The sequence below is a fragment of the Xenopus tropicalis genome, chromosome 1 (assembly GCF_000004195.4).
Source record: "Xenopus tropicalis strain Nigerian chromosome 1, UCB_Xtro_10.0, whole genome shotgun sequence".
Lineage (NCBI taxonomy): Eukaryota > Metazoa > Chordata > Amphibia > Anura > Pipidae > Xenopus > Xenopus tropicalis.
Genome location: NC_030677.2, coordinates 180803901 through 180948079, shown reverse-complemented (window position 1 = coordinate 180948079; position 144179 = coordinate 180803901). Strand labels below are relative to the sequence as shown.

General features: G+C 39.9%; 1 protein-coding gene and 1 long non-coding RNA gene across 2 annotated transcripts; one reads left to right on the top strand and one right to left on the bottom strand.

The window, feature by feature from the left end:
- Positions 1–57803: 57803 nt before the first annotated feature.
- hapln1 (hyaluronan and proteoglycan link protein 1) lies at positions 57804–135880 on the bottom strand. The gene is made up of 5 exons (XM_002933930.5): positions 135426–135880; positions 105648–105771; positions 87847–88215; positions 72358–72660; positions 57804–63833 (listed from the first exon to the last, which is right to left on the bottom strand). Exons 2-5 carry the CDS (start codon positions 105742–105744, stop codon positions 63550–63552), a joined length of 1053 nt encoding a protein of 350 aa, XP_002933976.2. The 5' UTR covers positions 105745–105771; positions 135426–135880; the 3' UTR covers positions 57804–63549.
- Positions 105757–123204, top strand: LOC116407681. The gene is made up of 3 exons (XR_004220497.1): positions 105757–105919; positions 106346–106429; positions 122625–123204. It is a non-coding gene; the product is annotated as an uncharacterized LOC116407681 (long non-coding RNA).
- Positions 135881–144179: the final 8299 nt, after the last annotated feature.

The window sequence follows — 144179 nt, the reverse complement described above, 5'->3', positions numbered from 1 at the left end:
AGCCTCCCAGTTGTCAATGAAAGGTAGAAGAAACTGGGGATAATATTTATTGACGTATCTTCTTAAATGGTCTTTGAGGCCCCAAACATTGGAACATAATAGATGGTGGCCGTCAACCAACATCCAGGGTGTGATTAGAGTGAACAGCAGAGGAGAAGAGAGGTATTGGGAGCCACACAGAAGAAAAACGCTGAACTGAACCATAGTTTGTTTAACTGTGCTGGTTGTGTAGTTAGCAAGGCAAGTCTCTATCTTACACACAAGGCAAGTCTCTATCTTACACACAAGGCAAGTCTCTATCTTACACACAAGGCAAGTCTCTATCTTACACACAAGGCAAGTCTCTATCTTACACACTAGGCAAGTCTCTATCTTACACACAAGGCAAGTCTCTATCTTACACACAAGGCAAGTCTCTATCTTACACACAAGGCAAGTCTCTATCTTACACACAAGGCAAGTCTCTATCTTACACACTAGGCAAGTCTCTATCTTACACACAAGGCAAGTCTCTATCTTACACACAAGGCAAGTCTCTATCTTACACACAAGGCAAGTCTCTATCTTACACACAAGGCAAGTCTCTATCTTACACACAAGGCAAGTCTCTATCTTACACACAAGGCAAGTCTCTATCTTACACACTAGGCAAGTCTCTATCTTACACACAAGGCAAGTCTCTATCTTACACACTAGGCAAGTCTCTATCTTACACACAAGGCAAGTCTCTATCTTACACGCAAGGCAAGTCTCTATCTTACACGCAAGGCAAGTCTCTATCTTACACACTAGGCAAGTCTCTATCTTACACACAAGGCAAGTCTCTATCTTACACACTAGGCAAGTCTCTATCTTACACACAAGGCAAGTCTCTATCTTACACGCAAGGCAAGTCTCTATCTTACACGCAAGGCAAGTCTCTATCTTACACGCAAGGCAAGTCTCTATCTTACACGCAAGGAAAGTCTCTATCTTACACGCAAGGCAAGTCTCTTTCTTACACGCAAGGCAAGTCTCTATCTTACACGCAAGGTAAGTCTCTATCTTACACACAAGGCAAGTCTCTATCTTACACGCAAGGCAAGTCTTTATCTTACACACTAGGCAAGTCTCTATCTTACACGCAAGGCAAGTCTCTATCTTACACACTAGGCAAGTCTCTATCTTACACACAAGGCAAGTCTCTATCTTACACACAAGGCAAGTCTCTATCTTACACACTAGGCAAGTCTCTATCTTACACACAAGGCAAGTCTCTATCTTACACACTAGGCAAGTCTCTATCTTACACACAAGGCAAGTCTCTATCTTACACACTAGGCAAGTCTCTATCTTACACACAAGGCAAGTCTCTATCTTACACACAAGGCAAGTCTCTATCTTACATTCAAGGCAAATCTCTATCTTACACACAAGGCAAGTCTCTATCTTACACACAAGGCAAGTCTATATCTTACACGCAAGGCAAGTCTCTATCTTACACACAAGGCAAGTCTCTATCTTACACGCAAGGCAAGTCTCTATCTTACACACAAGGCAAGTCTCTATCTTACATTCAAGGCAAGTCTCTATCTTACACACAAGGCAAGTCTCTATCTTACACACAAGGCAAGTCTCTATCTTACACACAAGGCAAGTCTCTATCTTACACACAAGGCAAGTCTCTATCTTACACGCAAGGCAAGTCTCTATCTTACACACAAGGCAAGTCTGACACAATAGAAATACAATTAACATTGACTCAGCCGCAAATATTGTCTTCTTTCAGCCTTAAATGGTTTGAAAAATAATCAAAATGTGTTATATTTGTTGTCACTTTTCCTGCCCATGATGCCTTAGTTACAAGTTGCTGAATAATGGAGACAGCTCTCAGAGCCTTTGAGAGGGAGACTACTTTGCTGTGTGTACCCTCAGAGGGGTGGCAGAGTAGTTATAAAAACTGGCTGATTTCTACTGAATTTGCTCAGTTTCCTATGTACAGTATGCATTAACGCCAGCTATGGCTTTGGACTCCCTGGTTTCCCAAATGAAACATTCAGCTTTCCAAGAGCAAATGAATGATACCTTGGTTTTTGTGTTACCTTGGAAACATAACTTAGAATTCGGATAATTACAAATGTTAAATTCCACTACTAGAAATTGATGGTTTTGGTTTTAGTTTACAGCAAGTATAAACCCGCAAAGCAAATGCATGTAAAACTGCCTCAAGTGTTCTTCCGAGCGCTTCTGCATTTCTGGCTTTTTCTGGTCTTTTCTCAGCAGCATTAGAAGAGTTTCCTCTTTGCTTCTGAAGTTTTCTCCCCACTGGCAGACGGGTCAGCAGAACTGACTAGTAGGTTGTTTTCATTTCATTATAGTAGAAGTGTAAACATTGTTAATATCTTATTATAAATGTAAATAGCAGAGGTGCTTAGAAGTTTACTCTGCAATTTTAGGTTGTGACGCCTAACATCCCATTGACAGAAGTTGCAAAAAGACTGTTCTGTGTAAAATAAGTACACTGTATACCTAGTATAGGTAAATCTAAAGCAACTGGACTTGCTAAGTAATCATTGAAGATGTTGAACTGAAGAAGCTGCTCAGATGAGCAGTGAAACGTCTTCAATGATGTTGCTTTAGATTTACCTATACTAGATATACCATGACCTGGATGAATGAAAATTATATTATTATATATTTTATTATTATATTTATATATTTTATTGTTATAGTCATACACTGTGTATAAAGATACAAAATCAGAGAAAAGCTTCTCAGTGACAGATACAAAAAGGACAATTTACAGCTGCCGAGCTTCCCATGATCCAACCAAGAGATACAGAGAGAGAGGGAAACCAGGGGGGCGGGGGAAGGTAAAGATGTTGGGCACAGTTTAAAGCAGCAACTTAGCAGACTGCTGGGAATTCTCCTGTCGTGGTCCTGGTCTGCTGGTGACACAGGGTCACATACCTGTCCATTGAAAGGAGATCACATGCTTAAATATGACTTAAATGGTGATATAATTCCAGTTGTAAATAGAAGTACCAAACCACCATACACAGACTGGTACCTTTAATGGATTAGTGAGGCAGACCAACAATGCTCCAAACTTACATCCCAACTACCATAAAGATACCAGGAGTTGTTTACACTTGTAGGCACTCGTCAAAGTGCCCATTTGCACTAGCTTATGTTGCAAAAGAGATTTTTTTCAGAGTTAAATGAGACTTTCATGTTGGGTGTACTCTTGTTCCCTTCATGGCTTATTCCTATGTTCTCCCATTCTAGTGCTTTCTTTTATAGGGAATTCCTTGCCTGTCACAAAGTCCAATAACCACTTAAACACAACCAGCTTCCTTTTTAAAACGATTTACAGCTTCCAAGCTTTTAATGAACTTCCCAGAAGAAAATGATAGCTGATGGGACAGGAAGAAGGCAAAGCTGACAGGTGCAAATGAAAGTAGCAACCACATAACAGAACAGTGCTGACTCTCCTTTCAGTAGACAAGTGGGTGATTTTGTGTCATGTGGAACCTGCAGGTCAGGGTCATAGTAGGAGAATATGTGGCACTTACCTTCCTCCTATACCCTTGGCTAGGGCTAGATGGTGGAAAGCTCATCAGCTGTAATTGTCCATTCTGTATGTACTTCAGACACTGATGCCCTGTAAAATTTGCCCTTGAGTCAGCCCTGCCTGTGAGAGATGACAGCCAGACAGCATCTGTTGTAGAATCTGTGAAAACAGGAGGCCCAGTCACCTGTTGCCCCCTGCACTTAGTGAAAAAATAATAAATGTTGACCTCCCAGGCAGTACAATACTATCAGTATAGGGCAGGGATCCCCAACCTTTCTTACTCCTGAGCAACAGTCAAGTGTAAAAAGACTTGGGGAGCAACACAAACACCATAAAAGTTCATGGAGGTGCCAAATAAGGGCTGAGATTGGCTATTAGGCAGCCTCTATGCACACTATCAGCTTACAGGGGGCTTTATTTGGTAGTAAAGCTTGTTTTTGTTCAACCAAAACTTGCCCCCAAGTCAGGAATTCAATAACAAGCACCTGCTTTGAGGCCACTGGGAGCAACATCCAAGGGGTTGGTGAGCAACATGTTGCCCCTGCGCCACTGGTTGGGGATCACTGGAATAGGGAATGGGGCAGAATTTGCATTTCGCTGTATTCTACATAAGCAGTAGGAGCTTCCCCAGTCCGGACTAACCCAGTGACCACCTGAATACTACCCATACCTATTATAAATAAGCCTGCTAGCCACAGTGCCCTTCACTCATCAATGTGCAGAGCTTGGCTTCTCCTTGCTTTTCTCCCCTTTGCATCTCTCTTTATTTTATACTTTTTCTTTCTCACTGTTCCCTAGTAAGCCCCGCTGAGAATGGAAGTGCAGCACAGCTCCACCTACTGGATCCAGACCTAACATTTATACTGCTCAATCAGCTTGGGCTGGGGTGAGAAAATATGCTGTCCCAGACTCGTGGACTATTAAGAATTGACAGCAGAAGGGGACATTTTTCAGAGCCACTTTTATTTGGGGACCTAAATACTGAAATGGGATCTGAGGGTAAATAAGAACCTTAGGTTAACTTGTTTTCTAATTAATAGAAATTAAATATTTTTCTTATGCATTTGTGATTTCATATCTCAGTCAGGCAGTTTTAATACTTTGGAAATGGATTAAATTATGAGGTGAATTTATTAATTTGGCATCGGAGGAAGAAACAGCTTTTTGCCCATGTTAAACGATTATTTTGTATTTATTTATATTGCACAAAAGAACAATCTCAAAGAAGCTTTTATGAAGAATTCTATGAGAAGCCATAAAACCAGAATGGATTTTTTGAAAGAGACAAATTCCCACTTTTATGGCTTGAGCTTGTGAAGCCATTTTTGTTGGAAACTGCTCCTGAGATCTAAAGGCGACAATTTCCTCTTGGTGACAGCCAGCCAAGGGAATTATGCTGATATAAAAATCTACCTTGTAAATGAATAACGGTGCTGTGATTTTAGCATTCAGATGAGGCTTTTCCCTCTCTTGCTGCAGTTCTTCTGAAACACCACTAGATGTCAAAGTAAGGACGTCTAGTCTGCAAACCCCAAGTCTGCTGGTTTAATGGCTTCATCTGTATCACACTGAAGAACACTGATTCCTCATTTAGCTGCTGTGAAAAGGCTTCAAGATTATGTATTTATTGGTTTGCTTTTTAAATATTAAGACATTTTTTTGTAGTTCATAAATCCAGCCATTAGCAAAAACAGTGCAAAGATTTCTGCAGTATTTCTCTGCATATTAATGCATGTGTTAATGGTGTGCTGGGTGGGAAGGGAATACCAGTGAAATACAGTGCTAAAAGCATTGGCCGTATAAGGCTTTTGCCCAGATTTATACATTTGGAAATGGAACAAACGCTATAATTTTTGCAAGGTCTACAGTTCACAGTTTTCCAGGCTCCAACCCCAGGAAAGTGTTGGGCAGAAAGACATTTTATGAAAAGATCACATTATTTCAAGACAGTATAGGCACAGTTATCTTGTGAACAAGTCTACAGCAACTGGACTTACTGAGTCCACTACTAGATACACCATGGCCTGGGTGCATGAAAGCCTTTATATTCTTTTTGTGGGAAAGTATACAGAACTACTACTGGAAGTCAGATGGTCCCAAGTTATTCATAAATCGCACCAACATGCCATAGCTAAGGATACGTCATTCACTTCCACACACAGGAACCACCCACTGCCCTCTATAGGTATGGCCAGCTTGTTGACCATGGCCCAGATTGCAAGGTATTGTCAGCACTGGAGTTTTGACTGGAGGGGATCTCTCTACTGCCATACATTGTTACAGTATTCAGAACAAGCAGTGTAGGCAGAGAACCATAAGGGACAGACACACATTGCTTTCAGCAGCAACTACATTTACAAATAACTTTTAAGATTACAAATTTGTAATGAATGTATACTAGAAAGGTGGTTGGAATTATAATTTTTTTTACGTAGGCAAAAATTTATTCTTGCGCATAGACCCCTTTATATGGATTTTGTCAGCTGCATATTCAATGTACACACAGTTCTGGCAGAAACTCTTATTACTATTATTAGTTCTTTATAAAGCCATACTTGTTCTCAGTAACTGTGCTTCCTCAAACCATTATTGCTCTCAGTCATCAGTTTTATATACAACGTGTTTTGAATGCTGTTACCTGATACATATACAGTAACACCAAAAAAAGCTTGTTCTCCCAGCTAATGTTGGAGCTGAAAGGCCTTACTGAGTGTCAGCTGTGTGCAGGAAACTAATGGAGTTATATGCACCCTGTTGCTGTCAGTGCTTCCTAATTTTCACTTCTGAATAACACATAAGTTAGAGGGGGTGAGGCCTCTGTGCCCACCCCTGCCAGCCCCTCATCAATATACTTTGCACCTCCCTGCCTCCAGTAAATGAACCCTGTGGGATGAAGTCTGGCTTTCTGCCTTTGCCGTCTGTGTCCATCTTGCTGTTCCCCCAGATCTCTTGTCTGCTTGATAGTGTTACTCTGTAATGGCTTTATAGAAGCACAGGGACCTCTCCAACAGGAAGTTATTTTTCTATTAAGCTCATAGGAACATAAATGTCTGACCCTATAGGAATCTTATTTATGTTTATTTGTCACTTTCCTTTAGCAGGGTAAGACGCTGTAGTGCAGCTACTTATATGTCACACAGGGCATTAGGGAGCATTTTAATCAAATGAATAAATAATTCACACTCTGTGTGTTATGTTACATGACATTAGGAATTAGACACTTTCTAAGGCCAATTAAAGCTGTCACAGCTAAAAGGACTATTTCAGTGTTCAGGATAGCATTTCACTTGAACTTCTTGTTGCTTTTTCCCTCTGACATGGTTTAAAACATGGAACATTTCATGACTCAAATGATAAATAATATGTTATATATGGGAAGCCCATTCCGTCTGTAGAATACTTCTAGCTTGGCCCTACAGGTATATAAAGCTAACTGTGGCACCGGTGTAACAGGCTGATAATGTTACTTGCATGGCTTGACTTTCAGTCTCACTTATCTGCAACTAATATGCCACTGCTCCCATTCACCGAGCCTTATTTTAGAGCCAGGGTTAAGCCTCTAATATATATCTACTGAATCTGATTTATTATATTTAGATTATGGCGGAAGCAGTGGCACAGACTGAGATCAGAATCATAATAAAGTGTCAGGAAAGGCTTTATTTATATACATACCAGATACAAGCAACAGAGCAATCAATGACGGATCAGGACTACGTGCCCGTTCTTCTGGTATTTTCCATATCACTTAATAGGAAACTCAATTGTTGATTAAAGATTGTGCCTATAAACCTCTTTAGCCTGCTGTATTTACTTGCCACTGGGCTAATTCATTTACTTAAAGGGATAGCATTCACAAAATGCATTTCTTTTCTGTTGCTCTATTTAAATTCTTGCACAGGCTTAAGTTTTCATAAATTTGCATCCTGTTGAGCCTAAATAAACAGTTTATATGTGCATCCATTTTTTTTCAGGTGTGCCACAGCTGCAGGACCCCAAGTAAACGATGGTGACATTACAAACCCAACATTTCCCCAAGGTTCTGGTGCACAATCCCCTACACCTTCCTTCTTGGCATTTCACTATTTCCCTACACATTCCCTACCCTGCACTTCCCTGGAACACTGAAAGTAGCTCTTTCTCAAATGCATAAATAGAACTGTAGTCTGAATAAGCCAAATTACAATGCCACAAGCAGGAGTAGAATCATATTGGTGAGTAGAAGGTGTGAGTTTAAGATAGCAGCATTAAACACTGGCTGGGCCACATGCACTGGGTGCTTTAAATAGAACTCTAGAACTGAAACTGACTCCTCCTCTGTTAACATGTTTCCCCTCCAGCCCTGTTTATCATACTGTACATGTCACAGGTAGATAAGGTAGGAGTACCCTAGAATCACTGTTACCCCAAATAGATTATCTCAGTTACCTGGTCAGGTGAGGCACAAACCCAACAAATCCTATTAGGCACATGTTACACTGGACTCTTTATGCTTAGGGGGGGCCCTTGCTGTAATGGTGGGATGGTTAACCACACTGATTCCACACTTAAAGCTCGATCTCTTAAATAACATGGTCACAGGTGGTTCTTTAAAAGCAGGCAAACTCTTTATTTATAGATGAGACTTACAGACATAGTTATTCAGAGGCAAATGGCCAATCCACTTAGTGTGCCATTGCTCTGAGACAGTGGAAGGCCCAGGGCAAAGGTACCATCGGTGGGCCCATGCAGTGTCCCTCACCTTCAGTAATGCATGCAATTATACATAAATTATCTGCTACAAGTTGGGGGCTACATTCTAAGTGCATTAAATCATCACAATCTGTCAAGAAGGCAGCCTTTTCTCACCATATTTATGCCCACTGTAGATTGCGACAAATTTGTATTTCCTGCTAGGTGCAAGCTATGCTAGAACAAGGGTATTTATCAACAAAGTTGTATTTGTGCCATTATGGACACAGATGGTGCATGCACATTCACTTACACACCCTCCTATTTGAGTTGCTAAACTAAAGCCAGTTACGCTAAAATAAAATGTATTTAATTTGGTAAATCCATGCAGCACATTTGACTGAGGGGCCACAGTTCAGCCATGTTCCCTGCAAAGATGGGCTGCACTACAACGATATATGTAAGTTATTAGCCCCTTTTTATTCAAATAACAATAATGTGGTGGGGTATGCTGATTTATAAACACAGCCCTGCTCATGTTAATATAAATAAATATGTATGAAAACATTTCTCTCTGGACACAGTACCTGATTATCATACCAAACTGGGAAACCTTTAACTGCTGAGGGTTTACCAAGCCAATGAAAACAAGTGAAGGGGATAAATATAGTGAGGGGAAACCATAATGCTAAACACGGTGGGCAACAGACTGCGTATAAGCATGACTTGTATGTGTTACACTGTGCCAGCATCGTGTTTACATTAACACATTTCATTATCTGAAATGCCACTGAAATCTGTCTTATCTCTCGAGCTGTTTATGTGTATAATGATTTACAATACAAACTCCTGGTCATATTATTCATTTAGCAAAAATACAAACAGTTAACCAAGACAAAAAAAAAATATAGAAGCTCCGGGGTTTAAGGTATAAAATGGAACCAGCTGACTATTTTAGCCTAATAAATATTTGTTTTGGAATGAACAGCTCATCATCTCCTTCATCCAGCGCGTAGGAGGCGATGTCTAATATGCAATTAGCGCGCTGTAGAGATCTGTTATGCCGTTGGCCGTAACAACACAGCCCTGGAAGCACAGCATTTATAGAAGCGTTACTGTTAAGCCACAGAAATCCAGTGTTAAAATAGGCTCCATTAAAAAGATGTAAAAGTTATGGAATTAGTGGATAAATGTATCCTACAATGGTAACGTTCATTATGGAAAGCTAAGGAAAACAAAGTCCTGACTGGACTAAAGGACCAGGCTGTAGATGAGTTACTTTGGTGGGCTGGATGCTCCCCAGATTTGCTTGCAGGTCTGTGAAAGGGCTTTTAGGGTCAGGTATATGTATAGTATAAAGAACTTCATTTTTAAAGGAGCTTCACGTACCCACAGCTCCTGTTTTCTCGTTTGAAAGAACAGAACAAGGAGCCTTGTTTTAGCCAGGACACCAGGGATGACAGTTGAGTCAGATGTTTACACTATTCCATTAAAGGGGACCTGTCACCCTAAGAAATAATTTCAAATTATTTTCTATTGTGTTTGTTAAGCAAAATAAACTTCACTTACACTATTAAAGTAATATAAATCTGGTTTCCTTCAGTCCTGGAATTACACAATCACAGCAAATAGGCAGGTGCCATTTTGTGGGCACTGTTACTAAGGCAAGCTTTGTATCACCCCAAAATCGTGTGCATGTGCCAGAATGGGGGGACCAGATGCACATGCCCATGCACTGGCTACACAATTAGATGGTTAGGAGGGAGGGGGAAAGTGTGAGCTGAATTGAAAGTTAAAGTACTTGTCTGCCCCGCCTCCATGCCTCTGTGCAGGCAATATATGATTGACAGCTGGGACTTTTAAATGCCTTTTATAATGGGTATGGATGTGTTAATATAAAAATGAATTTGGGCTTTTTGTTTAATTTGAAAAGGACTTTTATTATACAGCTTTTTATGTCTGGGTGACAGGTCCTCTTTAAGCAGAATCAGTCTACTTGGAGAAACAGCTGGCCCACTGATGCTTCCTATTGGTGCATGTGGGAGATCAATGTATACTGGGAAGAGCCAATGTTTCTCCATATGCTTCAAGGAAATGGGCATTCCACGCTTTCTTTAGTGTGCTATTTCATGCTGCAATTACCTGAGACACAGCTTCCCTATTAAACAATGTGGGAGGTGTGAGTTAGGGTTAGAGGTGTTTTAGCACTTTTTTGGAAAGGCCAATACAAGGGCAATATACTCCGATAAACCAGTTCTGCCATCACAATTACTATGCACGGCACAACTGACAATGCCATAGTGTTCTCCCCTGATATCTTAGTAAAGGGAGGTCCGACTGCCCTGCTGGAGTTGGGCCTGGTATTGTGGCACATCCTAAGGCAGAGGGGGAGAGTTGAAAGTACTATTCACAGTACTGGTGGCCTGAGGCTGTAAAGGAAAAGACTAAGGGGGAGATTTATTAAGACACAAACGCTCCAAGCTTATTTTCACTGTTTTTTCCGCGCTTGCTCAACTTTTTTGTACACTTGTGCAAAAAATTCGGAAAGGTTCTGCCGCTGTTTACAATCATTCGGTATAAAACATTTGTGACTTTCGGATCACCAATACGATATTATCGTGACTAATACGATTTTTTCGTAAGCATTTTCGTGATATTTGCGATCTTCAGAAATTATCGTATCCAGTCCGAATTTGTCCCATTCGGGATTCAAACTCGTGTTTTAATGAATCGCCCCCAAAAGAAAGTGCAACATTAGGGGAAATTTTCAGAGGAAAAGAGGAGAGACTGTCATGCAGAGAATAAGACAGAAGGGGTGGGAATGATTGGCACACGGGGGAAGCAGGGAGAAGAAGGAGAGCAGGGCACATAGGGAAAATGAGAGGAGAGAATTGCAAATAAGGAGAGGGGAATAGAAGCTGAGCCAGTTACATGTAATAAGGGGAAATAAAATGGCACATAGAGAATGGTATATGGAAAAATGAGGAAAAATGGTACAACAGAAAGGAAACAAAAAGGAAAGATGGCATTATTGTGGACACAAACAGGCAATTTTGACACAATGGTGCTGCTCCTACTGCAAATCAGGCGCAGGTGTGCCAAATAGTTTTGGCTAGCGTCGTTTCCAGTGTTAGACGTGTGAGTGCCGTGAGCACCCTATTCTATTGCCGCAAATGTGCTGTGCCTATTGTTGCAGGCAGCTAAGGGAACCATTCAAGAGATGGCGGCAGCTCCATGGTTCCCCTGCGTCAGTAGTTGCAGCGGAAGGCAGGAAGGACTGGGTGGCGCTGATCCCAACTAGATGGAAATGCAAAGAGTGCATTTTGGTGCAAGTACTTTTAATGAAAGTGGTGTTACATGCAACTTATTGCGGGGTTAAGGGCTGGTTGCTCACTGTGCTTGTGGATATAAATGAGACCTAAAGACTATAGCAGCAGGGGGAATGGCAGAGACTGTAGGGGCTGTAGGAAAGTATATAGTTTTATCTGTTGATGATTTCCTTAAAATGTCTACTTCACCTTATCAGGCTAAACTTTCTAAAACACTGTAGAGGCAGCCTTCCAGCAACAATTAGCTTATCATAATCTTTGTGAGCAGGGCCCTCTAAACCCGCTGTTTTATTCTGTAACCCCTATTTTCTATTTATTGCAAGACACCTATTTGCTATAATATTATTGTAAGTGCTGCATTTTCTTGCTGTCACTCTATAAATAAACTATGATGACTATAGGCCTATCTTGGCAATAAAACAGTCATTTAGGGAGATTTACTTGTAAAACAACAGTTAAACAGGCGCTTCAAAAGTTTCAGCTAGAAAATGACACTTAAAACACTAGTTCTACATCATTCAGCTGAAGTTTTGACTAAACATCAAAATTCCCATCAAACTGACATGTTTGATAAAAACGCTCATCTCTAGCTATCGGCTTGCGCATAAATTTGGCTGAAGCATGAGTTTTTAAAGGGACAGTATATATTTGACTTCAACATGAGCAAAATAAACAGGGCTGGCATTGACGCTGCCTATTGTTTAAAATTATATTGTCATTTTACTGCCTTAAGCAGTTCAGAAAAGTGACCTTGAAACCAATTGCTATAGAGCAGTTTTGGAAACTTGAGATAAAGGCAGCATTCTGGACAATAGGAAGTACAAGTATGGGACCCATTATCCAGAATGATAGGGGCCTGGGGTTTTCTGGATAAGGGATCTTTCCAAAATTTGGACCTCCATACCTTAAGTCTACTAAAAGATTATTTAAACATTAAATGAACCCAATAGGCTTGTTTTGCTTCCAGTAAGGATTAATTATATCTTAGTTGGGATCAAGTACAGGTACTGTTTTATTATTACAGAGAAAAGGGAATCATTTAACCATTAAATAAACCCAATAGGGCTGTTCTGCCCCCAATAAGGGGTAATTATATCTTAGTTGGGATCAAGTACAGGTACTGTTTTATTATTACAGAAAAAAGGGAATCATTTAACCATTAAATAAACCCAGTAGGGCTGTTCTGCCCCCAATAAGGGGTAATTATATCTTTGTTGGGATCAAGTACAAAGTACTGTTTTATTATTACAGAGAAAAGGGAATCATTTAACCATTAAATAAACCCAATAGGATTGTTCTGCCCTCAATAAGGGGTAATTATATCTTAGTTGGGATCAAGTACAGGTACTGTTTTATTATTACAGAGAAAAGGGAATCATTTAAACATTAAATAAACCCAATAGGGCTGTTCTGCCCCCAATAAGGGGTAATTATATCTTAGTTGGGATCAAGTACAGGTACTGTTTTATTATTACAGAGAAAAGAGAATCATTTAACCATTAAATAAACCCAATAGGATTGTTCTGCCCCCAATAAGGGGTAATTATATCTTAGTTGGGATCAAGTACAGGTACTGTTTTATTATTACAGAGAAAAAGGAATCATTTTTAAAAATTTGAATAATTTGCTTATAATGGAGTCAATGTGAGATGGCCATTCCGTAATTCAGAACTTTCTGGATAACAGGGTTCTGGATAATGGATTCCATAGCTGTGGTATTGGGTAAAAACAAAATAATGATTCTTTATTACATTACAATAGGAAAAGTATCATTTTTTAAAAGTGAAAACAGGCAGAATGCATTTTTAGGATAATCCCTATTTATTTGGCTCATACTGAACATATGTGCATATTGCCCATTTAATTTGGTTATATCACAGCAATACAAAGGAAGGTGGGTGACAGCCCAGATGAGCAGCCCATTTATCAGCACTGGATGTCTGTGTGAGCTTGATGCAGGTGCATGAGTATAATATTCATGAACTGTTCCTTACCAGGCAACGGCAATCAGGACAGTTTAATGCCTCCGATTTATTATTATGGACATGAACCAGGAGAGGGCATATAAAATATTTTATGTGGTTAAATGAACAAATAAAAAGGGAATTTCATTTAAAATTGAGAATAAAACAAAAGCAAAAGCCAAGCTCTCTGGGTAATTTCCACCTTGCACTGGCAGACTGAAGTCCCGCACATTAAAAAGGTGTTTAAAATAGGAAATATTGATGTAATAAAAAAAAAGCAAAAATGTGTATACATGAAACATACAAATTGTATAAAAACATTATTAATACAAAAGCTCCCTCTTTAACAGAGCTTACATAGAATAATTAAATACATGTGATTTGACATGGCATACCAAGTGGCAATGCCACACACCTTTACATATAGTCCCCTCGGTGCCAGTTAGACAGCCATACTGACAAATAAGAGCAATTGCTAAAGAACGCAGCACTGTGATCCCAGATTTCAGTTTCAGAAAGCAGGGAACTCTGGCTCCATTGCAATCTACATGTAAATCAAATCATAAATGTTGTCATGGAGATGCTAGTTTGAATATTTTGAATTAAAAACAGAGATGTTGGTTTAACCCCTTCAAGAATACAGAAGAGAGGCTACTTATCACTGAAATCGCTGTTTCTATGGGTAAACTACACTCCCTATTTAATACTGTGGGTTTCCCACAAAAGACCACAAGGCAGTCAGAATGAAACACGGCATGTATTAGGCAGCGCTTCATCTAAATATGGTGGGCTTGTACAATTATCTCTGCCATTTCCGCCAGTTAAGTTATCTCTGCCATTTACGCCCATTGAGTTATCTCTGCCATTTCCGACAGTTAGTTATCTCTACCATTTCCGCCAGTTAAGTTATCTCTGCCATTTCCACCAGTTGAGTTATCTTGGCCATTTCCGCCAGCTGAGTTATCTCTGCCATTTTCCTTAGTTAAGTTATCTCTGCCATTTCCACCAGTTGAGTTATCTCTGCCATTTCCGCCAGTTAAGTTATCTCTGCCATTTACGCCCGTTGAGTTATCTCTGCCATTTACGCCAATAAGTTATCTCTGCCATTTACGCCAATAAGTTATCTCTGCCATTTAAACCAGTTAAGTTATCTTTGTCATTTCCACATACATCTTGCTTTGCCATTTATCTCAGACATCTGAAATTGTTCCCTATTTAAACTGAATACAGAACACTTTACATCCAGTAATAACATACATTTGAATAGGCATTGAATAGTAAAATAAAGCATTTATGCATTTATATGATTACCTCACACACACAAGTAATGGAAGTGCTTGTTGGCGGCTTCCCTACCCCCCGGCTGCTGGATACTATTTCTCTTCCTTGTACATGATGGCAGAAGGCATAGGTGGAGCCAGCAGGTCACTAATGTTTTAGTTCAATGTTTGCTAAAAAGTCTACCCACTCTGGGTCCTGTATAAAGGCCAAAGATTTAAGCTTTAAGCCCAAAGTGATTTTACATATTTTTCAGACAATCAGAGACTCGGCAGCCTGCCAAATGCTAGACTGCAACTGTTATTTTGTGTAATATGCAGGCAACAGGCCAGTTCTTTTTACCTGAAAAAACCTCACCACTCTGATTATGTACTGGTAGGCAAAAATACACTTTTACTAAAACCTCAGAGTCCGCTGTTGTTTTTAGTACTTGCTTTAGTTTGATTGTGAATTCTGGGGTTGTGCGTCAATACAAGATCAGAGGATTCAGTCCTGTCCACCACACAAATTCAGTAGCACTGATGAATACTTCCCAATTAGACTGTGTGTGCCTTGGCGCACTAGAGCACTACAGGTGCACTCCACTTACACCCTACCCTTTGTCTACCCTGTTTGGGTTTCTCACTCATTAACTGTCAGGTTTTTTTCCCTAGAGCATCTTCTTTTAGGAATTACAACCTGCTTCCTGCATGGTGCCTAGTACTGACATTGACTCTTTGCTTCCTTTATAACTCTCTCTATCATTTTCCCTGTGGTGGGTTCATGCAACTCAAATACAAACTTCTCTTTTCTTCATACTAAGGGAGTTCAATTGATTCTGCTTGTACTATATGGACCTATGCACTTGCTTTAGCATTACCCCAACACACGATGGGACTACCTTAATATCCCCCAATGTATCCTAACCAGGGAAATACCATCCATACAGGTAGGGTCCTGTTCCCTCTTTCCACCAAGAACACTGATATCATAGGGATGTGACTGTTACCATATCCCTACATTTAATTCATGCAGGTTGCATGAATTTTCATCCTTAGCACTATCTCTTTAGGTTTTTCCAATTCTGAATGTGAGCTCTTTCTATAAAATAAAGGCTTACAGATGTAAGAAACAACATGGGTAATTTATAAAGAAATAATTGCAGTCATTTCTGTGATATTACATACTTTGATGTGGGGTGTAGTAAATGTATATCTCTGATGTGAATAAGAGTCTCTAAGAGGAATGTTAGTTTCAGTCTGGTTATGTAATAATACAAGAAGGCATCCCCTCTTTTGCTTCTGGATGCCTGAGGTTTTTCATTCATTAGAGCGAGGCAGGAATGAATGCTCTACATTTGGAAGGTAAACACAATTCCCCTGTTGATTGGATTTAGGGTGAAAATATAGTTTGCTGAGTTGATTTAAGGAAGGAAAGGCTAATTATTATAATCTCCCTAGCTTGAAAGTAATGGCCAAGATAATAATTATGTTCTGCTTTAGGGTCTTTATGTACAGCACTACACTGTCACCCTTGCCTTTTCATGTAACAAATTTAAAGAACCTCTGTTGGCTGGGAGACCATGCCTTGAGCCTGTGGGGACATCTGTTCAGGATATTGGGGAGTGAATACAAAAGTAGCAAAGGTTGTTTAATTTATATGGAATTTGTAATATATCTAAGTGCAGCATCCTGTCCGCTATTTAGGACAAGACAATGTCAGCAGGCGAATAAAGTATCATCTACTTCAGTCTTGTTTCTGTCAGTAAAAAAAGCGAACATTTGTTCATTGTTTCTTAACATTCTTTTTTCTATAGTCTTAATTTTTTTCTTTCTAATATATATTTAGTTTTTTTTTATTTATTTGGCTCTTTTGTGGCATGGTCCTCTTGTCATGATTCTCCCCATTATCACCTAGGGGCCCATTTACTTACTCACGAACGGGCCGAATGCGTCCGATTGCGTTTTTTTCGTAATGATCGGTATTTTGCGATTTTTTCGGAAAATTATCGCGGCTTTTTCGTTACCAATACGATTTTTGCGGAAAAACGCGAGTTTTTCGTAGCCATTCCGAAAGTTGCGATTTTTTCGTAGCGTTAAAACTTGCGCAAAAAGTTGCGATTTTTTCCGTAGTGTTAAAACTTGCGCAAAACGTCGCGCCTTTTAAGTTTTAACGCCAAGAAAAAAGCGCAACTTTTTGCGCAAGTTTTAACGCTACGAAAAAATCGCAACTTTCGGAATGGCTACGAAAAACTTGTATTGGTAACGAAAAAGTCGCGATAATTTCCGAAAAGTCGTAAAGGCGCCGAAAAAATCGCAAAAAATACGAAAAAGTCGCAAAATGTTCGTTTTCCAATCGGAATTTTTCCAATTCGGTCGGAATTCGTGTCTTAGTAAATCAGCCCCCTACTGTATCTGATCTATTTTCTTTTTATCCTGTTGTGCCATTCTCAGTTCATTACAACCTTCATTATATGCCTATGTGTCCTTCTTCCACCCTTGTGTCATTTTGTCCACTTTCACCACAAGAGCCAAGAAGGAGCTATAGGATAGACAAGGCAGATTAGTGAGTGAGCAGGGAGCAGTGCCCAGAGGAAGCTGTGAGAGGGCAGGGAGGTTAATAAAGTAGGGAGATATAGGGGCATATTTATTACAACATGTATTTTAATTCTTACTTGTAGGTGACCATTCAAATCTCACTGCTGATTGGTTGCTACGGGCAACATTATCAGTGATGTTTCACTGATAATGTTGCCCGTAGCAACCAATCAGCAGTGAGATTTGAATGGTCACCTACAAGTTAGAATTAAAATCAAATATGTATTTGGTTGTTATGGGCAACATCACTGGTGATGTTGGCTTACACAATTTAATAAATATGCCCCATAGTGAAGACCTAGTGATTATATATAAGAAGTGTGAACATAGATCATAGAAGGGGGTTTGAGAAATCAGTGAGATTGGTAAAGGAGCAGAGTGGAGAAGGAGCAGAGAGGAGAATTACATGAACATTGGGGAAATTGCTTTGAGAGGGTTTTTAAGAAGGTATTGGTACCTCCCAGGTCCAGTCACACACCAAGAGGATTGGAAAAATTCTGTTGGTGTTGGGCACAGCATGGGTTTAGAAAAACCTAGGTTCTGACTCCATAATATAAATGCTACTTTGCTTGCTGTATATTAGATGGATATCGAATAAGATAGTCTTTCACTAAAAAGGTTAACGCAGGACACTAGGGGGCACATTTACTATGGGTCGAATCCGAGTCCGAATGGAAAAAATTCGGATTGGACACGAACGTTTACGACTTTTTCGTAATTATCGGTAATTTTGCGTAATTATCGTATAGACGTTCCGAAAGTCACAAAATATTCGGACGCTCGTACCGGCGGAAACAGCCTCCGAAAGTCACGATAAATTCGTATTGACGTTCCGAAAGTCACGAAATATTCGTATCGGACGATCGTACACGGCGGAAACAGCCTTCCGAAAGTAACGATAAATTCGTATTGATGTTCCGAAAGTCACGAAATATTCGTATCGGATGATCGTACACGGCGGAAACAGCCTTCCGAAAGTCACGATAAATTCGTATTGACGGTCCGAAAGTCACGAAATATTCGTACAGGAAGTTCTCCAGCGACCATTTTACAAGCATTTGGCGCCAATTTCTCTTGTGAGTTAACAGGAAGTGCTCCAGTGGCCATTTTCTTTCTTCACTGCGTTATTGGAAAGCAAAGGGAGAGGAGGCATATTGCAGAGCTGCTGCAGATTTCAAAAAAAAAATTTTTTTTTGGCTGCCATGGCCCACAGCAGGGGTAGGGAGGAGGAGGAGGAGTGGGAGGGAGTGCTTGGGCTGAGTGAGGAGATAGTTGGGGAGGAGGAGGGTTTGGGTGGGGGGGCCCAGGACTTGCCTGAGTTAGGCCAAGAGGAGGTGGAGGAGGTGGCTGAAACTCAGGCAAGTCCTGAGCCCCATGGGGAGGGAAGTAGATGGGGGGTAAGGGTAAGGGTAAGGGCACAAGACCCTTGGGTGGGGGAGGGAGAGGAGGCCCAAGAGGCCTGGGCTAGTGCAGGGGGGGGGCAGTCAGAGGAAGGGGGGGTGCAGAGAGGGAGAGGGGGGGCAGTTAGTGTGGGGGGGGCAGGGAGAGGGGGGGCAGGTAGAGGGAGGGGGGAGGTAGGTAGGGAGGGGGGGGCAGGTAGAGGGAGAGGGGGGGCAGTTAGTGTGGGGGGTGCAGGGAGAGGGGGGGCAGTTAGTGTGGGGGGGGGCAGGGAGAGGGGGGGCAGTTAGTGTGGGGGGGGCAGGTAGAGGGAGGGGGGAGGTAGGTAGGGAGAAGGGGGCAGCTAGAGGGCAGGGGGGGGGGGAGTTTAGTTAGGGCTGGCCAGGGCAGGGGGGTGGGTATGGAGGAGGGCCAGCAACCCCCTGTGAGAAGGAGGAGCCGCCAGCCGGTGGTGGTGGTGGAGGAGGAGGAGGAGGGGGGGCAGCAACCCCCTGTGGGAAGGAGGAGCCGCCAGCCGGTGGTGGTGGTGGAGGAGGAGGAGGAAGAAGAAGAAGAGGAGGAGGCAGGGCCCAGCTCCAAAGGCCCCCGCTTTTCCAGTGAGGAAAATTCGGCGATGGTGGAGGAAGTTTTGAGACAATGGGACTATATTTTTGGTGCGCAATCCTGTCAGCTCACTGCTGCCAGAAGAAGGGACCTGTGGCAGCAGGTAGCGGATCGCGTGAGCGCTGTAAGCGGAGTGCACCGTGACCACAACACGGTGTACAAACGCTTCAGCGACCTGAAGAGATGCATGAAGAAGAGGTTCATGGCCCAGAGAGCACGGGCCCAGAAGGCGGGTGTAGGGCCTGTTCTTTCCAGCCAATTCAAGCCCTCTGGATCGAGCTGGTGTAGAGGTATTCGGAGGGCTGCCTGGCGAATACGTGGACACAGATAGGAGACGTAAGTGTTTTTTTTTTTTATTTTAAAGCACTTATTTCACGCTGAAGGCACCTATTTAAAGGGGTGGTTCACCTTGAAGCTAACTTTGATTATGTTATAGAATGGCTAATTCTAAGCAACTTTTCAATTGGTCGTCATTATTTATTTTTTTTTTTTTTAAATGATTTGCACTATTCTTCTAACTCCTTGTAGCTTTCAGGGGGGTCACTGAACCCAGCAAGCAGAAAACTATTGCTTTGTGAAGCTACAAGTCCTCTCCTGTTCATATTGCTGTCTCTCATTCAAACCACTCCCTGGTTGCTAAGGTAATTTGAACCCTAGCAACCAGTTGGCTGCTGAAACTCCAAACTGGAGAACTGTAGAGCAAAAACTGACATTGTTATACAATGGCTAATTCTAAGCAACTTTGCAATTGGTCGTCATTATTCAAAAACTACATTAAATAAATAATGAAGACCAATTGAAAAGTTGCTTAGAATTAGCCATTGTATAACATAATAAAAATTAACTTCAAGGTAAACCACAGCTGCACAGTTAGAAGAAACCAAATAATTCACAAACTACAAAATATAATTTGCTGCCCTCTAACTATGCAGCTTTTAAATGGGGGTCACTGACCCTTTAACATTGCTAGAGTCTGAGCGCAACAGTAATACAGAGCTGTAATATAATTATGTTCAGGGTTGGCAGTTTGTCCTCCAAACTGGGCTACTAATTTAAAAGCCCTTGGGGTTTTCCAAAGTACAAAGCCGCTAAGGTACAGTTTTGCTGTATTTTTTGGAGCTTTGCCGGGTTTGTAGTTTGGAAAATAGTCACATTTTTTTCCCCTAGTGTGCCTGGCACGCTGCATGCTGGGTAATGTAGTTTTTAGCTTTCAGCCTGAACCTGTCTGTTCTACCCCCTGCTCTATAGGGTATGTGATTGTACTGTTACTTTCTACTGGGATGTGGGGCAGTTCTACCCCCTGCTCCCTGCTCTATAGGGTATGTGATTGTACCGTTACTTTCTACTGGGATGTGGGGCAGTTCTACCCCCTGCTCTATAGGGTATGTGATTGTACTGTTACTTTCTACTGGGATGTGGGGCAGTTCTACCCCCTGCTCCCTGCTCTATAGGGTATGTGATTGTACTGTTACTTTCTACTGGGATGTGGGGCAGTTCTACCCCCTGCTCTATAGGGTATGTGATTGTACTGTTACTTTCTACTGGGATGTGGGGCAGTTCTACCCCCTGCTCCCTGCTCTATAGGGTATGTGATTGTACTGTTACTTTCTACTGGGATGTGGGGCAGTTCTGCAGTTGATCCTTAGGCTATAACTCTGGATATATTGGGGCTGCTGAGAGTTGTAGTTCAACACACCCATATGTATATCATGTCTGGGGTCAATGCAACATTGTGAATCTATTTCTGTAGTGAGTTCCCAGCTGGACTGGGCACAGAGGGCAGGGAATTATCAGCCATCCCAGTAACTGGAAAGGGGGGGGGGGGGGGGCGCAGGACATTGCTAGTGATTGTACGCTTTAAAAAGACATGTTTCCCGTATATCGACAGATATATCTATAGATCTATAGATAGATATATATATGTGTGTGTGTGTATATAATGTTTTTTTTTTTTCATTGTTTATATTGGCCTATTTTTGTGCTACTTTCAAAGTGGCTTTAGCCTAGTCTTTGGCGTGTTTTAGAACTGACTGGTTTTGCCAACAAAAAAAACTGCCAAACCGGACCCCAGTATAATCTGAGTGAGGCTTATTTTCAAGAAACCCTTTATTTCATGTTTACCAAATATTTGTTCATTTGCAGCTTGGGTTCCACATGACAGTCTTAATAGTACCCCAGTTTCCCCACATGCCCCTCAAATACATTCCATGAACTGCAGCTGTTAGGCCTCATTTTAATGATGACAAGTGATTTATCTGTAGTATTTGAATGGTTTTTGTCTTGTTTTTGAATCTCTGCTAAATCCAGAATGTTTGTGTGGCTTTGTAGTTTGGGGTCAAAACTTGTTCAGCATTTTTTTTTTTTTGCTTTCTGTGAACTTGTAGCTCAAGCGCAGCGCCAAAGGCCCACAGTCCAGGAGAGGCAACAGACCCGGCAGCAGACGCCGCCAGAGGCAGAGGACCAGCCCCAGGATGTCAGTGGAGCAGATGAACGGGACCCTGGGACGCCAGGTAAATATTATTTGGCTAGTTGGTTCACCAAACTGGCAATTTTGCATTTTCTGCAATGTATTCTTATGTCTATGCACTATTTATATTTTTCAGAACACCAAGCTGGACCTTCCCGCCAGTCCTTGTCCCCGCCACCTGTGTCACCCCCCAGGCGTAAGTAACCTCTCTTGCACTTGCACCCTCTGGTATTGGCAAAATATTACAAAAAGCTGAGTGCTTAGTGCCAGGGCTAGCAGTGGCAGCTTTGAGGGCTTCATAGACATAGCTGATTAAGTGAAGAATTGCATTAACAGAGGTGGTAATGGGGTGTTATGGTTCTAACAAGGCCAGGGCCTTGGCTTGTGTTGCCCCCAGTTTGTGATTCTTAAAGGCGTCTATAACCCCTATATTGTTTCCCCCACTGAAGGTGTGGGTCAATAGAGCTAATAGAGCCCACACTGTGGTTGTGTCCCAAAAAAAATTTAAACCCAAAAATCCCCCCGCCAACACTGGCCTACCCTCCTGGTGCGGGTGGCCTTGCAGCTGGAGAAATAACTTCTTATATTTCTGTTTATAGTATGTCTAGAAAATCGGCACTGTTTAAATGATTCCCTTTTAAATGTAATTATTAATAAAAGGTAATAATTTCATTATTAATAAAAGGTAATTTTTACTGGTGGGGTCAGTGACCCCCATTTAAAAACTGCAAAAGTATGTTAAAGGTGAGTCGCCCCTTTTACAGACATGCCAGTCTGACTTCTCTAACTCAGCATGGGGGGGGCAGCTGTGGGTATTCACATGACATAGTAGATAGTAAGGCACGCCCACTCTTCTCAATCCTGAATGCAGTTTGAAAAGAATATTTGATAACCATGCTTTTTTGGAGTACATGTAGGATAATGCTTTCTAATTATTGCGGCTATTGCAGTAGCCGTTGGTTTGGATTCACATATATTTCAACAATATAGGTGACTTTTTAATCATGAATTGACAATTGGACCCCTTTAAGGGGCAGATGTTTAAAAATGTGAGGCTACAACTTCATACATAAAAACTCAGTGATGTTCTATTCATTCCTATGGTCATTTTCTAAGCATAAGGGTGAGTTATTGCTAACTAAACTTTTTTTTTTTTTTTTTTTTCTTTTTTTTTTCAATCTGTTTAGAATGAACAGAATGTGGGTGTTTTTTTCTGTAAAAAAAAATGTCAAATTTTTATCAATCTGCACCATGTTATTGAAAATGCTCTTCTCTGAATAAACGTTTTTTTAAATTCAAATACATGATTTACTTATTTGTTTATACTCTTATCCTATATGCTGCTGCGAATGTTGCTGCTGCCGGGGGGAGTGGCCAGGACCGAGGACAAGGACTGGAACATCCATCTGCGGAAGGTTCAGTGAGGAATCCACGGGCGTCCCAGGTCGTGGTAGCCGCTCTCAGGCCTGCTCTTGGCAACCAGCGCAGCCACTTTCTCTCTCAAAGGCGGCTGTTGGCTCGTATGATTGGCGAGCAGGCCGCCTTGAGGGTAGAAGTGGCTGGGGTGAGGGCCGAGCTACAGGCCCTCCGCCAAGAGCAGGCAGCTCAGCGCCAGGAGCTGGCAGCTCAGCACCGGGAGCGGCTATCCAGCGAAGAAAGGTTCCGGAATGCTCTGCTGGCAGTTCTGGGGCAGGTACTGCATGCGCCTGCCTCTGCCTCTGCCGGGTCTGCTGAAGGGTCACTGCCTGGGCCCTCTTTTGCACCTCAACCACCGCCTCCAAGTCCTCAGCCTAGGGCAAGGGGGCGTGGGAGAGGCCGCAGAAGAGGGTCTGACCCTGACTGTGGGCCTAGCAAAAGGCGCAAGTAGGTCTCCTATCTGAGTCCCTACTTTCGCCTTGCAGCCTTTTTGAGCCAGACCTCTACACCAACTTGCTCTCTGGCCATGAACTTTTTTATGCATCTCTTCAGGACTCACACGATCCGCTACATGAGCTGACAGGACTAAGCACCAAACATATAGTCCCATTGTTCTCAATATTCCTTCACCAAAGCCGAATTTTCCTCACTGAGGGGCACCATAAAAATATCTGGTGGTGCCCTCCCCAATACCATCTGGGAAGCACTTATAACATCAAAGTGCATTTTCTCTAACATCTATGTTTGCCCATTGAGAGTTTGTGCCACGATAACATCTTGTGGCACCCTCCTTAATACCATCTGGGAAGCACTTGGAACATCAAAGTGCATTTGCTCTAACATGAATATTGGGCATTTCCCCAAATACAATGTGGCCATGCCTGTGAATTGGCCTACTTAAACACACACTAATGCAATTCTAACATCCTTAAAAAAAAAAGACATTTGTGTTGTACCGACATACCAAAGAAACGTGCCTCCTTCTCCTATGTTGTATGACTGACTAAAAAGGGGTATCTCTTTAAAGTCTTCATTCTCTGCTGTGCAGTCTAATGTGCAAAAGAAACAACTATATGCTTTTCAGGTTGTGTATGTCGTTACTATGCAGTTTATTGAAAGTATGGTTTATATGCAGTCTCCTGCCGGTATATTGTTTACGGAAGGCAGCTTTCCAAGTCCTCCTTTCCCTTTGCTTTCCAAAATGCAAGTCACTAATGCCTACAAGGGTAATTGAATGTTGTACTACTATGCACTAATGCTGCGTGGCTGTCAAAAGCCAATGTCAAGAGAGCAGCCTGGTAAATGTTCTCCTCCTCCTCCTCCTCCGTAATATATTGTTTATAGAGGGCAGCTTTCCAAGTCCTCCTCTCCCTTTGCTTTCCAAAATGCAAGTCACTAATGCCTACAAGGGTAATTGAATGTTGTACTACTATGCACTAATGCTGCGTGGCTGTCAAAAGCCAATGTCAAGAGAGCAGCCTGGTAAATGTTCTCCTCCTCCTCCGTAATATATTGTTTATAGAGGGCAGCTTTCCAAGTCCTCCTCTCCCTTTGCTTTCCAAAATGCAAGTCACTAATGCCTACAAGGGTAATTGAATGTTGTACTACTATGCACTAATGCTGCGTGGCTGTCAAAAGCCAATGTCAAGAGAGCAGCCTGGTAAATGTTCTCCTCCTCCTCCTCCTCCGTAATATATTGTTTATAGAGGGCAGCTTTCCAAGTCCTCCTCTCCCTTTGCTTTCCAAAATGCAAGTCACTAATGCCTACAAGGGTAATTGAATGTTGTACTACTATGCACTAATGCTGCGTGGCTGTCAAAAGCCAAAGTCAAGAGAGCAGCCTGGTAAATGTTCTCCTCCTCCTCCTTTTTTGTAATATATTGTTTATAGAGGGCAGCTTTCCAAGTCCTCCTCTCCCTTTGCTTTCCAAAATGCAAGTCACTAATGCCTACAAGGGTAATTGAATGTTGTACTACTATGCAAGGGCCTAAGACAAGAGGCCAGCACTTACCTCATGTATCTGACTGCTTTTCCAAAGAAACAGATATGTTTACAAGTGATAAATGTTAAATATTGTTTATCATGTCTTTTATTTTTGTTAATGTTTCTTATTGCCTGGCTGTAGGGGCGTAACAAGTGTAATGCAATAAGTGCTTTGCACTTTTTCTTAGCCTTTGTCCTTTACGGTTCAAGCATTGCTGGGTTTCTAATGCCCCCTAGGCCTACAGTAACTTTATATTTCTTGTGGAAATGTTCACATGTTTTGTTTTTTTAAAAAAAAAAAACATCTATACACTTTGTTGGATGTTTGTAAAGTATTGATTTCATATTTATTATGACTGTCATTAAAGAGACATTCAAAATGGCTTTTCTTTACTTTATTTTGCATCATCATTTTCTAGATCAATTTAGTTGTAAAAGGCAGGAAGGTGTAAAGGTGAAGTTATTGCTCCAGTCAGTAAGGGGCCATTGATTGGAGGGAACACAGGCAATGGGATTTCACACAGCTAGCCAAGAGTCGCATCCTTCTGAGTCTCAGCAGCAAACAGCAGTCTCAGCAGCGTGCAGTCTTCTCCCACTGTGAGCAAGTGAGGGAAATTTCCTAAAATAACAATGATTCAATTAAGCCAAAAAAATTGCTTTTTTGAACCTTGAACACCATTTAATTTCTGTTTAAACAGTCCCTTACTCAGTATTTGTGGGTCCCTTTACAAGACCGCTTAATCCAAGCATAAGAGGTGGTCAACTTGATAGGGATTAGGGCAGCATCTGGGGCAGTCCCATGGATCCTGGCAGGATGTCTAGTTGGTCTTATCATTCAGAATGCATTTTGTGTTTTGTTTTTTTTTGGCCTGAAAGTGAACATATTATTCTGTAACAAGCAGTAATATTGTTTCTTAAAGCAGAGTAAGTGGTAGTCACCTGAAAGTGGCACTTAGCAGCAAAGGGCACAATGCCTGGTACTTCTCCATAGCAGGTCCGTCTCCCAGATGGTTGGTAACAGCAGTGACAGGTCCAAGCAACAGAAATGAGGTTTTAGCATTTCACCAGCAACATTCAAAAGCACCAAAGGATTTCAGTGGGGGTAGCCACACAACAAAGTAGATCCCACAAACCTGAAAGTAGAATTACTTAGTAATGCTAATAATTTAAGGACAAGTGAACCCCAAACTTCATTTAGCCCTAATGGAAAACACAATTAAATTGACTGGGGTTGACTTGTCCTTTAAATGGTTGACTATTTTAACATGACTGATTTTTGTTTGTAAGCGTGTTTACTTACACCAGGTGGTGTCCCGGGAAGGCCTATACTGCTAGGGGCACACCAGCACATCACAATCAGCGGGCTCTTTATAATTAAGAAAGGAAAAGATATGATTACATTTAAAGAGACATTGCACTGAAAATGTGAACAAACTCATCATAAGCATGATAATGGCCATTCATTGTGTGTGCTCTACCTCAACACTGTAATAAGATCCCTCTATATCAGTGATCCCCAACCAGTGGTTCGTGAACAACATGTTGCTCCCCAACCCCTTGAATGTTGCTCCCAGGGGCCTCAAAGTAGGTGCCCATTTTTGAATTTCTGGCTTGGAGGCAAGCTTTGGTTGAATAAAACCCAGTGTAAAGCCAAACAGAGCCTTCTGTAGGCTGCCAGTCCACATAGAGGCTACCAAATAGCCAATTATAGCTTCCTTGCTTGTGTTGCTCCCCAATACTTTTTCCATTTGAATGTGGCTCACAGGTATAAAAGGTTGGGGACCCCTGCTCTATATCAAGGCCTAACACCAATCAATCACAGTTGTTTCTGCACTGGCCAAAGTCACTTATGTTCATACAGTGCCAGAATTTACTACAAAAACAAACCAGTAACTAAACATACACATTTTTGTTGTCATCATTCATTTTCTTCTGGTTAACACAGTTGCAAGGGCAAGTTAAACACATTTAATGAGGTATATTATCAAGTGAATGATATGCTCAGCTTACAACTAAAGTGTGAGGCAATCAGCTGATCACGCACTCTTCTCCCCTGTGGTTGGTTATCCATGCGCCTGCCAACATACCCCTCAATCTCAGGTTCCAGAGCATAATTGATGTGTGCGCGTAGGCCATGATCCATTGCAACATTGTGCAACATGGCGCAGACAACAATGATCCCTGAAACCTTAATGGGGGAATAAAGAAGAGCTCCACCAGTGACTGAGAGGCATCGGAAGCGCGACATGAGCACCCCAAACAGGTGCTCAATCACATTGCGCGTCTTCCGATGGGCACAGTTGTACCTACGTTGGGCAGGTGTGCGGGGAAAACGAACAGGGGTCATCAGCCAAGACAGAACCCCATATCCTGGGTCTCCTAGAACAAAGGAAAAAATATGAGTGGAAGCACATCCACCCCTTGATTGAAAAGTTACATACACATGCATGTGATAGATTCCAAGACTGCCTCCCATTTAGCAAATCCCAGCTATTACACATGCTCAGGTGTGAGGAGTTAATTAGTCCATCAGAAACACACAAGTTCAAAGAAATGCTTTCTAAAACTACCATTCCCAAGATGCTTAGTAAAACAAGGGCAAGTAAAATGGTGTTAATTTGGAGATACATTTTGGTACTATCAAGAACTGACATGATTACATAGTGAAATTCTACTGCACATTATATTAGGCCAATTGTATGCACAGAGGACTAATGGGTGTGTGTCGGCATGACCAATTAATTAATAGTTGTGAAAGTTGAGGTAAAAAAATGGTAAAAAAGTACTTACCCACCAGCCAGCCCTGCGGCTGTGCAATCAATGGCTCCCAGGCAATTTGGAAAATGGCCAATGAGGTAAAAGTCTTGCTTTACCCTTGTCCACTCTGCCTCAGTTGAGGGAAAGGAAATGAGCCTTTGCGAGTGCGGTAGAAGTGCCCTCAGCACTTGCCTCAGTATCCTGCTGAAGGTGGGCTGGCTCATACCGACAAGGCGTGCGGAGACCTGCTGGAAACTGCCACTGCCCAGGAAATGCAAAACTGCAAGCAGTTTGCTTATCCCAGGCAGGGCCTGAGACCATGCCGTCACAGGATCTAGCTCCTGCCTAACCAAATCAAATACCTGCAAAATGGTGGCACGGCTCAGGCGGTACATCCGCCTGAAGGGAAGGGACACCTCTCCAAAATCGACAAGGCTGTCTGATCCTAGCAAGTGGCAAATGAACTGGGGGCTCCTGCTGATCAGCCCCTGCCCCCTCTAAAACCTCTAAAGCTGCCAGCAGTGCTGGAGCAATAACATCATGTTCCATGTTTAGGCAAACTGAAGTGAGTTCTAGGGGTTTTATACCTTTGGCAGCCTTTAACGAGCAAGCTGTGCAGTCTTTAACTCTTTCCTGTTTGTTTATCTGAAAAGGTTAGGGCAGCCTGTAAATGACTATATTTTGCTCTAAACACAAATCACACACAAACTACTCAACTTCCATTTGAAAGCCATGTATGATTGAAAATCCCTATTTGTATGTATGTATAACTTTATTTATAAAGCACCACAAGGGTACGCAGCGCTGTACAATCTTACAGAAAACAAAATTACACACAGGGAGGACAAGTGATATAATAAATAAATACAATAAATATATATATATAAATAAGTGCCATGTGGTATGAGACACAGTTGGTTTAATTTCCCCTTGAAAGCCATGTATGATTGAAAATCCCTATTTGGTTTAATTTCCCCTTGAAAGTAGTAAAAGGCTGACAATGGTTATTCACTTTTTGGATTATTTTCGCCTTCAACACGAAAATTTCGGCTATTGAAGGCTTTGGTTACGATTTTTTCGGGTTACAGTCGGATGTAAAATCCGACTGTAGCCCGAAAAAATCGTAACAAATACGAAAAAGTCGTAACAAATACGAAAAAGTCGTAACAAATACGAAAAAGTCGTAACAAATACGAAAAAGTCGTAAAATACGAAAAAGTCGTAACGGCTCCGCAAAACGATACGAAAGCGCCGAAAAAATCGCAAAATTACCGATGATTACGAAAAATACGGATTCGGACGCAATCCGACCATTCGAGCCATAGTAAATGTGCCCCTAGGAGTTTTACTAAAACAGAAACCGGTTTGTTAAAGTGGGAATGTCATCTTCTCTCTGATGATAAAACCTTATGAGCTCCTGTTCAAATATGTCTCTGGGAACTGGAGGCATTAAAACATGTCCTTCTGTAGCAAAGAAGTCCAAAATAGCAATATGTCTAGCCTTCTAATATCTTATTTGAAATCTGAAGATATCTAATATGGCATTAGATGGGTGATGTATCACTAGTTGGCTGGATTCTCACTAGTTTATCCTCTTTCATCTGTTATTAAATGTGGGCCACATACTTGGAAAGCATGGGAGTGCAACTGCAGAAGTTTATAGAAAAGCTTATCTGTCCTGGATTCCTGTTTCTTGGAATTTCGCTAAAAGAGTTATACAAGTGGGGTTAATCCAATCCATGCATCTACACTAGGAATGTGGGATTTGTGTTGCCTAATTTTCTGTTTTTTCTGGTGAGGTTTCCTGCACCCACTTCAGAACTAAAGGTCCCCATACACGGGCCAAGCAAGCGGATCTTCTCCCGATATCCCCCACCTGGGCGATAACGCAAAACGCATTTGTTGCGTGATTTTTTTTCACCTGCGTCTTTTTTGTCGCCTGTGTCTTTTTTGGTCGCCTGCGTTGTTTTTTTTTTTGTCTTCCGTTCTGTTTTGACGCGACTGGGCCCAATTTGACGTGTGACAAAAAAATTTTATGCGCGGCTAATTTTTCCGTAGCGAATTTTCACAGAAGTTTTGCAAAACAATTCGACAATGGCGAAAAAATTTGCTCATCACTAGCTACAATTGCTTTATAAACCAAAACCCACTTGTAATAAAGTGAGCCTAGAGATCTAGCCTTTTTAATCCAGTTTGAGATAGTATTTATTTTTTTGGCCCATACTGAATTAATCACTGTGTTTGGAGCTTATCCACATAAAAACACCGATGCCACGTTTGAAACAAATTGAACCGTCTCAGATGACTGGGAACTTTTTATAGGTGATATTCATACCACATGGCATTATCTTGGCGATCCCAGAAATTCTCTTATTTTTTGTTATGTAGAAATAAGGAATTATATTGTATGTATTTTACTAGGAAAAGTAGAATCATGTTAGTTACAGCCCATGAACAAATTGGGAAAACACTCTTGAAATCTGTGTGCAGTAATAAAATCAGTTTTGTTGGCTTTTCTCTTTATCTGGCAGATGAGGAACTGGCATTTTTCCTTGCAATATTCAAGAAGAAAAATATGATGCCAAATGAATCATTAAACAGTAACATTTTGAGTTGGTCCCTTTGGATATCCAGTTGTGTGATGCATGGACTAACTCTGAACTGTGCAGAATTTAGGATCCAGTGGACTGTTCTTTTCTGTGTCTCCCTTCCTATAAACATGACCATAAACATTCATAAATATTTATTGTGCAGCAACTAATTCATCTGGATGTATATCCATTTTATCAAATCAGATGTCAGATGTATGTAGAGCAAAGTTACCGAGTAAACAAGACTTGAATTATGGTTTTTTTTAAACATATTTCTTGGCGTTTAGAAATGAATGAATTTATACTGGCGGCACTAGGCAACTGATACAACCAATGTATTTTGGGTTGCAACCAACATTGGAATTGCCTGTTTCTGATTTCCAGCACTTGTTTCTGGCTCTTTGACGACAAGTGATCATACCAGTTCAATGGGATTAGAACTGTAATTAATGCTGCTAATTATAGTTTTTCCCTCAAGTTGGATTGTGTCCGTGAAACACAAACTGTAGACGTTTCTGCAGATTACCTGCGCCGCTTCTTTGCCCACACATTCCTGCCAACTGCAATACAAACATGGCTTTGGAACGAGAGAAGCCACAGCTGTGCTAAATATATTCCAGTTATGCCAGCTGATGTTTTACCTAAACATGATACCTAGGCAGTGCCCACTATAAATAAACATTTAAACCAGTTTAGTGCATGAAATACAAAGTTACATTTTTTTTAAAAGGATTTGAATTAACAAGGAGAACATTTAATTGTATACTTCAATAAGGATCAGAGCAGGTATGTCAACGTTGTCAGCAACTGGCCCTATAAACTGTGCAGGACTTGAGAATGATCCATCTTTTCAAACTAGTGCTGCATAGGGCCACACTGGCAATCTGTGGGTTCTGGCGAATGGCAAAGGGGCTGCTGTATGATGCCATAGACAGTCACTATTTAGTGGGCTGGTGGGGGGGCTATTTGTGTTTCTGCGCACATTAAATGCCAGGGACTATTTTGACTCTCAGTCCAGGCCTGGTGCTACATATTACCATAGCTGCATAGACTGGATAGAACAGGATCTAGGGGTGTTTTTGGATGGGGCAAGATGACCATTATGCCTACATGCCAACATGTCTCTAGTGGCACAAGGCATTACATTCCCCGTGGAAGTAATCTTGGCGTGTTCATGATTTGCCTGGTTTCACCTATAATTGACTGTTGGTTCAACACATAACACTGTCATCTGGTAACTGTCGGTGAGCATGGCACAGAATAAATTAGTACTTGAGGTACGGCATGTTTCGTCAATGCAGAATAAAAGGTTTGTTGGCTATAGAACATTTATAGGTAGTAGTGATGAGTGAATTTTTTCACCAGGCATGGATTCGCAGCGAATTTCCGCATTTCTCCATTGGCAAATTCTTTGCGAAACTTCAGTGAAAATTCATTGTGCGGATTTTTTTTGTTGCGCATCAAAATAAGGGCGCAGTCGCGTCAAAATGTGTGCGCGGTCGTGATGAAAAAAGCACGGGCAACAAAAAAATAGCCCCGGGCGATAAAAAAATTTCGCGAATTTTATGGCAAAGCAAAATGGGACAGATTCGCTCATCACTTGTAGGTAGCAGAGAATACTACAAGTAACTGCTTGATGAAACTTTTCCAACTCACTTGAGTTTACATTTCAGGACAACAGATTCTCATTTCTCCACTCATGCGATACGCATCAGGAAGCAAGGATTCTGGTCATAATGATCAGAGCTGCGGCTGAGTAGTGCTGGAATGCTCTTTAAAGGGAAAATTTACATCCTTTTTTACATGAGCTTATTCGGTTGGGCTTATGCAGAAAAAAACTTTCAAAAACAAATATAAATATATTTTTTTGTTTTACACAAACATTCCTGATTCCTCAGATTGAAAGGAAACCAGGATTGTCTGTGCTTACAGGAATTATCTTCCTACCCCCCTCAGAGTGATTCAACCCCTTCCTCACCTTGTTCTGTTGTGAAGTGATGGATTCTGGGAATTTAAGTCCCAGGTAATGCACAGATTCTCTGGAAAGCAGAGGGACTAGAATCCATCGCCAAACAATGGAACAAAGTGGGGGCAGGGCCGGAACTAGGGGAAGGTAGGAGAGGCACATGCATAGGGCACAATGGTGTGGGGGAGCTAGGTTGCCTAGAGAGCCCGGCCAGCTTGGACTGGCACTGACTGAGGGGTTGGATCACTCTGTGAGCCTAAGGGGTGTGGGGGAACTGGTCCCTGTTACCACAGAAAGGTAATCATGGTTTCTGTGGAATCAGGTATGTCTGTGTAAAACAAAAATACAATTATATTCAGATAGTTCAGATAGTGTTTTCGCACCTTTTTAAAATAAATCCAACTTAATGTACTTGTGTCAAAAAGGGGGGTGTATTTTCCCTTTAAATGGTAGAGATTCCAGCTCCCAAATGGAATCTCTCTCTTACTGATGCTGGTGTTCCTGAGCTGGGCTGTGTTCACTGTTGTTTGTCTCATACTTAGAGCAAGAAAACCAGAGGGCAAAAAACATTTTTGAAGAGGCACAAAATATGGAACCTAATTTTTCTAATAGAGACAAAAGGACTCTTGCCCTTTACCAAGTTTATTAGTGCTGAGACTGCTCTGTTTAATATTTTATAGCTACACAATGTTGCTTGCTGCATGTCTCCCTCATTATCAAACACCCCATTTCACAGTTCTTATAGAAATAAGATATTATGGCAACTGCAATATTTATGAATTACTATATGCAAACTCTCAGCAATACAAAGTCATTCTATAATAATAATTATTGGAAGTTGTGTATTTAATATTTCCTATACCTGTGCTTTTATGCAGCAAAAACCCCAAATCACATATTCTGTAGCACTCTGTGGAATACAATATATTTTAGCTTCAGTGCATTTAAGGAACGTAAACTTTCAATATTTGAGGCATGTCACTGCATAGGGCAGGAGAGAGGGAAAGATCAAGGCAGGTCAGTCTTCTGGCTGTAATATGTAAAGCCAGTCACAACCCAGCCAAAGCACTGGAATGAGAAATAACTGAAAGCATGAGTCTGGAGAATAGAAGGAGGGGAAATAAGTAACCTCACAGGTTCATGGAATAAAACTTTAAGATGCTGATTTTCTTTGTGAGCCATAACGTAAGGGAAAAAGCCAAAAGGAAAAGCACTAAACAGTTTTTGTACTAAAGGCTGAATTTGTTTCCATTCCATGACACTATTTTGCAGATTCTCACTTTGATAGACTCTGCTTTTTTTATTTAAGTCTATTATTAATTACTGCAAGATATTTCTCCATCAGTGATAGGTATATATATATCTTGCATTTCATCACTGCATTTATGCTCAAATCTTATTAGCCTGTATTAGGCTACCAAATTGCTTCTCTGCCTAGCTGCCCTGGAAAGATGACCCCTAAAAGGTTATGTAATTAAAAACACAAAGTTTGTCCAGGAGCAGTAACCCATAGCAACCAATCAGATGGAAACATTTACTGGTCACCTGTTTTAAAGTGAACATCTTATTGGTTGCTATGGGTTACCGCTCCTGGGCAAAAATTGTGCATTTTATTACCTATGGAGGTAATTGTGCAGACATACCAGTGGTAATTTATGACCCTGGGGCAAATGCAAGTCAGGACATACAGCTAGTCCTGTAATTACTGCCTGACAGGGCTCAGATGTAGACTGTAGAAGTAAATTCTGTTGTGCCAATAATATATTGAATAAGCGCTACATGTTTAATAAATCCTTAATAGGTTCTAGAGCCCCTTGTGCTCATAATTTTGTTAAAAACTATGTGTTGAGAGTTACAGTTTAGCTGCATTTGACAGAAGGTCACAAAAGTAACGTTGTGTCAGGACAGGTTACATTTGCAGTTGGCACTTTTTGTGAGCTAATAAAGCACTTGCACTGCTTCACAGCAAACAGTTGTGCCTATGGTATTTTTGCTTTCCATATGATTTTCTGGGCCCCTGGCAGTTTGGACCCTTACACTATTAGGCACTTGACCCTTACAGCCATTTTTAGACTGGTGGAAGCACTCCATCCTACGTCCTACATTTGCATTTTAGACATAGAAACACTCATGCTAAATTCATACAGTAATCTCAGCTTAACTGAACGTGATATTTATTATTGGAATAATATGGAAGTCTCAGTTATGGAGAAAGACTGGCCAAGTTGGGTCTGTTTACACTGGAGAAGAGGCGCTTAAGAGGTGACATGATAACTATGTATAAATATATAAAGGGATCATATAATAACCTTTCTAATGCTTTATTTACCAGTAGGTCCTTCCAACGGACACGAGGGCACCCACTCCGTTTAGAAGAAGGGAGGTTCCATTTAAATATTCGGAAAGGATTTTTTACTGTGAGAGCTGTGAAGTTCTGGAATTCCCTCCCCGAATCAGTCGTGCTGGCTGATACATTATATAACTTTAAGAAGGGGCTGGATGGATTCTTAGCAAGTGAGGGAATACAGGGGTAGGGGAGATAGCTCTCAGTACAAGTGAGGGAATACAGGGTTATGGGAGATAGCTTTCAGTACAAGTGAGGGAATACAGGGGTATGGGAGATAGCTCTCAGTACAAGTGAGGGAATACAGGGGTAGGGGAGATAGCTCTTAGTACAAGTGAGGGAATACAGGGGTAGGGGGGATAGCTCTCAGTACAAGTGAGGGAATACAGGGGTATGGGAGATAGCTCTCAGTACAAGTGAGGGAATACAGGGGTATGGGAGATAGCTCTCAGTACAAGTGAGGGAATACAGGGGTAGGGGAGATAGCTCTCAGTACAAGTGAGGGAATACAGGGGTATGGGAGATAGCTCTCAGTACAAGTGAGGGAATACAGGGGTATGGGAGATAGCTCTCAGTACAAGTGAGGGAATACAGGGGTAGGGGAGATAGCTCTCAGTACAAGTGAGGGAATACAGGGGTAGGGGAGATAGCTCTCAGTACAAGTGAGGGAATACAGGGGTAGGGGAGATAGCTCTCAGTACAAGTGAGGGAATACAGGGGTAGGGGAGATAGCTCTCAGTACAAGTGAGGGAATACAGGGGTATGGGAAATAGCTCTCAGTACAAGTGAGGGAATACAGGGGTAGGGGAGATAGCTCTCAGTACAAGTGAGGGAATACAGGGGTAGGGGAGATAGCTCTCAGTACAAGTGAGGGAATACAGGGGTATGGGAGATAGCTCTCAGTACAAGTGAGGGAATACAGGGTTATGGGAGATAGCTCTCAGTACAAGTGAGGGAATACAGGGTTATGGGAGATAGCTCTTAGTACAAGTTGACCCAGGGACTGGTCCGATTGCCATCTTGGAGTCAGGAAGGAATTTTTCCCCTTTGCGGCAAATTAGAGAGGCTTCAGATGGGGTTTTTTGCCTTCCTCTGGATCAACTAGGAAGGTTATATATAGGCATTATGGTTGAACGTGATGGATGTATGTCTTTTTTTGCAACCTAACTTAGATTTGTTACTATGTTACTATGTAATATAAAAGGCAGAGGAGTGTCCTCAGGGGAGCAGGCCCGGGTCGGTGGTGCCCATGAAGGCCAAGGCCAACTGGGTTTTTTTGGTGTCCCTAATTGTACCATGTCCTACACAATACCCTAACAAACAAAAAAGATGTAATGGTACAGTAAGTAATTCATTACAATGCTGATGGAATTGGAATTATGAATTGTTATTCTTTACCCATATAATTCATAAACTGGCAGAAAAAAAAACGCTGTATTCTTTAGCATGATATCCATACAAATGTTTTATTGTGCCATTCCTTATAAAAGCATGATCAAATCAGAAGCATTAGCCATTAAAATTGTATAGCAGTGGAGTCAAAAGCCACCTAGATATAAAATATATCTTATATGAATGATTTGTTTCATGGTGAATTTCTGCTAAAACTATGGAGCCCATATACTAAAGTTCATATTTTTTTGCCCTGAATTCTTGTGCTTAAAGTTAATTTGTCATGAAATAAGAACAAGAATCGGTAATTATTATTGGTCAAAACCACAAAAAAACTTCTGAAAGTTGTTGATCATGACGAAGCCAATGGGAGCTGTCCCAGGCAAATTGTCATAATCTTCAATTTGTGGTTTTAGAGGTTTTCAGGGATTTTTTTATTTGTAAATTCAAGGTTTTCGTGTTGTTTTTGTTCTACTTTTTGTACATGCGCTTTATATTTTCGGATCTTTTAATAAATGCCTAGACATTTGTGGTTTTAGTGAAAATGAGTTTATTTGTGGTTTCAAAAACCTCTAAAGCAACGACATTTTGTACAGTGTTGTATTTAAAGATGTTTGTCAGTAAATTTTGTAATTGCTTTTTACACACAACCGATTTCTAAATAATTCCTTCATAAACTTAAAGTAAAAAGAAATGTGGGTTGTTTGGTTTCATAATAACATTACAGCATTAAAAATGTATTAAACAAATCCATCAAGAAAAAGGGGTTTTCATGGAATTATGTTGAAATTACAGCAGCACTTCTTACATAGCAATCAGCAAGGAAACTGAATAAGAAGGAAATTATGTATAGTAATAGGTTCTTCTGCTTCAAATGCTTCAATGAATATTCTGTCCATCTGTTTCCAATGCCGAGCTCTCAAAAATGTGCTGAGAATATTTTTATTTGGAATATTTGGAAGAAAAACATTTTGGGGGAGGAGACCATTGCTTCATTTGTATGCAAACAGAAGAGATTCTTGGTAAGAAACCTAGGGGCACATTCATCAAAGTACGAGTTTGAATCCCGAAATGGGAAAAATTCGGATTAGATACGATCATTTCTGATGATCACAAATATCACGAAAATGCTTACGAAAAAATCGGAATAGTCAGAACTCAATGGGACTCTGCAGTTCCAACCTGGCCCGAGGAAAGTCTCCCATAGGGCTCAATGGCACTCTGCAGCTCCAACCCGGCCCAAGGAAAGCCTCCCATAGGGCTCAATGGCACTCTGCAGCTCCAACCTGGCCCAAGGAAAGTCTCCCATAGGGCTCAATGGCACTCTGCAGCTCCAACCTGGCCCAAGGAATGTCTCCCATAGGGCTCAGTGGCACTCTGCAGCTCCAACCTGGCCCAAGGAAAGTCTCCCATAGGGCTCAATGGCACTCTGCAGCTCCAACCTGGCCCAAGGAAAGTCTCCCATAGGGCTCAATGGCACTCTGCAGCTCCAACCTGGCCCAAGGAAAGTCTCCCATAGGGCTCAATGGCACTCTGCAGCTCCAACCCGGCCCAAGGAAAGTCTCCCATAGGGCTCAATGGCACTCTGCAGTTCCAACCCGGCCCAAGGAAAGTCTCCCATAGGGCTCAATGGCACTCTGCAGCTCCAACCCGGCCCAAGGAAAGTCTCCCATAGGGCTCAATGGCACTCTGCAGCTCCAACCCGGCCCAAGGAAAGTCTCCCATAGGGCTCAATGGCACTCTGCAGCTCCAACCCGGCCCAAGGAAAGTCTCCCATAGGGCTCAATGGCACTCTGCAGCTCCAACCCGGCCCAAGGAAAGTCTCCCATAGGGCTCAATGGCACTCTGCAGCTCCAACCTGGCCCAAGGAAAGTCTCCCATAGGGCTCAATGGCACTCTGCAGCTCCAACCTGGCCCAAGGAAAGTCTCCCATAGGGCTCAATGGCACTCTGCAGCTCCAACCTGGCCCAAGGAAAGTCTCCCATAGGGCTCAATGGCACTCTGCATCTCCAACCTGGCCCAAGGAAAGTCTCCCATAGGGCTCAATGGCACTCTGCATCTCCAACCTGGCCCAAGGAAAGTCTCCCATAGGGCTCAATGGCACTCTGCAGCTCCAACCTGGCCCAAGGAAAGTCTCCCATAGGGCTCAATGGCACTCTGCAGCTCCAACCTGGCCCAAGGAAAGTCTCCCATAGGGCTCAATGGCACTCTGCAGCTCCAACCTGGCCCAAGGAAAGTCATGATACTGAAGCTTAAATAAATCTGAAACTTTCGTACTCGGTGCGACAATACGATTTTGTCGCACAAATTTTGTCACATATTAAGAAAAAGTCGCACAAATGTACAAAAAAGTTGCAGAAAATATGCACAGTATGAACCAATACGAATTTTTTTGTATTTGGACTCAATCGTGCCCCCTAGTATCAGTCCTTAGATTTCTATTTTCATGGAATACCCCATTGGCTTAAGGCTTGAGCAGTAGAGGATCTCATCATACAATGCTTTTCTTTTGGATCCAAAACATTGTTTTTTTCGACTTTGCTTATAGAGTGTTCCATGAATATGGACACTGGGTTTCCCTATTTGGAGAGTAGTAGTCAGCACCAAGCCTTGTGATTAGTTAGAAGTAGTGCAGGTTCCCCAATGGCCACTTTCCATCAGCATATCCTGGTACAGAAGAACAGGAACAGCACCTCTTGTCTTTGTAGATTAAAATGCCTTTATTGCAAAGTTTTTTGGGGCAAACAACAACAGCAGCAACGTTTCAGGTCACATAAGACCTTTTATCAAGCTTGATTAAAGGTCTTATGTGACCTGAAACGTTGCTGCTGTTGTTGTTTGCCCCAAAAAACTTTGCAATAAAGGCATTTTAATCTACAAAGACAAGAGGTGCTGTTCCTGTTTTTCTGTACACTGGGTTTCCCTCCCAGAATTCCTTCTGTTTTTTATACACATGAGAATTGAGCCGCCGTACCTAAACAGTTTTTCTTGTGAATACACTTCCTGGATAGTGAAGAGTGATACCCTTTTTGCTTCAGGGAAAAATGTGCAAATCTTGCAAATGATTTGCAAAATGGAGAGAAATTCAAGAATGTTGTGCGTAAAAAAAAATTGTCGCGTGCAGCATTTCAACAAACTGTCGCACGTGCCACAATTTTTTTTATGCACAACATTTTTGCCGTTTCTTGAATTTCTCCCTGTTTTGAAAATCTTTTCACAAGATTTGTCACTTTTTTTTTTCATGTGCATCATTTTTTATGCACATGCAACAATTTTTTTTTTTTACGGGAGACAATTTTTTGGATGCGAATGACAATTTTTTTACATGGCTGACAATTTTTGTTGTTGTGCGGCAAATTTTGTTGCCCCTTTCACAAAACAATTCACCAATGGCAAAACGCAGAAATTTGCCGCAAATTCATGGCTGTCGAATTATTTTGCCCATCATTTTTCCTGGGCTATTTATATTTTGATTAGAGAACCCTGCAGTCAATCGATGAGCCCCAATAAGGGCATAGGTGTAGTTGGAATCAGATCAGATCGATATCCTGCCCTGGTTGTGCTTTAAAAACATGAACATGTTACATATGCACAAACTTAACCCCCTGACAACTGAACTGAAAGAACTGAAACTCATTGTTACATTTATTGTAGAACTCTAGTCCCCTGGCAAAGAAAAAGGTCAAATGAATGACACATCCAAGATTGAAGTGACCTCTAGCCATAGCTATGTAGTATTGCTTCATATCTGCCTCTCTGGATCTGCCATTATGAAATTGTGGTGGGCAAGGTCAAGTTAATCCTTAAATGTAAAATGCTTCTACTCAGATGTTGGATATAAAGGGGAAAAACAAACATGTTAGAATGGCTCTAAAATACAGCTACTGGGCTGCTTCAATGTAATATTTAAGTAATAAACATAATAAAAGTAACCCAGAATATGTGCCACGAAGAATATGGAGAATAACACTATTAAATACCAACACTTTATAAAATTGTCAGTTGCTAGAGTAATCAGTAGTGATGAGCGAATCTGTCCCATTTCGCTTCGCCATAAAATTTGTGAAATGACAAGAAACTATTTTTTTTGCTCGTTGCCCGTGTCTATTTTTTTTCACCCACGTTTATTTTTTGATGGCGCCTTTTTTATGCAACTGTGCCTTTTTTTCCCAGATCCCTGCTTGCTTCTCTGAGATATGGAGCTGGCAGCCTACAGCAGTGTGAAGCCTACAGTGACATTGCTGAAATCTCTCTCCCCTTCCTGTAGGTGCCAGCGGCAGCCTCTCTATTCTCTGAGCATGTGTGTAACTTGATCCTGTCTCCTGTTCTGAGCTACACATGCCCAATAGCCAATCAGAAGCAGATCTGGCAGAGGGGGGGGGGGGAGGGAATGAAACACATGTGCAGTATGAAGCAAGGAGGGAAAGGAAGGGAGAATACCTTTTTAGAGATGGCTGCCTGTTCTAGAAAATGTGAAGTAAGTGTGACTGAGTAAATATTTGATTAGGTGAGCCAAAAGTGTGGCGTTTTTACTAAACAATAGGAGGACTATTGGGCAGTATGCTTTTTACATTCTCCTTTAATGACGTTTATATGCTGAAAAAACCAAGCAAGTAGGGCACTCACTTACCTTGACAATGTGCAAAGTGCAATGTTTTTTTTCCACAAAACACCAGTTTTTCCCTAAATTCCAGCATTATTGTAGACACAAAGGGGAAGTTCTCTTGATGCAATTGTGCTGCGCAGTTGCATCTCATTCGCCAAATGCCTTGACTTTTCGCATGATGTCATATAAAGTGCTCGGGTCCAAGTGACATGTGCACCCTGTTTTTTCCATGCAAGTATGATGTGCCTATTGATGCTGGTGAGAAGGGAACACTGGTCCTACAACCTGGTCACTTTTTTCCCTTCTACTTATTAATCAAGTCTAATGTATGTCCTGGGGGAAGCTGGGAGTTTCTTATTGTCAAGGCATGTAGGAGGGTTCCCTTATGTATAAAAGGTGGGGATCCCAACGTTCAGTTTCTTTTCAAAGGAATGAACTACCTAAGTACTAACATAGGGACTATAGGGACTATTTTGTATGCAGGTAAGGGGGATATCATTATAGATTCCTGCCTTGTGCTAGTTTATTTCCTTGAGGGTGGAGCTTAATCTGGCAGCATATGCAATTTATATATTGTCTTCAAAATATTTGTTGATCATATTTGCCTTTTTTATTTTAAAATGCTTAAGGTTCAATAATAATTCCAAATGTTACTTTTATAATAAAAGCTATTGCTGCCAAAGGGCATTTTTACGCAGAGTCGTTGAAGTAAGGGAGTCATAACCTTTTTGGGAAACTTTTAGGCCTAGGAGTATTTTGGACATTGATGGACTTCATCTGAGTTCTGGAAAAAGTACATTGCACAGGCCTACAGGAACAAATTCAATTTTACTCAGCGATCGCTATCATTCATACCTTGTGCATGGAAGTATTGCCTACAGACATTATTTAATGTTATTAGAAATTATATATCTAAGGTTCAGCATTAAATTCAGACAGAATTTCCCTGAAAAATTGTTGTTAGATGGTAGATTAGGCTATTTTGTTACCAAATGGAATACTAGCTTTACATCTTTACATTTAACCTCTTACTATTATAACAACAAAACAATCTCTCTGTAAGAGAATGGCCCAACATAGGTGGGCAAACTCCTCAGGACAAGACTCAGCGGTCTATCTACACCTCAAAGAAAAAGGTCACTCTTTTGAGGACAGTAACGTGCATATTTTGGACCGAGAGGACAGATGGTTTGAAAGAGGTGTGAAAGAGGCCATTTATGCCAACCTGGAAAAACCATCCCTGAACAGAGGAGGGGGCCTGAGACACCGCTTGTCACCAACATACAATGGCGCGTTGACATCCTTACCCCGGCAGTTTCACAACAGTTCACACTTCCAGTCATGTACTTTGAAGGATTAACACCCTCATCAATGAGAATCTTGGTACCATTGTGATTGGATCATACCTTCTTACACCTGTCAGTTTCAGCTAACACCTAACTGAACAAGTTCAATGGAACCATTGTGATTGGATGTCTGTGACTCTACTACCATCAAGAGTTTAAATACCGGGGAATTCCCTACCAGTCATTTGAACTGAAGCCACTCGGATGAGTGGTGAAACGTTTTCAAGAAAAACTCAGAAAAGTCCAGTTGTTTTAGACTTAATTATACTAGATACTTCTTGCTATTATACTTAGTCTAGGATAGTACATTAATATTATTTAAGAATTCTGCTTTGCAGAGAATGAAGGCAGTGTGCCACTCGCTTTAGTATGGCAGAACAAAGAATAAGGCAACACAGAAACAGGGTCCCAAAAATAGGCAACCATGCAGAAATGGTGGTTTTGGTCTTTTATGTTCACATAAACACAAAACAACTGCAGTATTTGTTATGCATAACTGCTTTCTTGTACAGGTATGGGATCTATTACCCGGAAAGCTCCAAATTACAGAAAGCCTATCTCACCTAAAGCCAATTTTTAGAAAATAATGCAATTTGTTTATTTTTTTTAAAATCTCTGTAATGATAAAACAGTACCTTGTACTTGATCCCAACTAAGATATAATTAATCCTTACTGGTGGCAAAACAATCATATTGGGTTTATTATGTTAATATATTTTTTAGTAGACTTTAAGTGATCCAAATTATGGAAAGACACATTATCCAGAAAACCTCAGGTCCCAAGCATTCTGGATAACAGATCCCATACTGTATCTTTATTTAGTTTACTCAAAAGTATGTGATTTCTATCAATGAAATAAGATGACCATGACCAAGGAACTATTATTCTGATGATGCACACGTGTGAGTTTGGCACACCAAAATTATAGAGCAATGTAAGGGGGCTACCTGCAAGTCCCCATGGCATTATAAGCAAAGAGTAAGAGGAACAGGACACTCCAATATATGAAAAAGTGAAATAAAGTAAGTGACACTTTTTTATATATTGGAGTGCCTTGTTCCTCTTACTTTTTCCTTTTTCTGGTGCCAATTGCAATTTTTTTGAAAAAAGACCTGACCATGGAAAGAAAATCCCATACCAAGAACCAAAAAAAAAACTGAAGCCAGAAAATGGAGTTAAAGAACCCACTCTCGTTTCTTTGTTTTACTCATAGGTACAAAACGCACAGATCTAGACAACCTGAATGTGGAGGAAGAGATTCTGGGTGTCTAGAATTTATGATACTATCACATGACCATCATTAGCACTGTAGGAGCTCTTAAACCAACTTAGACCTTCTCCTCTCAGAACATTCCTGTTATTCTGGTGTCTGACTGGTTTTGGACCTTCACTTGGCTACTGATTACAATACTAGCTGCCTACATACCAACTATGTATCCTGTTCTATACCTTATTACTGTCAATGTACACCTCAGATTTATGGACTGCATTGCACACCTGAAGTAATCCAGATATTTCTAACTGCTGCCACAGAAGGCCCAGGGCCCCAAGAGAATATAGAGATCTCAAAATGAACGAATGAAGCAGAAGCAGAGAATGGAAAGCTGAGTAATAGTTGAGAAAAAGAGATAGGGGTGGTGTGGCAACAAAATACAGAGCAGATGCTTATTTGCCCTGGTTAAACCGTGATGCACATACAGTTGGAGGTTCTTTCTGTCCACAGTTTAATTAAATAAATGCCCAACTGTAATGTCTCAAACTCAATGATTTCTTCATTAATCACAGACTCACTTCAGTAATTATGTTTTGTGCCAACAAGGATATTGTAGAAAAGGGGAGTGGATTTTAGAGTCCTGCAAAAACTACACGAAGGGGCAGATTTACTGAAACTCCATCATTTCTAATTGTTTTTATTTTCAAATTCAACTAAACTCATTTTCCTGAATGTCGAATATTTACTAAAAAAATTTGCACAGAAAAGTTGCTGCGACAATTGAAAAAGTCGGGATTTTTGGACAAACCCCAAATCTGCAAAGTTTCGAGACAAAAGAAAAAACTTCAAGGAAAGGGACTCTGCCATTGACTTCTACATGAACTCGGCAAGTATAATCTGGCAAATTGTTGAATCGGATTTTTAGCCGTTTAGACACATAGCAAATCTTAGAGTCGCAGAAAATTTTTTTAATCGAGTTTAAAATGAAAAATCGATGGTTAGTAAATGAGCCCCAAAATGTAGAAAATAAAAAAAAAACAAATATTCAGCCTTAACGTTGCTTTCCTGCACTAAATTATTTAGTTACTAATAGGGGCGAGTAAATGTAATAGTCTGGAAGCCCAGAGAATGTAAGGAAGGGCAGTAATATTGATGAAGTGCAGTACATATAGTGGTTTCAAACACGGCCATAGAAGCATTACAGCCCAGCGATGATGACGATAAGGCACAGAATATGAAATACAAATCTCACTGAGGGTGAAATATACTGTAAATCAGCAGTCACTGGGGCGGATGTGGGTGACTTAGTATTAATGACTCAATCTCATCTATCTGCCATCTGTAACATTAACTCTGTTAGCGTCTGAAACCTAAACATTAACAAAATAAATGACAGTTTTCATCTAGTGCAAAATCACAGAATAACAGGGTAGGATAATATCAAGGCTTGCCTGAAGCATATGGTAAACCTGCAGCTTTGTATACATTCATTTAAATATTAAATCTGGTGTTCCCTTCGTTGGGTTGTCGCATGAATATTGGCTTAGGCTATTTATTACTGCCTGTAAACATCCAGGAACAATCTCGTTGTGGCCAGTTCCACCATCATCCAATCCCTTCTTGTGCATACAGTCAGATGCACCACTGTGGCCATATGTATATCTGTAATGTAATCATAGTCACACCAAGTGAGGGAAGTGAAAGGCAAACAGGAGTGAACTAAAGATGCACTGGAGATATTCAGTTGGTCTTTGTTCTTTATGTTGTTATTTTTAAATTGTTTAACTTTTTATTCTGCTTTTTGTTTCAGTTTCTATGGATAACATGAAAAACCAGAAAAAATAAAGACTGAACTATTACTAAAAACAGGCCATTTTATAACATGCTAATAGTCAGCTGCCACTTTACCAGAAAACTGAAGCTTAAAATCTATAGCTATGCTAGCCCATGTCACTATTACAATATATACAGCAATTTGGTAGCAAAGAACATTATCCATGTCTAGGGTAACATGGAATGGGTCACCTGTAGTGTCAAATGTTTCGCAAGGCATGGATTTGCGGCAATAATTTGCAGCGCACCCAAAAATTGTTGTGGATGTCAAAAGAATAGTCATGCGTCAAAATAAATAGTCGCAGGCATCAAGAGAATAGTTGTGCGTCAAAAGAATAGTCGCAGCGTCAAAATTAATAGTCACAACGTCAAAATAAATAGTTGTGAATCAAAAAAATAGTCGCAGGCGTTAAAAGAATAGTCGTGGGCATCAAAGAATAGTCGTGGTGTCAAAATAAATAGTCGCGGCATCAAAAGAATAGTCGTGCGGCAAAAAAAAAAATAGTTGCGGGCGTCAAAAGAATAGGCGCTCGTCAAAATAAATAGTCTCGGCGTTAGAATAAATAGTCGCGCGTCAAAAGAATAGTCGTAGGCGACAATTTTTTTTATGCGCAACATTTTTACCTTGTCGCAAATTTGTTCAGTTTCGTGAATCTTTTGAAAGATTCAGTTTTAGGGGTACAACACCCACACTCTCCACACTTCTTCGCCCTATAGCGGAGCAGGTTGCTTGTGCTTTTCTAAGGGATCCCGCCCCCCGTCTTTTTGTTGCGCCGCTCCAAACCCCCCAATTTTCCCATTGACTTTGACAGGGAAGATTTTCAAACTGCTGCCGCACTTACAGCTTTGAAGCTATAGCCCCCAAACTTGAATAACATAATAATGGGGCCAACAAGAGCCAATCAAATTTCACCCATTGACTTTAATCAGGAAATTGAAACTGCTGCCAATCTTACAGCTTTGAGGCTACACTTTTTCAAAACAACATGAAGTTTGTTCTCAAATGTTTCTTTCTAGTTTTAGTATAAAATCTTATTTCTGGAGTTAAATGGGGAAAAACAGGCCATTCAGGCCTGTCCAAAGCTGGTTAAGAGCTGAGAAATAGCTGAAATGTTGCTGTTGCCTGTGAAGGGAAAATAAAGGCTTTTTAACTTCTAATGGAGTGCTGCCCGACATGTGTTTTTTGAAATGTCCAAAATTATAATCAAGGCTCACACAAGTAATGCTGGCCTCAAATTTGGAAAAAACTCTGCTTGTAATTGTACTATATCTCACAAGCATTATATAAACAGAGCTAGGACCCATACACAGTATATCTATTGCACAGTACTGTTGTATATATACAGCACTCTCTTACCCAAGCACTGTATAAATAGCAATGGGTATTGTAACCCATTGTAACTATTTAACTGTATTATATTTGTCTTTTGTACTGTATTTGTTTGAAATAAGATATTAAAATGCTGTAGTAAATATATTTCTGACTTGCATGCTATTTAGTATGTCATTTTAAGACAAACCCTTAAATCCATTTGTTTCCTCTTCCCCTGTGGATATCACAGCACCCCCAGCACATAATAAAACATCCTAGGGACCCCCTTATAATTAATCAATTAATTAACAATTAATTATTGTCAAATACTAACAAACTCCCAGAAAAAAACCCTGCCAGGTTCACATCCCTAAGGCAGAATAAGGCAGGTATTAAGCACAGGCAGCACAGTGCAGGCAAAGTATGGTACACACAGGCAGCACAGGGCAGGCAGAGTATGGCACACACAGGCAGCATAGGGCAGGCAGAGTATGGCACACACAGGCAGCATAGGGCAGGCAGTGTAAGGCACACACAGGCAGCATAGGGCAGGCAGAGTATGGCACACACAGGCAGCATAGGGCAGGCAGAGTATGGCACACACAGGCAGCATAGGGCAGGCAGAGTATGGCACACACAGGCAGCACAGGGCAGGCAGAGTATGGCACACACAGGCAGCATAAGGCTGGCAGAGTATGGCACACACAAACAGGGTAGGGCAGGCAGAGTATGGCACAAACTGGCAGGGCAGAGTACGGCAGGCAAGTATGGCACACACAGGCAGCATAGGGAAGGCATAGTATGGCATGCACAGGCAACATAGGGCAGACAGAGTATGGAACACAGAGGCAGCATAGGGCAGGCAAAGTATGGCACACACAAGCAGCATAGGGCAGGCAGAGTATAACACACACAGGCAGCATAGGGCAGGCAGAGTATGACACACACAGGCAGCATAGGGCAAGCAGAGCATGGGACAAACAGGCAGGGCAGAGTAGGGCAGGCAGAGTATGACACACACAGGCAGCATGGGGCAGGCAGAGTATGGCACAAACAGGCAGGGCAGAGTTGGGCAGGCAGAGTATGACACACACAGGCAGGGTAGGCAGAGTAAGGCACACACAGACAGCATAGGGCAGGCAGAGTATGGCACACACAGGCAGGGCGGGGAGAGTATGGCACACACAGGCAGAGTATAGCACACATAGGCAGAGCAGGCAGATTATGGTACACACAGGCAGTATAGGGCAGGCAGAGTATGACACACACATGGAGTATAGGGCAGGCAGAGTATTGCAAACACCTTTTTGGTGCAGTGCCCACTTGTTTTCATTATAAAGGACTAATGCACACTCAATTGACTTTTTTGAACTTAGATGCTAGACATGGGCATTCACAAAGACTGGATATGTCAACGCTTGCTCATCATGAATTAGGTTCATTACAGCTTTTTTTAATTAACCATGATAATTAGTCTTATTTTGTATTCATAGGAAGCTGTGCTACTTACACTCTCATATGAGAACTGCACTCACCTTCAGAACGAGCAGTTCATAATTAGCACTACCATTATCACAATGATTAGTTAATATGGCAACAAGTAATAAAAGCTTTTTTCTTTCCCAGAAAGCAAAATGTTACTCTTTTTTATACTAGATATACCATGACCTGGATGAATGAAAAGCTTCATAGTCGTTACTCTTTTTTTGTTCAAAGCCTTGAAAACAGACACTTGTTTTTAAAATCTGCCAATTTTGACATCAAACAAAGACAAGTATATTCAGAACTGTTTGCTTAGATATTTCTAAGGACTGATGCTAGCAGTAGCTTAAAGCAGAATTATTTATTGGACTACATGTGACTTTGAAGTAACTCGGACTATAATGTTATTTTACCTTGGCATCCCCAGCTTTTAATCCTGCAAGCAAAGCAGGGGGTTCAAAGGATAAAAGGATCGCTATAAAACACGGTGGCTATCTCTGTAGTACATTGGTTGGATCAATCAGTGGAAGAAAATAAATATTTTTTCTGAACCCCACATAGAGATTCCAATGTATACAGCTGAACAAGCACGTGACATATACACATAACCTAATGTTTTTATGATGGTAGGTTGGATATTTCATTCTTTTACATGGACCTTAGATATTTGTCCATTTTCTTATTTTGCTCCACTTTTCTAATATTGATGTTTCTGAAGTATTCTTTTGAAGCAAAATAAAGTCATTTTGTTGATACCTTTTCCTATTTGACATATTTATATGTATAATTAAAACATTTGAGAGACCTTTCAGCTAAAACTAGATGATATTGGCTATATATATATATATATATTACAGACCTGGAGAACCCTTGTGGGAATTCAAGAATTTCTTTGGGGCAAAATAAATGGAAGAAATCCTCATTACTTTCATGGGATTTCATTTAAATTATTTAAATGTATGTTCATTTCTATTCTGGTGTCAACAACCACTTCACTTTCAAGTGAATGTAACAATTTGAAATAATTTTGTGTTATAAACAGCCAATTCTACTTTGTCAAAATGGCAGTACTTCAAAATATAATTCATTCTTCTTTTTATATCTAATGAGTTATATATTCAACATTCAATGTAGGACCCAGATGGGGTATTTAGTACAAAGAAGAACAATTTTTTCCTTTATCTAATAAGCCATGACAACCAGCTTTTGTTATCCTAGCCTCAGAAGATATGGAAACGTAACTGCTGATTCTCATGATTGGACATGGTTATAACATAATATCATTATGTTATGACCATGTATATATTATTATTAATTGTAGTACATAATATTATGGTGCTCATTGATGCCCGCAGATGCAGTGAACAAAGTGCAATTTTGAGCCCAGTTGCCAGTTTTTCCCAGAATGCAAGTGTTATTGTGGCCTGAAGCAGGCATTGTGCGGCGTGGGATTCGGCAATTAATGCAACTGCTTGCATATTTTATCGCAAATTAAACGCACTTACATGGAAGTCCATCTGGTGTTTTTTAAAGTTTTCTGCATGCAAGTGATATTTACACCTGATTCTTTAGGGTAATGTGCGCTGGGGGAACCCTTGAGCTACCGCCTGCTGAAAAGGTGGCAGTAGCTTCAAGGTTCCCCTGTGCCGGTTTCATAATAGAAGTCAGGAAGAACTGAGCAAGACCAAGTACAACTCCACAAAAGTGCAAGAAGCGTATTTTGATGCAAATTACCTTTAACTTTAATGTTACCCCCTGCGTCTGAAGAAATACATGAGTCCGAATAAGTACCTTAAACATAAACCCCTGCCTCCCTTGTTCTATTTTGTATATACTGTGATATATTATAATTGTGCCTGTGTGTCATAACCATTTTTACTGTTTTCGATACTGGAACTTTCCTTCAACAGTTTAACTATTTATTATTATGATGGCATACCTTTTATTTTTCCTATCCCATCTAACATGTCACTGAGGAGTATGGGGAATATCCTGCTAATCTGGAGCTGTAAACTGTAAGATGAAGCTTTGGCATTAGTCTATCCTAGACTTTTTCGTTACCAATACGATTTGCGCGAAAAAACGCGAGTTTTTCGTAGCCATTCTGAAAGTTGCGCAAAATCGCGATTTTTTCGTAGCGCTAAAACTTGCGCGAAATGTCGCGCCTTTTAAGTTAACGCTACAAAAAAAGGCGCGACTTTTCGCGCAAGTTTTAACGCTACGAAAAAATCGCCAGATTTTGCGCAACTTTCGGAATGGCTACGAAAAACTCGCGTTTTTTTCGCGCAAATCGTATTGGTAACGAAAAAGTCGCGATAATTTCCAAAAAGTCGTAAAGTCGCCGAAAAAATGGCAAAAAATACGAAAAAGTCGCAAAATGTTCGTTTTCCAATCGGAATTTTTCCAATTCGGATTCGAATTCGTGTCTTAGTAAATCAGCCCCTTAGTCTTTCCCTTATTTACTGCCCCTTCCAGTTATGCCCAAGAGTAACCCCAGTCAATATAACTGAACCCCATTGCCTTTGGAATACATTTCATTCTATTTAAATGCACCTTATAAATAGGACACGTGTCGGGACACGAAACACAAAAGGCCGTAGACTGTGGGGTTTATTATGCAGTTTAATGATGTTATAATAAAGTTCCTTTTTAAATAAATTTTGGAGTGCAGAATGAATGTATATTTTTCTATTGTAGTACCCTAATGATACTGAGGCTTATTCACTATAGCACACCTTATCCCTCAGCTTTTTTGAAGAGAAAACCTCTCACCCAAAGTCGGACAGACCTCTACTAAGGTCCATAAAGAGACATTCTCCGCTATTTATATGTGTACAAAGATTTCCCACTGTGTGGAATTCCTATGAAGAAAATTGCAATGACTGATATTCCAAAGTCTCTCTGGCATCTGCATATTGCTTGCTTATTTTCTATCATTTACTGCTCATCTTTTTTTGCAGGCCCTCTTCTATCACTGTTGCATCAGAAATCAGCTTGAAGACTTGTGGGCCAGAAGCTGAGAAAAAAGAGTTAATCTGTGTCAGACAATGTTTATGTTCTATGGAAGGGCAAAAGTGTCACATGAGCAATACCTTTTGGTAAAGGATGGGTCTGTTTTTTCTGTAGTTGAGGAGATAATTGATATGTGTACCTTCTACATCATGACCTGGACCTCTAGCTGTAACCAGATACCTGCATGAACAATCTCTGGACTGGTGGTTCTCAACCTTTTATCACCCAGGACTCTTATATTTATTATAGTAAACTTTCTTAATTACATTTTTTCCACGTACATACGTTTTTTTTCCAGTAAGACTTTTCATTACATTTACTGTGCACTAATGTAAGTATACCATCTTTTTATATCTTCAGCAATCTTTGGCAGTTGATGGAAACATTATAAACAAGTCACTATAGGGGTTTTCAAAGATGCTGGGCAGAAGTGCAAGAGCACTAAGGGGTTGAAAAGCTTGCCCCTTAGTGCTCATTCTGAGAGCATTGTCCAGGGTCTGACTTGCTGGACTGCTGGATACAACATTCAGTGCACAATGCAGAGCACAGTGAATGGCCGCCCTGTCCTTCCCCCTGCCATTAGTACAGGGCCATGATGCGGCCTGCACCCACTGGGGCTCCCTGACTTGCATATCAGAATGAAGCACAAGTTAAAGGGCAGGAGGTGGGATGCATATATACCTCCATCCCTTCATGAACACAGAACTGCTAAACTCAGGCAGGGTACGTGTTTTTCTACATTTTACATTGCCTCCATATAAACTGTACTAAACATTTATTATGTCACCATTCTGGTCCCTTGAGGGAACCTTCTACAATGTTTATTTTTTTAATTTTTTCACCATTTAAGTTCCATGAGTGCACTGTTTGTTTTTGGTTTATCAGGTACTTTTAATGGTAGCACCAGGGCCATCATGTATGGCTGACATGGAGTGACCAAAAACTCAACATATATACATATAAATACTATAAAACACGTTAAGCACACACATTCATCATATATTAATTTATTGCACCATGTGCCAGGGTTCCTCCAGATTCTGGGGTCTTTGACTACCTAGTCTGACAGTAGGAATGACATAAAACAATAAGGTACACACGCACACACTGAAAAACCCTAATATTCATCAAACATGGATCCTCCTTAAATAAAGAATGCCACTAGAAGAGTTAGGTAAAGACTTCTGGACAACAAATCTTTTCTTCTGGAATCCTTGTTGTGAGGGCAGAAGGAAAGAAGTTGCAATGGTTTGTGGGTAACCCATACTTCTTCTTCCTCTTCTGAGCAGGCAACTGATTTACCACATTGACCCTATTGCTCAGTAATGTCTGTACTTTTCATATTTGCTGAATTTGAATCACATTGTGTTGCCTTCGGGTATCAAATAAATGTTTCATCATTAGGAGCTTAGGTCTTACGTTAAAAGCCATTCAAGTGCTGTCTAAACATGTCAAGAATCTTATCAAGTCACTGCATTGCCTGCATTCATTTGTAACAGCCCCAACCCACTGTAAGCAATCTAATACAAACACATGGATCTAATCTGCTGACATAATAGCACCCATAGAATCTGCTCTGTACAACACTATTTTCTCAGTGTTAATATATGAGAACTGTGCCATGCCAGTATATTTTGGCCCGGGATGTAAGGATGGAAGCTTGGCAGCATCACAGAGCTTGCTTTGTCTGAGCGATTGGCAATTAAGGGGGAAAAGGTTGAGTCAGAACCTAATTTGGTCTATGAAATTATTATGTAGATTCTGTTGATTCTCACATCTGGCATTTGTTTTTTTCTTCCTTTCTTAGCATTCGATTTATTGCAGGACTTGTTCTGTTTTGCTCCCTGAAGGCCTGAAAGTTTAATGTGTACATTATGAGAGTGCTCTGTAGGGCATGATGCAAGAGAACTATAAACAAAATGTTATAAGCAAATACTTGGTGATTCTGCATTTGTTTTCATTAGGTACAAGTTTGGAAGAGTGGCCATATTTTCTGTTATATGTTTAGTCACGTAGCATCATTTTTGATATTTATACATTTTATGGAACTCCAAGGCAGCTAAATCCATCCCACTGATTCCAACAAGCAACATTATAAGGGGGAGATACCTAAAGGTGTGCAGTGTTTGAAATGTAATTAATACTGTAATGTAATGGTTATTTGTGATCCACTTACTATAGGAATGTGCCAGTGGTATGCATGGGAACGTAGAAGATGAATAGGAAGGTAAGTAATATAAATCAGACAATAAATACACCTGAATAATACAGTTTGGTTTATATAGGTTCAGCTGATGAAATAAAACACACACAATCCATGTGCGGTAAAGCTAAAGAGGGTATAGCAACGGCAGGGTATAAAACAGTTTCAAAATAGATACTGACAGTATGGAAAACAGGTATTTTAGCCTTTATTTTCATGTAACCTTGCATTGTATCTGCCAGTGGGGCTCCAGATCTGATATGGCTACCAATCAACCAATGCATTTTGAGTGGAATTGGAGAATGTTCATGCATGGCTCCCAGGATTCCATATAGAGATTTACTGAAATATATTCTAGGCCAGGGGCCCCCAACCTTTCTTACTCATAAGCCACAGTCAAATGTAAAAAGACTTGGAGAGCAACACAAGCATCATAAAAGTTCATGGAGGTGCCAAATAAGGGCTAAGATTGGCTATTAGGCAGCCTCTATGCACACTTACACACAGCTTACAGGAGGCTTTGTTTGGTAGTAAATCTTGTTTTTATTCAACCAAAACTTGCCCCCAAGTCAGGAATTCAAAAATAACTACTTGGTTTGGGGGCACTGAGAGCAACATCCAAGGGGTTGGGGAGCAACATGTTGCCCCATAGCCACTGGTTGGGGATCACTGTTCTAGGCTATGCCCTGGCCCCTACCCTGTTATGCACACCATTTTAGGTCCAAGACTTCCCTGAATAGTGACTAATAGCTAGTATGCTGATGCTTGTACTTGTACTGCCAACACAATTGCCTACATAATTGCTGATATCAATTTATTTTCATTATTTTAGATATTCTTATTGTCTTTTCAATTTGCATTGCATATATATATTTAGAATATATCATTTATATTCATTGCCTGATTCACATTAGAGTTTGGGAAGCTTCAGAGAGCTCTATTTATGGAATATGTTTTCTGCTGACTTTACTCTGTTTTATAGATGTTCGTTCATTTTTTCGGCTGTACCAGCTTTACAAGAGTGCCCATTGTTAATTTTCAGCTGTATCAGTACTCCACGTAGATGATGCATTTTATATCAGCTGAAACAACTGCTCTCACAGCAAAATTATTAATTGTGTTAGTGACATTTATTCAGAGAGAGCATGGAACACAATCACACATACAATTCTATCAAAACCAAGGATTCAGCACAAATGTTTCTTAAACCCAAAGTGAATTTTTTTGTGGACCTTTACATTTCATTTTTCATTCCCCACTTCCTTTCTGAAGTTAACAGTTATGACTTCTTTGCCATAGCAAATACATCTTACTAGCTCGAGCTTACACCTCTATGTAGTAGCATAGTACCATCAATGTCATGGAAATTATGAAAGTCCAATACCTGTCTCCAGCTATCATTAGATACATTAAATGTTACACCTGTGCATTCCATAGGCTATGAAATATATGACATTTATGAAAAGCTATTATTAAAAAGCATCCAATAGGTGGCTACTACTTGTCTGAAATAGTATGAACGAAAGCACTGACAATCTGACAGACAAGGGGTCCCTGGATCATAGCTCTGCCCTACTTCCTACAGTCAGATCATTCACTGTATCTACATGACTTTCAGTTTTCATATAAGGGAATAGAAGATGCTCCTGGCTAGCATAGAATAGAAATAACTGAATTGTAGGTTATTTTAGTTTAGATAGAGCCTTAGGGAAGGTAAGGCTTTAAAAAAGAAACATTCTATGAATTATGGAAATATTGGTTTGTCAAATTAAGGGATGACAATCTTTGGTTCCGGTTTGGCCATAGGAGGTCTAAATATTGTGCTGCTCTATTTCCTTCATACAAGAAAAATTAGTTTAAAGGACAAGTTAAGCCTATTGCACTTGGGAGGGGCAGGTAAGAAACATGTCTGCATTGCTATGGAACTCCATATGAGTCTGGCGTTCCTTGACCATTAAACACAAACTAGTCCTCCAGAATAAATACTCAACCAACAGATAGTTTATATCTTAATAATTTGCCTTTTAAAGAATCTTACCAAACTAGAATACATATATCAGTAAATATTGCCCTTTTACATCTTTTGCTATGAGCCACCATTTAGTGCTGGGCTGTGTGCTCCCTCAGGGATCAGCTGACAGGAAATAATGCAGCTCTGACTGTAACAGGAAGTAGTGTGGGAGTAAAAGACAGAACTCTGCCTATTAATTGGCTGATCTAGCCAACCTAGCATGTATGTGTGCCCTTGGGTCTTTAGTACTTTATTTAGGATTCCTCTATTTAGGATTACCCAATAGCACAAATTACTAAAAAAGTATATTTTTATGAAAATGGTTTATTTAGAGTAGATGAAGCAGGGCTTTACATATGAGCTGCTTTATGCATTGTTTGGGGGTATACTTTTCCTTTAAGTGCTATTGTATCTAATCGAGTTGTGAAATTACAGTTCACCATGTTTCAAGCTTGCAGGTCAGAGTTTGTTAAAGGCGATAGCCTAAAGATTACAATGCATCTTCCATTTAATACTCCTCAGTATTAGATGGTGCTTCATGGTATGTTCTTATATTCATTTGCAAGGTGACACCTAACAGATAAAGTTGCTTTCTCTTTACTGCAAGGTTTTTGCAGACATAGCTTAAATTTACAGCAATGGAAGTATGCACTATGAAAGTAGCCTTGTCTTTTTAAACACTTGGGGATGGACTCACAGAATTCTATAAGCTTGGTTAGCTTAGCTGCTAATGCCACTGCCAAATTTTCCCAGCCATGTTCTTGCACGTACCAGTATGCGGTTCCTCTGCTGGTCCACAAACCTGACCAAAATGATGGCAGGAAAAGATCTGGATATGGGAGTCCCTCCTTAGCCTAGCTACGCCAGAGCCCTTAGCTTATATATAACTCAATGGTGACCATTTAGTTACATCCTCTTCATTAACAGCTAAAGGGTTACTCATGCCAAGATCATGCCGTACAGTTTGGTACTGTCATCTGGGTCTGTTTGCTGGTCACTTTCCGTTCTGGCCGTGGGTGCTGTAGGCTTATGTCAGAGGATAAGCTTAGCAGATGCAACATCCACAGTGCTTCTCTACTTCATGTCCAGTTCTGCTAAATAGGTGCAATCTTTGGCAAAAGAAGACCTAAAACAACCCTCTATGCACAAACATACATATTCTTTACCCATTGAACACTCTCAGTTTATCTCCTCTTGTTGTGAAAGTGCCACTAAAATATGCAGATATTTCTCAGGAGCTGAAGGAAGCTACTCTGGCCGTGAGTTGGCAAGGCACTACCTGGAGAAAAACTGCAAGGGAACCAGGACATGGACAGAGTACTGTACAAACTGCATCTGCACACAGACGAAGATCATTCATGGAGCTTAGTGTTGCTTTTTTCTTGGCCGAATCGATTCATGTTTATCTTATTATACTATCTAAACCAGGAATTCAAGACTGGAGTAGGGAGTGCTTCCTCCAATATTTTTTTACAAATGAATAAGATATTCACTGGGAGCCACATAGGCAATAGGAGCCACGTAGGCAATAATGCAACCATGTGAGCAGTCAATATCGTAACCAAGTACAAGCCATTCACTGGTTGAGCCACAGCAGCAGCCTCTGCTGTTGCACATTGTCTTTGTTTACATTCTTTCCACTTCTTTTCCTTTTAGATATTTCTTTTCCTGCCAGTTCTGGGAATAACAATCTTCTTTACAGATTTCTGTAACCATTTCTATCAGTTTTGAATTCTGGCTGGCGTTACATGAGTTTAGCAAAACATGAAGAAAACCGAACACAAAAATCTGTGTAAAATACTAGTTTCTTCAATATATTAGATATTAGCAAAGGTAAATGCTTTAGTTAGGTTATAAAGAGAATATATGAAGAATGTAACTTCACTGCCCTATACAGTAAAGTGCTGAATTCTTATTGCTCATAGGTTTCCCCCAACACATAATATAATTACACCCATTACAAGGTTCTAGTGGTCAGCACATTTTAATGCCATAGTTAGCAACATAATAAATTGTTATAGTAGGCATGTCAGAAACAGATTGAGGACCAAAGTTTTGGTATCTCTAATTTATGTTATTCTCCCATCTAATCAGATGGAGACACTTTTTCTAAATTTTAGCCTCTAAATAATGTAGGGTTACCAGAAGGGTTGGTGTTACAACTTGAAAATTCAAGGACACATCTAGAACATCTAGTTAGTTTGTTTTTAAAAAGCTAACCAATAAAGGCTACTTGCTGCTTGGTTGCTATGGGTTACTAGATCAGTAGCAATCTTTGTTCCCCTTTTTCATTACCCCCTTTACCCCTCAGTAACTTAGTTGCAGCATTAGAACTTTATGGGTAGGGTATTGTGATTGAATTTCCTACTAAAACTGAATGTTCGACCCCTTCCCCAGGATGAATTGAAACAGACTATAAACTTTCATTCTGCCTTGCTGAATGTAGACACTTTCCATTTCCCACCTCTTAGAAAATAAAGACATGCTCCAGAAATAAAATCATTTGTAATTTATTGTCACATTTGATAGTATACATTGCATTATCCCCGCAGAATGATTTTCGCATTGGTAGAGCAAACCATTTTCTCATTTCATATTTGCATCTACATCACAGCACCAGATTCTTAGGTCCTTCATTCTAGTGTCAACCCCCTCCCCTATTTTCTATTTGTATCTATCATTTCATACAGCCAGTGCAGGGACAGATTAAGAAATTGTCACATTCAAGTTTTGGTTTTGGAAATGCTAAACAAGTTGTCAGTTTGGAAGTTAGAAGCCCAGCCAGTATCTAAATATCCCCATGCCTTCTATCAGTTGTACCATGGTTTTGCCAGATTAGTGATCCTCTGAGCAACGTATTATTTACAGCGCAAAGTCAAAGCCTAAGGCAACTTAGGGTCCATTTAAGAAGGTTTTTTTCTCTTCAGTGGCAGTTAATTCAGAGTGAGGTTATTTATCAATTAGCTACAAAAGCAGGGCCCAGACTGTAGCAATATGGGGTCTACTTTGAGCAAACTTAGCACTTCATGGTCTACCATCTCAAGCAGAGTGAAATTTGTGTTTGGGGACGCTGCCATGGTAGAGCTAATAACAGTATACTTATATATGGCAGTTGGTCTGTTAAAGCCTCTATAAACTTCATGATTCAACATTTAACATATCAAGTCATTGTTTTAAAATTGAATTGGGCTTAGATGATCTTCAAGTCATCAGCTTGTGGTCTAATGGTAGCTCATAACCTATTTTTGGCCACTCTGCTGGGGCTTCTAATGTTGTTGATGTCTTTAAAAAGTTTTGCACCTGCGTGATAAATAATAAACCAGAGGGTTTTGTTGCACCATTGGTGGAGTTTGCCAAACTCCAAAAGCAACAAATCAGAAGTCTGTTTTTATTCTTTTGAAGTAGACTATTAAAAGCTGATTCATTGCTATGGGCTTGAACAAATTCCTTAAACCCCTTAACCCATCAGAAGCCTTAGTAAATGGGAATGTAATGATTAGCACCCTTTAACGTATAATGGGACTTATGACTTCACGCTGATCAATAAATATTTGCTATTAAATTTAAAGGAGCAGTAATCTTTTAAAGTCTGCCTTATTGCTATGAAGAGAGGGAAATAAGCAAAATCTGCAGTTCCAAAATGTAAAGAATTAGGCAATTGTTTTCATAGATGTTTTGTTTTGCATTATTTTACCATTATACTATGCCCTTGAATGTTGAAGTGTATTGAGCAAGATTAAGGTTGACAATTCTCGGTGGCTCCCTTCTTACCAGCTAGGGCGGGTCCACAGGGGTGGGTCCATGACATGACATGGGGCGGAGTTGTGTAAATGTGGAAAGGCAATGCATCAGTGGGAAACAGTAAGTAGGGCAAGCTAAAAGGGAGCTGGAAAAAGGAATAAGAGTTTGGCTGGGGACAAATCAGAGATGGGCTGGGGGCGGACACAAATTATTACAAATTTACTGGCAACTATATTGCTGGTAAATTTATATTACCGAACCCGGCCCTGGCCAGTACTTTATCAGTTCAGCCGGTGAAATTCTATCCGGGTGCCAACCCTGGTAGGATATTCAGTAAATAGAATTTATTCTTAATCTGAGTAGACTTCAATAAAATGTAAAGGAAATTAACCAAGAAGTTTATGTAGAGAAAGGGAATCTTTCCCACTTTTTAAAGTATTACTGCTCCTTTAAAATCTAGGCTGATGAATTATCCACCAGCAAGGAATAATGACACTGATATACATTTCCCTGCTTCAGTCTGATGACATAAACTGGCCAGTGAGTATATATACTGTATATATATATGGATTAGGCTGTCCCTATTGTTTATGTGAGCTTGCTCTTATAAATATGTAAATAAATGTGCGCTTTATGCTCCTACGTAAGCATTCCAGTTCTGCGTCTGCATGCCTATAGTATATGCCTTAATAAAATGAAGTCTGTAATACATATACATAACTCCTGCGAATCCTGAATGTTTTATATAAAAGCTCATTAGGAATAACATTTAGTAAGCACCACACCTCTAATAATCAGATTTGTGTATTTCCTATACGTCTAACATAGCCCTGAAAAGCATATTCATCATAAAGCAAGGCCGGCATATTAGCTAAAAACATTTCCATGGCGCAATCATGTAAAACAGCTGCCAGAGTGAGCATCTTATATAAATAATTATTTAGAAGGGGATCAAGTTTATTTTTTTTTAAATAAAGGTTATATATTTTACAGTAAATATTATACTATTGGGAAAAACTATAATAAACCATGTTTCCTGTTACAGTTGTGGAAATGAGAGATTCCTCTTTTTGCAGGTTAGAACCCTCAGCTTTTCATGCATGGATGAAGTATTGTGTGTAGGGCTGCTGTACAAATCTACGGCAACCCCTGTGCCCTGGAATACATAGCCCCTGTCCTTCTTATGGAATGGGGTATAACAGTTGGCATAACAGAGCTCATTGTTGCTGGTGGTTGGCATGGAATCAAAAGGGATCAGCAGAAACCCTGACTAGTTTTAAAGGGCTGCTTGTGTTAGTATAAGTTTAGGGCCTTTACATGTGGGCATCTATTTATGTGTTCCAACAAAAAGGAATGTGTGAGCAGCCCATTCTTATCTATTGTGCATGTACCCAAGGCACACAGGGGAGATGCAACATGCAGGTTCTCATCTGCGTTTAGCATTTCAACATGGTGCCATTAGGGATGAATTGGTTCCAATATGGCTCCTGTGCAATGAAATGCATAAAAAGAGCCAGCACACAGAAACACAATGCAGGTTCTCATCTGTATTCAGCATTTCAATGCAGTTTAACTAAGGGGCAAATTAGTTCCTATATGACTCCTGTGCAGTGGAATGCATAAAACAGTCATGCAAGTAAATGCCCATGCAAAAGAGTCCAAAGCACACAAATCTGTTATTTCATTATGGTTTCAATAATAAAATGCCTTGTGCCTTTAATGAATCAATATAAATCGCTCTATAGACATGCCTTCATACTGGCTGCCGCTAGAAACTGTGGCCCTTAAATTGATGTTGGTGTGAGGTTCTGTAATATATATTTATGGCACAGCAATAAATAGTGTATGATAACTGGGCATGCTGACAAGTGGGCACCCCTTTAGGCACCAGTCATATACTGTCACCAACTAGTGGGAGACTAACAAGGAGCCTGGGACTATTTTCCAGTGCATAAATCTGTTGCGTGTTTACATTTGTACAGCAGCACTATACAGTATACTGTGCCAGTATATGACTTCAAACTTTATTTTTGTATCTGAAATTGAAAAGAAAACCTTCCTTCAAGCTTATGTTATGTGATACCCAGTCTGAATTCTGTATTCCTTAAGGTATGTGCGTATGAATTCACAGAAAAGCAGAAAGAAATCTCTTCGTACATGGGACCATATCTTATATAAGTGAATTACTTTAATAAGGTTTGCAGATTATACAACCTGTTCGTAAATAAAACAAAATATTAAATAGTTCTTTATAAAGTCATAAACATTTTCAAGACTATCACACAAGAATAAATTTTTAATACTTTAACTTTATGTGTTTGTTCTGCCCAGCAGTTCACCTATATAACTGTCCTGAGTAAATGCTAAGTCTAAGAGCCTCCGCAGCTTAAATAACCCAGCACACCTACGCCAATGCACCTGTAACCCTACGCCTTTCAGACAACGTTTATCTGAATGTAAAAAAGAAAGTCGGGTTCATTGGTAAATAATTCAAACGCTCATTAATGTTTGATATCCAGTAAAAAGACAGTTTCAATGTTGACAAGATCCTTGCTGTGCTTGTTCCAACAGGAATGGGTTAACAGTTTTTTTTTCTTTTTTTTTTTCCATAAGAGACAATAAAACAAGCCATATTTCAAAGCATATACAGTTTTAATTCTAATGTTCTAAGCTAGTTGCCCTTCTATATGCAAAACAAGAGATTTAATAGCAGCAGGACATAATTCAAACCTGCTGCCCAACTTGCCTGGTAGTGCATTTTAAAATATCAGTATATAAACTATTTAGGAGAAAAAAATGTGCTTTTTATGCAATTATTGTGAGCAACCGTACAATCCTTGATTAGGAATTTACAAGCTATGGCATGCCCCTTCCTTTGAAGATGTCTAGAGTAATTGAACATACATAATGCTCTCATTAAAGGGACCCAAATGCACAATAAAAGTCATTTTTGCTAGAATTTGTGTAGTGTAAGCTGAACAGATATATACATACATACGCTTTCATAACTTGACAGAACCTAAGCAAGCATTTTTTAGCAGTTTTTGGACTGGTGTATACATATATATTTTCAAGCAGCCAGTCACAAATGAGTTCCTTTGTTCCTGATTGTTTTTCTGATTGGTCCAGCCAAGAGGGCCCAAACAAATGGAAAATGGAAAGTGGAATTTTATATGGACTGCAGACAAAATAACAGCAGGTGACACATGCGGTGAATGGTGATAGCAGGTAATAAGGGGTATGAGAGTTTTGGGGGTGATAGGTCAACATTTCAGAAAAGAGAGACAGTGAATGGATCTGGATTTGAAAATACAAAAAAAATTATGGGGGGAAATAAATATTAGGATAAAAATAAGATAATGTCATAATAATTATGGAACAAGAGCTCAGTGCAATATATTATCAAAAAGGAATGGGGGGTCTGTGAGTAAGGGTTAAAAAGTACCCATCATACTACGATGGGCATTTATACAATGTGCTTTGGCAAGTCATCACTTACTCCCATTTTTTGCCACAGTCATGGAGAAACTCCTATGCTGGTATCCCCTGCTTGCTTAGAACATACATGATGTATTATATTTTATTCATTTATATAGCACCAACCTGTTACACGGCTCTAATAGGGATTGTTCATCATTTACATCAGAATGACCCAGTGAAGCTTACAATCTAACGTCCCTGACCCCATCCCATAGAGACACGAGGGTCAGTTCTGTTAGGAGCCAATTATCCTGCCTGCGTGTTGGAGGAAACCAGAGTAGCCAAAGGAAATGCCAAGTGTATTGATGGATGGCCAACTCCATACTTCCCAGCAGTTTATATTTTGGTGGAACTGTCCTGAATTGCAGGCCCCAAACAGATGCAGGAAACACTAACAGTGGGAGGAGTTTGGGAGGACTGGGTGTGGCTGAGTGTGATTGGGAGTGTTATTTCTCATTAGGGACACAGTCAAAATGTCCTGATTTTTAAAATCTGGAATGTTGGTAGGTATGAAGCTGTGCCTCTACAATTGCTGATGAACTGTAACCCTGAGCCACTGGGAGGGTCCTGGGTAATATGTTCCATCAAGTTATGGAAACCTCTGCAATAATATCTGTGAATATTACAGCATTTGTCTCATTAACAGTAGTGTCCCTTTAAGCATTGGAACCATCCCTAGCAATTATATGATGTTTTGTTTTCTTTTAATCCAAGTGATGAGTTATAAAAGTAAAATAATCATAAAAAACAATGCAAATGGCAGGTAATCATGACAAGGCTTTGTACAGTAAGTAAAAAGGTTTATCACAGTTGTTATAGCTTGAATGAGTTCATACTGAAAATACATCTTTCACATGTTCCTAATGGTTATTAATACTGTTGTGCTGTCTGGGCAGCAATGTCCAACCTGCGAGGCTCTAGCTGCTGTTGAACTACATCTCCCACCATCCCTAGTGAGCTGCAATTCAACAACAGCTGGAAGGATACATATTGGACATCCGTGTCTGACTGATGTGCAGTTTTATGCTTTGTAACAGTAAACACCATACAACTTGTGCTTTTTGTCTGGAAAACCTACAAAGCGTACTGCAGCCTCATTGGGGCTGCAACGTCTTCTTGGCCTTGAGATAGGATAGCGGACGCTGCCATCGGCCAACCAGCCGCCATCACAGCGGTCATAAGCAAGGAGTTTCCATGCTGCATACATCTGGCCTACTTTGGCGATCTGGGCTCCATCGTTGATGCAGGCCTGTACAGCTTCATCATAAGTCAGTTTGGTTGGATGTATTAGGTAGTAAAATCGCCCTAGGGAAGAAAAGGCATTGTTAGATAAAGAAATAAATATGTAACACATAAAAGGAAAAGAGCCGATAGGTTGCTGGCTAGCCATCAAGTCTTGTGATCATTTAACAATGACGAAGGGGACAAGTGAGGGTGGGATTGTGGCAAGGATTGAAAGTCACTGCAGTGATGGCTTATGGGGTCAAGCTTCAACGCTGCTGTAGATCTAGTCACCTATAGCAACCAATTACATTTGCTTATAAGCAGTAGACTAGAAAATGCAGTTGCTGATTGGTTGGTCTAGACCTCTAGACTTGTTATTAGATTCACTCTTGAAGTATATTTATTGTAGTTTGTAAGCCAACATCACCGGTGATTTTGCCCATAGCAACCAATCAGCAATTAGATTTGAACATTCACCAACAAGTTGGAGAGCAAAGACAAGATCAGTTGCTATGGGCAAGATGTCAGCTTACACAATATAATACACATGCACTTAGGCTGATTTTCTGCCTGTGGATGAATGCACGCTGAGAATCTGCCCCTACGCTCCAAACTGCCAACCCTGTTCCTGGACTTGGAGCCACTGCCTACACGGAGCAGGTTTCACTGCTGATATATATACTCGCATTTGGTGCTAAAATCTACTCTGTGAGCCTGTACCTGGGCTGACTTAGTGGCTCTGGTTCAAGCACAGGGAAGGCTGATGGGAGTGTACGGGCCTGTGTTTATCTGCTGGCCGAGAATCAGTCTGGTAGCCCTATGCAACATTTTTTGCTAGGAATGGGTTTGTGGTGAAATTTTGCATTCTGCCATCTGTTAATTTTCTTTGAAACTGCAACAACATTTCTCCAAGAACATTGTTGCTCTAAAAAATCATGCAAGAAAAATTCTACAAAAAAAACAAAACAGTTAAAAACTTTTCACCAACTGATTCGCTCATAACTATTAAGCACTGACCCCCTTATGTAATAAAAGGCACTAAGTTTGTCCAGGAGCAGTAACCCATAGCAACCAATACGATGTTTGTTTTTAAACAGGTGACCAGTAAATGCTTCCAGCTGATTGGTTGCTAAGGGTTACTGCTCCTGGGCAAACTTAGTGCCCTTTATTACATAAATCCCTAATTCTGCAAAAATCAAGTTAAACACAAAAACGAAACAAATTCTGATACTTTGCTATTTTTGTAGGAACAATGCTGTGGGAATATGAAAAAGGCTGAAGGGCAAATATTCCATAAAGCTGCTCTCTAGAGAGAGATTAATGATGATCTGCCCTAATATTATGTTTGTTTGCTGATATATGGCAGTGAGCTTGCAACACAAGTGATACAAATTAGTCATTTTCATTTTGCATCAATCTGCATTAGTCAGGGCCTCTGCTCCTCTGCGGGGGGATTTATGGAGACAAAGCAGGAAACACAGATTATTATGAGACACATAGAATGTTCTGCACCCATGTGCTTTACATTTGTACATTCCCTGGCAGACACAATCAATTTTATGTTGTGTGATGAGCATAACATTTTGATCATATGAATCTCTTAAGACTACATCCGTACATAGAAATGGCAAAACCTGTGCGCCGTGGTTTGATCTGCAAGCTGGTAGCAAAGGATGGATATGAATGATCTGATAAATACTCCCCGGATATTATTCCCACATGTATATAATACACATCAGTAAACACTGAGATACCTTGCAACCTGGCGTTACTTATCAGTCCAACTGAATTAAATCAGCCAGCCCAGACAAGTTTCTGTTACCCAGTTGAAAAGTGCAGTGCAATGTTTTACATGGTCTTTAATTATTTTATTTAAAGGACAATGAAAGGTTAATATAAATTAAAAGTAAGTCTAAAGGCATTCTTTTTAAGTACTTACTGCATATCTAAATTCCCAGATCCCTGCTTGCTTCTCTGAGATATGGAGCTGGCAGCCTACAGCAGTGTGAAGCCTACAGTGACATCACTGAAATCTCTCTCCCCTTCCTGTAGGTGCCAGCGGCAGCCTTCCTATTCTCTGAGCATGTGTGTAACTTGATCCTGTCTCCTGCTCTGAGCTACACATGCCCACCAGCCAATCAGAAGCGGATCTGGCAGAGGGGAGGGGGGAGGGAATGAAACACATGTGCAGTATGAAGCAAGGAGGGAAAGGAAGGGAGAATAGCTTTTTAGAGATGGCTGCCTGTTCTAGAAAATGTGCAGTAAGTGTGACTGAGTAAATATTTGATTAGGTGAGCCAAAAGTGTGGCGTTTTTACTAAACAATAGGAGGACTATTGGGCAGTATGCTTTTTAAATTTTGGCTTGCATTCTCCTTTAATAAATAGCACCAAGTTTGCCCAGGAGCAGTAACCCATAGCAACCAATCAGTAGGCAGCATTTACTGGTCACCTGTATAAAAGCAAACATCTTATTGGTTGCTATGGGTTACTACACCTGGTCATACAGAGTGGGGTCATTTATAAAATAAGCGCAGTGCATTTTTTTAAGAAATGGTTGTTTTGTGCATAATTTCCCTTACGCTTACATTTTGCACTGCATAGCCCCTCTTTCCTTTTTTTGCAAATGGCAGTGAAATGCGAATTGCGCACTAAAATTTGTAAATTATATCTTGGTTTGCGTGAGCATCCGTGTGTGTTTATAGCAGCAATTTTCACTTTGCAAATATAAATTTTCAATTTTCAATATCAGTTTAGGGAATATTTTTTCCACCACCAAAGTTGTGGTGTAACTCAGATGCAATTTGTGAATATGCCATATTTAAAAGCTTTTAATGACATTTGCACTCCGAATAAAATTTTGCAATTATGTTTGTACATTAAATGCACCAGGTTTGCCGAGCTTTATAAATATAAACACAGGCAGGGCAAATATGTTCACTGTGTGAATAATTCTGTGCTGTGCGAATTTTAGAAATTGTCTTACAAATTGTCTTGTATTACATATTGGGGTTAGTCAGGACTGGATATGGGGCAAGGCCACAAAGGCCTGGGCCTAGATGGATAGATTTAGGGGAAGCATGCCGCCGAGCCACACATGTTGGAGCACTGGGGATTGGACGGGCAGAATTTTCAGAACATCCTGTCCCCAGTGCTCCATGTGTTAGCTATACAGATACGCATGCATGTGTAGGGATCTCCAAAATTGGGCCCCTAGGATGGGTTCTCCTTTGACAGGCACTAGAGGGTGGCCTTAGGGAATTGGACACCTAAAGGTGGTCCTAGTTGTTTTTGTGTTAAGAAAGGGAGTATCCCTGCAGTTCAGGGTTATGGCCACAGGGTGGTGCACACAGTATATAAGACTGTGCAGCCATGTGCAGCCAGGTCTTCCTGCCTGGGACCCCTCTGGAGAGAGGATAGTGACAGGCCAGTGAGCAGACAGTGAGTAAATTGTTATAGGCCGCTCTAGGAGTGGCAGACAGGGTATTTAGCTGGGCAGCTTGGCCCCACCAGGAGATACCGAGATTAAGATCTCCCAGCACTAATAGCTGGAGTCAGGGATTAAAAGAAGCAGGAATAGGAGTTTGCCTAATCCGGGGGATAGCCGGGTGATATTTCCGGAGTGAGGTCTCCAGGGGGTGTCCGCTTGGCGGGAGTACCGGGAAGTGCCCTAGAGAGGGGCTTCTGGCGAGAAGTACCGGAGGGAACCCCAAAGGGAGGGTCATTTGGCTGGAGTGTTACCGGTATCCCAGGAGAGAGGGACTCCTGAGGGAAAGAGAAGGTATCCTGACATATCCTGTGTATCCTGTGTGCAAAAGCTGTCTGCCACTCCACAAATAAATACATCACTTGGTTCAGCATACTTCAGAGTGTATGTGTATTACTCCTGGAGGATCTACACCGCCTGGTAAGAATCTACCCCAGGGAGGGGGCAAGGTACCAGGGGTGCTGGGATCCCCTGAATAGGAGCATAATATCAAGGTCTCAGGAGGGGAGTTATAGTTCATTCTATCCCTATCCTGGGTGGAGGCACGCCAAAGTACAAAGTAATAGCTGTTCCCCATAATAAGCGGGGCTCAGGACTCCTGGAAGCGCCAAACCAGAGTAATTCAGCGGGTAGTGCCACATCTATTTATAAAGTGGGCTACATATGCAATCCTGCGGGGGGAGGCAGAGAATGGGGGGACCTATGGGCACCCTAAACAGAAATCCAGTGCTGGGCTTAGTGAGAGAGACAAAGGAGAATACAGAGAGGGGAAATGCCACATGTAACCCAACAGGAATGGATTGTTGCAAATGAATGAACCCAAAAAACAGATGGTGTTTTACAGGAATTGAACAGACAGCACCAAACTTAGTATACAACACAATACAGGGTGAAACCTGTGATTGTTCATAGAACTTATCATCAGATTACAGAAATGCATCATCCTTATGTCTGGATCCATCTTGCATGATACTCAAGATCTCATCAATTCTAAGTGATAGGGCAAGTTCTCACTGTGAACAGTTATCACCCTGTGCACCTTGAATGAAATATGGATTGGAGTGTAATACCCTGCACTCAGTCTGTACTTTCCTATCTCAGAAATGACAATAACACCATTACTTTGTATTCCATATAAATACACTCAGCATATACAAGGCACTGTAATACAGGTTTTGAATAGGTCATAAACAATTCTTTTTAGTTCATAAATAAATAGAAGGAAATTCTATGCAGATGAACTACATAAAAGTCTATAAAATCATAGAAGTTAGTTCTAGATTATGCCTAGTGAATATTAAGCAGTCAAAACCAGCCCAAACACACTACCAATTTATTGCATATAATAAATGTATAACATCTAGGGGCTGATTTACTAAGACACGAATTCGAATCCGAATTGGAAAAATTCCGATTGGAAAACGAACATTTTGCGACTTTTTCGTATTTTTTGCGATTTTTTCGGCGCCTTTACGACTTTTCGGAAATTATCGCGACTTTTTCGTTACCAATGCGATTTGCGCAAAAAAACGTGAGTTTTTCGTAGCCATTACGACTTGTGCGAAAAAACGCGAGTTTTTCGTAGCCATTCCGAAAGTTGCGCAAAATCTGGCGATTTTTTCGTAGCGTTAAAACTTGTGCGAAAAGTCGCAATTTTTTCGTAGAGTTAAAACTTGGCAAAACGTTGCGCCTTTTAAGTTTTAACGCTACGAAAAGGCGCGACTTTTCGCACAAGTTTTAACGCTACGAAAAAATCGGCAGATTTTGCGCAACTTTCGGAATGGCTACGAAAAACTCGCGTTTTTTCGCGCAAATCGTATTGGTAACGAAAAAGTCGCGATAATTTCCGATGGGTTAGTAAATGTGCCCCATAGACTATATAAACTTTCAGTATAGGGTGTTCCAGTAGAATAGAGCATACAGTAGGCATAGTCCTTCACCTAGAAAATCCTTAAACATGCACTATATCAGTGCTATTGGATTCTAAACATTTTTCCAAGAACATCGGACTGAAAAGAACCAGTAACTGACTGCCCAGGTTACCAGGAATACATGTACCTTGGCTAGTGCTGAACTTGTGCTTATGGGTACACAAACCCACTAGTGGTGCAGGACTAGCCAGGTTATGCTACCTAGTGATGAGCGAATCTGTCCCATTTTGCTTCACCATAAAATTCGCAAAACGGCAAAAAATTAGCACGATTTTTTTTGGCACCTGCATTTTTTTGTCAGCCGCATTTTTTTTTCTCGCCCGCACTTTTTCAATGCAACCACGCCCAAATTTTGATGTGACCGCGCCCAATTTGACGTGCAACAAAACATTTTTACGCGCTGCAAATTTTTACGCAGCGAATTTTCACAAAATAATTTGCCAAAGGCGAAAGGTGAAAATTCGCTGCGAATTCATGCCTGGCGAAAAAATTCACTCATCACTAATCCCACCTTAAGTCTACTAATAAAATTATTTAAACAGTAATTAAACCCAACAGAATTGTTTTGCCCCCAATAAGGGGTAATTATATCTTAGTTGGGATCACGTACAGGTACTGTTTTATTATTACAGAGAAGAACGAAAATGAAATTTTTAAAAATGTGAATTATTTGATTACAATGGAGTCTATGGGAGATGGCCTTTCCGTAATTTGGAACTTTCTGGATAATGGGTTTCTGGATAAGGGGCCCGATACCTGTATGAGAAAAAACGCAGCAGAAAAAAGAAAAAAACATTGACTTCAATGCATTTGGTGCAAGAAAAAATGTAGCAATGAAAGCCCATTGACAAAATCTTGGCACAATTTTGCCATTTCGCTAATTTTTCCACTGTTTCCCAAATTTTTCAGCAAAGTGAAACAGGAAGTTTTGTTTCACTAGAGAACATGTATGTACAATGTAATAGTTTATAGTTTTAGTAGACATGCATCTCAATATTATATATGCCTTTGCTTTTACGGAAGGATGGATGAAGAGGTACATTAAAGAATTAATGATTTAGTGACTGATGATTTTGTGTTCATAGGGTAATGAGAGGCCAGAGAAAGCTTGGGTCTGCCCTATAATTATCTGAAATAATTACAGGATATAATCCTCACAAATGTTGGATAGATATTATAACTCATTTAAATGCTTGGCTGAGAAACCAACATATTGGAGAGGCTTCGGAGTTTGTTGATGATGCTATTCAAAAATAATTTAATAAACCAATAAAGAGCTAATGGCTTATATCTAGGGAAAGAGACAATCAAGGTACTATTTCCCAAACAATATAATGATTTTCTGCGTTCAGTGATTTAACTCATTTGAATGTTACTTATTATTTGTAGCCTCTCTAAACAAAAAATAGTTGCAGTTGTGTTGGATGCAGCACAGTTGAGCCACTACGTCAGGGTAAGTGAATGCATCGCCTTAGCATGTGCTTTGTATATTATGGAGATTAGCAGGCCTATTGTTGGTGTACAAACCTGAGTTTTTTTTCAACCAATAGCAATAGGGGTGTGCAGCAAACAGAAAGGGATTATTTCCCTAACAAAAATGTTTTATGCCATCTCTACACATAACACATCACTTAGGCGCAAAATGAACCCTAGAGCTACCGCCTGATCAGAAGATGGTGGTAGCTCCAGGATTCCCCTGGAATAGGCAAAGCAGTGCACTATTTGGTACAGGAAGCAGGAAGAATTAAGCAGCGCAGAGCACAGCTATACAGAAGCGTAAAGAATGCATTTTGTTCCAAGTACCTTTATGGTTGTGGTACATGCAACTGACTGCATGGAAATTTCAGGGACCGGATTTGCACTTATGGACATACAGTAAATGAGTCCAAATATCTCACAAACCAATGTTTTCTTGGAGGTTCTCCCATGAAAAGAATTGGTACTGGGTTCAATATAAAGGTTATAATGACCTCTATAATACTCTCTTTCTCTCTTGCTTTATAAATATATATAAATATTTTCAATATATCAAGATTGTTTTCTCAGTTATGATTAAATAGACTCATTAGGGACAATTCTCTGAAAGTGGGCCAGGGTGCAAAGTGCAAAAAAAAAACCAGACCCAAGCTCCATGTTTTTCTATAGGGGTCATGGTAAATGACCTCTATAGCATTTTACTGAACATCAATTCCAGCTTTGCAACCCTTTGGATGCAGCTTTGGCATAGAGGCATAGAAACCAGCATCCACGATGATAGCAGAGAAGATGGCCATAGTTACTGTTAAAGAAGATCCAAGTCATCCACTGCTCTGATATAGGCTATTATGTGTTGTTCTACTCTCGACCTATACTAAGATCTTAAACACATTGTAGTAGCCTAAGCACACATTTCCAAAACTGGTTCACATCATACATGACATAGGTGAAAAATTAAAAAGGTTTGCTCCATATTGGATATGTTTAAACGTTTATCTCTTTGAGACCCAGACACAAAAACAAGATTGTAAGCGCCTTCCTGGCTATGATTACAGCTACACCAATGATTTCAAACATGTTCCTAATCTTACGTAAACACTGGTTCTTCAAGTCTGAAGCGCGAGAAGCTCAGAGCAAAGAAAACAATCTCCATAGAAACAACACACTTACATTTACATTAACTTTTCAGAAATCTGTGCTCTCAGTGAACGGCTTCCAGAAATAACAACATCTTATCAATTAATTGCAGTAAAGCATGGCTACACTGAGAGAGCCATTACACTGCCGTTAATAGCAGAAAAAAAACACATTATTGCAGGAGAAACTTCATTTCGGGTTTATCTTCCTGAAAATATGCTTGTGCGTTTTTATTCCCATATATTCCAATAAACAGATATCTTTTTATAATTGGCTTTATGTTGTCCAAGAGGAATCGTAACATAATCGTATTTAGTAGTTAATACAATTCCTTTCTATTATTACGCTCCAAGATAAACCATTTTGAAAGTTAATCACTTGGATGAATCAGATGGAGCATGCTGAATTGACAAAGTATATTAATGCAATTACACTTTCTTTGTTGACGATGTTAAAACAAGCGCATAAATATGGAATCAATGGAATGAGATGATAACATGGCTTAGCAAGTGCTGTGTTATTTTTATTCGTTTTTGTTAAAATGTCTAATTTCTGGGAAAAAAGAACTAACCCTACCTTTGAAGTTAGAGGTGAAACAGAAGACATCGTATCTGCCCTTCTCTTTGTCCCTGTAGCCATAGTTTCGTACCCCCGGAACAGTGTGTTTGCCTCCGCATGGTCCTCTGGGATTAGTTATTGGATATTGCACCGACCCATCATTCAGCCAACCTGCATTACACCAATCCAGTCCCGACCTCCAGGCATCGTATAACTGGTCAAAAGAGGCAATAATAGCATCTTGGTCTTGGCAAGCTTGCTGTGCCTCGTGGAAATTCAAATTATAGCGGCCCAGTCTTGGGTAGTAAGGATAAACAATACCTGCAATCAAAGCAAGAGGAAAATGATACTTCAAATTACATTAACATGTTTTTTACAAACGTTTTTTATTTTTTAAAGGCATTACATAAAAAAAGCATCAAGTTTGCAACAGGTCCTTTGTTTTTGTACATTTAAAGTCAAAAAGACTTTGGGGGTTATGTAATAAATGTATGTACTAAGTTTGCCCAGGTGCAGTAACCCATAGCTACTAATCAATAGTTAGAATTTACTGGTCACCTCTTTAAAAGCAATCATTTTATTAGGTGCTACAGGCAAAAATTTATATTTTAATTCTGGGAAGATTAATATTTTATTCATTTTAATATGTGGTGTATGGTGTGGACTCATCAACTTCATAGACATAGATATTAAAAATAAAAAATTTGATTATGTAATAAAAGGTGTGGGTATTGCTACTGGTTTGATAACCCATAGCAACCAGTAACTAGGTAGCATTTTCAAGTTGCTTAACCATAAACATCTAATTGGTTGCTATTGGCAACTTGACTTTCCACCATTTATTACATTACCCAAGGTACATGCATGCATTGCAAGATACTTTTCAGCATTCAAGTTCTGCTTAGTTTTAGCCTGTTCTCTATTAGACTAGAGGTGTGGTTACATAATATTTCCATAACATATTAGTTAGCCTGTACAGACACAAAATCTAGTCTACTGATGCCAGTCCTTGGTGCAAGTTGGCAGTCAACTGACCCAGAACTAACTGGGGGCTGCACATCCGAATGCTCTCCTAAAAATCCAATGGTTCAGAACTAACCGGGGGCTGCACATCCGAATGCTCTCCTAAAAATCCAGTGATTGAGTAGAATGGTGTAATTTGGCCAAACATGGCTGTGCATTCCTCTATGATATTTGAGGACCAATAAAATATTTTAGTTTATTATTTGGAAATCTTTACAAAATTGTATGAAAAAATATTCTAATGATATAAAATATGCCATGAGTGTGGGTGTAAATAAGCCTTAATTTAGCAATGGATACGCATTTTGATTCATATTGGGTCACAGACTGAATATTTATAGTGAGCATTAGAGTTAAAACTGCCAAGTGGCTTGATTGGTTCACTCACACTGGGCAAGTAGTAAGGCTGCAAATCACTTACACACAGACCTGTCTAATTCGAGCTCAGTATCCTGAATATTGAATATTTTTATATTTTAGAACCTAATGAATGAACATCATCCTTCAGTATCTCCTTTGACTCCAGCTTTTCATAGATGAACACTGCATTGTAGATAGATCAATATCTGCATCCCTTTATTGGTTGGGACATCCTATTATCTATATTATTACATTTCTATGTATAAGGAGAAACTGCCATACTGATTTGACTCATCCAGTGATGCCCAGTGCCCAGGCCACTAAATAAGCTATTTGAGATTCCTTTCTTCCTCCAAAATCTTTAAGGTTTTTCTGGGAACCATTTTTGTCTGCTTAGTTTATCTCTGAACACAAAGATGAGCATAGCAGGATGGAACTGATTCACACATTTCAGATTCATTTGCATTGTAAATATCTGTTTACATCAATGTGCAAATTAAAATAAAGATTTGCAGAATATTTTGTTTCCAAATGTATTACTAAACTTCGGACCTAATTAACATTTGTCACCCTGGCAACTAAAGAACAGATTAAATATGAGGCTTCAAGTTTATCATTACTATTTTATATTGCTTATCATCTTCTCATGCCCTTTTATATTTCATTCTGACTTCCATTATGCTACAGTCTACAGCCTACTAAATTAATGTGAGCAAATTTTTTGGGGGAAACAAATGATGCTGGTAAAGGTTTGGGCATTTAGTTGCTCGCATTGGGTAATTCTATCCTGGTATTCATGATCATTACTGTATCCAACAGAACCAACAGAAGCCCTATCTTGAATTATGGCAATGATTCTGGATATATTCTCAGGATCAGAGCCACTGTCCCATAAGACAAAGCAGGAGCAATTACCCTTTATTGGAATGGCTCATTAACATTTAGCACACTGCTGCTTAAAATGCACGGATGAAAGAAATTAACAGAACAATGTTACAGCTTGTGTAACAAATGAAATAGTCTAATAATTAAAGCGGGCAATTGAACAATAATAGTATCCCTTTAACTAGAGATAGAACAATAGATAGATGATAGACAGATAGAGAGATCGATAGATAGATAGATAGATAGATGATAGATAGATAGATAGATAGACAGAGAGATAGATAGACAGAGAGAGAGAGATAGATAGATAGATGATAGACAGATAGAGAGATCGATAGATAGATAGATAGAGATAGATGATAGACAGATAGAGAGATCGATAGATAGATAGATAGAGAGAGAGAGAGAGATAGATAGATAGATAGATAGATAGATGATAGATAGATAGATAGATAGATAGATAGATAGATAGACAGAGAGAGAGAGAGAGAGAGATGATAGCTAGATAGATAGATAGATAGATAGATAGATAGATAGATAGATAGATAGATAGATAGAGAGAGAGATAGATAGATAGATAGACAGAGAGAGAGATAGATAGATAGATAGATAGATAGATAGATAGACAGAGAGAGATAGATAGATAGATGGATAGATAGATAGATAGATAATAGATAGATAGATAGATAGATAGATGATAGATAGATAGACAGAGAGAGAGATAGATAGACAGAGATAGATAGATAGATAGATACTGTATATACTCGAGTATAAGCCTAGTTTTTCAGCACCCGGCTTATACTCGAGTCAGGTGCCTTGGGTCCCTCCAGGCTAGCACCATTTGTCCTTTGTGTGCAAATTAGGCCACCCGCAACCAGACCCTCCAGTGCCCTGGCCCGCTTCCATACTTATTTCCCCTTACTTGTCCTCCAGAACTGGGTCTGCTGCCAGTTTGCCAATGCACAATGAGCATGGGGTAGTACTCATATTGTTTTTGTTGACCCTCTTCTCCACTTACAGAGCTAGTTTAACTGTTCTTCTTTGAAATATATATTTAAAAACATATACCCCACTGATGCCTCAATTAATGTAATTCTGTTGGTATTTATTTTGATTATTGAAACTTAGCAGTAGCTGCTGCATTTACCACCCTAGGCTTATACTCGAGTTAATAGGTTTTTCCAGTTTTCTTAGGTAAAACTAGGTACCTCGGCTTATATTCGGATCGACTTATACTCGAGTATATATGGTAGGTAGATAGATAGATAGACAGAGAGAGAGAGATAGATAGATAGATAGATAGATAGATAGATAGATAGATAGAGGTATAAACATAGGTATAGAAAGATAATTTTCACATTTGCAGTTATAACTATTATTTACAATACAATAAAGGCATCAAAGCTTTTTGCAACTATGCATGTCTGACTAACTTTATTAAAGGTATGGGACCTGTTACCTGTTATGCTTGGTAAGCTGGGGTTTTCCAGGTAAGGGGTCTTTCCGTAATTTTGATCACCATACATACAAGTGGCAGATTTATCAAAATGTGAGTTTAGAACTTAATACATAAAAACTCAACCACTTTCTACTTATTCCTATGGGATTTTAAGAAGCGTATTTATCAAATAGTGAACTCTAACTTTTACCCATTGCAAAATACGCTTCTAAAAATCCCAGAGGAATGAATAGAATGTGGATGGGTTTTTATGTATTGAGTTCTAAACTCACATTTTGATAAATCTGTCCCTAAGTCTACTAGAAAATAATTTAAACATTAAATAAGCCCAATATTGCCTCCAATAGGAATTCATTATATCTCAGTTGAGAAAAAGGAAACCATTTCTAAACAAAATAGAATTATTTGATTAAAATGAAGACTATGGGAGATGGACTTCTTGTAACTTGGAGCTTTTTGATAACAGGTTTCAGATAAGGGATCCCATACCTGTTGTAGGTATATACTAGATATATACTGGCCATGTTAAAAGGACTTATACCTCCCTGTATTAGCATATATTTCTAGCTTTATTCTCAATGATACAGGATAGGCTATTATAAGCCATATTCACTGCAATGCATAAAGACTAAAGGACTGATTTACTAAGGCGAAACCACTGTATTTTTGCCAATGATGCATTTTTGTGTCCTCTTTTGAATGCCTAGAGCTGTTCTTAATAAAGCATGCCTGCCATTGTTGCTTGCATTTCTTGTCCTTAGCACTACAGCGCTTGCACCACACCCATAGTAAGGAGACTCTCTATGCACACAGTGCAATACTGCAGCTTGTTGGTTATGTAGTAAGAGACAACTTGCCCTGGTTGCTAGTGGTATGTTGCATTAAGGCATTAGTGGCTCAGGGCAACTGGTTAGGGCTTTGCTGATAACTAAAAGAAATCTATAACAGTTCTACTGTATATGCATATGTATATGTAGCTCTTTGCTACAAAGTCTTTAACACTAGATCATATACTTCTTATATTCTATTCCCATACACTTGACAAATGTGACACAGGACTGGATCGCCTTCTAATTATCTCCCTCTTAGTATGTAGCACCCGCTTATCTCTGGTGACGTCTTAACATATAAATTCCACTTGGCAGCAGCCTTTCTGCAGAGCTGAGATGGCATGTCTGACCATTTACCAATATGTATAAAGCTGCAAATAAATAGTAAAAATGTTCACTAACCACTGCCTGGACAAATGTGGGAGCTAGGTTCAGGGACTTTTGTGCAGCATTGCAATCCCATTGCTCCCGCTAAATTATGGTTTGCCCACAGGCAAGATTAGTGTAGTTAAACTGGCCTGTTCAGGCTGCAGTACCTGGGGCCTGCTGCTCCCCATGACCACTATATACATGGGCAAACAGGGCCGCCTTAACTAGATATGGGGCATAAGGCAAAAGTGAAACTTGGTTGCTAAAAATTGTAGGCTACTTCCTTTAATTATAATTACCCAGATATTTTATTACAATCTCTGCAGAGCACAATTTAACAAATCTTGTGCAAGTTGTGATGCACATTTTTCAATAAAACTGGTGCAAACCTTCCCACAAATGTAACAAAAGACACTAAGTTTGCCCATGTGCAGTAACCCAAAGTAACCAATAAGATGTTTGCTTTTAAACAGGTGACCAGTACATGCACCTGCTCATTGGTTGAGCCTTTTATTACATTACCCAAATATTTTCCTTCTAAATAAAAATAATAACTAAAAAATACAGCAAAATAAAAAGCACAATGAATACATTACACTGAACTCTTACATCATTTTAAATATATGGCATGATAGCGGGACATAATTTAAGTAGATCCAAACGTAATTAAGTGACTCCTGCAGACATGTAAGAAAGATTAATGGGCTAATTAGCTTGGGAAGCCATGCATTCATATGTTTAATATATGCAAGTGTTTTCAGAAGGTGAAACATAAATTCATCTCTATAGATCCATCAACGTACTCTAGAATATCCCTGCATTAATGTAGATGAGCAGTGCTACATTCCTCAATAAAGATGCGCGGAATTCTCCCAGAATTCCAGCATCAGTGAAGAAGACCCCTTTGCGTGATAATGCACCCAGTGTCAATAACAACATTAGCTTGAGCTTCACCCGAGTGTGTGGGCACAACTGGGGAGCTTGCAAGTAATGATGAGCCAATTTTTTTGCCAGGTTTTGCGGAAAACCTGTGATTTGCGATTTGCAAAAAAAGGAAAGATGGGCACAGCAGTGCAAAATTTTTTTTCAAAAAAGTTTTTGAAAACAACCATTTGCGAAACAAATATGCACTGCGCAAAAATATCCCCCCCCACATACTGGGACATGGTTGTTCAGTTTGACTATACTGCCTAAATGTATGTATGTATGTATAACTTTATTTATAAAGCGCCACAAGGGTACGCAGCGCTGTACAGTCTTACAAAATACAAAATTACACACAGGGAGGACAAATGATATAATAAATAAATACAATAAATACATATACAGTGGTGTGAAAAACTATTTGCCCCCTTCCTGATTTCTTATTCTTTTGCATGTTTGTCACACTTAAATGTTTCTGATCATCAAACACATTTAACTATTAGTCAAAGATAACACAAGTAAACACAAAATGCAGTTTTTAAATGAGGGTTTTTATTATTTAGGGAGAAAAAAAATCCAAACCTACATGGCCCTGTGTGAAAAAGTAATTGCCCCCTGAACCTAATAACTGGTTGGGCCACCCTTAGCAGCAATAACTGCAATCAAGCGTTTGCGATAACTTGCAACGAGTCTTTTACAGCGCTCTGGAGGAATTTTGGCCCACTCATCTTTGCAGAATTGTTGTAATTCAGCTTTATTTGAGGGTTTTCTAGCATGAACCGCCTTTTTAAGGTCATGCCACAACATCTCAATAGGATTCAGGTCAGGACTTTGACTAGGCCACTCCAAAGTCTTCATTTTGTTTTTCTTCAGCCATTCAGAGGTGGATTTGCTGGTGTGTTTTGGGTCATTGTCCTGTTGCAGCACCCAAGATCGCTTCAGCTTGAGTTGACGAACAGATGGCCGGACATTCTCCTTCAGGATTTTTTGGTAGACAGTAGAATTCATGGTTCCATCTATCACAGCAAGCCTTCCAGGTCCTGAAGCAGCAAAACAACCCCAGACCATCACACTACCGCCACCATATTTTACTGTTGGTATGATGTTCTTTTTCTGAAATGCTGTGTTACTTTTACGCCAGATGTAACGGGACACGCACCTTCCAAAAAGTTCAACTTTTGTCTCGTCGGTCCACAAGATATTTTCCCAAAAGTCTTGGCAATCATTGAGATGTTTTTTAGCAAAATTGAGACGAGCCATAATGTTCTTTTTGCATAAAAGTGGTTTGCGCCTTGGAAATCTGCCATGCAGGCCGTTTTTGCCCAGTCTCTTTCTTATGGTGGAGTCGTGAACACTGACCTTAATTGAGGCAAGTGAGGCCCGCAGTTCTTTAGATGTTGTCCTGGGGTCTTTTGTGGCCTCTCGGATGAGTTGTCTCTGCGCTCTTGGGGTAATTTTGGTCGGCCGGCCACTCCTGGGAAGGTTCACCACTGTTCCATGTTTTTGCCATTTGTGGATAATGGCTCTCACTGTGGTTCGCTGGAGTCCCAAAGCTTTAGAAATGGCTTTATAACCTTTACCAGACTGATAGATCTCAATTACTTTTGTTCTCATTTGTTCCTCAATTTCTTTGGATCTTGGCATGATGTCTAGCTTTTGAGGTGCTTTTGGTCTACTTCTCTGTGTCAGGTAGCTCCTATTTAAGTGATTTCTTGATTGAAACAGGTGTGGCAGTAATCAGGCCTGGGGGTGACTACAGAAATTGATATTGAAATTAAAAATTGAAATTGATAAACCACAGTTAAGTTATTTTTTAACAAGGGGGGCAATCACTTTTTCACACAGGGCCATGTAGATTTGGAGTTTTTTTTCTCCCTTAATAATGTAAACCTTCATTTAAAAACTGCATTTTGTGTTCAATTATGTTATCTTTGACTAATAGTTAACGGTTTTTGATGATCAGAAACATTTAAGTGTGACAAACATGCAAAAGAATAAGAAATCAGGAAGGGGGCAAATAGTTTTTCACACCACTGTATGTATATATATATATAAGTGCCATGTGGTATGAGACACAGTAGGAAGGAGGTCCCTGCCCCGTAGAGCTTACAATCTAAGTGGTTGGGTAACATACAGGCACAAACTGGAAGGTAAGAGTGCTTCGGGTATATAAATAATGTCTTAGTGCTCCAGAAGGTAACAGCTGAGCTTTTGCTTAAAGAGAGTGGGTGAGTTTTCCCTACGGAGGGATTCAGGGATAGAGTTCCAGAGGTAAGGAGCAGCGAGATAGAAAGGTTTAAGACGAGAGAGCGCAGTGGGTGTGGATGGTGTAAAAAGACGGAGGCTCTGAGAGGAGCGGAGGAGACGACCAGGAACATGTAGGGAGACCAGTGAAGAAATGTAGTGAGGAGCACAGGAGTGAAGGGCTTTGAATGTCAGCAGAAGGATTTTGTAAGCTATCCTTTGCTTGAAAGGCAGCCATGTTAGTGAGCTTAATTGAGGCTGAGCAGGATCCCTCTTAGGAGAGAGCAGGAGGATCCTGGCAGCAGAGTTTAATATTGATTGCAGGGGAGAGGGGTGGGAGTCTGGGAGGCCGGTTAGTAGGAGATTGCAGTAATCTAAGCGGGAAAGGAAAAGGGCATAGATTAGTGTTTTAGCTATTGCTTGTGAAAGAAAGGGGCGTATCTTGGCAATATTGCGGAGGAAAAAGCGGCAGGTTTTGGCAGTGTTATTAATATGGTTAGAGAAGGAGAGAGACTGGTCAAAGATAACCCCAAGGCAGCGTGCAGAATTTACAGGGTTGATGGTCATGCCATCAATAGTAAAGGTGAAAGGAGGAGGAGGGCCAGGTTTGGGCGGGAAGACCATGAGCTCTGTTTTAGCTAGGTTAAGTTTGAGCTGGCGTCGGTTCATCCAGGAGGAGATAGCCAGGAGGCAGTTACCAACCTGGGTTTGGACATCAGCAGTTAGTGCAGGGGTGTCTAAATATATCTGGATGTCATCTGCATATAGGTGGTATTTAAGACCAAAAGAAGAATTAAGGTCTCCTAGAGAGAGAGTGTACAGGGAGAACAGCAGGGGACCAAGCACAGTGTCTAAGACTAAGCAGTTATGTCAGTGGTGGGGTCAGTTCCTGCCATCCTGTTAATGGGATTTTCTTTGGAATTAGTTCCCAGAATTCCTTGTGTTTATTTGCATATGCATGGGGTGGTCCCTCCCCAACCCCTTGAACTATCTGTGGATCCACACTCCTGGCTCTACCTAAGCTGATTAGAAAACCTTACACTACCCTGATGAGCCCCAAGAAGAGCAAAACTAGTCTGTAGTTGGGAATCTGATCAGAAATTATCCTGACTTCTGCTTTAAAAACCCAGTGGGTGAGTTTTAGCCTATAGCAGTGATCCCCAACCAGTGGTTCGAGGGCAACATGTTGCTCACCAACCCCTTGGATGTTGCTCTCAGTGCCCCCAAACCAGGTAGTTATTTTTGAATTTCTGACATGGTGGCAAGTTTTGGTTGAATAAAAACAAGATTTCCTACCAAATAAAGCCCCCTGTAAGCTGATAGTGTGCATACAGGCTGTCTAATAGCCAATCTCAGCCCTTATTTGGCTCCTCCATGAACTTTTATGGTGCTTGTGTTGCTCTCCAAGTCTTTTTACATTTGACTGTGACTCACGAGTAAGAAAGGTTTGGGCACCCTGGCCTATAGGATACACCCATGTAAATTGGATTTTCTTGGAGCTCTTTGGGGTTAGTTCCCAGAATTCCTTGTGTTTATTTGCATATGTATGAGGTGTCACAAAAAGTCCCACGCTGCAAAAAAGTTTTTGCCGTTCTGTGGATTTTGCCTCAGTTTTGTAAATTTTCTGGCAAAGTGAAACAGGACAGATTCACTCATCACTAAGGAAGCAATCTTAATATGAATATAAAAGCCAAAGCCTGGGAGAGTTTGTCACTCGTGTGGCTGCCAATTGCCTGCTAAGGGAATGGCCAACTTTTTCATCCAAATAGTCTACTGCACCTTCTGCCATTGGTCATTTCCTATGTAAAATCTACATAATATAAATGCAAATAAATGTAATTTCTTATTTTTACCTCTATAGCTATTTTTCACCTGAAGGTAATATACTCCTTTAGGTAAAACCAAAATTGCCAGCATGAAGCGCTGCCCAGATCTCTTATTATTGTAGTACTGTTTTATGCAATTTAAAAACATTTATTGTATTACTTTAAAGAATAATGTTACATTTAAAACTGAATGAAAATATAATTCTAAGCAACTGTCCAATATAAATTCATTAACAAATGTTCAATGGTTTTAAAGTTATTTGTAAGTGCAATTGTCGAGCAATGTAACAGGTGTCAGGTCTTCTACATGTATTTTATTCAGACTATATCAGCTGGCTTGCAACAGTGTTTCAGGAGTGAGACACAAGAGCGCAGAGAATATAAACAGACAGACAGATGCTGCTTTCATGTTATTATATTTCAAATTACTTTAAAAGCCATTTGTCAATCATGTACATTGGAAAACTTGATAGAATTAGCTCTTCTTTCATTATGGAAAACAGACTTTTTGGGTGTAGGACAACTTTAGGCAGCAGATAAAAGTGCTTTTTGTGCAACTAGTTCCCCCTTTCTGCTGTGCTACAGATAATGAAGAGCAGACGTCTATACATCTGGACTAACAGATGACTGATAGACGACTTGAATTCTTTGAACTGGCATCAAACTGTCTTTTTCAATCACTTGTTTAATCTTTCAAACCCTTGAGGAGCAATTTATCCTAAGTGGGGCTCCAGTAAACGAAGCACATTGCTCAGTGGTTAATGACATACATAAATATGTGAACATGAAGGAAACACAAAGTTTAATTTATATGGTATATTTGATCAGAGAAACCTAGGAACAAGCTAGGACTTCATACCATTATATGGCAAACTTTATCATATTAAGCCTACACCCTAAATCATAGTAAGTACAGAAAAAAATCTAAATTGGTTTATATAATACATTTAGATCTCCTATAGATCAGAAGAATGCCTAGGTATGGCTCTGATGTATAGGAGGTTTGTACAGTATATATAGTGCTACCATAAAGTACACTTTACCTAATTTCCTTTCCAATGCTACATATAAAATAATGGCTCTACTCTGATAGCATGAATGCATCTCTTACCTTAAGTCTACTAAAAAAAAATATTTAAACAGTAATTAAAACCAGTAATAGTTCCAATAAGGATTCATTTTATCTTAGTTGGGATCAAGTACAAGGTACTGCTTCATTATTACAGAGAAAAAGAAAACCATTTTTAAAAATGTGAATCATTTGATTAAAAAGGAGTCTATGGGAGATGGCCTTTCCATAATTCGGAACTTTCTGGATAATGGGTTTCTGGATAAGGGGTTCAAACCTGTACTGTTTAATTATTACAGAGAGAAGAGAAATCATTTTTGAAAACATCTATGTCTATAGGAGATGGCGGTTTTATAGTTTCCTTTTTCTCAATAAAACAGTACCTAAAGCTGGCCATACACGTGGCGATCTCACGATGTTTCGTACGACCGTCGGTCGCACGAAACATCGTCAGATCCGCCACACACCATTCAGGGCTGAATCGGCAGGTAAGGAGGTAGAAACAATAGGATTTCTACCTCCTTCTGCCGATTCAGCTCTGAAGGGAGAATTTTGGTCAGGCGCCTTCTATGGCACCCAATCAAAATTTTCTAACCTGGCCGATCGGCGAGTCGACCGATATCAGCAGCTTCCTGCGATATCGGTCGGCTCGCTGACATGCCATACACGCACCGATTATCGTACGAAACGAGGTTTCGTACGATAATATCGGTGCGTGTATGGCCACCTTAAGCTGCATTCAGCGCTGGATTTCAATCCCCCCATTCGTGTCCCCCATTGCACGCACATGCACGAATAAATCCCCCACCGCGCCGCCACATGTGTGGGCATTTAAACTCCCATATGCAGCAGTGGGGAGAGGTCTCCATTGCTCTGTATGGGAGCAAAATGTCGTTGCGGTGGGGCGGCATGCCGCCCCTAAATTTGTGCCACCCTAGGCCCGGGCCTTTGTGGCCTCGCCACAAATCCAGGCCTGGCTGCATTTCTTCATACTGGTGGCAAAACAATTCTATTAAAACCAGATTTAAAAAATACATTTACTGTTATTTCATTGCTCTTTTGAGCACTCTGCTCTGTACAGTTTCATAGCTGCTGTCATATCAAAGCTTGAAGCTTGCCTTTTATAAATGATAAATAGTGATGTGCACAATTTTGGGGATTTCCACAAAATGCCACATTTCACCATCAGCAAATATTTATTTATTTATGATGCCGCCACAAACATTTTTTTTACAAATTCCCATTGAATTTTGTGTGAAAAATTAAGCCGCGAAAAAATGGCCATAAATTTCAATGTACTCTGTGTGGAAAAAATTACTGTGAAAAAGGTTCAATGCATTTGGCAAATGTTCACCATTTTGGGAATTTTCCCAGTATTTCACAAGTTTTCCCCAAAGCAAAATGGGACAGATTCGCTCATCACAACAATTAAGACTCCTCTATTATCAGCCAATACAGTGCAAATGAGGCCCTGACACTGACAGCTGAGGCAGATTTTTTGAGAAAGTTTGTAACAAGTTATATAAGTGTTTTAATCTCCCTTAAATAATGAACTGTATTGCAGCATTTTAAAGTTAAGTGACAAAGAGAAAATTATGTAAAAAGCCTGGTAATCTATATAAAGTGAGTAGCTAGCTGTCGGCATCCATTTAAAGCAATTTATAGACTGTTTTAATCTCGTGGAAATCTACTTTGTAACCTCTATGCCACCTCCTCACAGAGCTGGCAATTAGTCTGCCAACTTAGTAACTTTTCTTTATTTTGCCGTAGTTTAATATTTCTTGGGTTTCCTTTCCATGTCAGCTGATATGACTCTGGTGGGTTTTTAGTTCCTGCGATCCGACTGAAATCTCATTTTATCTATAAAGCAATACAGGTATGGGATCCCTTATCTGGAAACCCGTTATCCAGAAAGCTCCGATTTATGGAAAGCTCGTCTCCCATAGACTCCATTTTAATCAAATAATTCAGAATTTAAAAACTGATTTCCTTTTTCTCTGTAATAATAAAACAGTACCTTGTACTTGATCCCAACTAAGATATAATTAATCCTTATTGGATGCAAAATAATCCTATTGGGTTTAATTCATGTTTTATTGATTTTTTAGTAGACTTAAGGTATGGAGATCCAAATTACGGAAAGACCTCTTATCCAGAATACCCTTGGTCCTGAGTATTCTGGATAACGGGTCCTATACCTGTATATGCAATCACAATCAGGAGACTGCCGGGACAGCAGCTGAGATGGGTCTTGTGACCTAAAATGAGCAGCACTGTGGCTGTTAGAGCCACGGGGACTGTGTTTGAGCATTAAACATTCAGCACCAGATGCAGATCATGTCTCAAGGGAGCTCTAAGCTTAATGGCTACCTAGACAAGTGCTAGCACCTTGTGGCCTTTGGCATCCCCAAGCTTGTGTGTCTGAATGATGGGCAAGCTAGGAAGTATCCAAGGGGATGCCACATGCTGCCCCCAGGCAACTCCTTCAGTCTTGGCAAACACAGACAGACAGTGATGGATTCATAGTTAAGAATAGAGTGCAAACCTCTGCATGTAAGGGAGCAAGCCCAAGGTGGTATTTTGTTGGCATCTTCTTGCATCTATTGCAAACTATTTTTGTATCTTTGTACTTATATATAGTGTTGTATTTGTGGGAAAATCCCCAATATTGATCAGTCATCAACCATCCACCGATCTAGCTATCCACCTATCTAAAAAAATGTTGTGCGTGCCATTTTTTGGCGCTTGCGACAATTTTTTTTTAATGTGTGTCATTTTCTGCATTTTGCAAATTTTCCGCCGCTTCACAAATATTTTCACCATTTTGTGAATTTTTTGGCAAAGTGGAACTGGACAGATTCGCTCATCACTACTCTCTACCTCTGTAGTGTCACAGTAGTAACTGGAAAAGCCAGTACAGGTTTTGGTATTGAGGGGAGGAGCTGTTTAGGAAGCAGGAAGTGGAAGATGGAAGTTTTTGCAGAGAAAAGAAACATCTAAAGAATGTGGGTGAAACTGAGATACCTTGCTTTTCTGGTGAGGCCCTTTCAAAGATTATCAGACTGCCAGTGGACCAAACTGTCCTTGTTTCACACAAATAAAGTTTAATTTGTCTGTTTGCATTTTGGTGTATGAAATTATTTCTGTGGAAAACATGCTGCTGTGAATAAAAAACAGGCACAGACTTGCTTGAATTTACTCTGGGTTTTGTTGTATTTTCAAAAAAATAAATAAATGAATAAATAAATATACAAATGCAATAAAGGCTAGCACTCACGGGACTTTGATAAGTATATGTAAAAATAAAAATAAAAAAGTTTCACAAAGCGTGTTCCTTACATGGTTTTTATTAATACGATGTTTCAGTTCCTCACAGGAACTTTCCTCAGGGAGGAGCACCCAGGCATTGACCCCTTTTTAGTTAGTGTGCTACCTTTACTGGAACTGAATAAATAAATATATATATAGGAGATTTCTTGTCATCAATTGCACTAGAGCAAACATAGACAGGTAAAAGCCAGATTGATAGGAATACAGATTATAGATAGATAGATAGATAGATAGATAGATAGGAAGACAGATTATAGATAGATAGATAGATAGATAGATAGATAGATAGATGATAGATAGATAGATAGATAGATAGATAGATAGATAGATAGATAGATACCAGAACCAGTGGGGGCATAGATTAAAGTTAAATGCTACAATATTTGCCAGACTGTAAGGGGGTCAAAGCAAAATCTGTATCTCAGCAGGGATATGTGGACATGCACAGAGCACATTCAACCATGGATCGTTTACATTAACAGCATTTTTTTGTAATGAGAACAAACCAAGGAAAAACAGGAACCAGATGAATTCCAAGTTCATTGGCCATCGTAGTAACTACTGGATTTAATTTCTGGTTGCCCTCTTTAGATGGGCCTCTTTATATGAAAGCTGATGGTAAAAGTGCGAAACAAACAACCACATTGCAACACTATCCATACAGAAAGAGCACAGAAGCAGTGTCTTTCATTTGCAGAACATATGCTGGCTTTTTCCATCTAACTCCAGTTCTACAGTAGATGTGTTAACCTATCAACAGAGTATGGATAATATACTTAAGAATAAGATGAAGCCTGAACGCTTTGGTGTTAGTAGAAATCTACTCCCTGCTGAGAAGCTTAACATGGATAAGCTAAATTTATAACCAAGAGATGGTTTAAAAACCTGCAGATTACAGGGGGTGTTTTTGTGGGGTTACCATAAAAGGGAATCGAAAAAAACCCACCAAATCTATTTTTGAAAATATTTTGAATTAAAATAAATCTAATAACAGCAATGTTTATGTGAATAGAATGCACATAGATATAGCACTCAGGAAATGGTATGTAAACACGCATTTTATGCAGTGGCAGTGTGAATTTGCCAATAGATCACTGTTTGTGAATAAATCAAATACAGTAATGTATATACGTGCAGAAAAACACATTTGTGAATCTAATTCTTTATTTTCTAAAGACATGCAGTTACCTTGTAAATCCAATGATATAACAGCAGTATCGTCCTCCAGTCCTTCGATCACTTCACATTTGTATCTCCCATAGTCTTCCAGTGTTATATCAGTGATCACTAGAGAAGCATCATTTTCACTGGCTCCTTGCAAGTAAACCCTGCCCTGATAGCTGCCATAAGTCCTCTTGTGGTGTCCCATGGAAACAAAGACATCTATCTCCTTGAGGTAATCGGAAGTTAGTTTGGTCCACTTGATTCGGATTTTGTGAGAGGGCGAGCCAGCAGTAATTGACTCATGCTGAAATTTGCAAGGCAGTGTAGCGTTGCCACCACGATAGGAAATGACTTTTGTTTGCTCCACCTCCACAACAAGCCGTGGTCCATTTTCTACAAAAATATGAAAAAAGTACATTAATAGTGAAATAACAATGAAATAATGTATCATGTATAATAATGTATATTCTGATTCAAAGAAGCATAAATAGTAGGGTGCTAAACATCACTGCAACATTTGTTGCGGAATGCACATCTATAGAAACACATATGCCGACAAATTCTAGAGGCTTCCTCGGAAGAGTTAAGCTAAGGAATTTATAAGAATCAACTAAAATGTGGGGAAAAGCTTGGATATTCGATAGACATTGTTTTTAGGTTGATGGGGTCAGTGACCCCCATTTGAAAGTTGGAGAGATGTAGCAGAGGAAGGCAAGTAATTAAAAAACTACAAAAAATAAATAAATGAAGACCAGTCGTTTCTAGGACTAGGGAGTTCTATAACATACTAAAACTTAATTTAAAGATGAACCACCCCTTAAAATATGATACTATTCTATCTGTTGTAAAGGTACAGCAAATGCTGGGCTTCAGGGAATCAAGGCTTAAGTATACAAACACAAAGTTGCAGGGACCTCAATCTTGTTTAATGTTCTTCATCTTAATCATGATTAGGGGTACTGTACCATCCAAATATTCAGATACGATTGCTAAAGCATGAATGCCTACATGTTAATTACTGCTTATTATTCCATGCAAAGTAAATAATCATAACAGTACAGGTATGGTATCCATTATCCGGAAAGCCATTATCTAGAAAGTTCAGAATTACGGGAAGGCCATTTCCCATAGAGTTCATTCTAAAAATTCCTTTTTCTCTGTAATAATAAAACAGTACCTGTACTTGATCCCAACTAACATATAATTAATCCTTATTGGAGGCAAAACAAGCCTATTGGGTTTATTTAATGTTTAAATTTTTAGTAGCCTTCACGTTTGGTGATCCAAATTACAGAAATATCCCTAGGAAAACCCCAGGCCCTATGCATTCTGGATAACAGGTCCCATATCTGTATGTAGCATTACCAACCAAAAGTGTAGTTAGTTTCTGTTATGTTTATGGGGTCCTAATGAGAAGCCATGATCACATAGTTTGGCCAAAAACAATTCATATGTTCAACCCCATTACACCTTGTGTGAATAGCTGGATTAAGCCATTCTCAAAAATATTTAGGGAAACCAACCACATATTCCCTTTATACTGCTGCATATATACATTTTTATTATACGATGAATAGGTAAGAGAGTTAGAGATTTATCTGTTGTGAATTCTAACACATTACTCTGCAAGAGCCTCTTCCCCAGTGAGGACAAACCATATTGTCACAGCTTTTCCTTATAAGAGCTAAATAAGGCATTTCTATCAAGGAACATGTTTGCGTAGGTACAATGAGAAATGATAATTTATGGTATATGTGATCTAGGTATTCCCTCACGCTGTTAGATCTTTGGAATATCAATCGTGGCCTACTCATAAAACATATCTCTTAGAAAGATATTTATTCTGAGTACATTTTCAAACACATGGTCACAGTAATATAGATGTAATATAAGATGTAAGCACCTTGCACACTACTTACTTGAGATAAAAGCCCTTTAACAAAAAAATATATACTGTATATATTAATAAATGTAAATATATAAAACTATTACCCAGAACTTGAGAAATTCTAATGCAATTTAAATATATTTGTTGCTGGTCCTTTAGTTATCCCAGGAATATTTGTATAGGCGCAATAGCTTGTTACTAATAATATGTGAGATAATTAAGGTATATTTCTCTGGAGAATGTTGCACATGTTCTACAATAATAATAAGGTGATCTGTAATAGCCTTTGCCCCATCTGTTTGTTCAATGTAAAGCACTGGCATTGCCATGTTTGCAAGACAGTTTGCTCTACTCTCTCTATAATATAAAAAAGCCTCTAGAAGAAAAGATTACTGTACTTAAAGCCACAAATACTTTTAACCATTCACGAGCTGAAACCATCATGCAAATTGTATTTCCCCTTTAGTAAAGTAGATAATGAATAATCATGTTCAGCTCATTGGCATTTTAATTATGCTCTCATTACCAAAACCCAGAGGAGGACTGCTGCAAATGGGCGCTAAAACCAGGATGAAACGCTGATTCTAAATCATTATGAACTGTAGCCTGAGGTACTTGGCTTGTGTTATTTTCCACTCTCAGCTATGACATATGTAATTAATGTTTTTGCCAGCAGGAACCTTATTCCGTTTTCTCTTTCCTGAGTAAAAGCTCTGGTATGGCTCTTGTAAAAGCTTTACCTTGATTATTGCTTTATTCGTCCGTGATTTAATGTGCAACCGTGCATTTAAAGGTCCATTCAGGTACAAAAAAAGCACATAAGATTTCTTTCTTTCATTTAGTATTTTATATACAACAATGCTGATGTCTGGATCAGAATGATTATATATATGTCAGCAAAACTATTTCCATTGTTTTAGTGCTTAAAGATAGGTTTAATTCATTCATTTCTGATTCTTCTATATTACTGACTGAACCACCTGTTCTTATTCTTTTATCCCCCTCTGTGGGGGGTCCTAAATACTAGAGAACATTTGCCTCATTTCCTCATTTAATAACTAAAATAAAGCAATTATCTCTTCTAAAATGTTATACACACAAGTCCATCAGTAGGTCCAGAGAAGAGGAGAATTTAAAGTGTTTTATAAACAGGGGGTCTCAAGTCCAGTTAAGGATATAAAGGTATGCTATGTTGAACACACAGTGTCTGTTGTAGTTGTAAGTTTGACAGTTCTGCAAGTGCTAATTACTGAGAGAACCTTCTTAGGGGTCATTACTGTAGGGAACTCCACTGTGGGAGGTCCACGTGCCAGAGACACAACACACTGTTGGACAGAGAGGCTAAACAACAAGGCATCTGCTCTGCAGAACAGAACATGGAACCGCCAGATAAAAGAAATAAACAAAAGATTTGTATCAACAATATAGGCTTTTACCATTGTGAAGTACCTGTATACATGTTCTGATTGGATGGATCAATAACTCTGCCAGTTTTGCGTCATACATTTACTTTCATTTCATAAAAACTCATCAATTTTCACTTCCAGATGTGCCGTATGTGTTGAAATTTGTGTTTCAGGGAGTGCAATACAGTTACATTGAAATAGTAAGGATTCAATTAAAAATAGCATCAGGAAACCTAAGCAAATAATTGTAGTAATACTATTGGGTCAAAACTTTTTCTTCTTCTGTTTATCAACATTTGGATTTTCGTGGTTGAAATCATGACTTAACTCACTTACGCAAAAACCGCAAATGTCTAGGCATTTATTAAAAGATCCGAATTGAAAAAGCATAATCGAAAAAAACGTGGAAAAAACAGGAAAATTGTTGACAGCGTCAACCCTTCCTCCCAGAAAACCTCCAAACCAAAAAGCTACGAAAGATTTTCCAGTTGTAAAAAGACTTCTACATACTTTCGACAAATTTAAGATGACAAATTTTTTCTTTTGGATCTATTGCGGTTTTGTTGCATAATGAATGGCGAAAAAAATTGCAGTAAAAAAACAAACCGTGAAACATTAGTAAATGCCTTCCCCTAAGTTTTAGAATAATATAGATAATGGTTTCCTGAAACAATTTACAATTAGTAATTTTTTAAACAATATTTTGTTCATCTCTCCACTATAAATTAACAATAACAAAAAAGATAGTCTAAAGATAATCTAAGTAGGTTTCAGAAAGGTGGAAAGGGGCAAAATGTGAAGGACAAAAATTAAAGGGGACCTGTCACCCCAAGAAATAATTACAAATCCTTTTCTAGCGTGTTAGTTGATGAAAATAAACTGTACTTAAATGCTACATAAATTATTTATATTTTGTTTCCTTTAGTCTTGGAATTTGCAATCACAGTGAGCAGGCAGGAGCCATTTTGCAGGCACTGTTATTAAGGCAAGTTTTGTATCACCCCAAGATCTTGTGTATGTGCCTGAAAGGGGCCAAGCACTGGCTACACAATTATAGAAAGTGAGGAGGGAGGATGAATGTGAGGAGTCTAGTGACATCTAGGAAGTGCTGAATGGAAAATGAAAGTAATTGACTGCCACACCTCTATGCCTCAGGCAATATATGATTGACAGCTCAGATTTTTAAATACATGTATAACAGGTTTGGATTTTTTAATAGAAAAAATATTGGGTTTGTGAAACTTTTATTATACAGCTTTTTATGTCACTGGTCCTTTTTTTAAAAAAAAACAACTTATATGAAGATCAGTAAAAACCTATGGTTATTGTCTGATGGAAATGGAATAGAAATAGGTGAAATGGAAGTCAATCTTGCAGAAAATGACTGGCCTATTGGAGAAGTAAGCAATTAAAGTCACTGTGGAGTGCCAAACAAATTGCTTCCCCCTGGCGATTCAGGCTCTCCTTGTCCTTTCATAAACACAAATATATTTCAATATTATATGAAACATCCATAGTTTGTAGGAAAACACTGCATTTTTACACCTTCTACCATATCTCCCAATGACCCTAAACCTGATTTAGGCAGGTCTGTATGAAACTGTGGACCCCAAAAGGGCTGAGGCAAAATGGAAAGCAGACAGGGTTTTGGGTGGATCAGGGTAATGGCATATAAGTCAATGAGATGGTACAGATGACATTTGTCATTACTGAACCACATACATGGTTTCTTGGGTTTACTGAAACACATTAGTATCTGCATAAAGTTTGTAGATTCTATTATTGTGTACATGGGTGTCCCTCCACATTTAACTATAATAACAACAGCAAATATCCAAACATTCAGCATTTATAAACTGACCATAATATGTGTGTGTCAATGGTACAAGCATCAAAAATGGTGTAAATCAGGGATCTCCAACCTTTTTTACTTGTGTGACACACTAAAGTGTTGGTGATCCACACAAGCATGAAAAAAGTCCTTTGGGGATGCTAAATAAGGACTGTGATTGGCTATTTGGTAGCCCAATGTGGACTGCTGGCCTGCAAGAGGCTCTGCTTGTCTCTGAGCTTCCAAAACTTGCCGCCAAGCCACAATATAAATAAAGATATACATACATACAATAAATCCTTTTGGACTATTGTGTAGGTATTATGTTTTTGGCATATCTGATCTGAACTTCTGTCAGCTGTTCACCAAAATCATTTGGCATTGAAAAAATGCAAAAACACAGGAATAACTGCAATAAATCTGCAGCTTTATCTTATTTAAGATCATGGCTATTGTATCTAGAAAGGTAGGGGTATATGTCTAAATAGGAACAAAGATGTCAGTACAAGCAAATATATACAAAGATAACATGTAGAATGATTATTTACTCAAATGAATGCAGTCACCAAAACAAATTCAATTAAATGGTATCCTCTACATGGGGTGACAGTATTGTTTTAGGCTGATGTCCCAAACCTGTTCTATCATGGGGGCTGCTGAGAGTCATAGGGGCTGATTTACTATTCCACGAATCCGAATGGGAAAAATTCGGATTGGAAAACGAACATTTTGCGACATTTTCATATTTTTCGTAGCCGTTACGACTTGCGCGAATTGTCGCGACTTTTTCATAGCCATTACAAATTCCGTGAATTGTCGCAACTTTTTCATAGCATTATGACTTTCGTCAATTGTCGCGACTTTTTCATAGCCATTACGACTTTCGCGAATTGTCTCAACTTTTTCGTATTGAGCGCTCGAAAAAGTCGCAAAATACCGATCATTACAAAAAAACGCATTCGGACGCTTTTCGGACGTTCGTGGATTAGTAAATGTGCCCCATAGTATTGCTCTATTGGGGGTTAGAGATTGGACAGTGGTCACACAGCTGTCCTGTACTGGGTGTTGTTGGATGTCAGGGCCAGATGAATAAAGTACCACGAAGAGGATGTAAAATGAGTTTCTGCCAGATGTGCCATTAAAAACTTTGTAATATTGATAAAATTTGTGGATTTTTTTTATTTTAAAAAGCCAGCCGCTATTACAAATATTACATTTGAAGGCAATACTGGCAGAAAAGACAAGCACCATTTGGCAGTTTTTGATTTAGTGAATACTATAAAATAAATAATTCCAAATGAAATAATGTGCTTTGCAATTAAACTGTGCATTTATTGCTATTAAGACATTTCTAATGTTTCTGTCTTTAGAAAAGCTTTTAAACATTTTTATGACAGTTCCTTGCCTTAAGTAATGTAGCAAACATCTTGTTATCCTGGATTGGTCATATCAATTTCATGTCCCTAAATGCCCTTAGTACAAGAACACACAAACTGGCTTTAAGACTGATTAGGAGTCCTTGAGAAGGTTACCGTGAGCATATGCTGCACTTACCATGAAATACTTAATTCGAGACACTAAGGATAAATGTGAGAAAAATATAGGACAACAGATAGCACATAAAATAGCTACAGAAAATATTTTAGTCATTGGCCAGTTCCCAGCAAAGTCAATTTATAGCATTAAAACAAGCAGTGCCACATTTGCCATTTTAAACTTTGTAAATTTTTTATGCAATTTTATGGTTTGGACATGATACTATTGCCACAAAAAAATCATGTATTTAAAAGAGAAATTTACAACTCCACATAATTTGCTGCATTGATTGTTCATGTTTTCAGTGATTGGTTTGCATCTATTCACTTAGTGAATGAACTTGTACTGTATGCAGTTTACATCTAGCAAATAACCAAGATGAAAAAGACAAAGGGCATAGTTGGGGAGGGGTAGGGTGAAAAGAGGGGCATAGAGGGTTAGGAGGGGGCTCTAATACCACAGTTTCATCTTACATAGTTACATTGAAACACAGAGAAACTGAAAGGCAGTAAGATTCCATATTCAGTTGTTGCATATAAAACTATCAGTTTGAAGGGTCAACTCCAGGCTGGGTTGAGTTATTTTCAAACCAAGATGTTCAGATCTCATCATATTTATCTAGCTTATGGTGTAGCTATGCTGAATATTTTTACATAGAGGATATCCACCAGATTTTCTTTTTTATGTCTAGAAGCATAGGAATGCCCACTTTCCATTCATGGTCTATGGCACACCTGGAAGGTAGACATATCTGAGATCACAGTTTGAATTTTTGGCTTAAACCAGGGTCAGCAAGGGATCTGGTTGAACTTCTCTTTGAAGCAGTATGATTAAAAATGCAAATATTTCCTTCCACTGTGTTGATATTAGCAGGCAAGTCCACCATACATGCAATTTATGTGCTTCCTCTCCACTTCCCCTGAAGCAGCTAGGGTCAGAGCCATACATTTTGTTTAGTTTAGCTGGTGTCAGGTACCAGTCAGATAGCAATGTATAGGCATTCTATTTAATGATAGTGTTAATGGACACCTTCCTAATATTGTCAAGCGTGGATTGCCATTGATCTGTGTCTCGTACCGCATCTAGTCTCTGTTCTGGAGTGGAATGAGAGTTTAATTAAGAGTAAATCCAGGTGATTTGTTTCCTATAGAATGGATGAGAGCAGAGGTCTTCAAATATTGCACTTTGCCTGAGAAACTTTCCCAGTTGTTTTTGGACAAAATGTTTGATCTGCAAATACCTGTAGTGTTGTCGGCAAGGAATAGAGTATTTTTAGCGTAGATCATCCCAAGTTATTAATGAGCCCAGAGGGGTTGGGCTGCCAATGTCCAGATAGTTATTAGTAGACTTCTTGGGCAGTCTGAATCGTTAATTATGGGGGTAAATAAAGATGGATTGGAACTGATCCATTCCTTATATTTAGTGCTGAGGTTGTCTCGCAGATTTATGGTGTAGACAGGGAAGTTATTTTTAGATTGGGGGTCTAAATTTCTGTGCTATCTATAACAAGGCTCTTGGGGATAATAGTGCCAACAGTAGAGCATCCATTGAGACCCATCTGAAAGCAAGTGGTAAGCAATGAATAACCATTTGAGACAGCTGGACTGCTTTTGAATAATAAAGAAGTTTAGGGAAGTTGGTAAGCAAATCGGTTATCATTCCAAAAAAATCTAAGTACAGTATCTCTTTTTTCAGTGCCTCTATATCTGATGTGATTACAGAGAGATTACAGAGAGATTACAGGGAGTGTGCAGAACAGACACAGAATTTAATTAACTATATCCATTTTTATGGTCAGCAGTCTACCCAACCACAGTATAGTATTTTGAGCATAGATTTCCTCCCCAGAGATTTCAGCTTGGAGTAGCTGAGAGTCCTCTGTAGACAGTTCTGGCAGGGTGTATTGCTCTAAGTATGTTTATATCTTGTCAGGGGATGCAGCTGTGGCAGATGTCTTATTGCCATCATATAGATTTGTGTATAGTGATGAGCGAATCTGTCCCATTTCCCTTTGCTGAAAAATCTGCAAATCTTTCAAAAGATTCGGGAAACGGTGGAAAATATGCGAAACAGCAAAAATGTTGCATGTCAAAAAAAAATTGTCGACCACGACTATTCTTTTGTAGCGAGGCTATTCTTTTGTCACCCGCGACTATGCTTTTGTCGCGAGGGTATTCTTTTGTCTCTCGCGACTATTCTTTTGTTGCAGGACTATTTTTTGTCGTCCGCGGCTATTCTTTTGTCGTCCACGGTTATTCTTTTGTTGTGCGGCTATTCTTTTGTCGCGCAGCTACTCTTTTGTTGCCCATGGCTATTCTTTTGTTGCCCACGGCTATTCTTTTGACGCGGGCGACAATTTTTGGACGTGCGCCGAATTGTTCCGTGGCTAATTTTTTCATCTGTTTCGCAAAACAATCCGCCAATGGCGAAACACGGAGATTCGCCACACATCCATGCCTAGCAAAACATTTCACCCATCACTATTTGTGTAGTATTGTGAAAATTGGCTTAGGATATGTCTTAGTTTGTGGACTATGGTTCCCTTAGGGATTTTAGTGCCCCTATCAGGGTGGAGGATTTCTTATGTGTTGATAGTTTGGCTAGTAAGGTGTCTGCCTTTTTCATAAAAAAGCCTGTTTGTGTATTTTAAAGCCTTTTCTACTTTTTCTATTAAATCTGTTTCCATTCCCCTCTTTTAGTAACCAGTGTGGTCAGAATGAGGGGATCATGGTTCACTTTATGGGAGGTGTCTAAAGCTAGGATTTCTGTGGTGAGGTGGTTGATTCTGTTTTTAGATATGTGAAGCATGTTTAATTTATATTCCCCTAAGCATGGTCTTAAGCCCAGACTTTCTCTCTGGTCACTTCCCCATTATAGTTTTCAGAGAAATAGCGAGGAATAGCCTGAGTCAACTCCTGGGCTACCATATTGTGGTTCAGTTAGTGTTCATTTAGTTCCACTCTCCTCTTGGTTTGACATAATTTAATAAAAAAAGCACAGAGAGCATTATCTCATGGTCTAACCATAAGCAAGGTGCGATCTCTGTCTTGTCTTAGTGGAATAAAATGTGTAGTTTTTGCTAGGTGGGTTGAGGATCCTCTTGTAGTCCAGGAGTGACTGATACTTGGTCAGTTCATGAAAGCTTTTAGTTGCCCTAGGTATGGGGTTGGACTTTGGGAGCCTGGACCTGTCTAGACTTTGGATCAGCAGAGAGTTAAAACCTCCAGCCACAATGAGCTCACTGCAACCGTATTTCCCTATAAAGGCATCTAAAGAGCTGTAGAATTCTGGTTGTTTTTTGTTTGGTGCATAGATTACAACTAGTGTTATTGTCATATTAAGCAAGGTGCCTATCAGTAGGAGTATTTGGCCTTCAGTATCAGAGAAGTGTTCTATGACTTGAAATAGGCAATGTTTATGGAGTAGCACACCAACTCCCCTAGTTTCATCTTTGGCCGCTGAGAAATACTTCCTATCAACGGTGGGCTAGGTGGCCTTCTGTAAAGATGAGTATTTGTGCCCCAACTGCCAATAAATCCTTGCAAGCTATATGTCTTTTTATTGGGGTGTTAAGCCTTTGCAGTTGAGCGTAGCTGTCTTAAGATGTGGCTGTGTACTGAGGCAACAGCCTCAAAATTGTCATATTTAAACCCATGGTTCAACATCATGTTGGCCCTTAAGATATCCTCCATATTGATGCCATCAGACAGATTCTATTTCATATTTGTAGTATCATTATATATATATTATGCATGTGGCATGTTTGGCAAAATGTTGATTGAAGTGGAACTGTCAAGAAAATTTAATACAAGCTTCTTCACATAAACTTTCTAAATATAATGAGTTAAATAATTCTTTACCATCTCTGAAATAATCAAGTTTCCGTTCACTATCCCTCTCCCAACAGTCTGTCTCTCTTCATGCAGGTGTCAGATTTTGATTGACAGATCAAATATGTAATTGGCCTGTGCCCCCTCTACATAAAACATGTATTAGCTATCTTTAATAAAAAAAAAAAAAAACACTCTGATACAAAGCCTGCATGTAGTGAGACAGAATGCTGAGAGGGGGATGCTGAAGAGTACTTTTTATCAATTCAGAAACAGTTGATGATTAATTATATTTAGAATGTTTTGTTTTTTTTATGAGATGAAAGTTTTGTAAAAGTACCATTTGTGTTATAGTAATCCAGTCCATAATAAACACAGCTGCCAGTCTTATACACCATAGCAAATGCTCTTCTTTTGCCATGCCAGTGTAGGGGCTGGCTTCTGCTACCTTTCAGGATATAATTATAACTAATAACTAATTCAAGCTAATGAGCCTATCAAGTACTCACCAAACATTTTTCTCTCCTACTCATCTACTCCTCAACAACTCCGTCATTACCTCCTGGCATTCAAAACTATACTAGACCTGCTCACTTCTCTGGAATTCCCTTTTGGGTACCATCCATCTTTTCCCAATCTCAAAACACAATTCATTGGAAAAGCATCTCTTTATCTAGCCTAGTATTCCTTCAGTATACAATATATACCACTGACACCTCAATGCCGACTTCTGATCTTGCCCATGTCCACACCTTGGGGCACATTTACTAAACAATTTTGAGATAATTTCGTATTTTTTCTATCTTATAGAACATTTCCGATTCAATGCGAAAAGTTTGTGAAAATTCCACAATTTTGGTTTTCGTTAAACGCCCACAAAAAAATCGCACTTTGCGCAAAGAATACAAACATTTCAGAATTCGTTAACGCTTTGGTTACACTTTCCTCGGGACTATCTTTTCACCAGGTTTGATCTGTTGAGTACCATTGAGTCCTATGGAAGGCTTCCAAAGCCAGACATGGAAGGCATCAAAGCCAGAAAGGTTTTCATGGCATTATGAACTTTTCAGGAAAAAAAATATTGTGACTTTCATGACGCAATTGCGATTTTCGTACGACCGATAAAAGCATTTTCAAGACATTTTAGACTTAAATTATTGTGGTTACTCCGAATTCATACCATATCGTGTTTTAAGCCCAGAAAAAAATCGGATCTTCGTAAATGTGCCCCCTTGTGTCTCAACCCCTCCTTTTACATTGTAAACAAGATTTCACTTGTTGAAATGTCACATGTATGACATCTAGGCTAGGCTGCATGTCATGAGTGAGGACTTTAAAGGAATAACTGTAAAGCCTAGGATCAGGCAGATTCATTTAAAGCAAGGTAACAAGTATAAAGGGAGCAATACTACTGCCTGGGAACAGACAGAAAACCAAGATCTATAACAGTGTCCTCTACAGTAAATGAAAAGGTCAGCTAATATGTAGACCAAGTGATTTTCATCTGCCAGTTTTCTGTATGTATCTATATTTAACATTTGTTTAAGCTAACCCAAAAAATCCTAAACAATGTGAGTTATAAATAAATTCAATTACAGTACTCACACAAACCATGCTCTCTGTTGTGAGAAGATATTGGAAATAAGTTCCAAGAACTGCATTTGTTTAATAATTTATTTGAAGAAGACAAAAATAATATACATTGTTGCTTAGTTGATACTCATTTTAAACCATTACCTCCTTTTGAAATGAGAAAAGTTTTAGAACATTTTACATTTTTGTATAAAATATAAATTTACCAGAATACCTTATTCATAAACATAAATTAGCTTTAGCAAACAAATATATCAAATTCAGTGTTTCTAATACACAGTGTAAATTGTGTTGGTCTTTTAACAAGATATCTGCTAGATCAATAATGTTTTTATATTATAAAAATATGTATGTGTGATCTGGTTGTAGTGGTAAAGTATGATTCCAGTTTCTAATGGAGCAGTATAATGGGTGCTAGAGATATTTTAATAAACCAAGTCATTTTCATCCAGGCAGATCTAAGTATGCAGCACATCTAAGGCCAGTATGCCAAGCTAACTTCATTACAAGACAACAACATTTTTTATTGGGAATTTAAAGCCAGTTGAACAAAGAAAGCCCTATCCCAAGGTAGTAAAAATACAATCAAAAGTCTGAAGCCACTATAGTCATTTCCAAACGTAATCTTTAGCAACTAATCAAGTGTAAACCTTTAGCATAAACCAAACAATACTAACATGTCTTGTATACAGGCGAATGAAACTTGAAATTTATAGTTGCAGCAGGAGTGTCGATTTCAGCAACATCGCTTAAATCCAATAGTCAACCAGGGTGATGAAAAATGGAAATTGTCAGGTGCAAGGGAGGCCTTTTCTACCCTGGAGTTGGTGATTTGGATAGGTTTAAGTACACAGTGAACATGAAGAAGTACTATGCAGAGACATGGCATGCACTCTCTGATTCATTATAAAGAAGTCTATTTGAAGTCTAAGAAAGAATAAGTCAGACTAAATTGCCTGGCCTTCCATCCACATTCAACAAACCTCAACTTCACTGAACACTTTTGGCAAAATGTAAAAGGGGAACAAACTAAACATTCTGTAAAATCACACAGGGTTAGACTGGCTTGATAGAATACTAAATAAAATCCCATTGGGCCCTGGTCTGTGTGGGCCCTTCCTTCTTTCCAAGGGTTGGATGGTTAGGCAATAGGCTACCATCCTGCTCAATTTCCTGTGTAAATCTATCCATTAACTTATCTCTCTGTTCTGGCTTATTCAAACGATTCAGTACACTTTTCATTTTCAGTAGAAAGCTTCCCTGTTATTGGATCTCTTTGCCAGCGTGATCACTCAAAGGTAATTTCTTTTATGCCTAATGGAAATTGCACCAGACCACAGTGCACCAGACCAAAGTAAGACAGAACTGAAATAAGTTTTGAGGGAAATACAGAGCTCTGTAATGATCAATGTAATTTTTTACCACAATCATTAATCTATGATTTATCATATCACTTTTATGCAATTTACCAGTTTAAAAGGAAGTGGGATTTACTAAATGTTGATATTTCTCAACAGCTTTTGGGAATCTAAAGAATCTATTCCCTAGAATCCCTGCACAATGTTAAATAAGTTCCTCCTTGCTCACTCCCCTTTCATCCCCTCTTGCAATGTCTGAGGTGAGTGGTGGCCATATTAGATCTACAAACAGGTCAAAAGGAGCAGGCAAGCTGGCAGGGGAGCAGGTGAGTGGAAAGCAGGTGGTAAGGATGGGAGAAGGGCAATCAGCAAGAAAGGCAGCATTGGGATTCCAGCAGCTGCAGAAAGGATTTCTGGGAATGACAAAGTACAGTAATTTAGTTCTGGAGATTTACAAGCAGTAGAGGTTTTCAGAATGTCTCAGTTTAATGCACAAATATTTACCAGCATGGCTCAGACTGCCACTGTGAAGCCGTACTGTATGTAGGTGTTTGTTGAAAAGAAACCTGATGAATATAGAACTAGCAACTTTACCCCTGAATATAGAAAATAATCATGAAGTTGGTTTATGCATTTATATATATATATATATATATATATATATATATATATATATATATATATATACTGTATATATATATAATGATGGAGATGGTTAATAATAACAACAGACTTGCATTTGTATTTATAGCTACAGCATTTCTAGTTTGTTAACTATCCATTTGAACAGGGATACTGTTCTTATCTGTTATAAAGATGAATGCAACTCACCAATACCTACAAAACCTATATACTTAGGTATTTCCGTTGCAAGCATTCTGTATTTTCAATAAATATACTTTTAAACAAGTGTCTTGACATCTTAGTTAGTGATGGGCAATTTTTTTGCTAGGCATGGATTCACAGCGAAATTCCACATTTCGCCATTGGTGATTTTTTTGACAACCAAAAATTCTCTTAGAAAAAACATCCATTGACTAATCTTTTGTTTTTTGTATGTGTTAATAAAAATTGCTGCACATAAGAAAAAATAGTTGAGTGTAAAAAGAGTCGCCCATTGACTTCAAACCATTTTGCTAATTTTTCAGCAGTTTCAGAAGCGAAGCGAAACGGGACAGATTCTCACATCAGTAGCCTTAGCATTAGAGAAAGTACACCTGGAAAAGTTTTGATGGACCTAAATGGCTTTGTTTTAGAGAGCTGGAATTTCTTCCCAGGTGAAGCAATGGATATGGTAGGGTGGAACAGGAGTCCAACTTTTTTTACATAATTGTTTTCATTTACAGGTATGGGATCTGTGATGCACAATATTCAGGACCTGGTATCTTTTGGATAAAGGGTCTTTCTGTAGTTTGGATCTCCATACCTTAAGTCTATTAAAAAAGGATCCCTTGTGGATATGTTAAAGTAGTTGAAAAGCCATTTCCATTGCTATTACCATTATTTATACAGTTTTCAATAGCCAGATGAAATGCACACATCCACTGGCTGTAAATTAGATAAGTGGTGGAGACAGTTGTTTAAGGGAAAGTGTGCTATACTTAGAACATCTTCCTGCATTTTATTGTAGTTTTTAAAAACCGATAACTGTAACACACAGGACATTTGGAGACAAAGAACCCAGTCCTGACAGTTGGAATAAGTCTCTTAAAAGCATTTTATAAACACGAGTCCTTGCTAAAAGGAATGTGCTTACATTATGAGAACATTTCAGAACAAAAGTAGAAGTTCAGCGCAGGAAGGACCACCAACAAGTGGTTGTTCTGTGGGGCCAAGTCACTGCAGAAGAGCAATTCCAAGGTTCAGTGGCTAGAAATTGGCTCCAAAACACTATAATTCTTTATGGAACAAAGGGAAAATATTGCATTGGCAACACATATTTTCTGGGCTTTATGTTGGTAGGGATTTGCAGTACTGACACCAGACTCCCAAGAACCAGAATCTTCCATGGGCTACTGCTTCACAGTACAGTTATTGTAGATTTAATTTATCTAGAAAGATCTAAAATACAGGAATGCCATTTACCTTAGAGCCCTTATGAAAAGACCCCTTATCTAGAAAACCCCAGGACCTAAGCATTCCATAGACCCCTCCAAACATATAATACACAAAAACTGAGGAATTAAAAATAATAACTAATCATAACTACTAATAATAATAACAATAACAATAGTGAGCTGATATCCAACAGCTGTGGGAAACTAGGGGAGGTATCCTGGTTCAAACTTGAGAATACTCCCTCATATGTAATAAAAGGCACAACCAATTTGATTCTTGCTTTTAAATAGGTGGTCAGTAAATGGTACTTTGATTGGTTGACTATAGGTGAAGTTATGGTTTACAAAAATACTATAAAACCCAGGCTGAATTGTATTTTTGTCTGCAGTTTAAGGTACTGAAAACCACTGTAACCACTATATATCTTTTCTTGTCTTTTCTCTGCCTCCTGACGAAAATCCCTGTGGGGACTGAAAAGTTGAGGTCTATAATGTTCCTTTTTCATATTTTGTAATAAAATTTATCTTTTTTCAAATAATTTAAATCCTGTGAGTGCTGACACTTTTTTGTCTTATTATAAATTATATATAGATATACTACTGCCATTTTCTGCAGGTCTTTATAGATAAATTCCTGCCCCAGTGCAGCTTACAGTCTGAAGTCAAACCTGCATATGTGGGAAGGCTGCCAATGACAAATAGTACAGGTATGGGATCCCTTATATGGAAACCTGTTATCCAGAAAGTTCAGAATTACGGAAAGGCCATCTCCCATAGACTCCATTATAAGCAAATAATTCTAATTCTTTTTAAAAATTATTTCCCTTTTCTCTGTAATATAAAAAAGAACCTTGTACTTGATCCCAACTAAGTCATAATTAATTTTTATTGGAGGCAAAAGCCTATTGGGTTTATTCAATATTTAAATGAATTTTAGCAGACTTAAGTTATGGAGATCCAAATTACGGAAAGATCCCTTATCTGGAAAACCCCAGATCCTGGGCTTTATATATATAACAGGTCCCATACCCGTACAGCTAGGCACCCAGGCAAGGCAAAACTGGAACAGGAACTGAACAAACCAGGCCACAAACCAGTGGTAAGACCCTCTGGGATATGTATCTCAATATCTGGACTGGGATTCAGAATAGGCCTTAGCATTTCAAGTACACAGAGACTAAAACATTCTTTGGCATCTTACAGAAGCCCCTCCAGACTCCACAGATTGCCAATCTAGCCTGCCAGCAATAAACCTTCCGTTTCTTGTGTTGGAAGTTAATGAAGGCCTGAACCTATAGTGGATTGCAGAACCTACTCTATTTTTAAAATCTTTCTAGAGAAGCTGCTATGCTGTTATCAAAGGCTTAACCAATGATAAAACACAGTTGATTTTTTTTATTTGATATGTTAATATCTATATCTCAGTAAAACCAGACGTGCAAATATCTGACGTTCGTGTGTTGGGGTGGGGGGCAGCCAGAGAACTGTCAGACTGCATGACTGATTGATATTGATTGCCTTAACTTCAAAACCAATGTTTAATGCTGGCCAAGCTTAGCAGTGTGTAAAGTTTAATATCTGCACATGTGATACAAGCATTGCAATGGTATTTGATGTTCTGACAGGTCTTATAAGACTCATGAAAGAATATATTAAACACAGTGTTAAACTTGATTTGCTTTCTCCCCTCCATTCTGCAATGCCTTTTAGTAAAAGTGCCTGTGGCATAAAAGCGAACTGCATTCCTGTGCTATTCCTTTGCTGCATTACAGCTTTCCCTTTCACTGTGACTTTTCTACTAAAGAAGGAGAAACTCAAAAAGCTGCAATGCACTGCAGGGGGGAAATCCTGCTTTGGGAACGCAAATAGGCAAAAGGAACATCAATATCAGCTTCAGGGCCCAGGCACCAGTTAAACACTTGATTTCTGTATCCGTTGTACATTCATCTGTATAAAAACCCAGCACCTGGGTATGGTGTGAACTGAAGGACACTGCAGCAGCACTGAAATCAGCACGTTCCCAGGAAATGCAAATGGACCGGAGTTTATACAGTGCTGAGTTTAGATGTAAATAGAACAACTGATAGCTTGGATTTTGTATTAAATATTTGTAACATAAGGCTACTTTTGTTTACGATTTAGGATTAGCAAAGCACTGCAGAACAGGCGAGCAAACTTAGCAAAAAAAAGTAAAAGCAGAGGGGGGGCAGTCAATGCAGCATAATATGAGACACTAGAGAGAAAGAGGGAGCCTACAGCCCCTTCTGTACGTTACTAAATTACCTGGAAAGAGAAAAGAACCTGCATATGCGTATTGTCTCCTTACCGTGGATGTGAATGATCCTGTCAAGATACACAGTGGAGTTACCATGGTGTGCAGCCCAACACAAAGGAATTAGCACCAGGCAAAGTAGGCTCTTCATCTTCAGAAGCCAAAGGGATCTTCTTCACTGAAAGAGCATCACATAGAAGGGAGCTTGAGAACATTAGAAAGCTTTCCGTCCTTGCAGCAGCTGCTGCTGCCTAACTTGGCATTACAGTAAAGTGGTCTCTCAACCTATCCTGCACTGACCAAGTTTGCTAGAACTACTACATGAGGTAAATAATGCATCAGTAAACTTCTCCCTGCACATTTATTGCATTCAAACCTAACAATCTGGTACATGCACAAAAAAACAATGCAAAATCCAAAATGTCATGGCAACATTATAACTTGTTAATGCAGTTGCAGGTTACAAACTAAGCAATAAAGGGTTACTGCATAAACATGAAACAATAGCGATAGGAACCTGACAAATGTTTCAAATGAAAGTAAAATGTTTTGTTTTGCATAGTTTCACTTATATAATGATAACTATATAAATAAGCTGGTAAAGTCTATTGTTTACATTGCATTAAAAAGCTACTTACCATTTTAACCTGATATATAATACAGAGGGTACAAGCATGCATGCAGGCAGCATAGTGGTTTATGTATACTACCACTGCAGTTGCCCTGATTGATTTTCATTCATTTTTACGTAGAATGCTGACATGCTCCTTTGATGTGCGAGGGAAAGTCTCTGCAGTCAGCAGGCAGAGGTACTGCAGAGGAATCCTTACTACAAGGTAGGGTAATAATAGTGATTTTATAGCTCACTGTCATCACTGTAAAATTATGTTCATAGGAACAATTCCTAAGGATGAACTTGTTCCCTTGACTATTTCCTAGGAAGTATTTTTATGAATATAACTTTATATTTTCATTATTTGCCAGTATTTTTTCCACTGTTACTTAGAAAAGGAATAAATACAATGATTATGGCTGGACTCATACTATAACCCTTGGTACACCAGCCAATTCACTGCAAGAGGGACAGAGTTGCAGGAATTTTACAGTTCTAGACTAAATGTAGAAACTATGGAGCTGACCAGTGATGTCAATTCTATGATCTACAGCAGACGAACAGTTAAAACTAGTCATGTGGCACAAGCATACCCAATGAGAAGCCATATTTATGCATGCTTTGGGGAAGCTGATTACTACATATAACTAATCCTTTTGTAGGGGACTGGTAAAATAGGTAACCCTACCCTCAAGCAGCCCCCTAGATCTTAGACAGCTGAGGTGGTCCTTAGTTGTAGAAGGATCAAAGTTCCTGTTCTTTGGTTAAAGTATGGCCCTGGCAGTTGAGAAACTGTCCAGAAGGTGTCACTGTTCTAAAGTATATAAGTTCAAGCGCACATGATCTGGGTACTTTTCTGAGAGATTTCACCTGAGCAGGCAGGGGGAACCAAAGGGCAACCTAGGCCCAGTTATGCCTAGTTACAGATAGGCTATCCCTTGTTATACATTACACTAGGGGGCACATTCATGAAATCACGAGTTCGAATCCCAAATGGGAAAAATTCGGACTGGATATGATAATTTCTGAAGATCACAAATATCATGAAAATGCCTACGAAAAAAATCGTATTAGTCACGATAATATCGCATTGGCGATCCGAAATTTTTGTACCGAACGATTGTAAACAGCGGGAAAACCTTTCTGACTTTGATCCTTCTGTGCATGATTTTGGAAGCCTCAGATAGGAATCAATGGCACTCTGCAGCTCCAACCTGGCCCAAGGAAAGCCTCCCATAGGACTCAATGGCACTCTGCAGCTCCAACCCGGCCCAAGGAAAGTCTCCCATAGGGCTCAATGGCACTCTGCAGCTCCAACCCGGCCCAAGGAAAGTCTCCCATAGGACTCAATGGCACTCTGCAGCTCCAACCTGGCCCAAGGAAAGCCTCCCATAGGACTCAATGGCACTCTGCAGCAGCTCCAACCTGGCCCAAGGAAAGTCTCCCATAGGGCTCAATGGCACTCTGCAGCTCCAACCTGGCCCAAGGAAAGTCTCCCATAGGGCTCAATGGCGCTCTGCAGCTCCAACCTGGCCCAAGGAAAGTCTCCCATAGGGCTCAATGGCGCTCTGCAGCTCCAACCTGGCCCAAGGAAAGTCTCCCATAGGGCTCAATGGCGCTCTGCAGCTCCAACCCGGCCCAAGGAAAGTCTCCCATAGGGCTCAATGGCGCTCTGCAGCTCCAACCCGGCCCAAGGAAAGTCTCCCATAGGGCTCAATGGCGCTCTGCAGCTCCAACCCGGCCCAAGTAAAGTCTCCCATAGGGCTCAATGGCGCTCTAGGTGTGATATGTCCCCCTAGGTGTGATAGAGAGAAATAGGGCTAGCTACATAAGCAGCCTGAGCTCCATCAAGGAAATTTAGTAAGGATTAGAATTCTGTTTGCACTACTATCCAGCGTAGGGACCAATTGGCGGTATATTTATCATGCTGTGTAAAAAGTTAGAAAACCAAAGCAAAGCATCTGATTGGCTGCTATGAGCAAAATCACAGGTAATGCTTCACTCCACTTTTTACACAGCATGATAAATATACCCCCATGTGTACAGACCTAGAGAAGCTCGCCTAGGTTCCACTTGAGAGGAAGCATGAAAGCTGGGATTGACACTTTTGAGTTGAAATAATCAACTGTTTGATGTCTGACCCTAAGTACTGAATGCTTGAAGCTATATTTGTAAGTATATAATAGAGTAACATATTCTATCACTTACCGTATTTTTCGCCGTATAAGAGGAAAAGTTTGTGCGTCTTATACGGCGAATGCTCCTTCCTCTATGTGCCGGGGCTCTCTGCCGCATACTCGCTTTGATAAGGTTGCGCCCGTGCGTAATGACGTCACACGCACAGGGCGCAACCTTAAAAAAGCACAGAAGCCGCTGGAAGCCGCGGCACAGAGAGGAAGACATCCCAGGAGCCGGAGGCCGCTGGGGGGAAATGGAAGGTGCTTGGGGGCCCGGGGGGGGGGGGGGGGGTGGAAGCTGAAGTATGCTGTGGGTGCCTTGGGGGAGCTGGAGGATACTTGGGGGGGCCCAGGGGGAAGCTGAAGGATACTTGGGGGGGCCCTGGGGGAAGCTGAAGGATACTTGGGGGGGGCCTGGGGGAAGCTGAAGGATACTTGGGGGGGCCCTGGGGGAAGCTGAAGGATACTTGGGGGGGCCTGGGGGAAGCTGAAGGATACTTGGGGGGGCCCTTGGGGAAGCTGAAGGATACTTGGGGGGGCCTGGGGGAAGCTGAAGGATACTTGGGGGGGGCCTGGGGGAAGCTGAAGGATACTTGGGGGGGCCCTTGGGGAAGCTGAAGGATACTTGGGGGGGCCTGGGGGAAGCTGAAGGATACTTGGGGGGGGCCTGGGGGAAGCTGAAGGATACTTGGGGGGGGCCTGGGGGAAGCTGAAGGATACTTGGGGGGGCCTGGGGGAAGCTGAAGAATACTTGGGGGGGCCTGGGGGAAGCTGAAGGATACTTGGGGGGGGCCTGGGGGAAGCTGAAGGATACTTGGGGGGGCCTGGGGGAAGCTGAAGGATACTTGGGGGGGGCCTGGGGGAAGCTGAAGGATGCTTGGGGGGGGCCCTGGGGGAAGCCTCATTATGTGCGAGCCCAGAGACAATTAACTTTATACAGTTGATATAAAATATTTTACTACAGTATTTGCTTCAGAATCTTTTTTTTCTAGATTTTCCTCATTTAAAATTGGGTGCGTCTTATATTCCGGAGCGTCTTATAGGGCGAAAAATACGGTATGTCTAGTAATTCTCAATGACTATTGTTAAAGATGAGTGAATCTGTTCCATTTCACTTTGCCTATAAATTTGGGAAATGGGAAAAATTTGCGCAATGTTGCTACTGCACAAGTTTTTTGACACATGCAACTTGAAGTATATTTTTGATGTTAGCACAAGTTTTTTTTATGCGACTGCAACTTATTTGACACAACCATGACTTTTTTTTGCCACAACCGCATATTTTTCTCACTCATCAGAATTTTTGTCGTGACAAATTTTTGTGGCAGTTTCGCAAAATATTCACCAAAGGGTGAATCCATGCCTGGCAAAAAATCACTAACTATTGTGCAAGATTCTGTTAATAAAGCCTTTTCTTTTTTAGTTCCAGAGCGGCTGGATCCCATTTTATTGATTTTCCTGAGCAATACAGTTCTATAACACCCTGCCTCCAATATTACACATCTGTAGGTAAAGCTGCTAGTACTTGGAGCAATGAGTACCTCCATTTGACTATAGTCTTACACTTTTAGAAAAACACACCAATGCTTAAGTCTCTTGCAACCACAAGTTAACTTCTTAATTAAAGGAACAGTAACACCAAAAAATTAAAGAGCTTTAAAGTAATACAAATATAATGCATTGTTGCCCTGCACTGGTAAAACTGGTATGTTTGCTACAGTAACACTACTATAATTTATATAATAAGCTGCTGTGTAGCCATGGGGGCAGCCATTCAAGCTGGAAAAAAGGAGAAAAGGCACAGGTTACATAGCAAATAACAGATATGTTCTGTAGAATACAATAGTGTTTTATCTGTTATCTGCTATGTGCCTGTGCCTTTTCTCCTTTGAATGGCTGCCTCCATGGCTACATAGCAGCTTACTTATATAAATTCTAGTAGACTTTCTGAAGTAAACACACAACTTTTACCAGTGCAGGGCAGCAGCACATTATATTTTAGTTACTTTTAAACACTTTCATTTTTTGGTGTTACTGTTCCTTTAAGAAAAACTTTCAAGATAGGAGGTATCCCTTAGCAAAGCACCTTTTATGTGCATTCTAGACCCTGAGTTGCTCCTGTAGGATATGCTGTAACCTTGCAATGTAGAATATAAGATGCCGGGATAAAAGTTCTTCAGTGGCACAGGGACCCTATTCTTCCACTAAGGGATGATTCTTTTAGGGCACGAATATTTACTGGGGTCTCTAGCCCCCTCAGCAGCATGCACTCATCAAGAGGTGGGCAAAAAGGAAGAGCCATGGGCTCCTACCTATTGTAAGCATAAAACAGGAACTAGTCATTACCTCTCTCAACCAATAGGGAAATCTATTCCACCTCCTGATTAACCCACAACATGCCTGCAAAGTCAGTTAACTACAGGGTTGCTGATACGCTAACTCAGAAAGAGAGCTGTTGAGCCAAATAGCCTGGAATGTCTTGTGGGTTTAGATCGCCATCAAGTATAATAGAGGTAAAGGACCCGTTATCCAGAATGCTCAGGACCAAGGGTATTCTGGTTAAGGGGTCTTTCTGTAATTTAGATCTCCATACCTTAAGTCTACTAAAAAATGAATAAAACATTGATTAAACCCAATAGGATTGTTTCGGCTCCAATAAGGATTATTTATATCTTAGTTGGGATCAATTACAAGGTACTGTTTTATTACTACAGAGAAAAAGGAGTCTATGGGAGACGGGCTTTCCATAATTCATTTTATTTGCATGTAAAAGTGTATTTCAAATTAACTTCCTCCAAAAGTTTTGAGTGTACAGTAAGGAATCTTAGGTTTTGGTATTTGTATAGTTATAATATCTGTAGGGTTAATGGGAATTTTTCCCTGCATTTATTTACAGCACATGCACTCCTATTGAGTTATATCCCAAACTTCAATCTACTTTAGTTTAAACTTTCTATTTTAACTCAACATTGAAGTGGTACCTCTGGTTGTACACGAACACTGTTCCTGTCTATGAAGGAGTTTTAGCATGGGATTTGTTATTTACAGTTTACATTTTAGTTAAAGGCTATTTCTTGTTATTAAGGGGAAAGAGTGGCTTTAGGCAAAATAAGTTGCTTGAAGTGAATGCTGTAATGTCACAGGTTTTATGGTAAGCTTCTATTTATGGGTCTTTCTGAAGTAAATCCAAATCGGTATGTTCGGAGGAGATGCATTTTTATCTCCAGGCACTAAGCCTATTAAGAAGCGGCACTACACTAACTTTCAGTGATCTTATTCACTACACTACCTAACTGCAGAGCCCTCAAGGTATTAAAATGGTTTCATGGTAAGTATATAAGGAAGATTAAGAGAGGGGCTTGTACACTGTCAGAAAAGATATAATATCATATGATTATAAATATTTAACCTGTTATACCCCAATTTATTTTATAATTATTATTTTTTATAAAGTACCATCGCCTCTTGAAGTGCTTTACAGAGTAAGGGAATTAAAGTACAAGACATAACAGTTTACATGTACAACACAGACATAGTGCCTGAATAGATGCACTTAGTTACAATTTCATTTTGTTAAAAGACAATGGAGGGAGGGCCCTGCCCAATAGATCTTAAAATAAGAAAGAAAAGGAGACTATTATTTGGTGTAAAGTCCTTTTGGTTAACATAGTGGTATGTGAATAATTAAATATAAACAAAATCAGTAGATAGTGAGTAAGAAGGTTAGGAAGGTGGTCAAGTTGCTGAGGGTATAGGCTTGAATGAAAAGCTGAGTTTTAAAGTGGTTATTTGAAGTCCTGTAGGTTCTCGGGGGTGTCTAATAGGACAGGGAAGAGAGTGGCAAAGGATGCATATACCACATGAAAAGTCCTGGATGAAGAACAGTGAAATACTGTAGGTCATGCTCAGACTAAAGATGATGCAACATTGTTAAGTAGGTACAGGTATAGGATCCCTTATCCGGAAACCCGTTATCCAGAAAGCTCCGAATTACGGAGAGCCTGTCCAGGGCCGGAACTAGGGGTAGGCAGAAGAGGCAGCTGCCTAGGGCGCAACGATTTAGGGGCGCCAGGCAGGAGCCTCTCCTGCCTACCCCTAGTGCTAATTTGTCATTGCCTCCGCCGCTTGTCATTAGTGGCGGAGGCAATGACCGACTAACCGCCCGACCCCCCTGCACTTCCTCCTGTGCATTGGCTCGCATGCGCCGTTCGGGGGGGCGGGGAGGTGGGCGGAGTTGGCTGACCGGGTTGCCTAGGGCGCCCGGTCGGCTTGGCCCACCCCTGAGCCTATCTCCCATAGACTCCATTTTAATCAAATAATTCAGAATTTTAAAACTGATTTCCTTTTTCTCTGTAGAAATAAAACAGTACCTGTACTTGATCCCAACTAAGATATAATTAATCCTTCTTGGAGGCAAAACAATCCTATTGGGTTTAATAAATGTTTTATTGATTATTTAGTAGACTTAAGGTATGGAGATCCAAATTACAGAAAGACCCCTTATCCGGAATACCCTTGGTCCCGAGCATTCTGGATAATGGGTCCTATACCTGTACAAGGATTTGGAACTGATGTCTGTGTATGATAGGCAACCAGTTCAGGGACGGTAGAGAGTGGCAGCTCTCCACATATATATTGTACTCAAGAACATATGAAATTAAGATATGCCCAAAAAGTCTTACAGAGTAAGGAAAATGGAATGGAATAGAAGTTAAAAAACATCGAAGGGTAGAACCCAGATTTCCCCCAGATCTTCTGCCACATATTGTAAAACACACCATGTTGCAAATATATAGGGCAACTATTTTGGGGGTGCAGAGTAAATACCTTTATCAGAGCCCCTACAATAAAAAGTAAATATTCATATAAGCCCCCAAATAACTTACTTGTAAAGGACCCCACAGGGTCATGTTAATTTCTGATGATAGTCCTCCGGAATAGTGAATGTAATAAAAGGAAGAAGAGAGGTATCACTTATCAGATCAAGTTCCCTAGAATTAAGTGATCCTACTCTCCATCATACAGCTCTCAAGACAGCACAACAAGCTTTCAGTAAATAGAAGTAAATGGTATGCTACTGAATAACACATTTTTATGGAAAAGTAATGTACAGGCACAAAGGTTGGACAAAAACAGGTGTAAAGGATATAAACTCCAGTGTGTTAAAAGTAAGGAAGTAAATAAGAAAAGTTACAGAGTGCCCAGCAGAGAAGTACATTACTATTGATTTCATTATTATATCAATACCTGTTGTCTGAATGCCAAATTCTAGCTCAGCATAATATTTGTATGTCTGCCAACTAAAAGCAAAGAGATGAATGCGAAATTTAGACAATTAAATTTAAGTTTTAGTTTTTAACGTGACACCTTACACTAAAAGACAAAAGGAAAAAACTGTAGGAATTAAATTCTTATTAAAACAGCATATTTTGTAGAGACCCCTTTTGCAGAAATTGTAGCTTTACATTTGTGGGGGGTAAATATGCCTCAGCTTTGCACAATCTGTGGGAGTTATTTTGGCACATTTTTCCAAGCAGGACTGTTTTGGCTGTTTACGATAGTCAGAAGATACTTGTACACCTCAGTTCCCAGACAGCGCCCCAAGTATTCTCAAACAATCCATAACTGCATTAAGATCAGGGCTTTGGATGTCCAAATGCAATAAACTCCACTAACTGTTAGACCCAATCCAGTGGTACTTTGGCTTAGTGTTTGGGAAGATTGTTCTGCTGAAAGAGGAAAGAGGAACTGCTGTATTACAAGGTGCTTTCATGGGAAAACAAGGCCTTTACTACTGGACGTTGGCAGGCCAGTGGGCCAAGGCCTCTACTGGCTTCTTTTTAGTAGATTTTTTTATTAATATTTGATCCCTGAATCCTTATATTAGGGGTTAATCAAACCTCTACATAGAAACATGGGGGCAACCCTAAGATACATTGAATTAGGTTTCTTGTGTTGAGAATACATTGAAAATCTTTATGGTATCCAAGATACCATAATCATGAAAAGATTGGTAAGTAGTGATGAGTGAATATGTCCCCTTTCACTTCGCGAAACAACGGCAAAATTTGTGAAACAGCAAAAAATCGATGAAACACGATGAACCTTTTTTTTGACATGCAATGAATTTTTCTTGGTGAATTTTCAGTTAAGGCCAAATGCAGAAATTCGCTGCGAATCCATGCCTGGCAAAAAAATTCACTCATCACTATTGGCAAGCCACCTAAGAGGTGGCCAGTACCATTAGCCCAAAGGATAGGATCTGATAGGAGGTAAGGAAAAGATACAAATTATCTCATTGCTCCTCAATTATAGGTTACCCAACAAAAAGCCTCTTACCTCTTTAGGGTGAAGACACACAGAGCTACTAGTAGCAGCTACTTGTCGTGGCTACTAAAATAGACAATTCTGATCATTTACTGATAATTGTCTATATGTATGTTTTAGCAGAGTCATTTCTCAGTATTCTCTATGGCAGGGTATTTTCTGGCATTTAGTAGCCATAAAAAAGTAGCTGTTACTAGTAGCTCTGTGTGTCCACCTTTATAGGTGCAGTATACCTCCTTGTTCAACATGAGTTCTATGAATAGAACTTGTGCTGAAAATATAAAGAACTTCTTACCTATTGTTTAAAAACAGAGCAAACAGAGGAACTAAAGCTGCTCCGACCAAATGTCGTCCCTCTTCATTAAATTAAAGTTAAACAAAGGAGGATATTGCCCCTTTTAAGCATTGTATTATCCTACCCACAGTTTTAATGCCTTCAAAGATCCAAACCAGTTTAATGCTCAAGCGATCAGTAACCAGACTATATATATATTTTCAAAGATGTAAAGTTGTTGATTGTATTGTGTTTAAGCTTTGAGGTTTTGTGTATCTGTAGTCTCATTTTCATTATTTTCCATTTTTTCTACAATAAATGCATTTCCTAGCGACAATAGTATTTGTTAGAAAGAACCACTTTTCAATTTCCATTTGTTTGCAGAATGACACATGTAATACTTCAGCCGGTGAGCATTTCATTTTTATACTGTTCAGAGCTTTTCCTGGGAGAGTTTCACTTCTGTTGAACATTTCTCCTTTATGACATTTGAGAGCAAAGGTGACTTAAATTTTGATGGAACAAACAATTCCGGAATTTTAACGTGCCCTCTCGTAACCAACCTGCTGATGCCTACCTTTCTTTGTAATAAGTTTTTTCCTATTCACGGCTATTTAATGAAAAAAATTCATATATCATTCCTTTTAAAATTCCATTAAAAGAAGCTGATAGAAAAGCTAAAAACAATGCTGAGGGCACATTAAGGATTAATATTGTGGTATTTATAGTCCTGGCTTCATGGAAAAAGGAGTCATAGGCAAAATATACACTTCAGCTGTTTAACAAATAATAAATAAACATATTGTGCTTTTGTATTCCATGATTATTGCTACTTATACATATTTATGTTATAGGCACTGGTATTGATGTAGGGAAATTGTTATTGCTTCCTTAGGAGAAGTGATATAATTATGTGAAGTCTCTTGACTGCAGGTATCATGTACATTCTGATGCACTAAGGGAATCTTGGACTTCCTGCATACATATACCAGAGGGATCCTAACCTTTTGTGCACATATAAAAGACACATATATATGTAGGGTTAATGTGCCCCTATGGCGTTAAACCCTACATTTCCTTTCTCCTTGTCACTGGGCAAGAATTAATGTAACTATTTGGTATTAACATATACCGTATTATTGGCCCAAGGCTAGACCATACCTTACCACACTTTAATATAGTGTTAGGAGAGGGGTAGTTTTTTCTTCTTGGCCTGCAGTATCTGACCAGAGTGGATGTCTCCAGGAAGCCTGGGATCCACAAGGCCCAGAAGTATTAGGCCCTAAAGGGACAAGTACCCTTAGAGAAGTCGGGGAACAGAGACCCCGTGAGTGAGGGAATAGCAAGGGCAGAATATCTCTTGTCATAGCATGTGTAGCTGGTGAGATAGACAGCAAATGTAGTAAGAACAGTTTGTGGCTCCATCTAGGAGCATAGAGGATAAGTTCTCTTTTACAAGCTCTGCTGCCTTATTTTAGGGACCACGGTTAAGACACAGGTTGCAGGATAGTGTTCATCCCTGAACCACCGCTGGCCATTAGGGATCCAGTCCAATAAGGCTGATAATCTAAGGATACAGAACTACATCTCTATACCCCCCACAGTGGTGCAGAACTGTTTTACTTTACATTTCACTGAATCTGCCTTGCTCTAATACCTCATGGTCCGTGAGTATATTGCTAAACCCTGCCTCATCGAGTTTGTATGCACAAATAAATCAGTTGTTAATTAGTTCATCAAGAGCTCCTGGCGTCCATTTTCTTAATTGCTGCTTACACGTCACAGTGCGAGGTGTTACACAACACCCTCCATAAAGAAACTTCCCCTTAGTGAGGGCCAATCCTGTGAAAGAGGAGTCCAGTGTACCCCATGCTCTATCACTAGCTGGACATTTTGACTAATATAGCCAAAAAGGGGTTACATATACATAACTGTATTTGCATATTGGGTGCTGTACTTTTACCTGTTCTATCTTTGTACAGGGTACAGGTATAGGACCCATTATCCAGAATACTTGGGACCAAAGGCAATCCGGATAAGGGGTCTTTATGTAATTTGGATCTCCATACCTTAAGTCTACTAAAAAATCAATAAAACATTAATTAAACCCAATAGGATTGTTTTGCTTCCAATAAGGATTAATTGTATCTTAGTTGGGATCAAATACAAGGCACAGTTTTATTTGTACAAAGAAATAGGAAATCAGTTTTAAAAATCTAAATTATTTGATTAAAATGGAGTCTATGGGAGACAGGCTTTCCATAATTCGTATCTTTCTGGATAATGGGTTTCTGGATAATGGATCCCATACCTTTACAAGGCCCTCCCAATGGAAGATGGATTTCTCTACTCCTGTCTGTATACTTGAGTCCATACTCTGCCAAGGGTACAAAACCCTTTTGCTCTTCTTATTGGAGACTAAATACCATGAGTCCTAGAGTGACCTATAGTAGGATCTACTAGCTACTCCTACTGATGCCTCACTGATGCCATTTTTTGCTGCTTTTGGTCAGAAAGGTGATATAAAAAGACAGAAGTGACAGAAAGTCACCCCACCATGCAAACACACAAAGTGCCTTTAACTTTTGCAGTAAAGTCCATGTATTCTTTATAGTCTGCACTATTTAATTTACAGTATTGCATATTTAACCAGATTAACACGTTTTACTATGACAACATCTCTTTAAGAAAATGGGGTCCCTTTAATTGCAGATACAGCACAAAGATATATAGTGATTCAGGCAGTAAACTCTGCCAGTCCAAATACTCCAAGAGCCACAACAGAGAACAAAAATAGTTTTCTTTAGATTTAGTAGAGTTAGCCTTAAAAGGAAGCATCTCAAATAGAATAGACAGGGTTTTAAAACATCACACAACACCATTAGAATTTGTAGGACGTATTCCTTATTCCTCATTTAAAGATTGGCACGTGATCTTGTTATGATTACAGACAGCCGTGACCACAATTCCTTTGTTGCTCTTGTGTAATCAGTGATAATACCAAGTGTACATAATTGATTAATATAACCATCCTTTCTTTTTCTAGCAGGGATTTATATAGCGTAAAACACATGTAAACACAACAATTGCACAATATTTTATTCTTCGTTTATCGTAAAAAGCATATTGAAAATATTAAGAAGAAACTTTTTTTTCTTCTTTTGTTTGAGGGAAGATGATTAGTGATGAACGAATGGATTTGCAGCGAATTTCCGCATTTAACCATTGGCGAATTGTTTTGCGAAACTGCTGTGAAAATTAGCGCAGAAAAAATATGGTGCGTCAAATTGGGCGCGGTTGTGTCAAAATAGGCACAGTCGTGTCAAAATAGGTGCGGACGCATAAGAAACGATGCGGATGACAAAAAAAAGATGGAGGCGACAAAAAAAGATGTGGGTGACAAAAAGTCGCACAACAAAAGTGTTTCATAGATTTTTCCTTGGTTCACTCAGATTTGCTCATCACTAAAGATGATCTTCTATCTAGAAGAAGTAGACTAACTGTCTGTAACCACTGCACTAAGGGCTCTTTAGGTCTTTAGGTCTAGTTCAGACCTATGGAGGTTGCTCCATTCTGTAAGGATTTTACCAGATGGATTTCTCTGCTAGTAATATATAAAAAAAACAAAAAACAAAAGAGTGTTTACACACGTTCTCTCAAATACATTTGTACTATTTGTGGTGATTTCTCTTGTCTTTAGAAGTAGTTTTCGATATCAGGTCCAATCCATATTCAGTATGGCAGAAAATCACTTAAATATCGGTACTTAAAAAGGTGGGCAAATTCTAGACCAAATCAAAACCCTAATTAAAAAAAATTGGTGCCCCCAGGAAATCCTTTAAAAAAGTTCTGGGATTTATGAGGATTCTAAACCAAATCCTGACTTCGGTGTATCCCTAATTTAACTGCAGCTGAACTGTAGTTCCTAGAAGCATCACCTTGCTGGCTAAGGTCACCACCAGACACATGAAGGTTTCTGGCTGGACACAAGTCCATTACCCTAGCCCAGGGATCCCCAAACTTTTTTTACTTGTGAGCCATACTCGGATGTAAAAAGTGAGCCACACAAGCATGAACAAATTTCCTTGAGGATGCTAAATAAGTGCTGTGAATGGCTATTTGGTAGCCCTGTGTGGACTGCTAGCCCGAAGGAGGCTCTGCTTGGAGTAAAACTGTGTTTTATGCTTCCAAAATTTGTCTCCAAGCAAGAGATTTAAAAATGGGCACCTACTTTGAGGCCACTGAAAGCAACATCAAAGGGGGTGGGGAGCAACATGTTGACCCTGAGCCACTGGTTGGGAAACACTGGCCTAGCCAATTAACCATCAGCTGTATCTAGTGACAGTTTTAATGGTGAACTTTACTTGCTTTTACTGGTGAATTTAGGCTCTCTAGTTGTTAAAACTCCTGATTCTCTTTGCCGTGCTTAATATCTCAAGTTCCTTCTCTTCACCATACTGCCTCCATTACAAAGGTATTTAAAAAGTAAGAGAACATTAAAAACTGCAGCTGAGATATCCAAGTGTTAAAACTTCTCAGCAAATGGGCATGAAACGTTATTTTCTAGTGGTTTACACAAGTCCCAAAGGTCTTCTGTAAAATTTGAGCCTTAAGCATCCTCATTGCTGGAATTCTTAATCCCTGGCCACCCACCCACCTATATGGCTTAATAGGGTTGGACTGGGGGTGCAGGGCCCACCGGGGCTCCTGCCCCAGGGGCCCTGCAGGTGCCCCCACCAGCTGTGTCCCCTAAACCCCCCCTGCAGGGGCCCCCCTAACCCCCCGCAGAGTCCCCCACCCGACGTCCTCCTCTGAGCGTGCGTAAATTTAACGTGTCGGGGGAGGAACGGTCGGGAGTGTCAGCAAGCAGGGGTGGGCTAAGCCGACCGGGCGCCCTAGGCAACCGGGTCGGCCACCTCGCCCCTGCACCTTCCGCCCCCCCCTCGCGTTTCAGCGCGCATGCGCAGTTCCGGGGGAGGGGGGGGGGGCGGTGGCTACGTGATAGTTCATTGCCCCCACCGCGTATTGACAAGTGGCGGGGGCAATGAAAAAGGAGCTAGGGGTAGGCAGGAGAGGTTCCTGCCTGGCGCCCCCCAGTGTTTGCACCCTAGGCAGCTGCCTCTTCTGCCTACCCCTAGTTCCGGCCTTGTCAGCAAGGGTCAGCTCTGGCCGCCGGAGCCCACTAGGGCAGGGGCCCAGTCCGACCCTGTGGCTTAACCCCTGCATGTGTACTGCAAATGTAAAGTACCAATAACTGATACAAGAGGTAAAAGGGCCCTGTCCAAAAGAGCTTACAATCTAAAACGCGTGCAGTGGTGTAAAGGTGATAGCCTTGTTGGCTAATTAAGATGATAGCAAGCTTTCAAAACACTTTAGTTCCTTTTTCAAAGCTACATTTTTATGGAAAGAATGCAGAGCTCTCTATCATTTTAACTTTCTCCACCATTATGAATACTGGCATCAACTGATCAGTGTCTGCAATAACAAATAATAGCACTGTTCTCTGAATTCCAATAAAACCCCTTATACAGCAAGCTATGGATCCCAAACGTGTATAAGGAATAGCATACATAAAGAGTCTTACATCCTGCATAAAGAGACACAGCTTTTAGTTTCTATGTTTAAATGGTCACAGAATCCCTGATGGCTTTGATTTCATGATAATGTTCAGCCTGGGATACAATACCCTCCAGCCATTGAATGCCAGTGTCACAGCTTAGTGTCATATACTTCATATATTAAATATTTTCCCTTCAGTTTTTCAAATAAAATAAAGTATTGTGCTTTTTATAAATGCTTGTAAACCTTGCCTTACAACCAGCCTATGGCTCTTCTTTATAGCAATTATGATTGTAATAGGAATCAAACTACATTATCCTCTAAGTTGTCTCTGTGTTTCTATTTTATTGTCAGAAATATTTTCTGAATGTTACAGCCAAGGTTTTATGGTCAGGCCTGGCTCTGACAGCATCTTATTTTTATGCTGCAAAATTATCCTCACCTTCTCACTTATTTCTTTTAAATTGCCTTTCATTTTTTTTTTGTATTTTGGCTACTTTGTACTGTATGGTAAAACATTAATGTATTTTCTGTTCTAGAATAAGCTGTTTAATGCTGGATAGAGTATGCCTTTGCAATGCTGTAATATCAGCGGTACTTATATTATTATACAATCAATTGAGCTGAGTTGTACTTTATGCAGGAATAGTTCTGCAATGGAAGTTACTTTATTTTTAACTTACATACAACAGTATTCTATTCAGTTACCCTTGTTACCTACCATTCTGAAGAAGGAAGTACCCTCTGGTACTTAAAGGTACCAGAGGACCCTGGGCAAAATTTTATTGGTGGGACCCCACTGCCCCAAGAAATTTGTGATAGAATAACTCTCAGGCACGTTAAGTTCAATATAGCAAGGCAGGCAATGAAGAAAAGGTCTGCGCTTACTGAAGCAGACATGATGCCCAGGCATGCCACCCTGAACCAATGGCCCTGGGAGCAAATCAATTAAAAAAGGCAAAAAAAGTAAAAGAACAATATAACCAAACTGTAAAGCTCTCCCTGTAGATTAAAATGAGGGGTCTGCCATCTCTGTGATGCTTCTGTCAAAAGTTATCCCAATAAAAGGTGTGAAAGTGGGTTCCCTATCCTGGTGGAAATGCCCCTTTTGCCCATTTCTTAAAATGGCTCTGATCTGCAGTAGAGTTAGCTTTCCCAAGCAGGGTAAATTAAACAAAGTATCTTGTTAGGAATCTGGCTACATTAGAGACTAATTAAAGACCCAAACTGTGGGTTGGACCCAGAGCAGTAGCTGGGCTTAGCCTGAAAGCAAATTAGGGTGAGATTTGGGGACAATGCTTATTTACTCTTCAGGAAACAGCAATAGGTTCTATGTACAAAACCTATGACACTGGTACACACAAAATATTAGGTGGGAGGTAAAAAATGTGACTGACCTGCACAGTGCCCAGACCTCAACCCAACTGAAAACCTGCAGGATAAATTGAAATCCAAAAAAGTAGAGGGCTATTATATCAACACAGAGAGGTCATATTAATATCCATTATTTCAGAAGGCAGGTATCCAGACACATTTGCTAGATACTCTTTATAACATGATGTCAGTACAATTTGTTACTAGAGAGAGATAATAGGTATCTGTCCTAAAGGCTAAAGACCATAATATTATATGTGAACTAGTGCCTAATTATTTACGGGAAATTTGGACACCAATTTTGCCGCAATTCACACAGATCCCAGCAAAATCTTGATCATTCTTTTTTTATTGGCAATCCCATTTTGATATTTCACGGTGTATTTTTTCTGTAAATCTTGATCATGTTTTTTTTCTGTCAGTTTAAAGTTCTCTTAAAACCAACATTCTGGTGGCTTAGATAAGTGTCCAATGATTTACAGTAAGGAACTCATTTCAGTGCTAGCCTCAGGCAGGGGAGGCATTAGCATTAATCCTTGTATTTAATGGAAATGAGACTAATGCACAATGTACAATGCACAATGTGATAGAGATAGGCTAAACGCTTATATGCCTTATTCCCTATGGCTGGGCCTCTTGTACAAACAAGCCTTATGTTTTCAGTGACTTTTCATATAGTACATGTCTTGTGTTTCTTGTTTCAACAGGAAGCAGCTGAGATACAGTATTGTTCAAACTGGTACCCAGACCATCATTGAACCATCAACACATCCTGAGTCACAGCTTCCATAAAACATACACCAAGACCATCAAGACTTTCAAGAACACCATAGACCAAAAATATGTGTTCAAAGGAATTACTGCATGATGAAACCAATATATTCCATTTTGTTTGTCTCTATATATTACTCCAGACAAGCTCCTTTATTATCCAGCTTAATACTTGGAACTTTTTAATTTAAGTAACATATTAAATTGTATGAAATATAAAATACACAAATGGACCTGACGAGGTCTCTGTTGGGTGTACACAGGTGAATGAAGCCCATACAGAGGGAGCATAAGATATTGAGCAAACTGGGAAATATACAGGTTGGTTTATTAACCAGCGATGGGCAAATTTGCCTACAGGCAGTAACCAATGGCAACCAATCAAACTGGTGCATTTATAGTTCTACCTGCAGCTGACTGATAAAAGACAATTGGTGGCTGTAGGTTAACGCCCATGGGCCCATGAGCATTGTATCCTATGTGCATCTCTCAAAAAAATAAATTATTTTTGTTTTAGGTTTTCAGTTGTGCTTATTGCAACAAAATTGCACTTAGTACCTTTGTATCTCTTGATAAATAAAGATGACTCCTAAAATAATCCCACCCTATTACATGTTTCTTTGTAGCCAAGTAATTCAGATGGTTATCATATACTGGGTCGCTGCATCTGTTCACATAACAAATATCAAAGTGATCAAACGCACCCCAACCCACAACAGACAATGGCATGACATTTACCCACAATACACCTATCTTTATTAGCGCCAGTCACCACCCTGTGCCAAATTAACAGCGATTCCCTTTCTCTCTAACTAAAAGCAACATAAGGGCTCTGGCACACGGGGAGATTAGTCGCCCGCGCAAAAAATGTAAGTCGCCGGTGGGATGGCACACGCGGCGGCGCGATTTCGGCAAATCGGAGAGATTAGTCGCCCGCGAACAGGGAGATTTGTCGCAGGCGACTAATCTCCCTGTGTGCCAGAGCCCTAAGAGATTCCCAGTATGTCCATTGGTGCAACATTTCCTGAGAAAATGTGCAGAAAAAAAGCCACTTGCAGTATTTTGTATTAACAAAATGAGGCAGATGAGTTAAAAAGGGCTCTTTTATGAACTTCCTGGAACATAACTCTATGTTAAACATGCTGCTTCATGAATACACAAGGTGGCGACTGATGACAGAGCACGTTTGTGCTGCATTCGTTGTGATGTTACAGTATGAAAACAAGAGTAAAATGACTGTGGCCCCACGAAATGAAAGCATAACGTATGTGGAATGCCGAAGATTATGAAAGCACACAGGGCCCGATGCCTGCCGTAGGATGCCCACGGGAGACAGAGCCGAATGAACTAAGAAGGCTTCTTTCATACTGGAATGACCTTCAGAATGAATTACTGTCTAACTCAAATGGCTTCTTACATACAATTACTGTAAACTCACTTTTCAGAATTTAACAGAAATAGATTGTCAAGGACCTTTAGCGTTAACTGGGAAAACATAGAAAAGCAGTGTTACACATCTGAAGGACGGAATACACTCCCGAAACTTTAAGGCACAGTAAAGTCAAAAGGTTTTATTCTTCAGGGTGAGGCGACCTTATGCTTCCAACATCTCCTTCATTTTGCTAATTAATGAAAACCTCGCCATGCATCATGTTAAAAACCAATTACTGCTCTGCTGTAACTCTTTTCAGTGGAAATGTCTTAACATAACTAAGGCTGTCATGAGAAGGAATGATACTCTCTCACAATGCAATTATGCCTTTGGAATTTCTATTCCATGTAATTGATTGTCTTCTAAATTGTGCTGCTTTGTGGTAATTAAACGCTAGTTGAAAACATAGGTTTGCACAAAAGGCACAGCAAGTGAGCTTCATGTACAGTATGTGTTCCTGAGGCTAAACTAATCAGGTTTCTATCTAATGTTTGTGCAGGAATTGAATCGACAGCAATGCGTCTCTAAAGACGGACACAGAACGTAGGAAAGCATCAAATCCAACCCAGCGTTTGGGATTCACCTGCATCCATGGGTGGATTTTCATTAAGGCTTGGGGAGGCTTAGCCTCCATATATCTGCCTGACATCTCAAAAAAAGTTAAGAAAAATATTGTAAGGTGGATTTACTCAGCGTAAATGTGACTGCTTTAATACATGGTTTGCTGCCTTGCACATAGGTAAAGAAATATGCTTGTGAAGTCCAGCCAATGGCACAAAAGTAGCTTTAGGCTCCCCATTGGCATGTCTTTGTGTCATGTATGCCTCAACATGGTGGGGTCTAAGTACAGGGCCTGTACCTTGATTTACTTGTGGGGCTATGCCCAACCCTACCCTACCCCAAATTCCACCATATTGGAGAGGAACACAGCCAATGCTTTATGTGCGAATGTGAACTGTTTGACGTCAAATCTCCCTATAAGTTCCTAGAGATTGTGGTCAGTTACAGAGCACCCTTCTTACAGAGAACTAGGGCTATGGGTATAACAGACAGCAAGGGAGCCCTGATGTCAAATATTTATTGGAATTTATAGGAAAGGGGCACAGGGGCACTGACCTTGAAGCAAATATTCCAGGCTTAGAACCACTGCAATGAAGCTTTGGAACAGTGATATTCAATACAAAGTTATGTGCAGACAGTGAAAGGATTTAGGCTTCTGGATTTTTTTTTCAAAAACACATGTTGATAGTTACACAATATTCCACTTTAAAGACTGGTGGTAATATTGCGAGGCACATTTCTGCATTGCCAAGTTACTAAAGTAATTATTTACATAGAGTTTGCCCCTGTGTGTGCACAACTACATAAATGCATATTATACACACATTAACAGAACTATTCATTTTAGTTATGGTAACAATGTTGTTGTTGGGGGGGTAGGGCCCTGATCTAAAAACATTTGGAAAAAAAAAGTTTGAAATGTTAAGTGTTACACAATAATCAAAGCAAATGTATTTACAGCAAAATACACTGGGTTTACATCATTCATGTAAATGGAAAAAAACTATACAGTAATTAACCCTTCAGCCTGCGAGTACATTAGTTGTAACTTTTAAATCAGCCCCTTTAGCCTACACCCTGCGCCTGTGCTGTATCCCAACTGTTTATCTGTAGAAGGCAGAAGAGCTGCTGGTTGTGAATGCAATTATATGGCAGGACTTGGCCCGAGCCAAACACCAGCAGGTAGGCAATAACCTGATGCTGTATTAGCACAGGTCTCACAATTAGGCAAAAAGTAGTACAGGAAGATAACTTTGAAATCTCGCTGGTAATAGCAAAATCATGAAAAACCTACAAGCTTTGCAGAAATAGTGAGTGTAAGCAAAAAGCCAGTTTGCCCCTTAATGTTGCCCCTACATGTTGCCAGTACATTGTACATAGTATACATATGTAGTGAAGAGCAAAACACAGGTACCACGCGCCTATTTTGACATGACCTTGCTTTTTCTTGGCACAATTGCAATTTTATGACGCTGTAGTATTGCGAAACAATTTGCCAATGGCAAGATGTGGAAATACGCTGCAAATCCGTGCCTGGCAAAAAAAATTGCTCACCACTATACATATGCTGGATTCATTGCGTGTAAACTGCATCCATATAAATGCTGCTGGCATTCTCCCTGTACTGTGCCTATTCATATATACTGGGGCTCATTTATTAGCACTGGGCAAATTTGCACATGGCTACATTGCCAGCTACAAGTTAAACAATGAAAAGAAACATCTGATTGGTTGACATGGGTTACTGCCCAGGTGCAAATTTGCCCAGTGTTTTAAATGACCCCCACTGAGTTCTTTACCAGTAAACTGTACCCACATAGATTCTGGAGTCACTACCTCCTGGATTTATTGCCATTTATGAACAGATACAAATCATAGCACCATTTTTTTTAATTCATAATTTTAGCAGAATGCAAGAGTTGGGTTCAACCACCCTAACCTAATGGTAGATATTATAGATAAGGCACTTTCAATCACCATATACTATTCAGTTAACTAAACAAAGCCAGTCCAATCAGAAAGACTACTCCCATTTCAGTGTTATATTCCTGAGCATAATCTTTCTAACTAATGCTTGCTCTGCTTTTTAGACTATAGAACACAAACCTTATGACTAAACTATAAAGGAATATGACCCAGAAGCTAGATGATATAAAGTGCATCACAGGTTTGCAGGTCCTGACTAGACTCTGATGTAGGGCCCAGTAGCTTCCAGTTACTCTACTCTTTACTCCTAAACACAAATACTCTCAACTGCTTCTCAAAGCCACATAATGCCCTTTTTTTAAGACAGCATATTGCTCACGCCTATTTACTGTTTACCCTCCAGCTGGTAGAAATACATCAGGCTATAAACAGATTTCCTTATGGGTATAAATGGGGAAAATCCATGACAGTTGGCCAAGCACAGACTTCGGAAAGTATTGCATTGGTGTTCAGGCACTGCCCATGTGTACACAGCCTAGGATGTACCTATCCGTGAATAACATGCCAGTGAGATAGGTCATGTTTATCCAACCTATTAATAACATGATATTGTTCAGTAATGAACAAACCATGGATATTTTAGTCACAATGTGTCATAGAAACCCGCAGTTTATAGAAACAAGTAAGGCGACAGGAATGTTAATATTTTTAAATGCAGCAGTTAGTACAACCAGCCCTTCATTTAAACATGAACCTATAACGATTTTTTTCCGTGCTAAAATAAGGTTGACTCCACTTGAATTCATTACAGATGTGGTTTGTTTGAAGGTGAAACGTGCAGTTTCACAGCAGTGGCCACTAGGTGGCACACACAAACCAAGATTATTCCACCCGGCCCATACAAAACCTCCCATTCATAGTGTAAATAAAGAGCTACATTATTAATTTATACCAATGCATCCACTCTACACCTAATATTTGTTTAGCCAGCTGTTTCCTCCAATCCTCCTTTAACGCCACTGACTGAAGCCTAAAGTACATTTTTTCATCCCAAAGAACATTTTGTTGCCTACAAATTACAAGTTACCTTTTGAAGTGAGGGTGTATTTTACAGTAAGGGGCTGTGGAGTCAGAATGTCTGATAATTCCTTAGGAATAACAGACGATCCCTGTGATACATACGTGGCATTTTTTAAATAACATTTCGGATGACTTTTTATTATTCTGCTAGATGCTGATTTTTTTAAAACCTGTAGAACACCGGCATACAGAGCACACACTTTCCCATACAAACTGTACATCTCATTGGCTGTTGCTGAACTACATCTTCTTGCTGCAGGGCGACAAATCCAAAACCCTGTTATACACAGGTGCAGGGAAGTGCACAAACGGGCAATTTTGGTCCTGCTTCCAGTTGGCTGCAGATCTGATATCCTTTCCTCCCATGTTTTCCAAGCTATGGAACCAAGGTCTCATCTTGCCTAATGGCAGAAACACCTCTGAGCATAAAATATGAAAGGGTTTAGCATGTATTGAAATATAATGTACTGTTACTTTTAGAAACTCTAAAAGCACTGCACACATAGAAATGCCCCTGGCAATAGTAGTTCTATGAGTAGATTACTTTGGCATTGTCCAACAATAATTGGTGGGCACTGAATGCCTTATAAGCATACTAATAACTATATTTTTTTCTGAATATTATGTTGCTTTTTATATTAACTATACACAAGTACGTTTAATAAATGATGCTAGTTTGTGCAATAATTGTGGCAAAAGGTTAAGGTTGTACCCACTACATAGAGCTGTACAGCTGTGCTTTGCAAACAGAAATGAAGTCATGCCAATGGGGTCTGCTTCTTCCTAGTGAGTGTTTCTTCCCTCCCTATAGCAGCAGGAAAGCACCTGCATGCTCTAAACTGCAACAGAGGGAACCCCAACGGGAAAGGTTAAGCGGGGTCTCTGTGCGATGGCAGGGCTGTTGGGTGGAACTATTCACTGGGAAGTTTCCCAGGCTGTGAGTAATGTTGCCCACATCTGGATAGTGTATGCACTGTGCTTAGCTTTATATAGCAGCGGTGAGTCTAACTTTGCCCTACCTTTTGCCAAAAAAATAAAATATGCCATTTGCAAAACTATCTACATTTTGTAAAGGAGAACAAAACCGTAATAACAAATATGAGTATAAATGTCATATTTTAAACACGTACTTACTAAAGTTTCTGAATCTCTATAACATTAATGATCCAGGCATTTACATTTGTGCAAACGGTCACCATCTTGGATCATGTGAGAAGTGTCAGTGACACTGCCCATGCTCAGTGTACTCCGAACAGCCATACTCATGACTGATCTGCAGTAAATATTCTGTGGGGTTCTGTTTGGCTTGCAACACCCAATGCCTGTCAAGTGCAAGCATCACTTACTCCAGATAGGAATATTAACCACATAATTTAGTTTCTCATTGGTAGCTGACACAAGACTATATAGAAGCTGCATGAAAGCTCAGATACATACATCTCAGAGGCACAGTGACAATGCACATTATATCTAGGGATATCAGTGTGTTTATTCAGGAGAATACAACAGCAAATAATTAAACAGAATAAATAAAGAGTTTCACTATCAGGTATAAAGAGTTAATAGTTGTATCTCTCTCCCCAGTGAAAGATAAACAGAGATATTGCATTATTGTTGGCAGGCATTCAGGCATTACACCAATGGGGTAGTATCTGCCTGTGTATTGGCTCCTTTATATAGAGCTAAGACTTATTGTGATTACAGGTTGACTGTCTCAGCCTTGAGCAACAGCCATTGTATCTTCAAGTCAGCCAACCACTACCAATTAGATTGTGAGCTTAATGGCCAAGGCCTGTGCTTGAAAACTTATATACAGCTGTTTACAATGTGTAGTACAGGTATGAGCTTCATATCCAGAAACCCATTATCTGCAAAGCTCCACATAACAAAAAGGCCATCTCTCATAGATTCCATTTTAATCAAGTAATTCAAATTTTTCAAAATTATTTCCTTTTTCTCTGTAATAATAAAACAGTACTTTGTACTTGATCCCAACTAAGATATAATTAATCTTTATTGGAGGCAAAACAATCCTATTGGGTTTAATTACTGTTTAAATGATTTTATCATAGCAGACTTATGGTATGGTATGGATTATAGAATCATTTAAACATTAAATAGACACAATAGGATTACTTTGCTTTCAATAAGGATTCATTATATCCTAGTTGGGATCAAGTACAAGGTTCTGTTTTATTTTACAGAGAAAAAGGTAATATTATAAAATTTAGCATTATTTAATTAAAATGGGAGTCTATGGGAGATGGGCTTTCTGTAATTTGGAGCTTTCCAGCTAACAGATTTGCAGATAAAGGATCTCATACCTGTACTGCTAAAGGCAGATAGAGGGGGAATACTTTAAAATCATTGCGAGGGACTTACAAATATCTATTTGTTGGCCGTTTTTATGTGTATTTTTTCACCAAGAACAGAGATGGCTTTGGAAGGCGGACGTGCTCAGAGTGGGAACTCGGTGCAGCAGGGTTAGATTATTTTGGGAAGGCAGTGGTCATATTTGCCTTTTTTTTTTTTTTTTACAACCAAATGAAAACAGATTTAATGACAGCTATTTCTCTTAGGCTCTTAAAATAAGGTACAAATATAATATTAATTAAGTTCTGCCAAACATAAAAGCGCCATACACATGCACTGCTTTACAACCCACTTTCCCTCTTCCCCTCAGTGTATTATGCTTTGAATTATCTATAAATTTTATGTTACTGAGAAAATAAATACTGCAGTTTTATGTCACACTGGATCAATAAACTCATACACTTTCAAAATGGATTTGGGCTTTTTTTTAGACTTCCTTTGCCAAGAATACACTCAGAGGTCTGTTTGCCTTCGTGACATCATATTGGAACTTGTACAGGCAGACTTTCCACTCAGCAGATTCCCATTTGTACTGGTCTCACTGTGTATTATTCCCAGAGCAAGAATATACAGTGCATTCATACTATCCCCATCCAACTGAGAATAAGAAGAGATTTGTATATACTGTAGACAATGCATTGGCCTACTGGGCCACCATGCTGTTTGGGGTAGGTGTTAGCGATGAGCGAATCTGTCCCATTTCGCTTCGCCATAAAATTCGCAAAACGGCAAGGAAATTCGTGAAACGGCAAGGAAATTCGTAAAAACACATTTGTCGCACTATTTTTTTCATGGATGTTTTCATGGAAGTTTTGCGAAATAATTTGCCAATGGTGAAATGCAGAAATTCGCTGCGAATCCATGCCTGACGAAAAAAATCGCTCATCACTAGAAGATGTCTATATTTCCCTTTACAGTGAAATGTCCCTATGTAGGGAAACCCTTTCTGAAAATAATTCATAAAAACTGGATTTGGACTCAACCCCTGTTGTAATGTTGTACACAGTATGCTCATGTGCAGTGGTGTAAGGGGGCTCGGCCTGACCTTCAGAAACGGGTGGAGGGAAGGTGACGACTGAGTAGAACAAAGCTTCATACCAGGTCTGGGGCCCCGCCTTGTGGTCGAGGGGTCTCTTTTATATAATGACTGAACCATTTATGTGTATAACAGGAAACAATACAAATATTACTATAAAAACAACATTCTACATCCTGAAATATGTAGACAATAAGTTGCCTTAAGGCCCATGGCCGTATCAGACTGCCATATTCCTTATACATGTGCTGTTCTATTCCATGCCAGGCAGCCTGAGCACTGATGGGTTTTTCTAGAGACTCCATCCTTTTTTAACCCTTAGTGAAAGGCAATAGTAATCCTGGGTTTATATCTGTGCTACATGCAAAACATTCTGATGAAAAATGAGTATACAGTATGCTCACAGGTCAGGGGCTTGTCTAGAAAATCCAGCTGGAAAGGCAGCGGTGACTGCATTAAATTCAAAGAGAATCAGGGCAGCTCAGGTCCCTGAGTTTTCACATAATCTGGCAATTAGGCCAACCCTCTATCTGTATAAGCTGTCTAGGGAGCCATCCCTATAAGATAATGCCACCTACACTAAACAGCCCCTATGTGCATCTGTGAAGATTGTCATTCATCCAGGTCATGGTATATCTACATTTTGATGATTTGAACTGTAGAAGCTGCTCGGATGAGTAGTGAAACGTCTTCAATGATTATTCAAATCCAGTTGCTTTAGATTTATTTATACAAAATAGCCCCTATATGCCTTCTTAAATTCCGGGCTACTATCCCCACAATGATTGCCAATGCGCCATGCTCCAAGCAGCACTAGAGGAAAAGTGGGCAAATAAATGCTAACTGATTGTTATGATCTACTAAATAACCCTATACATATCTAGCCCCACTGGCACTTGTAAGCCAATCCCTCAACCAGTTGCAGCAATTAACTTTTTATATTTATCTGTAAATTACCCACCTACTTGGATTAACACTTAGCTCTTAATCTTCAATGTAAAGGTCATTTCTTCTGGGATTATGTAGTCAAAGACACCAAAGGTAATTTACAATGCACCACACAGTATGCAAAGTGCAAAAAATTGGCCACAAGCCCCTTGAATTGAGTACTGCCTGTGTTAGGAAGTAAGTGTCCCCCCACCACCATATTGCACATCATTCAGAAGCGGAAGTTAAGGTCAGTCATGAGCGCAGACTGCATTGGGGCCCTGTCCTTACCACCTGACCAAAAGCACTCTGCTCATTACCCATCTACCCAAAGGAACTCTGCACAGTTTACCCCAGGGTGCAAGTGCTTAAAAAGTAAGCACTAAGGGGTGCGCGTGCTCCAGTGTATGGTAAGTGACCCCTACTAAGTTTGCCCAAATTCAGTGACCAATCAGCAGGTAACATATACTGGTCCCCTATTTATAAACAAACATTTTATTGGTTGCTATGAGTTACTGCACCCAGGCAATAATAACTTATTATCGTACAGTTCTATCTCTACTATTAATGTATTGTTTTAATATACTGCTCTGTGCACATAAGCAGTGCTTTCTAAATAACAATATACATACAAACAAATGCTTAATTAGGAATTCACATGTGCCAAGTGGTTATAATAATAAGTAGAAGCATTTGATTGGTTGCTATGGGTTGCTTGACTGTGGCAAACTGTGTCCATATCCCTATTTCACCATGGGCCCCTGGTAGGTGGTAAGTAGAGGGCTCCCTAGAACCCTGCACTCTGTGTCTCTAGTTTGTGTGTCTGTACATGTGTTATTGCTTGTTTTTGCATGAACACACTTAAAAATCATTCATTTTTACCCTGTGCTCCACATAATAATGTGGCTTGCATTATAGAATGTAGAAAATGCTTCCTATGATATTTCCCCTTGTAACGTGGGATCTATTCATATATTACTGGCTGAGGTTGCTTTATACAGACTTGGGGAGCCCCTTAAGTGATTGACTGGAGGGGAGGGTGGCAGAATCTGAGCATGGCAACTATGCAGCCTGGTGATGGAGCAGCACAAAGGTAACATTCACCCTGCCCTTGCTCACTGTGCCTTTTTTCCTCGCACAGAGCTCATTGATATAGAGCTGAATTCAGAGCTGTGGAGCTTGTGCGTCATCGCTCCACGTAAATCCTGAACCTTAAAGCCTCAGGTTCTATAAGTGCTGCCACGTGATTGGATCTCCATCCATCACAGCTGAAGGGGGGGGGCAATTGTAGCCACCTGATCAGCTGTTCGGGGGACCTAATACAAGTTTTCTTTTAAAGGCAGCCTTGTGCTGTTTGGCCTTAAAGGGTGATGGATCCCACTGAAAGAACTCTTTGAAAGGACACAACACAACTCTCCAGTATTTGCTGTTTCTTGTTTTTTAAGATTGCAGCACATAAAATGTTACCGATTCGTGGGGCGTTTTACTAAGTGCAATGTATTTGTACTTTGTGCACCGCCCTGCTCTTTGAAGAATTGCACTGGTCTCAGTGTTTTAAAAAGGGGTGCAGAGACCTTTGTTTGCCCCATAAATACATTGGGCGGTGGAGGTACATGGGCTTCCCAATCTGGCGCTAGGTACACAGTGCAACCAGACCCCAGACACAAGTGCTTTTTAAATGAGCCCTATGCTGTTAATGCTCTTGCTCTTTGCCAACATAGGTGCTAAATTGTGCCAGTGCATTTACCAACAGCATCCAATAAACAGTTTTGACAAAACAATTACAAGTTGGAAGAACAAAGGCAGAGATTTGATTGGTTGCTAGGGGAATCTGCACTGGTGCTGTCAAGCACCTATATCAGTAAGTGAGCAGCACCCTATGGATTGAGTTCTCCTATAGTGCAGCTACCAACAGCAACCAATAAGGAAGTTTTGACCTGTCTACTACAGTAGTAGAACCAACAAGTATTTAGCACAGATGTAAGTAAATTAGCCCCCAGATACTTTCTTTAGTATACTGAAGGAGGAAAGACTACTGGGCATGGTTTGACCTTCAGTACTGCCTCCATTACACTGTCTCTTCTTCAACTGAGAGTCAAGTTCATTTAGATGCATTTAAGGGGGAATTTACATTAAACTGTGCAAATTTTCATAAATAAAAACAAAAAGATGAAGTGTCATGCTTACAGTTACCCCATATTAACATATTAAAGGGATGCCAAACCATCAACCTTTAGCTAGTGTTTAACTAGAGTTCCCAGCTAAAGACTGCCAGGGCATGTTGAGAATTGTGGTTCAGCAAGAGCTGGAGAATCCCAAGGAGGATATGCCTGCTATACAGAAATGAGTTAGCACAAAGAAGACTTATTTAGCTAATGACATTGCAGGTGGCACCCACTGACCTATCATATGAGCTCTTTCACTGGGATGCAAACCTGACACTGGCACTGCTGACTCTGTAGTGACCCTGTAAATAAATGTAACTCTGAATGTATCAGCCATTTCTGAGCATTTGCCTTGGGGCCCACCACCAATTGTGGGGCCCACCATAATCGAAATACAAATACAATATACAAATAAATATAGTGAAATAAATGTTGGTGGCTTTCAGTACACACTTCAGGGATGTACAAACGGAGACCCTCCAGCTATTCTTGAACTCCCAGAAACAGTAATGGTTTGGCTTAGAGAATGAAGATGCAATCTTCTAATCAGTACAACAGAATGGCCCCCAATCCAACCCAAACAGCTGCATAAACACAACAACAATCATCTCCATATAAAACATCTTCTGCACTTGCTAGGCACCTGATATTCTCTATCTGTCATGCCCAGGCAGTTAGTGATAAAGCAGCCATCAGATCTGTACAAGTGTGGAGCCCCCAGGGTGTAAATGCTTCCCTGCCCACTTGCAAACAGAGCTGCATTAGGATAAGCAACCAGCGTGTTGAGAATTGCAGTTCAACAGCTAGGGGGCTGCAGGGTGGGAATTAGAGATATAAAGTGATGTTTTGCCATGAGCAGAATGTCAGTTGGCATCCTATAAGTTACTATGGCTTTATAATTAAAAAAAAATAATAATTTTTCCTGGGGGCCAGGATGCCATGCAAGTATTTGCCCCACTGCAGTTTAAGTTGACAAGTCCTTGTTTAACCCTATGCCTGCTAGCCTGGAGTTTAATTGGCAGCTGTCATTTACATTTGTTCCCCTCCCAAGTAGATTGGAATTTAATTGGCAAGAGCTCAATTAACTTTATCCCTGCCAGGCTGTCAGAGGCAAAGTGTGTGTCACTAAATAAGTGATACCCTGGTATACAGGTACAGAAGGTTAAAAAAGAGAATAAAAGTTAGTCCTGAGTTTTAGCAGCCGCTGTGCTTCCACCCAAGAAGCAGAGAGTCTCACCTTGTGAACTTGAGTCTATGTCCCAGTTGTTGCCTTGTGACTCTCTGGATGGCACAGGTCCCTGGGCAACAGGAGCCACTTCTCATCCAGCAGAAAGGGAAAGTAACACGTCATAAGCAAAGTACGCCTCCGAGCTGGGATAATGAGTGCCCTGCCTCCAGTGAGTGCAAGCACAGCTCTCTCCAAGCGCCCACTCAGTGAGAGGTGCTGAGGACAGCGTCCTGCAAACACACCCACCCCACCACCCCCTGCAGCCCTCACAGTGCTCCTTTATGCACTTCTATCCTCTCTCTTCATCTGGGACGTCTCACATCACCTAAGCTGCATCTCTTCTGTGCACAGGACAGCCCCAAGAGGGAGATGCTGGAACTGGAGCCTGCTGATATAGGAGCCTTCAGTGTATCCTCTGTCAGTGCCAATGGAGGGCATGCAACAAGTGCTGCTTTACTATTCCATTTTTCTTTAAATAAAGAAGTACAGTGTAAGTGCCCTGTTTAACCTGAACCCATATATAGGGGGGGGTAGAGGGCTTGTAGTGGGTGGGGCTGGCACTACATATACACCATGGGCTGAAATTAGAAGCAGATGGGAAGTTGTAAGGCAGGAGCAGTGTAAGCCAGGAGAGGCTGGGGATGGCTGAGGACAGCTCCCGCAGCAGCCACCGACCTCACTGAACAAGAAGGTATTATACAGCAGCTGAGTATATTGGAGCCATTGATGGCTGCACTGAGGGAAAACACTTTCCTTGGATAGGAAATGGCTTCATGTTCCAATAACAGAGCTACTTTTGATGAAGTGAGGCTGCTACACCTCAAAGGGCTGCTCCCTTAAGAAGCAAAGTGCAGCAGAGGATGGAGACATGGCAACAAAGGGTGGCAGTTGTGCCTAGGAGACTTGCTCACAACACTGGCACTAGTGTTAGCCAGGGAAAGGGCACTTTCTGTAGGATTCTTATCTATGGATAGGGACCGTAGACTGTAAGCTCCTCTGCGGCAGGGACTGATGTAAATGATGAATAATCTCCGTAAAGCACTGTGGAAATGTATTTAGTGCTTTAAAAATAACAGGAAACATATAAATAATAAAGGATTATTCCCAGCCAGAACCAAGGCTGCACATTAATGACAGTGCCTTAAACTCATCAGACATAGGCTGGCACTGTTCGGGCATCTCACTCACTGGCCATAAACATGGGTCTATATATAGGGTCCTCCATGGCTTGTGGGCGCAGTAGCAGCTGAGACAGGAAGATCAGGCAGGGGTTAAAGTTCAGGCTTTTTAAAGACTGTTATGTGTCCATTCAATAGGCAGTGCATTATCTGTTAAACACATTGGCTCTAGTTACAGCTTCTCTTCACTCTTTACTGTGCATTTCACCTGAATAGATCTCCACCTGAAAACACTGAAGCCTCATTTCAGATCATACATTATCATTTGTGTCACGGAAAATGAGGGGCATCTGGGAAGTCACGTGGCCTATAATCACCAACATTAAAATTACCTTTCCTTTAAAAAGTATTTCTCATATATAGTGAGGGTACCCTTAAGTCATACCCCAAATAACCTGCGTGGATCCCTTTCTACCCTGCTGCCCAGCACCAGGCATTAAGCTGACAAATTGCTCTTCCCACCGGTTGTGCTATTGGCTATGGGCACTAGGTGGCACTTTAGTGTAACACAATCATCTGTCCTTTGAAGAAGAAACACTGAGAGGCACCAAAGTGATTTGTGCATGGACATTGCCTCTGTTTGCTTTAACCTACCTGAAGTTTCATAATTCAAATCATTTACCAGACCATAGGGCTCATGTGAATACAGACCCCTTTTTCTGGCTTCCTTCTTTTTATTTTAATTATAGTAACTATAATAACTTTCAGTGACCATATTTTAATGGCAGCAGACTGTTGGGGGGGCATAGAGGGACCCCTGTCCCCTCCAGACTCAAAGGCAAGGGGAAGACCCCCCCAGCTCCTGACATTGCTGCTTTAGTTTTTAAATGACTATTGAAATGCCTTTAATCCTATCAGTAAGAGCAGAGGCTTCCCGGCCAGCCGGGCGGCAGCAGCCTGCTTCTTGTTACTGTTTCTTCTCAGGCAGGACACATCATTCATGGAGCCAGGGGAAGGGAGGGGGTAAGTTATAGCATGGGAACTGTGTGTGTACATGTGAGAGACTGCTTGTGTGTGTATGTGTGTGTGTATGAATAAATGTGCCTGTGTGAGTCTGCTTGTACGTCTGTAAGACAGAAGGGATCATTTATGACCTCAAGTACAGTGTGAAAACTGCAGTTTTGGACACAATCTACCATTATTTTTACCACTAATGCAGCATTTTCCCCATAATTAGTGTTTGCTATTAACCCGCAAAGTAAGAATTGTGTTATTTTTGGTTGATAATTAAGGTGCAACTATTAATGCAGAGTGCAGTGGGAACGCTGGAATTACTGCTATGTTCAAGATGGCGATAGCGCGAGGGTTCCTCTGGTCATTAGGCACAGCTGCACACCATTCATCAGCAGTAGTGATGGGCGAAATGTTTCGCCAGGCATGGATTCGCCATTGGTGGATTGTTTCGCGAAACGGATGAAAAAAATTGCCGTGGGTGTCAAAATAATAGCCGCGTGACATGCAACACTTTCGCTGTTTCACGAATTTCCGTCATTTTGCGAATCTTTTGAAAGATTCGCAAATTTTTCGCGAAGCGAAACGGGACAGATTCGCAATTTTTTTGGCAAAGCGAAACGGGACACATTCGCTCATCACTAATCAGCAGGACTGGGCAGTTGCAATGGTGTTTGTAAAGTCCCTTTAATAAGTAGCATCAAAAGGGGCAATGAATGTGTCCACTTTAGCGCCACCGCACTTGTGCCTGCAATCATAAATGAGCCCTAGACAGTGGTGTAACTATGGAGGAAGGAGACCTGGACTACAGGATCTGCTTCCTAGTACAGAAATCCCCCCTCCTCAGCCACTCTCCTACCTAGAAGTGTATATAAATAAGCACTGTATAAGTGTATATAAATAAGTACTGTGTAACTGGAACTCAGGCAACAGTAAGGGCCGTGACACACGGGGAGATTAGTCGCGCTGCGACTAATCTCTGTTGTCGCGGGTGACTTATCTCCCAGCAATGCCATCTCATCGGCTAGAATGTAAATCGCCGGTGGGAAGGCGCTGAGATTTGCCGAAGTTGCCTTGAGAGGAAACTTCAGCGACTTCAGCAAATCATGGCGCCGCGGGTGCTATCCCACTGGTAATTTACATTCTAGCCGGTGGGATGGCATTGTGGGGAGATTAGTTGCAAAGTCCAATTTATGGGAGACAATTGCGATGGTTTTTACCCACAATGCAGACATTTCCAAGAATTTAGTGTAACAGCGATAGTTAATTGAATGCAAACTTATTAAAACAAAATTTATTGTGGTAATAGTTTTTAAATTCATGTAGTTTAAAGTGCGAACCCCGAAGAGCGAACCCAAAAGAGCAGCTAAAAATGTTCAACTTCCATGTTTATGTGATAAAACGACACATGATTTTAATGATTCAGACTTGGTTTGGCCAGGAGCGTGGATTTAACTGAATCCAAATGCTCCTGAAAAAGACTGAATTTTGGTTGAATCCCGAACCATATCCTGGATTCGGAGCATCCCTACTATTTATTATGCTGTGTAAAAAATGGCCTGGTTGCTATGGTCTTAGTTACCCTAGAAACCAGGGATCATGAATGGGAGAGGGACTGAATAGAAGGATAAGTATTTAAAAAGTAACAGTGACCCCCAATTTGAAAGCTGGAAAGAGGCAGAAAAGGGAAGGCAAATAATCCAAAAACTATAAAGAAAATAGATAATGAAAAACAATTACAAAGTGTCTAGGAATAGGGAATTCTATAACATACTAAAAGTGGATAACCCCTTTAATCTAAGGAGAAAAATAATATCTAGTGTAGTATTTTTTATTCTAAAAATCATACACCCAATGTGACATCATTTGTATATATATATTGTATGACTTGTCTATAGATCAAGTCAAACTGTGCCCCTGCCATCATATTCTTTTCACAGTTGCAGGTTAATGGATAAAAGGTATCTCTCATCGTAAGAAAGCCAAACTGGGCGAAATGCGTTGTCAGAAAAATACTGACATCCACCAGGAATTCGTCCATAAAAGATCCCCACTGTCTTTACTACCTCCTGTCCTAAATAGCTGATTATATTAGCCAAGCATTTACCCATTACCATTTGCCTGCTTTGCATTTTATGAATAGCATGTGTTGGCGTTAGTATCTGAGTGCTGGAGAACTCTACTTCCCAGCATCCTCGCTTCCACCATCTATCGCAGATAGCAAGCCAAACGGAGAAGCAATTCCATTTATATAAGAGATGCATTTGCATAATGCTAGGCCACTCATACTCTCTGCACAAAGTACATTTTAAAATGATGAATATGAATAGGCTGAAATCATGTAAATCAATGCCCCTTGCTGGCAGCAAGAAAACCAGAAACCCCGCACAGACTTGCCAGCTTAATATACAGTGTTTTATGCAGTTTCAGGCTATGGCAGACTTTATTAAAGTGATACTGAGAATTTGAATAAAGGCCAAGTCTGTGTCCATCACTAGCAAACTATATCACATAATATAGCCGATATGTAAACCACTGTTTCATACAGGGCCGCCGCTCCCTATAAGCAGAGTACTCAGTCTGCATAGGGCACCAACTGCCAGGGGGGCACCATCCCAGCTGCTCCAAAAAAAAACATTTTTATATATTATAACATACCCCCCAACACTGTCCCGCCGGTTTTTATAGCGCATCCCACTGTTCCAGATAGTTCAATCAATCTATGGGGGCTATTGGGGGCACTTACTATGGGGCATTGTCTATGGGGGATATTGGGGGCACTTACTATGGGGCATTGTCTATGGGGGATATTGGGGGCACTTACTATGGGGGCATTGTCTATGGGGGCAATTGGGGGCACTGTGTGTGGGGCCCCTATAGTAGGTGTTTTTTTTTATTATTTTATTTTTACTTCCCTAATATTTGGGGGAGGGGGCACAAAAGTAAATTTCTGCTTAGGGCACCCATTTGGCCAAAAGCGGCCCTGGTTTCATATAATTAAGCCTGTTCAAGAAAAATATACCTTGCTAGTAGGATGTGAAACTTGATAATCCTAAATAGAAAAATAAAAAATTTTTTAGTACTATTGGCCGCCCCCTGGCTCATACGTTTCACTGTGCTCACACACAAACCAAGGGTACACACATGGTGGGTTACATCAGCCAATGAATGGGCAGAGCTCTGTCATTCCTTCTTGTTACAGTTAGAGCTGCACTATTACTTGTGATCATCACAAAATGGGGACCCCAGGAAAAGAAGTGCATTAGTTACCATATATACTGTATATACGCCAATTTGATTCTTTCTTTTATCTGTTGTTTAAACATTAGTTCTGAACATATAAGGATGCATTCACTTACCTAGATGCAGTGTGCAAAGTACAATTTCAAGCACAATTGCCATGTTTTTATCCCACAATGAACTGTTGCTTGCAAGAATTTAAATGAGCCTCAATGAGCCCAGTAATTTTGCTATGTTAAAAAAAAGGAAATTTTACTGTTTGTTTTTAACTAAGTATAGTTGCAGTAACCCAAATCCCTAGAAAGATATAATGTTTTGTGGCCATATAGAGATAGCCAGATAGATAAATGTATGCATAATTAAAGATAAATATTTCTTAGTCCACTCCAGTGATTAAACCACCTTTGTTAAATGGGCTGTTCAGCACACATTACACCACTTATAAACCAATAGCAGCCAGGCAAGGCACAGTGTTGCGTGAAAGTTTAATGAACATGCTTCCGGCTGCTAAATGTCCTTGTGTTCTTTTTCCTACATATTTCTATTTTTATCCGAATGAGTGGCCTAAATAGGTGGCACGTAGCTTACGAAACCATTTACGTGCATTGTATTTGTCAGTGCCTCTCTATCAGAACCATAAATACCTCATGCCTCAGCCTTCTTCTTGCCGGGCACCTCATCAATATGTAAACAAACAGGAAGGCTTGGGCCTACACCTGATGGCAGCATTCAGTATAAATAATACATCTGCTGTACAAGTGCACATTCTATACACCTCAGTATCCAGAACTTGTGATTAAATTAAGTATGATTGCAAACCTGGCCAGACTAATGGCAGCGTAGTAACTAACTGTATGAGAAAAGCCAAACTGGCTACAGGTATGGATCAGTGTCTAGAAGAATGTCAGCTTCTATTGCATTACTGTAATCAGTCACGGATAAAACAGCAGCATGCTGTGCGGCCTTCTGCATATATCAGCGATCAATAGTAAGTATAACAATGTACAGAAGAACATGAACCCCAGTTTGTGTTGTTTTGTTTTAAGAATACAAGAATGGTATTATAGATGTCCAAGATTTCCAAAGTTTATTGTGGCCAACTAAATATGTTGCATTCCCCCATGGATAGCCTAATCTTGTGCCTCTCATCTTCCCTGCTCCAGAGCACCATGTTCCACTCTGGCAGGCTTGGACTAGGATTCCCCCCCCCCCGCAGGGGCCCCTGTCCGACATCCTCCCCTGAACGTGTTGAAATGCATCAGGGGAGGACATCAGAGGCCAGAGGAAGCAGCAATAGGGTCGGCTCTGGGCCTCTGGGGCCCACCGGTATTTTCCCGGTGTCCCAGCGGCCCAGTCTGACCCTGCTCTCTCATCTTTCTGCGGTGTGGGTACTAATAGGTGAATGAATGACCACCTGTAATGTTCTCATGCACACTGTTATCTACATTGGCACAAGTGTATAGTAAAAAGGGTACATATGTTATAGCAGAATAATAAATTAGGGAAATAAAGGGGTTGTTCACTTTTACATTAACTTTTAGTACCATATAGACATTGATATTCTATTTGCAATTTGGTTTAATTTTTTAATGTGTGTGCCTTATTTTTTTAGTTATTTAGCTTTTTGTTCAGCAGCTATCCAGTTTGGAATTTCAGCAGCTATCTGGTTGCTAGGGTCTTGTTTAACAACCAGGCAGTGTCTTGAATGAGAGACTATAGGGTGAGGGACTAAAAAGTAACAATAACAATAAAATTGTACCCTTACAGAGCTATACTTTTTTGGCTGCTGGGGTCAGTGACCCCCATTTGAAAGCTGGAAAGATGTAGCAGAGGCAGGCAAACAATGAAAAAAAAAACTAATAATATTATATAAAGAGGACCAGTTGCAAAGGGTGTTGGGACATTCTATAACATACTAAAAGTTAATGTAAAGGTGAACCACCCCTTTATGGCCCATGGCACATGTGTCTGGATCACTGCTACTTGTGGTGGTGATAAAACACTGCTATTGGCCACATATCCCTTTTAGTTGAATGCCTGTGTGCTTTTCAGGTGCTAACAGTGGCTGCAATGTGACCCGCAGCATTTCCTATTCAACTGAATAGCAAGCGACCTGAGGTAAATATAGGGTTTCCATCAGTAAAAGTAAGGCTGCAAAGAGAAGTCACACATACTTTGGATTGGGTATAATGTCTATAAATAAAAATGCTGAGTAGTTACACCTTTCTGGAGTGCCGGCTAAATTTATTGTTTCCACATTCTGCTGCTTTCAAGATTTAATTTATAGCACTTTCTGTTTAGAGGTACATAAATATATTTATAGCTTATGTCACATCTTCAGAAACTCACACACAAGCACTCAAACGAAAGAAGAATCTATCCAGGTACTAAAAATAAAAGGGGACCAAAAGCAGTGTAAGACAGGGCTGGTTCCTTTCTCTTTCCCAGTACAGGTATGGGATCCCTTATCCAGAAATCTGTTTTCCATATAGTTTCAAATTATAGATAGGCCCTCTGCTGTAGGGATTATTATAAGCAAATGATTAGATTGTTTTTCTCTGTAATAATAAGATAGTATATTGTACTTGATGGTAACTAAGCTGCATGAATCCATACTGGTGGCAAAACAATCCTATTGGGTTTGCTTAATGTTTAAATGAGTTTTAGCAGACGAGATATGGTGATTCGATATACAGAGAGATCCTTTATCCAGAAATCCCCAGGTCCCAAGCATTCTGGATAATAAATCCTATACATGTATTTGCTACCTGTCCTTAATTACCAGGAGCAGCTCCTGGTTCTGACTCATTAACGTGAATTAAACCCAATATGATTGTTTTGCATCCAATAAGGATTAATTGTACCTTAGTTGGGATCAAGCACCCTGAAGGCACTGTTTTATTATTACAGAGAAAAAGGAACATTTTTAAAAATCTGAATTATTTGATTAAAATGGAGTCAATGGGAAACGAGCTTTCCTTAATTCTGAGCTTTCTGGATAACAGGCTTCCGGATAATGGATCCCATACCTGTAGGTGTAATGGATAAACACATTTATTGTACATTTATTGCTGCAGAATATGTTGGCATTTTATAAATAGTAAATAAAACATTGTATGCTATACAGCTTGTTATTTGCCCTGTATCTCAGTTTCAGCTTGAATGGCTGCCCCCATGGATAATATCCTATATAAATTGTAGTAGGGCTTCTCAGTCCAAGGCAAGTTGGAGTCTGTTATAAGGTACTTTCGGGTTTTTTGTGCCCCCTGGCAGCTATGCCCTAGTCGGTCGCATAACTCTAGTTCCACTAGCCAGCAGGGCAGAGTACATTACATAGGAATATATGTGATTCCAAATGTGACTACTGGGTTCAGGCATTTTCCTGCTGATGAAA

Excerpts from the sequence above, each read along its gene's own strand:
- hapln1 (XM_002933930.5), bottom strand. The coding sequence starts at position 105,744 with ATGAAGAGCCTACTTTGCCTGGTGCTAATTCCTTTGTGTTGGGCTGCA. Across the intron at positions 88,216-105,647 it reads CAGGATCATTCACATCCACG|AAAATGGACCACGGCTTGTT; the intron begins GTAAGGAGACAA and ends ATATTTTTGTAG. Across the intron at positions 72,661-87,846 it reads TATATCATTGGATTTACAAG|GTATTGTTTATCCTTACTAC; the intron begins GTAACTGCATGT and ends CTTTGATTGCAG.